The following is a 139,158-nucleotide window of genomic DNA, read 5'->3' as shown; positions in this document are numbered from 1 at the left end:
GTCCTCTGCTCCGCTTGCTCGGGATCACTCACACACCCGTGCAGCTGAGGTGACAAGCGCCGCTCGCGGCGATTCAGAATTTCCTTCTGTGCCAATAAGCACTGGGAAGGACGGGAAGACGAGATACACATAACAAGCACCACGGAGGAAACAAAGCTCACGTCGACTGCGTCTCCTCCTCTTGCGAGGTAAGCCAAGTCATGACAGACCAACTGCCACAGACCTAAGTGTGACGAATGATGGAGAACGACCATATTTCTACTCTACGTGGCACCGTAATGTAAAGTACAGCGTCTGAAAGGACTAAGCGGCGCTGCGTTAATGGTTGCGAGCGACGAGCGGGGCTTTCGCTGCTACGGCCAGGTAAGGCTCTGATCTGACCTCAGACCAAAACAATTTCACGGAGACAGACGGGAGACAGCGGGAGACTCCGAGTGCAAAGACGGGGCAAACTACCTCACGGAGGTAATCCGACTCCAGGATAAGGATGCTGACGGGTGGGGAAAATGGAGCGAATCCCGAACGTCCGTTCCTCGGGACCGTTCGGCCTCGAAGGATCCCTTAAACCCGAATTCACAACCTGACTGGTCAGCCAGAGAGAAAAAAGTCAACAGGTGCCGACAATAATGTAAAGGAGACAGATGGAGACGGCGCGTTCTCCGCTGCTTCGCGAACACGGTGGACCACACTGATCGGAACGGGGGGGCGGTGACCCCCACCACAACTCCTCGCTGCACTGTACTGCAAGCGAGACTGACATGGCCTGGCTTCTGGGTGGGGCTTTAACAGGACCTGACATTACCGTGGACATGATTGATGTGCGGCCAGCGAGGTGCGGGGGGGGCATCGCGTGAGTCAAGACGCAGTTGTTATTATTTTTTTTTTTTTTTTTTTTTTTTTGCGGAAAGAATGCGCCGTGTCACAGCGCATTACGGGCCGCTTCTGTCGGCAGAACAGCGAGACAATGACAGGCAGTGCAGGAAATATGGCATAATGAGAGAGGGCAGGCCGCTTCGCTCCGGACCGCACCACTCAATTACCCAGCAGGCTTTTAGTGCCACTCTGCCACACTAATGCAATTCACTCAGGACCCGTCTCCACTTAGAGACAAGCCACAGCTCAAGCGGGTGGCTTTGTGACTGTAATGCATGCAGAGGCTACTGAAAGGGTAATAAGGTCATTTGGATGCCGGAGCCATTAGGCTAATACCACTCTCTCCACCGCTCAAACGTACAAGTATCAAGAAAAAAGGGCAGAAAACGGCCATTCTTTCAGATCACTAGAGGCTTCTTCCGTTTTCAAGTATCGGGTTTTATCGAACGGTATTAATTATGGGGTTGTTTGCAAATGAATGCAAATAAATAATAATAATAATAACTATTAAATGCTCAAGTGTCCCGATGTAACGAGATGGGAAACACTAATGATAGCGAAATGCACAAGATAAGGGTTGCTCCAGGACCGTCTTCGGGGCGCGGCGACATTGTGTCACCTTGACTCCGAGCTCCACCTCACCTGCGACCACCTGTTTTGCGTGGGAAAACGAACCCGCGGCGGTGATCCCGCAATGACGGCGGCTCAGCGACGAACCCGGGGCAAACACACGATGACAACTGCGTGGAGCACACAAGCAACACCCTCCGGTGATAAACCTGTGGAGATAAGCCCGCAGAGTCAGAAAAGCCCCCGGTGACAAACTCCGCAGCTATAAACCCATCGTGAAAACACAATGGCTGCAAATTCACGACAATAACGACATCTAACCTATGGCAATAAATCCATGGCAAATTGCCCACGCCGGAAACCCCCCGGTGACCAACCCACGGTGACAAATCCCTAGCAACAAACCGAGTTGACGATATTCACTCTGCTGCTGAGGTCGACCGCGTCCCTTTTGGGGGACAAGTGTCTGTGATTATCCAACTCATTAAAATAATGACGAGCGCGCCGTTCCTGCCTCCGGTCAGGCCTGGTGTGGTGCGATGCGGTGCAGTCCGGCGGCAGCGAAGACCCAACCCCAGTCATGCCAACTTTCATCTGGCCCCTTTGTTCTCCTTAGCAGCCAACGGCTGCCTCAGCTCTTCCTGCTCCATTATTCATGATCTCGCTGTTTAAAAACCCCTCGACGCCGCAATACCTTCGCGCTGCGGAGCCGTAGCGCGACCTTATCGTCCGCACTTGATCTGATGCGTCCGCAAAGCAGTAGAGAGGCCCCGCCGACTCGGCTGAACGGCTGCAGCGGCGGTGCGTTTCGGCTGGTGAGCACCACCTCCCCGATCGGTCTACGAGCCGATCGGTTTCATTGACCGAGACGCTCTTGAAACGAAGAACCGCGGCAGACGAGAGTAACTTATTACGAGTCAGTGTTTTACGTGTTGCGGGGCCCCGTTCTGGGCCAACTAATCTGTGCTGGGTTTTATGATGAGCTGGATGGTCTGTCTGTCAGCATCATTCGATCACATTTGTGCTGGATTGCAGTGGAGGTGCACAGTCGACCACGGTTTTAAACCCACGGAACCCTGGTGGACTGCGTTGCCTCGGCAACACTGATTCACGAAGGACACATGCCTGTCGATGTGTGTGCCATCAATAAAATAACACACAGGATGAAAAATATTGACAGAACTTTGCGCTCTATGAGTAAGGCAGAGCCCGACTCATTTAATTTGGTTGCATTCTAAATACACTTAATACGCAACGGTTAAGTGTTTAATTGGTCTGGGAAGTTACACAAGATAGATACTCAATAGAAACACGCCAATCGATGAGCGGTCGGTAACAGCGTTCGGAATAATCGATATCTCAATTAGCCATGAATTATTCATACATGTGTGGGCTACGCTGATTGTTTCGAGTTTCCACATCTGTTTTTTTTTTTTAGGCGTGACTGAACGTTTTGGCTTCATTAAGGATGATGACATTCGTTGGTTGCGCAACGCTGTACAAACACACGCGCGCGGAAAAATTCACCAGCACATCTACGCGCGCATCCAGACAAATACACTTATGCACACGGACACATAAGTACACTCCTCATACCCACAAACACACACACACACAGAGCGCACCCAGACGAACACACCCCAATGCACACACGCGCTCGCAAACGCGCGCGCGCGCATACACGCACACACAGAGGCACGAGTCCTCCAGCTCTGGCTCTCAACGAAGGGGTGGGGGGGGGCAGCAGGCTCGTTCTGTGTGTATAATAAGAGATGTGTTAATTAACTAGCAGCGCGGAGCTCCTAGCGCGGTGGGGATCAAACGCAGGCGCTGGCCAGCGGGCTCCCGCCGCGCTCACATGAAATGCGCTGCGCTCTTTAAAGACTTCCTGTCATTAGTCGAGCCCTTGTCCGCTCGCGGGCCAGACCTCCTCTGTAGCTCCAAACAATGAGGACAATGACAGCAGAAACAAAACAACCCCACCAAGAACAAAGGAACAAGATATTTAACACACGCAGCAAGGAGAAGCAGCTCCACTGCGCGTCTGAGAGTCTGCTTGCGTGGGTGTGCTACGTGTGTGTGTGTGTCTGAGACAAGAGTGTCCGTGTATGTGAGAGCATGTCATAGTGCCTGCTTGCGTGGGTGTGCAACATGTGTGTGTGTGTCTGCATGCGTGTACATCTCAGTGTCTGTCCATGCAGCGTTACAATATGTGTGTGTGTGAGTCTGAGTTTCTGACTTTCCTTATCGCACCGCGTTGGTCGTGCAACCACGGTGAGACCCGCCTCCACTTGGTTGTGCTCCTCAGAGCCGTGTGGGCTCGGGGGGAGGCAGCGGGGGGCCAGCGGGGGGCCAGCGAAGCGGCGAGGAGCGAACGAGCGAACGGCACCCATGTGTCCCCGCACTTGTTACGAGGCCCTGCGGAGCCTTAGCTGCGAAGATGACTGCGGGCCGTCCCCTTTGCCGATGTCACTGTCACCCGCATGCTGTCCTCCCACCGGGCCCATCTCCCTTAAGCAGGCGCACTCACAGTGAGACCAGCGTGGGGGGGGGGGGGGGTCACAGAGAAAAAAAGCTAAAATGATTTTTGACAACCGTATGACTGTTAATTGGTTAGATTAGAGCGAGACAATTAAATCCGTGATTTTGTTTCGCGTAAGGTCCTTCGGCTGCCCCGGGCACCGGCCTGCGGGGGTCTCACAGCCACGGCCACGTGCTGCCGCGGACAGAACGGGACAGGCTCTGCCCCTGAAGTTACCCACAGTTCCCCGCTGGGCTGGCACTGGGCTGTCCTGTCCTGTCTCCAGCTCAGCGCGCGTATCGCTGCCCCTCTGTGTAAAAGCAGCGACTGTGAGCCGCCTCTGCTCAAACCATGGTCAACCGTCATCCGACCGGCCGTTCCGCCAACGCGGGCCAGCTCACAAACACAAAGAGCGGGCTTCACCAAGCGCGGAGACCACCCAGCGACTCCATCCCGGCTCCAGCCGCACGCTAATCCAAATTTACCAACACGCACGGATTCGTTTGTGAAACGTCTCGCACCTTACAGTGACATTCTGACACGCGTCCGTGAAACAGAAACGCAGACACATATATGACGGAACGTTGGTCTCATCTCCCGCAAGTTCAAGGAACCATTGATACAAAGTCGGAAAATCTAGCACGTTGCTGAACTGAGCAGAGATTGTTCAGCCCAACACACACACACACACACACACACACACACACACACACACCTGGTCAGAAGCCTCTGAGCCGAAGGGTCGACGCGTCTCGTGATTGCAGAGAGCTTCTGTTGTAACAAAGTGCACTTTGTAAAGTTAGAAAACGTCATAATGAAAAAGTCTGTATCTGTACCAGACCACGTAATCCTGTTTACTTACTCGTAAGTCGTTTTGAATCCAATAAGACAGTAAATTTGTCTGTAACTGTAACAAGTGATTTCGGCTTAAACCCTAAAGCCTCGTTTGAAAGGAGGCAACTCGGGGAGTATTGGGACAGCGTTGGCAGATTACAAGATCCTTAATAACGCGACGCGGCTACAGCTACACGCGAAAGGCCGCTGCAGGACGGACGGTACCTTGTGTGCAAGTTTGTTTCGCTCGGAAGGACTGCGGGGTCGGTGCCCTCCGAAGCTTACTTACAGCTCTGCAATTGCACAGCCATACAACATTCGCGTGTGTTTTGGGGTTTGGCCGATATTTCATTTGCATGTACTTGGGATTGCGTACAGACAGAGTTGGCTGCGGGAGATGTCCCCATGCGCCAACGCTCCTTAAGGGGGAGGGGGCGGGGGACAAAGGCCAGGCACCCTGTGCCTTCCTCGGTAAAACGAAACAGAGGCATCGATTCGAACCCTCTTCCTCAGCCGACGAGGTCCGACCACCACCTGTTGCTGCATCTCCCCGCAGCGTGAGAACCTTCGCTTTGAACATCAGCCGCAGCAGCAGAAGATCTGCCACCCCAGCTAACAGCACCCCCACCCCCCCACGCTCTGCCGTCCTGTCCTCCCTCGCTTTTCTCTCTCTCTTCCCTCCCTCCCACACTCACTCCATCTGTCTTGATCCTCCTCTCTGTCATTTCCCCTGTGCTGCTAAATCCTCGCCTTTGCCTTTCCGTTTCGCGCAGGAGCGAGTGACCCTCGCGCAGCGCCGCCGAAAGAGCTCTCGGCCCGTCGCTTTCATATCGCACCCCGTCGTACGACCGTGCGTCTCCGCTGAAGGAGCTCAGGCTAAGTTTCTGGCTCGAGGGTGCAGCAGCAACGCCCGTTCGGTGATCTGAGCTGGCAACCTGCGGGTCACAAGTGCATTTCATATAAAAAAATAAAAAAATAAAAAAAACATGCTTGTTTCACTGTCCCGTCGCCTTTTTCTCAGGACAGGTGATCCAGAAGCGCACAAATGATCAGGACGATGCTCAGGGTACGACGTCACGGAGACCTCCTGCTTGACCCGTGCCGCCACACCACGCCGTTCCTGCTCCGGCGTCAGCTGCTCCTTGCTCTCCTGCGTGAAACCACGTGGCGCGAGGAGCCTCCTGTAATTACACACGGACTAAGGGCCACACGCGCTCACACAGTGCAGACGCAAACACTCACGCTGTACGCTCCCCACACGCAGAGCGAAGTAACGGAGGCAGGAGCGCGGCTCTGTGGCGCTGACCCTCCGATCAACGTGTCGGCGCCCCAGCAGAGCGGCACAGCCGTTGCGTGGACACTGTCCCTGCTCGTGTGACAGGATGACAGGATGCTCCTCACTGTGTTTATTAATGAGCCGTTCCGTCGCGGCTCCGTCGCCTCCACAACACGTCGGTTCCGCGCTCAGACTCCGCAGAAACATCGCGGTCTCACATTCCCTCCTCCGTGACTCAAGCCACCATTTACATCTCGGAGAGGCGCACAGACTCGCCTGCTGCACTCCTATGAGACTCATCTGCAGGAGCGAAATGTCACACCACGTCTAAGAGTCACGTGGTCTGCTTGGGCTGCACAGCATCTGCTTTAAGATGCAGCTAGCCTGCTTACTTACCGCAGTATCTCCGGGGCTTGTCCGGTGCCCTGTCCTTTCCAGGATTCGGCTCCGCGTGACCCTGGTTTACAACAGGGAGTGCAGTGCTCTGATTTATTCCAAATATTACGTTCTAGGCTCATGCCACATACCCGCCCTCCAGGCTTTACCGGATCATTACGAACATTTGAAAAAAAAAGCAAAACAGGCTGGAAAAAAAAAACTACAAAGTTTTCACAACATTTGATGACTTCCTTGCTTATTTATGACCCTAGACGTTTACTCCAGGTGTCGCCCTCGGCGGTCCAACACGTGTTCTTTACGTGGAGCCCCTGCACCCCTTCACTCTGACACGAAGTTCAAATCTTTACGCACGAACTGGTGCCTGTATAAGCATGTTCCATCGCACAGAATAACGAACGCTGAGCAGTGTTGTGCTAAGCACATACAACATTGTCAGAAAGCTTCGGCTGGCACTGCGGCGTTGGTATTAATTTTTTTGGTCATTGTCATTTCTCACTTTCCGGTCCTCCCTGAAATTTGCATATGCACAAGCACTAAAACAAACACATACGCACGCACAGAGAAGAGAAGAGAAGGGAAGGGAAGGGAGACGGCCAGCTTCGTGGTGTCCAGGACGAAGGCCCACATCCAAAGGCACTCCAGGGAGCGAAAGGGGAGGGACCAGGGGCGGAGCCAGCAGGACCATCAAAGGTCCATCCACAGTGGACCTCATTACAGCTCAGACCTACTCCGCTCTACTTGCGTTTCATTTGCGGATCCACCGTAAACGCTTTCTTCCTCACCCCCTCCCCCAGAAAGCATGTCAGACGTAAACAAAGGCATCGCCAAAGCACTAATTAAATAGATGAGCTGTATTAACATAACCTGAAAGCCCCGGCCAATTCTCTCCCCTTTTTTTCCTCTCCCCCCTTATTTTTTTTGTTGTTATGATCCAACCAGCGCTCCCCATTGTGGGCAGTGTAATTACCATCAGGACCCGGAGCCCAGGCCTTTGATATGGAAATAGGAGCTCACCACCAGCCCCTGTCGCCCCCCGCCCACCGCCCGTCGGACTGTCTCCGGCATGAATTTCAAAAAGGCTCGTCGACACCTGACGGTGAAGGGTACACCCGCGCATGTGACCGGGCGCGTGTGCGGGACTCACGGGCGGAGGGCTGCGCAGTCCAGAGAAATGACTGGACCGCTTGTGGTTAGCAGAGGGGGCGCCCCGGTCGCGATGCACCACGGCCTGCAGATTAGAGGGTGGGGGGTGGGGGGGCAAGCAATCTGTCATGTACAGTAACCCTGCTATTGTCATATGCTTGCTGCGTGACTCGCGGCTCTGCCTTAATTATTAATTGCACTTGTCAACTGTCATTAATTCCTCTTTAGCATCCCTGTTTCGGCGTAATTAGGCTGAGTGCTCCTGCTGTTCCCATTGTTGGACGGAAGTAACACAGTCCTGCTGTATGTCGCAGTGCACGCGGTGAGCGTCGTCACATCCACCTCGACGCGGGGAGAAGGCAAAGTGCAAATTCCGCGGGCCGCATGCTGAAACAACACGGCAATGCGCACCGCTCCAAGTCCTCCCTCCTCCTGCCTTCACGATCGACGCTTCAGATTCCGGCAGGGGATCTGCCTTTATACCTTTGAGCGAGACACTTGGATTGCTTCGGTAAATACATCCGGCTGCGTGAGCTTTGCAAAACGCTAACAAGCATCTGCTGCACAACTGAATAATGTCAGTGAAAGAACCCCCCGCAGAAACAACGAGGGCCCACCTGAGGCATGCCCGCCGCGCTCGCCGCCTGCGTCTCCGCTCCGAGACCAACATATGCTTAACCTCCGCGTAAGGTCAGCGCAGGCGCTCATTTGAACTAATGTTTAAGTTATTTTCATCAGCTGAAGCAGCAGCGGAATGCGGTTAGCGCGGAACGTGCCTCACACGACGGAGATGTAAAATGTGGGGCACAAAAATTACAGTTTTGCTACTTTGCGGATCACACCCCCCCCAAACGCACACACACACACAAAACGCTAAGACTTAATTTCCTAACCGCTATCATAATGGGATTGCTGTAGTGTATTCTGAAAAGCCCAGCACAGAGAAGTGATCAGAAGAAATTAAAAACAATTGTCATTAACAATGGATTATTACTAGGTGTTTACCGTAACGGAAAGATGGAGGGAAATAAGCTGATAGAAACGCTAGTGAACCGACAAAAAGACACCGACGGGATGAGAGACTGATGAAATGAGACTGCAATTACACAAATTAAAACTGATGACAACAATAGTGGAGTCAGACAGAACAGCAGTGTCGCCAGCGCCGTACAATAAAGATAATAACTAAGAACTGGTTGCAGTTCCAGTTTACACACACAAACGTAAAGTAATTAAATGTACTGCAGGAGATGCTGGGAACGTGATGTTTCGGTCGTCTCGGGAGCAAACAGCAGCGCGGCCCCTCGCCTCCCCCAAGGACGGAGGGACCGCAAGGCCTTCGCTTTCGCCCCTGATTCCGTCCCACACAGCTGAACGTAGATCGGAAGGGGGGGGGGTGGATCAGAGGGGAGTCCAGATGGACGCGGAAACCCACAGTGTCCCCACACCCTTGTGTGTCATATGCTGTCCCATCTGCACTGTCACCATGTGCTGCCTTTAACCCGGCCGCCTTGCGATCGGGGGGGGGGTGGGGGGGAGAGAAACATGGAGGTGATCGGACTGTGCGGCCTCCCAGGCAGTTCATGCTCGGTTGTGCTCCCCGTGTCCCGCCCCCACCAAGCACAATCCCAATTGTGTGTCCACCGAGGCGATCCGACGTGCGCAGATCTGCCTAAACCATGCTGTCCCACGTCCTCCGCAACGCCCCCCCCCGCAGTTAATCTCCGATTCAGCGCTCGACCATAAGGGTCGTGACAGACGGTGTACTGTCCTGTAGAGGTGAGGCGGTAGCTGCAGGGACGGCCTGGGTGACAGACATTTATATACATCTGCACACTTAAAACGACTAATCGGGCAACGCGAACAAGTTGCTCGGCAAAAGCGAAACGAAACCCGCAGCTGGAAGCATCGCGGTCGCCGCGTCTCCACAATATCTCCCACCGCATTTCCCTCCCGGGTGCATTATCATGAGCCTTCCGTTAAAAATAAGACGGACTGTATTTCCCAGTGATTCCGGCTCAACGGATCAGACCGTCTGATGGACGAACGCTCTTGCTGGTTGTGCTCTTACGGAGAAGTGACTAGAGCGCACTGAACGCTCCAGACTCGGGGGGCCGTGACTAAACGCTGTACGCCGGAGCCCTTTGCACCGCATCTTTATTGCCAGCTTATAAAAGCGCTCCGAACAATAGACGTGTTTGTTATACGTCTATAACTTCGTACGTTTCACGTCAAAGTTTCAGCGGAAAGAGGGCTGCAGATAAATAGTCCAATAAAACATAATTTTGGGAGGTAATTTCCGCTCTGCCTTTGAGTATTCCTTCAAACGATCAGCTATTGTGCAACAATTACTCCCATTAATTCCTAAGTTTTGTTGTCTTAATGAGCCTAATTGGCTGGAATACAGGCAGATAGCAGGGGGGGAGACTTGGAAGATAATGAAGCTACCTGCGTTCCTCCTTTGTTCGGGGAAAGTGCCCCGAGAGGAGGAAATTACATCACTCCATCTGAGGAGATCAGCTGCTCTGGGAGCCCACCGTTCTGCAGGCTCCACCAGAGAGCCGACGAAAGCATTCTCACCTGAGACTAATCAAACCGGCTCTTTATTGCTTCTTTATTGTTTATTTTCTCTTCCAATGACTCCCTTCTGTATACGTCGGTAGAAAAACACCTGCTACTGCAGCGCTACTTGTTACTTCAACTGCAAAATTCCATCTGAATCAGCCAGCGTTGACTAGGAGATGCTCCAGCTGGTCACCAGTCATCTCACTGGACACCCGTAGGCTGCGAAAACGGCGTTGCCGCTGCCCGGCGCTAAAGCCGCAGAAAATCATGTTTTATGGATTTGCGAATGGTATCGATGGCCGACGCATGTTTAGGAGGTTCGCGCCAGATGCTCGGGCGGTATCGATCTTGCCCGGCTCTCCGGCGCGACCTCACCGATGGTCAGATACCTGGAGGGCTGTTCATCGCTGACCTGCGATAGACCTGTCTTCAAAGCACTATCTGCCCATCTCCCGGGACTTTTCACGCGCGTGCGGGGGCTCCGTGTCCATTGCCGGGCTGCGGGGCTCGAGGTAATCCCGTCGAGGGTTTGACCCAAACTCGGCACGGACAGGACCTCCGACTGAGAACGATCACGGTCTGAGCGCCGCGCACAAGCCTTACAGCGGACCGGTCCGCCTCGCGCGTGGACGTCTTCCTGGGAGAGCAAGACAAGTTCCCTCCCTCTTACAGGATGCTAAGCGGAGTGGCCGATTTGCGGTTCCTGAAGTAAACAAAACCATCAGCTGGAACCGGTCCGTCTTCAGGACCCTCAGCTCCCACCATCCACACTCCTTCTCCCGAATCTTTCTCTTCGGGAAGCTGATCTGAGACGGGAAGTGGATCCTGTTCAGGTCACGGGGTCATGATGTCTACAACAGCTTTTGAGCTCTGAAACAGCCCCTCGAAGCTCCAAATATAACCGCGGCAAGACACGGCAGCCAAGACAATCCCATTAGCCAATCCCCGCGGAACTCAACTCGCATGTATTCTAGTGGCAGAGAGTTAGGCTGAAGAGGACAGGGACGTACAAATACAGAGACGGTTTGAAAAGAGAGGCAAAACTATCGACGCTGCGGCCCGGCGGTTGACTGTCGAAGCCATATGTGACGGAGCGCATTGCCCCGTGAAGCGTGGAAGGCTGCCCCTCTGTCGGCCGAGCGGGGGCTTCCAGCCGACTGCACCGGCGGCCACGGAGGCAGATGCATTGCTGGGCCACAGGGGCCATCGCCGAGGGCTGCTGGGCCACACTACTGCTCAGACCGAAGAGGCCAAGAGTCGGACCTGTTCGCCGATTCGCCTCCCCTTTGTCCCCTGATCTAAACCCTCAACCGCCCGGGTCGCTCCCCGCCACACAGACAGCCCCAATGTATTGTACCCTGACGCTCCCATCCCAGCCCCTTGCCCTAACTCCCCCTGAACCCTTATGTTGCACCGGTCCCATGGCTGGCCCCTAGAGAGCAGCCCACAGTGCCAACACCACTACTCTATAAGCTCATTGCCTAGATCTCCTTTCCTCCATAATTTGCCCTCCCACCTCCCTTGGCCCATATACCCGAGATCTCCATCCTGCGACACAGCTGCGGCTCTCCGTGTCCCTTCGTGTTTGCATGTACGGCACACCTACTCACCTAGCACCGTCCCAGGAGAGAAGGCTCAGTTCCGGAGTGAAAACCCATCGGTCGGCGGCCCAGTCCTGGATTGAGGGGGACATCAGAGAAGGACGTCAGCCGCACGGTGACAGTAGACAGGCTGGTACCCCGAGCGCTGCGGCCCCACAATGCCCCGCACCATTAGGGGGAATCGGTGGATGTGGCAGTCATCCTGACAGCAAGGAACAGCATGCCCAGGTGCATTTGCCCACCTGTCCACACACAGCATGCACAGACACGAGCGCACGCACACGCAGAACAAGCCCAGATGGCCGATCAGTGGAACACATTGTGCATTAATAGAAACTAAATGTGTATTAGGAGGACGAGTCACTCGAAAGGGTGCTAATTTACACATTTCGGAGCGGAGCGTCAATGACCGTGCCCTGCGGATCAGCTGACACGGCCGAGAGGGGTGGCTTCCTGCTGCAGAGAGAGAGAAAGAGCACCCCGTCCCAGCAGCGAAGCGTGGGGCGGGTTACCTCCGCGGTCATCCTCTCTTCACTCGGCTCCCCCGGATACTGGCCGCTCCTCCCTCACATGTCACAACACTCACGCTCGCATGTGTACATGCGCGCGCGCACACACACACAGAGAAACACATAGAAACATGCGCATGCATGCATGGCTCCATTTATTAGTATTTAAAAAGGTCACCGTTTTCTCTGGCTAAGCGCCCCGTGCCATTGATAATTTTATGCACAAACAAATGGCAAATTTGTGGCACATAAATATGTATTAGCAATTAATAATGTCCTCCCCGTCCCGGGCGATGCCAGGTGCATGCGAAATCGGCGGCACTCGGAGGAGCTGGTGGCATTGTGTAGGTGCGGCTCTCCAAAGCACCCGCTACGGGGACACAATGGGCGCCTGCGGCACGTCCGCTTGGCAGCACTGTGGAGTGGGACACCAGCAACAAGCGCGCTGTCCCGTTTTGTTGTTTATTTTTTAATGGACCCTCTACAGGTTGAGTGTGAATGGAGAGGAACGGGACAAGCAAGTGCTCTACAGCGAACAATGGCGGCGCTGGAAAGGCCGCTGCTGTCCCAGCTGTTTCCCCACAGGCCCCGTGCACTCAGCACCCTCTCGCTGCATTTCGAACGCGCTCTCGCTGTCTCCGCTGCTTTCTCGCTGCATTCCGGCCACTCTTTCTTACTACATTCTCACTGCATTACCGCCACTCTTTTTTACAGCATCTTCACTGCGTTCGCTGCTCTTTCTTACTGCATTTTCACTGCATTACCCCCACTCTTTTTTGTTTTTTTACTGTATTTTCACTGCATTCCCACCACTCTTTTTTACAGCATCTTCACTGCGTCCGCTGCTCTTTCTTACTGCATTTTCACTGCATTACCCCCACTCTTTTTTGTTTTTTTACTGTATTTTCACTGCATTCCCACCACTCTTTTTTACAGCATCTTCACTGCGTCCGCTGCTCTTTCTTACTGCATTTTCACTGCATTACCCCCACTCTTTTTTGTTTTTTTACTGTATTTTCACTGCATTACCGCCACTCTTTTTTACAGCATCTTCACTGCGTTCGCTGCTCTTTCTTACTGCATTTTCACTGCATTACCCTCACTCTTTTTTTTTTTTTAACTGTATTTTCACTGCATTCCCGCCACTCTTTTTTACAGCATCTTCACTGCATTCACTGCTCTTTCTTACAGCATCCTTACTGCATTCCCACCGCTCTTTCGGACTGCATTTTCACTGCATTCTGGCCACTTTTTTTTTTTTTTTTTTTTTTTAAAAAAACTGCATTTTCACTGCATTACTGCCACTCTTTTTAACTGCATCTTCACTGCATTCACTGCTCTTTCTTACTCCATTCTCATTGCATTCCGGCCACTCTTTCTTACTGCATTCTCACTGCATTACCGCCACTCTTTTTTACAGCATCTTCACTGCATTCTCGCCGCTCTTTCTTAGTGTGTCTTCACTGCTTTCGCTGCTTTTTCTTACTGCTTTCTTACTGCATCCTCACCACATTCTCACCGATTTCTTACTGCATCATCGCTACTCTTTCTTCCTACATTCACTGCTCTTTTGTCTCACTGAACTCTGAGAATGACTTTTCCTGTGATCCCATTACCCCCAAGCTGATGTCAGACAAAGTAACAAAACCTCATCCGAAAACCTTTGAAACACCGGCACATCCAGTGTTGGACACACACACACACACACACACACACACACGGAAAAGTCAGGGTGATAATGAGCCTCCGCTCAACAGCACCATTATGACAACTGCTCCACTGGACAGAAGCATTGTGTAACCGCTGCCCAGAAACCTGCGGCCGACAGAGGGACTCACACATGGAGCTGGGATTAACTCAGGAGATCCAGAAGCGCAGATCCTGTCAGGGACATTTCCCTAATCGTGGCGCTAATCTGCCTATTCATTTCATCAGCAACACACTACCGTTAATCAAAAGCAACACATCTGTCTATCCGTTTCATCTGTAATACAATGATAATTGTCGGTCTAGCTGCTAATCACGGTCAATGCAATCAAGAGAGGATTCGGGACTACATCTGTTCTGCGGCACTTACCTCAGTCCACCCCCCAGCCACCCACCGCTAACCCTCCCCATCTGGGGTTGTGACCACAGTTTCCTGTCTGCATTCTGCAGCCCTCCGGACCTGAGCAAAGTGACAGTATACCCCCGTGAAAGGCCCATTGTTCGCGGAGGAGCTCTCACAGAAACCCCCACAGACTCAGTCTCTCTCACACACACACGTACACACGCACACGCACACGCACACGCACACACACACCACTCCACAGGCCCTAATCACAAACCCAGCCCATGCGTGGTGGTAAATATTTATCTGGGAGATGTAAACGCTGTGCTGGGTGATTCAATGACATGCTTTTCCTTCCTGGCTAATGATGATGTTTAGTCTTGGGTTCGGGAGGCCGTGTGCTATAATCTGCCCCCCCCCCCCCCAACCCCCACACCTTCGAACACCCCGCCTTGTTGAATGAAACACTATTCTGCGCCTCTGCATCAGATCGTGCACCAAGAGCGCATGGCTGTAAGCTCAGTCTCAGCACTGGGACTATACAATAGCGCCAGTGTCCAGCGCCGGACTCATTAAGCTCCACAACAATAACGTCAGTGTTCGAACCGAGGCCCCGCACTGTCCGTGAACGCAGATCACGCCCGTAAAGTGGAAACGCACACGTGTTGCTTTTACATGTGATCTGTCGCACTGCCTCGTTATGACCACACGCCCCCAGCAGTGAGAGACACACCTTTGGAGACCCCGCCGCCCCGCTCAACCTCGGAGCGAAGGCGTCTGTGAAACCTCTGCCGCTTCCCGCTGCTTTCGCGTTGCAGGACACACATTCTCGAGTGTCTCTTGCAAGGTGGAAGCGCAGACAGGACGTAAGCATCCAGGAGGAGAACGACACCGATGTCTCGAGAATGCGCGAGCAGTTGACGCTGCGCCGTGGAGCTGTGCTAAGGACAGACAGCAGAGGCATGGGGACGCTCTCGAAGACAGGCAGCAGGAGGGCGAAGACGAGCGAAGCCCACGGTCACCGTTTTAGCAGCGCCGCTGCTGTTTTTTCAAGAGCTCATCACCTGATAGCGCCACATTCGCAGATGTGCGCGTCTCGGGTTTCCACCTCTGAGCGATGCACTGGAGCATTCCGACAGCCGCGAAGGCGCGTACAGTGCATCACCGCGCACCGTCGGGCTCGCCGGCGCATTGCGTTCGGACCCAGGGCAGGCAGGCCATCTTTGTTTTCCGTTTGTCTGGCGCTCTCTGTCCAGCTGGGACTCAGGCGAAGTACGAGGTGCCTTATTAACGGAGGGTGAGCTGTCCGCACGCTGTAGTCACGCTGCTCTGGGCCACAGGCCTGCTTTTGTCTGCGCCATGCTGTTTTCCAGCTCTTTCTTTTCCCGCTCGCCTGGGCTGACCCTGCTGCTGGGGGAATGTTAAAGGCTGCATTGTCTTGATCACTGTATGCGCCTTACACACATATACATGCACGCACACACACACACACCGCACACACAGGTGAGAGTGGGAGAGAACTGCATCAATATTCACATTTTACGCACTCGGCTCAAGAAGCGCACGACCTGCCGGGGCCGGAAAGGTCACGGTACCTACGCTCCAGAAGGAGGAACGTCTCCGTGGCACAACACGCACCACGTTTAGGGCTGTTCTCTCCGACCGCCTGCTTGTTCCTGGTGGGTGGGAGACGCAGGCAGTGGGTACGAGTTGCCCTCCCACCTGTTGCTCCGCTGTCAGCTCTTCTCCCCTTGCCCATTAGCGTCGCTGACAGTCTGACAAGGGGGGCAAACGGGGAGGTAAAACACTTAAACGCTGTTAGCTGGTGTCAACATTCATCCTGGCTGTCAGGCGCTGATTCTGGGCAGATATGTAGCTCCTGCCGTCACTCTGCTAAATTATACCCCTGTGTATGGCGGCTACGGATCACCACAGTCACTTTTACATCTTTTTCCGTTCTCAAACCGTGCTTTTTGCCCTAAATCGACTTCCTGCACCGCACACCCTGCATTGCAAGAGCTCCCGTTGTTATCCTCTCTCCTGGCACTAAGTACTGAGGCTTCAGAGGCACTTCTCAGTTTGCCCACATGGCTCAAATTTGCCCGGGGTCTAAGCCGCCTCCCACAGTCACGAGACGCAGAAGGGGCACGCAAAATGTCCCGACACACCTAATATCCTCAAACACAGCCCAGCGAGTCCTGACCGGGTGACCGTGCCGCAAAACGGTTGAGTTAAGAAGGAGACGGTCCAAGTACAGCGATCGAGGCCTGCAGTTGGGAGTAGAAACGAAAATATGGAAACAAAGGAAACAAGCTGGGCTGAAGCATTCCTGGTATGTGCTTGTGTGTTCTCCTCATCAGGAGGGCAGACAAAGACAGCGTTTGTGTGGGAATTAACTGCCAGATGTTACTGCTACTGTCTTAATAAGCTAAAAGGTTGCAAATGACTAACTGCTGAAAAAAATGTAATTGAAATAGAAAATAAAGACTGGACTCGGCTGACCTTGTTCCCACCTCCGCCGCAAGGGAACGGCACGAGCCTGCGCGGCCGACAGGCCCGGACCCTTCGGTTCCACAAACCACGGCGCTTCGGCTGGATACCACAGGCTGACCTGACGCCCACCCACGAGCGCCGCTCTCCGCCGGGGCAAAGAAAAAGACTAAATAAATTACTCAAGCGAGCATGCGGCAGAATAGGGGTGGAGGGGGTGAAGATCACAGCGTGCACGCACACACACACACACACACTCTCTCTCTCTCCTGTCACGGTCCAGACCGTGTTCTGCTCTGAGCGATGGTACACCTGGATGGGCTTCCAACTCACCTACCCCACCCCCATGCGGCTGCTAGAAATGTAAAAGGCAGTTCAATTTGCATCCGTTCTTCAGTAAGCAACACCGTCACAACGTGTCCGTCGGGGCATCGCATCCGTTACGGTCATATTGTATCAGACAGAAAAGAGTTTGAGCACAAAAATTTATGAGTCAAACACCTCCCCCTCCCCCTCCCCCTTAACCCAGACTTGTTAGTACAGAATCGCCCTCCGTTCCCTCTCCCTCCGATACACAAACATGCAAACTCACAGCAACACGCTCGCTCTGAATTGCTGCTTACAAAAAAAAAAAATGAAAAATTACCATAAGGGCACGTTTGAGTGTCTCGGGACTGACGCGGTTCAATAACATTATTCCAATATTACTGCAGCCACTTAAGAGAGAGAACCTGCCTCTGTAGAAGAGGGTTCATTTCCATGCCACTTGATCCGGACACACAACGATATTTCAGCCATGAAACTGGGAGGACAAGTGGAATCTCACACACACACACACACACACACACAGTAAAGCCTCCCTACCTCACACACATTCTTCACGTCTGTCATCCTCTCTCCGGCATGCAGCCTTCCCTTTCTCCCTCTCTCAAACACACACGCACACACACACAAACACACAAAATCGCCATCACATACACTTTATTCTCCCTCTCTCACACACACACACACACACACACACACACAGTCAAGTGGATGTGTTTCACGGGAGTGGGACTGCTTGCAGAATGGACCGTATCTCATGATGGACAGTGAGTAACTAAGCCACAGGACCATCTGAACTGAGAGCATCGACACTCTGCACCCCACAGACTGCAACATGTCCGCAGATTTATGACACCAACAGGCTCGTGTCACCTTAGCCGCTAAAACAGGCCTGTTTAGAGAGGCCACTGCTCTTGTATACATGGCAAGCATCATAAATCTCCCCTCCGTCAAACACTGGAACCATTCCTCGGTTAATTATGTCTCTCTACTCGCAACGAAGCAATAAAAATTCCTGCACCCGCGGCGCCACGTCCATCGTTCCTCATTTTCTAGGTAGTTCACCCCTTCTCCCTACCATCTTCCCCTCTCGTTTGTCTCACCTTCCCAGTCTGACACCCTACAGCATCTCCCGTCCTGGCATCTCCATCCCACGCGTTCCTTTCCACGGTCAACCCCGCCACCCTCCTTTCCTTCTAGCAAACGCATCTCAAACAGAACCAGGGCGAGTTTGTGTCACTTCCTCACATGGCGGGCCGGCGGCGCCAGCAGGACAGCTTGGGGACGAGGCAGCTCTTCTTCGCGGGCCTCAAACACACTACCCAATAGCAGGCAGAGCGGGAACGACCTGGAGTCACACGCAAGAGAACTTCATCCAGCTTGGTGCTTCTGAATGGAAAAAGCATGAATCCAAGGACAGCGATGAAAAAGGCAGTGAGAATAAGTATGAAAGGATCCACCGTGACGCACGTCCAGCACAATGTGGGTCACCTGTGTGTCCCATAGGTCGACCCCAGGCGAGTTCCGTAGGAGAGCTCGATTAGTATCAGGGGCGTGCTATAAAAACTGAAAAACTGCAGACTTACTGATCATTCTACTTGTTTGTATTAATCATTAATGAGAAAAATAAGAATCACGGGGACAAACGCAGGACTACCTTGCTCCAAAAGACTACAGTCAAGCAACCTTGTCAACTGTCTGTCCAGCGCTCCATGTTACAAACACGCAATCTACGTCCGCAGATATTCATACGTGGACATGCAAACGCACAACCACCCTCACAATGCCGAGCGCGGACGAACGCAGCCGCTCTCATCTCTTTATATTTAATGAGGACATTTTTTAAGTCTTCAGTAAGTTTCGAATAATAAACTCTAAAATCAAACTATAAATTGAATGAACCAATTTTTCATTAGACTGAAATAAATTAAGCCTTGATCTACTGTACCGAACACACACTGAAGTGGGCAACTGGCCAAAACAGCCACTTAAAAAATGGACCTCTGGACCTCGAAAAGCTGTGCGATATCTCGCCTGCAATCTGGCGTCTGTTGAAAGCCAGTTTCAATCTCCATCCAGGATGTCCAACGGGGAACAAGAGCAGTCTAAAGAAGCCTAGCGTGAGGCCGCAGTATTGCTGCTCTCCATCTCTCAAGTTGCAGTTGCGCTTGAGGTCCTTCATACTGTCACACAGCTCTGCTACACCTCCTTGTACGTGGTAAGCACATCCTTGTTTGGATTTCGGGGAGAAGCGTTTCTTGAGTTCCAGCCTGTAGCTTTTCGGAGGCTCGGCAGGCACCATCTGAGAATCGAACACGTGGAACGTTGCAAACGTTGGAAAGAAAGACTGCTGGTGGCCTTGGAGGTGAAGGAGCATCATGGACTCACACCTGACCCCCCAAGACATACCATGTTTGCAATGGACCCTCTCTTTCTACTATAACAGGCTAACATTACCTATCATTACAAAGAGCCCCTGACTGCCTACACACACACACAGAGAGAGAAAATCTCATCACCAGCAGAGGGAGCAATGATGGAGGAAAAAAAAAACACCCGTTTTCCCCATCGTTTGTCACTTTCTGCGCACTCCTCGTAATCGTATTAATTCTATTGCAGCACGGTAACAAACACTCGAAAAACCCGATTAATTCCACAAGAGGATTACTCGCCATACCAAATAATGAAAAGGAAGAGCGATGGGGGAAAAAAAAACAACATAAAGGGATTAATCAACACTATTTGATCCCAGAAATAGCAAGCTAATCCAGGTATAATTCATGTAGAACAGTATCAGCGATCAGTTAGATATATCATGTTTTTTCCTCATACGCACTGTAATTCGAAGTACAGCCGTCAAGTGATTCGGCAGTCAATTAGTCTGAAGCCTTTGTGCGTCTGAAGATCATGCTGGCGATACAGTGGCGATGACCCAAAAGAGATACGTGGACATGCACAGCACATAACGAAAGCCAACAGTCAAAGAGAGTCTTATTTTGTCCCATTAACCATTTACATTCCCCATCACGTGTAGTGTAGTGGTTAGGGTTAGTGCCTTTAGACCCAACGGTTACAGGTTCGATCCCCCCCTCTGACTGTAGGACCCTTGAGCAAGGTACTTACCCTAAACTTCTCCAGTAAAATTACCCACCTGTATAAAGGGGTAAATAATTGTAAGCATGCAATAACTGTAACCTTAACATTCTAAGTCACTTTGGAGAAAAGCATCAGCTAAAGGAATAAATGTACACCTCGTTCCCTTCATTTATTTTTTTTAACTTCTTTTTCAGAGCTCCTTTGTGTATAACCGTAATTGCGTTATTGTGTCCCAGTGCTTGCTGTGAATCTGTTGCCCAACGATGTTGCGGCGAAGTGTCAGTTCCAGTCCTCACACACACACACACACACACACACACACACACACACAGCATTTTTCAGGCTTGATGGCCAAAGTCAGGCCCAAGTCAGCCAGCCCAGTGAAATGGAGGTACGAGAGGGCCGGGCGACACGGGCTTCCCACCGAGCACCCCACCAGGTCTGGACGCTGCCCCAGGGGTGTACTGCCGGGGCAGAAGTAATCAAATAAAGATCTGTGTCTCGCACACGTTCAGCAGCTCCTCCTGGAGTGAGAAACGCACTGCCCAGGCAGAGGTAATCAAATAAAGAGCAGCCTTTCAGACAAGTGAAAATGAAAAGCTTCCTGTCAAAGAGGGGTGCTTTGTGTTGCCCTGCTAAGTAGGTCTCCGCGCTCCAGGTCAGATGGCATTTGGCTCCTGTGTTTAATACACACCCCTCAGCCGAACAGACACGCGCGTCTCGAAATGTATACACGAGGACGCGCGGCGAATACGTCGTGACAGAAGCATCTCAACACGTGTTCCCACACTAAAACACATAGTGGGCACAAAGAAGGTCACCCTCGATAATGGATATTTCTGTGTGCTGAGTAACTAATTATTACGAGCGTGCGTCTGCGAGCGGTGTTTTCAAACAAGCAGTCAAAGTGACTATCCATAATTAGCCGAGGCAGCCGTCCCTCTCGTCGCTCGCCGTTTCTACCAGGCTGAGAGGCATTAGATAAATCAAATCTTTCTCCCCACGGAACAAAACGCACATCCAGCGCTCATTGTGCGCGGGAGACAGCTTGACTGGAAACAAACTGACACGAACCATTTGAAGCAGAAGAAACACAACAACCTGTCAGGAACGCAGTAGCTCTAATTTTTCTGTCATCTGCCAGCAGTTTAACAAGACGAGAGTGCTGCGCTGTCGAGCTTCGCTGGAATAACGGTTACCCCCTCCCCGCCGACAACTGGAGACCGGCTGCACGGGAGAGGAAATCCGCCCCTCTTCTTAGATTATGAAACCAGTAGGAGACCCGGGCTTCGGGCGAACCTGAGAGCACCGGTGTATATGTGTCTGTTTGCGCGTGTGTGTGTGTGTGTGTGTGTGTGTGCGTGCGCACATGCGTGAGAGCGTGTCTGACTGCCGAGGACGCCATACCTGCGTCTGTTAGTGTGTGTGTGTGTGTGTGTGTGTGTGTGTGTGTGTGTGTGTGTGTGTGTGTGTGTGTGTGTGTGTGTGTGTGTGTGTGTGTGTGTGTGTGTGTGCGCAAACGGGACGGCTGGTAGAGCAGCGATTGAGCTGCTGCCTTTGGGCCTAAAGGTTGCAGGTTTAAATCTCACCTCCAGCTGTAGTACCCCTGAGCAAGGTACTTACCCTAAATTGCTGCAGTGAAAAAATTACCAGAGCTGTATAAATGGGTAAATAACTGTAAGCAAATTAATATTGTAAGGTGCTTTGGAGAAAAGCGTCAGCTGAAAAAAATAAATGTAAAGGCACATACGTTTACATGGGTCCGAATAAATCGGACCAGATTGCGGGCCTAGAGACCGCGGAGGGGCACGGGCCTGGCGGGTAGACTTCAGCCGCGTGTTTGCGCTGGAAGTGTCCCGTCGAGCCTGACAGCGGCACATTAGACCGATGTTGCTGTCAGGTTGCGTTGCTCCGCCTCTTTACCGGGGGATGGATATCGGAACAGACAGGCAAGCAAGCAAATTAAATATTCAAGTCTCTCATTTAAAGGCACAACTCCCTCTTTGTTACATTAAGTAGCACATTGGGGCAGCGGAAAGGAACAGGAGCACGATGCGCTGGCAACACGGGCACGGCGCGGGGGTTCCGCGGCAGGCGACGGTGCCGTTCGCCTCCTTCGACGCAACGTGACCGACGTCCACCGAGGAGGACGGGCCCTCGTGAAGGATCACGCCGAGCTCCCAAAGAACGAACCCTCTTAGGAACACAGAAGAGCAAAAGCTGCAGACTTATTACACCTATTACAGCTGCAAGAACAATAAGGGCAGCAATATATAGGGCAGCCCGGGCTTTCTGGGCCAGTAATAAAATGCAAAAAAATCTGGCAACATTTAGCACATCATATATTAAGTGGAAAAACCCAAAGATCCACGAAGCAGATAAGTCAGTATGTTCCTATTCTGTCAGAGAGAGAGATCTGAGCAGGACTGAGCAGAACTGGATCGGCACACACGGACACACCAGGCCTTCTACATAAAACCAGAACTTTCCACGTCATCCTCGTACTCTGCCCTGTATTCATCTCACAGTATAATCCATTGTGCATTCGCGCTTCATCCTTCACCATAATCCTTCTCCGTACATTACCGCCTTTCATCTATCACTAGAGTCCTTTATTGTACACACTCACCCTTCCTTCTACACTGTAATCCTTCATCACACATCCCCATCCTTCAGTTTACTTTTCAATTCGCAACCGTGCACTCCTGCCCCTCATCGCACACTCTCACTCTTCGTCTTGCAACATAATCCATCGTTGCACCTCTGTCCTTCATTTTACACCCTCGCCTTCCACCTTCCACTATGAGACGCGGAGGTCAGTCCTCTACGGGAGGCTCGCGTTTAAGATCACGCCTTTCACGTTCCACGTTTTCTATTACACAACCCCCCCCCCCCCATCTCAATCGCGTGTCGCCTTCTCGTCCTCCCTCTTCCACACAGACACACAACCCTTGTCATCAAACACCCTGCCTCTTCATCTCTGTTTTCTGAGGGTCACGCACTCACATCTGAAGTGGTCAGCCCAGTAGCTCAACTGCAGCTCCGCTCTATTATTAAGAGCCTCTCTGTGCTTTAATGACCCTGTGGGTTTAAGAAGAGAGGGGAGGTAACGTGCGTCTGTATGCGAGAGGCAGCTTTGACATACCGCGCCGGACCTGAGATCTGCAGAAGAACAACGGGGTCAACAGCAAAGAAATGGCAGCCATTATTTGGACTGTACGGTAGGGGCGGAGAAAGCGTGCAGTGGGTGTGGCCAATCCTTTCTGTGTCATATTGCCCGGGAGGGGTCCCGCGATGTCAACGATATAATGCTTTTACAATAAGTACTGCCGCTTACGTAACAGATGTGCTCCAGGAGAGACCACAGCTGTACGTGTTACGGGCACAGCCGCGTCCAAAAGCGCCGCTATTTGGCGATCGGGGCTTCGCTCTCTACTGTACGGTGCCCTCGGTGGTGTCGTTGTCTCGACCGCATGGCCCAGGCGTCAAAAGGCCACAGCTGTCTGTATTGATATCACCGCGCCGCTACGGCGACAGCCCCATCCTGTCCCTTTAACCTTCGGAGCTCGTCTCCGTGGCAGCGCTGAAGCTTAATCAATGGAATGGAAGTGACATTTCAGACTAAATCAAATTATATGGAAATGAAGGCAAACGGGAGGTCTACACTAAGTGCTGCTCATATTAACGCTGGGGTCGTCTCCACGGCAGCGAAGAACCTACCCAGCATTCCCAGGGGTCAGGTAGGCGCACTCACTTCAAGGGAAACGCTTCGCTGCTTGTTCACACCTCTTCTCCCTCCTTTTTTATCAGTCCCTCTTGTCTCTTTAACCGGCCTTCGTGTATCGGCATGTTTATTGAAAACAAAGCCTATTAAGGAGGCCGCTTACAAAATAGGTTCATCCACAGCCCTGCAGTTAATGCATGAAGGATTAATGTAGGACAAAGCAGGAGCTCTGCAACCACACGCACAAATACACAGAGACAGCCACAATGGAGAAACACACAATCGGAGGAACACCAATCCTCAGGCATTTGAGCGCGCACACACACACACACACACACACACACACACACACACACACACACACACACACACACGCCAAAACATAAAACAGCTCCAATGGGACTGACTTGGGGCACTGGTCACAACCCCGCTTGCTTTATTGTTTTAACACATTAACATGTATTTTTCATTGCCATAATTGGTCCTAGCTGTGTGTGTTGCTTCAGCACTAATTAAGGTTCCCGGGTCAGAGCTACGTGATGAATAAAATCAGCAGTGTCACGCCAAGGGCATGCGACACCGGCATGAGCACGGTTGCCCCTTTGGGAAGCAAGGCTGGCCAGCAGGAGGTCTGGGCCACTCGCGCGCGCACGCACGCACGCACACACACACACACACACACACACACACACACACACACACACACCCTGAGCAGTTCACAGCTGGCCATCAGTTACCTGCGCCGCCCGGTGGCCCCCACTTGAACGCTATCTGTGGAGCTCGGAAGCTGAAGATCCCAATTTACGCAGTCCACAGACCGACATCCCTTTTCCTCCCTGGGGCGACACATTTAATGCCATATGCATCCAGCTGCACGCATGGGTGTGGAACGGTACACTGTGTAAACCACTTCGGATGAAACAATGCGCTAGGAAGCTGAAAAAGAAAAACGCTCATAAGGGCATGGCTTAACACACCCTGACACACCACCCCTTCAAGTCACACGACACCATTCAGAGAGACCAGCGAAGAGGAAAGCTTCTCAGAAAATCCCGCTTCTGCAGTTGTATAAAACAAAAAGAATCTCGAAACATAATCTCTAATAACAAATAATTTCTCTACTAAGTAGCACGGTTTACAATTTTTCTTTTCCACGCGAAAAAGCAAATTGAGCACATGTTCATTGACGGATAAATGATCTCTAAATCGACAAAAGAATCAGCTGTTGCACTAAATTTGTCCACAACCGAAAGCAACTGACACACGTAACCAGTTTAAACCGTAACGGCCTAATTATTCAAATGAAGGAGAACCAGTTATACGAACACGCAAACTTACACACCTGTTAAAGCAATTTGCTAAAAATGACAATGTAAAAAAAAAAAAAAAAAAAAAAAGGAGCAAGAATATATGAGAGGCAGATCAGTGTGATGGGAACATGCAAAAGAAAAGCACAGACAGGACAGGAAGTGTTTCTCTCACTACACGGTGAGGAAGAACTAGGTGTGGATGAACATCTGCTCTGAAAAGGAGAGAAGACTAAAAATTTCCCGGTGAGAAGTTAAAGCCCATTTTTGTGCTGCCTTTTACATTTATTTCTGTAGCCTGGGCTGTCGGCTTCGTCCCTGTTGTTTTGCTAGATGCAAATAATCCTACGCTAATATTTACAGTATAATATTAGTGCGATTTGTGTATTCACATTGTTACATTTTGGCGAACGAAGAATAATGAAACACTTTCTTTTCCCAAACAAATCATTTCAGTCCTTATTCACACCATCACTACTTTTACAATTACACTTTCAGCGATCGCCAGTATCTGTTAACGTTAAAAATAATAATTCAGTTTCTCTTCATCGTCGATAGTCGGTATTTTGGGTCCCTTTCAGACAGTAATACAAAGAGCTGCTTGATCCACTTACTTGATTTGCAACGTGTTAAATATTTACAGTTGCGGAGGGCATTTTCCTGCTGAAATGCATTATGTAGTTGAATTTAAAAAGTGGAATTTTCAGAAGTTCAACTTCAGCGATGGTGAAAGTGCGACAGCGAGGGTCCTGTGCCCGTGACAGGGAAGGAGAAGTTTCTCGGTCACCGGTGGGTGCGTTCGCAACCCGGCCGGGTGATGGTGTGCCCACGGTGGACTGGTCCTGTGCCGCAAAAGGAAACAGTTCAGTCTGAAGAAGAAAAGAATTGTAATAACCGGAAAGGTCAGACGGGGGAGAATCTTCAGAAGCGATGTCCGAAAACAAGCATCGGCCGGACGCCGGCAGACAGGGCAGGACAGGAGAAGCTGCTAATTTGAAAATGCGGTGATGAGGATGTGGGTGGAAAGGGGGGGGGGGGAGGGAGGGAGGGAAGGGGCGAGGGTGGGGGGGCTGAGTAACAATAAAACAAAAGAAACGGAGATGGCAAAGCAGGCCGAATACACGCATTCATTAAAACCCATCAGATTGTCTTCCTGTCCTATCAAGCGGCATCAAAACCATCTGCGATCTAGAGAGGAACTACAAAGTGGATCCTGGGGCCTACAGAAGAGAGGTTTTGATCAGACTAATTAAAAGCCATTTTGTTTTAAACAAACAGACACAACTCTAATTGGGTCTTTTACATAAGAAAGGGAAGATGTTGAAAGTGAAAGCACGCACGGCGAAGATCAGAGGCAGGCTCTCAGGCAGCGGAGTGTGCTCGGTGTGACACGTACGGGCCCTCTTCGAGTCACCGCACACACGGGCGCGAGGACGCGGCCACACACGCGGCGCCGCGCACAGACCGCACGCCACGCCGGATCAGGAGCGCGCACACACTTTGCTCGCTCGGGACCCACGGATCCACATTAACATGTTAATGATGACACGCAGACTTAAAAAAAAAAGAGGTTCAAAAAGATCGTGCCGTACCTTTCACCGAAGCGACGCTGAGCGAGCAAAGAGTGTTTCCGATAGCCTGTTGAACGGTGCTGCACTGATGCCGTCGGATAGCGACATAAAAAGGTGACCCTGAGCTGAGGAAGCTGGAGCTGAAAACTGCCACCCAACAGGACAATCGGCTTTTATTCTGAAAAAGGATGGGGGGGGGGGGGGATAACATCCGAGACACACTTCACACATCCTTGAGAGAGACAGACAAGGAACAGCGCTAGTGTGCTGATGCGCAGAAGAGATTTTTTTTTTTAAATGTTGAGTTGGAAGGCGACGGCTTCAGACGTCAACCGAGTGTTTAAGGAGGCTGCCGTTCCAGGTGGTAGTTGGGTCTTAAAATAGATTGTAACACTGAGCACCTTTTGGCTCCTAAGCGTCCTTTTTTTGTTTCCAACACACAGTGCTCCTGGGAAGGGAAGAGCACTCACACGGCTGCTGAATCCGTACGAAAGATCGTCCTTGCCGATGTTTGACTGGACGGACGTTTAAGAAAGTGACAACAGGAAAGGCAGAGCTCATTGACCTGGGATCTGTGTTCCTTCCGGGTACGAAGGCCAAATAATTCAGGGAAGCGTAGTGAAACACGCAGTGCTGCTCACCTTAATTCATGGCCGACGTAACAGATAGCACGAAGGCTTCGCCGGAGATCAGCTACAAAGCAGCTGGTAGCGTAGTGGTTAGGGTGACAGGATTGAGTCTTACCTCCAGCTGTAGCACCCTTGAGCAAGGCATTTACCCGAAAGTACTCCGGTAAAATCACCCACCTGTATAAATGGGTGAATAATAGTAAGTACCTTAACATTGCAGATCACTTTGGAGAAAAGCATCAGCTAAATAAATGTAAGCAGGAGATACGTGGACTTCTGAAGGGTAGGTTGTGGATTCAAATCCTTTGGAAGAAGAGCTGTGCTGTACTTTTCAGTAGCTAATCATTCCAGTAAATCGTGAAGCTGAATAAAGTGAGGAAAACAAGAAAATAAGTCAAAAGTGTGCATTAATTGTATTGCTGTGTATTTTCAGCAGTCTTTGCCTACCATATATTATCTAAAATAAACAGACACAAAATGAACACACCTTGGCATGGACACCATTGTGCTCTGGAAAACAAAACGGAACAAAGCACACTTACACGCTGCGTAAATTAACCGTACGATTCATCAGAAACAACATCGACAAGAAGATTGACTCTCCTTTGTCTCCAAACGACACCATTACAAAGGCACTAAAAACAAATTCAGACGCACGCAGACAATGCTCCGCACTGCTCCGAGCTCCGGGCCGCTGAATACAGATGTTCAGTTATTTATATGATAATAATACAACGTGTCTGACTCCATTCAGATAGGAATCACAATATGAGACAGATACACATTACGGCAGGATTCTGGGACCCGGAGACAAAACGGTCTGTAAAGCAATCTGTTGAATGACATGCAGACATCTCTCTGTCTAGAGTTGCAGCGGATCGCAGGCCCGTGAATGCCTGCTGACAAAAGGAATGACGCTCCTTTGTTCACCTCCCCACCGTTGTGCACGACTGCTGTCTGTTCGCACGGGGTGACACCAGGTAAGAGCTGGGGGTCGTCGTGGAGGGAGGGAGGGAGGGAGACCGTAGCCGCGTACCACCTGGGATTGCAGGCAGCACCGGTTCAAGATCCACGTGCCGTACAGAGCCCACACATGTGTGCCACTTTGGGTGTAGCTGCGTATGCCCCTGTATTTCACGTCACGCTTAGATCCGTTTTCTTTGGATCCGAAAGTCACAGGTCCAAACCTCACCTACTTACGGTAGTACCCTTGAGCAAGATACTTACCCTAAATTGCTCCAGTAAAATTGCCCAGCTGTATAAATGGGTAAATAATTATAGGGAGCTTAAGAGTGTACGCTGCTTCGGAGAAAAGTGTCACCTACATGTATAAATGTAAATGAATAAGAGAAGGGAACAAAATAACTGTGCACCAGAGTGGGTGAGACGCTGAAGGGCAAAACCCACTATAGTAATTCCAGCGACACTGGAGAAATCATAAAATCACAACAGCGTCGTACAGCACAGCCGAGCGCAAGAGCGACTGCTGCAAAACAGCGCTTGTGTAATGAAACGCAGATCCCTCCTCTCCGTCCTGCTCTGGTGTCCACATTCTCCCGCTGGACCAGGATGTCCACCGCAGTGCTACAATCGCCCTGCTCCCCCCAGGTGAGGCACCGCATTGAGGTGTGGCATGGTAAAGAGTGCAGGCCCCTGATACAGCCCCACAATGACACACATTCACCATGGTGTCTACTCACATGACTGCGAGTGAATCACAAGGACCCAGAAGGAAATCACTGCCTGGCATCTGGGAGACAGACAGAGAGACAAATCACATAGGAATAGCTTTTTTCCTCTCTTTCTCTTTTCTTTCTTTTAAGATGTATTATTAATACAATTTTATGTGGACCCTTAAATTTGGAGGGAAAAAAAATCACATTGAGAGGATTAATGAGGTAAACGTAATGATCTGAGCTGATCAAAGGCAATCGGTGTTGAACCCACATAGCCACCAATTAGTAAAATAAGCCAGGAAAGGGAGTAAAATATGCAACGCGGAAGGCGATGAAAAGGAGAGGTCAGAGAGAGAATATACTCATTTTCTAAATGAAACAAATCGGCTATGTGAGCGGGGTTCGAGGGCGCAGAGTCTCGACTGGCCTCGCATGCCCACACACACACGCACACAATAAGATCACATGGCGGCCGTTCTCTGCTCCTTGACCTGCCTCATATGTCGGTGGGCAAACTGCTTGATTGAACTCCCTCGCTGCACTAATTTGGTAAATCTAGTTCCCGTTAGTCAGAACTAACCAGTTGTACGCCATCAGTCTTTTCACCCGCTTTTTCCACATCCTGTACATTGCCGCTGATTAATAGTGTCAACTAACAAATTACACAAAGAGCTTCATTTATTTGCATGCTGATCATTTTTGTTCCGAAGAGACTTGCGCACACTTTCACCAAATTAAGGGTCTATTTATTAAAACTACAGCACGGCACACACCTTCCTGGAATGTAAACTACTATTCTCTGGTCAGGTATCTAAAAAAAATTACCCAGAGGTATTAATGGGCAAATAATTGTAAACAGCTTAACATTGTAAGTTGCTTTGGAGAAAAGCATCAGCTAAATGAATAAAAAAAGTAAATGTAAATCTAATTACTGCACTGTTACACAACACGTTTAAACTATGTTTAAACTACTTCGTACCCCATATACCGCACTTGGAGGAAAGTTTACTTTTTATTTCGATAAAGGACTCTTTTGGCATATTTGCTGAAAGAACAGACATAAATGCCAGGAATTGTCTGGTACTTACAAACCGTTACCCCGCAAAAGAATTCACAAGTAAATGGAAGTGAGCCTTTGTCCACTCAACAGATTGCCACCCGTAATTCCACGTAATTCTATTTCAGTGTGACAACATGGAGTGGGGAATCATTACCCAGAATTCTTATTCAGCTGGTCAGTATTGAGCACCCAATCATTATCCAGAAATCAGCACCCACTGAAGTTCTGCACAACTACAGCTTGACCCAAAGAACACGTGCTACAACCCAAACTTGAGGTCTTGACATAAACTTCACAACATGACTTATGAAAAAGTTTCCCACAAGATGTCTTCAAGTGGCATCGCTAGAAAGAGCTCCCAAACGGGCCCCACCAGGCATATGTGGCCATCTATTAGAACACACCCCCCTTGGAAGAGGCCAGCCATTGCTTCCTTTTATCCTCATGGCTAACCCAAAGTGTGCTGCTTGGACATGGGTTGGTCCATTGGGCCAGGGGATACATACGATTGTAGGGGTCTGGGAATGGGAATGCCTCCCTAAATCGGATCAGCAGGTGTATCTCACCTCCATATTTCTGTCATTATTGTTATTAAATTCTTTGCCCATTTATACAGATGCAAACAACTCGGGTTGAGTTCCAATCTCTGGAGTAAAATATAGGGAAACTTAGGCAGTGGTACAACCTTGTCACAAGGCTGGTGCTTTAACTATACCGCCAAGTACTGAAGACATCACCAGGTAAGAGCTCACCTACCTGGAGAAAGCCAGTGGATCTGCTCATATATCTACTGCTCTGGTCCAATGCACAGCCAGTGTGTATTTGTGGATGTAGAACCCACCCTCTGTTTGGTCTATTTTAGACGCAATTCCATTGTTGGCATCCGGCCTCCTTAGTGCCATTTAGTCATACTGTAGAGTAGAATAATGGTGAAGGTTTCCTTCTCCCTGTGATGTGACATGAGGTAGAAGACACTAGGTCCCTATTTCAGTGCTTCTTGGTGAGGAAATATTACAGAAAAAAAATACTACGTGCTCCTGTTACTTGGTTTCACAACCTGCTCACGATGGGGTTCAGACCCACACGAAGAATAGTTTTTCAGATGTAAATTCCACAGAGCTCCTGCAGCTGGATGTGAAGAAGACGCAGTGGTGCAGTGGGTAACACAGGTGCCTCACAGTGCCTGGGCTGTGCAACTGGACATATCTTCAGTCCTTGTTCACTCCGTGCAGAGTCTGTATGTTCTCCCCGTGTCTGCACTTGTTTCCTCCCACTGGCCAAAGAAATGCATTTCAGGCAGATCGGTGACTCACATCTGCATGTAGGGGTGAACTCATAACACCAAATTGCCCATAGTGTGTGAATGGGTGAGTGTCTGCTTGTGATGGACTGGCATCCCATCCACCGTATACCCCAGCAGACTTGCACCCAGCGATTCCAGGATAAGCTCTAGACCGCTGTGACCATGACAAGAACAAGTGGTTAGCAGAAGCGAGTTATTGTGTGTGTATGTGTTATATTGCTCTGTTTTGTGGACAGGTACATACTGTACTTGTAGTTTAGTGTATCTGGTACTGTTGGTAATCTTGGGCAAAGGTGGCAGCTAAATACAAATTAATAACATGGGTGACAGATACAAGCGCACAAGCAAGAATAAATTGTAAAACTATGCAAGTCATTTAGAGAATCACATCTGCTATGTAAAGTATATAACGAAACATGAAAATATCACTTTTCACATAAACACACTTTGAACTTCATCTATTCCCATCCTCTAGCGACAAGAGTCTCATGCTGAATACTTAACCTCAACTGCTCCAAATATTCATCTGTATAAATAACTAGTATGAGTATGTAAGCTGTGCAACTCACCCCAGAGAAGGACATCTGCTTAGTAAATAAATAATGCAAAATGTAATATTCATTTGCACACTGAACATGGCGATCTCTCCTTGTACTCAAACACGCACACGCAACCTGATTATTCTACTGTCCATCTCTGAACATCAGCTTTTTCCTCACACTTTCATCCTGAAACCTTGCAGGAGTATTACAGTGACAGATGGACAGTTTTAAAAATATTGCCCATCATGGATACTGCATAAGCAGCTGAAGTGGGGTTACATGTATAAATTATTTCTGCATTGGACCGACTGTGAGGTTAAATTTCTAAATTCTTGATATACGACACAAACAACAACAACAGACACACGGTTGAGTTTATACATTTTGTGCATAATTGACCACACTATAAACAGCACTACACGGGTTATATTTAAGATACAGTATGCATACAATACAGTGCAAAATAGAGGGTGAGCAGTGAGGTCCAGTGTTTTACTAGTACATTCAGGCATTTGTACCTATGGACATTTTATTGAAACAAACCACCTTAATTATGCTGCTCAAGGTTTCAGTAGCAGGACAGAGTGAGATTTGAACCCTCCACAGGTTTCACCATTTTGGTCACAGATCATGCTTTTTTTTTTCTTTCACTTGTACTGTATAGTAGAGTAACTGTAGACCATAATTACCTTGTGTATCAAACAGGGTCAGTGTTGATTACTCTGCTTTCTGCATTACAAATTCCTAACAAACCCACACGGGGCAATGAGAGACACCACCCTGGACATCCTTGCTGTTGTCATGATTGTGTGCGTTTGTTCCCTCAACTACTCAGGTGCAAACAAGTCTTAAGAGTCAGGACTGGATGCTCCAGGCCGCACAAAAATTCAGGCACCTGTGAGATTTAGGGCCAAAAAACAAGTAGCGCAGGGAATCCGGATTATGGACATCAGCCTGCGCTGCCATCCGGGCTCATGCACACTGGGCTTCATTCAGATGTTTTAGTCATGGCGGAGCTGAAAAAACAAGCAAAAACTTTTCAAGTTCAGCACAGCTTTTATTCCACAATGATTTATTTGCCCCAGTTTTTTCCCCTCCATGTAGAATCATATTTGGTAGAAGCCAAATAGGGTGTCATAATTTTTCCACAAGCTCAATAAACGTTGGGATTTTTTTCCCCCAATTATTTATTTATTTCTCTGTCCTCATAATAAGATATTTTGGTTCCAGCCTGTTTAGGTTGTTCTCCCTGCCGGGTTTGCTCCATTAAGATGTTAGGACAAGCCTCTTAAACCCATTATCCTTACAATTCCTACGTCTTGGCAAACATCTTTCAGCGCGGTCCAAGATCACAAAGCGTTTTCCCGCTTTGCTCTGGAGGGAAAGGTGGGTGTAGCTGTAAGCTTCTGCAGTGGCTGACGGCACGCTGACCGCTGGAGGCCAAGTATGGTGGCTCAAGCAGCCACATGGTGAGCCATTTGTCTATGGGTTTCTGCCAAGGTCAAAGCCCACTTTAATTGGCCAGGGGCATCAAGGGACAATTCAGAGTGTGTGCTGCTTCCTCACTGCACAGCCAACTGAGTGGAATATCCTGAGATTTCCACCAAAAGCGTGGATCGATGAGGGCACATTCCTGCAGTCACTGGACATTGGACTGGGAGAGTGACAGGGCGGAAACGGGGGGAAAAAAACCCGGGAACTTGCACTGTTGCAGTGTGTTTGCCTTTACTTGGAAGCATGTTTGTGTTTCTCTGCCTGTCTCAGCAGAGTCGGAAACCAATCCCTGATTCTGTAAGGAGATAAAAGACCATTCCGACGTGCCAGAACAGGCCGTGAGAGCTGCTGACAACACGAGAGGTTTGCAATCGCTCCAGTTCACTTTACTTTTAACCTGTATTTATCTAACTTCGTTCAAAGTAACTTACACTGTGACATGAAGTGATTCGCTCATTTGACCACCAGGGTATTTTTACTGCATCAATTTAGGGTAAGTACTTTGATCAAGGGTACTGTACCAAGACAGGGATTTAAACCCAGAACCGTCAGATTACAACAACCCTAAACACATCACCTGCTGGCCTCAGTTAATTCCCAGAAGCAAATACAGATAAATTATAAAATGTAAATCACCATTCATTAAGACAAATTAACTCCAAAAATGTCTGACCTCTGATTCCCGCTTGTCTTTACCCTACCGTGCAAAAAAATTAAAGTACGCACACAACCACGCGACACCATCCCTGAACGCAACACAGCAGCAGCATCTGAAACATCTTAGACCCGATTTAACACTCTGGACCGACAACCTGTCTTTTGAGAGGGAGCAGCCCGGTCTCTTTAAAAACGTCTCCTTCCACAAATAATACACACATCAAACCCCAGCTCATGAAAACATACAGTTGACATGGCAACGATCGCTGCTGCCGGACTGCGCTGTGCATTACGCTGCGAACACGCTGGCCAGTGTACTTCTGACACCGCACGGTGTACCGTCGCAAGGAAGACACCCACAAGCCCCGCTGGCAATAAACCCGTTCACCCGCGTTCGCACGGCCTTTATTACATTAAACACTCGAGCATCAACGCAACACACACTCGCACACAAAATCAAAGCTGCTCAGGGCTTTCCCTGCCTTATCAAATACACCCCCACCCCATTATTTATAAGCACGCGTGTCAACCGGTGAAAGCACAGAATGTGTGTTTTCCGATCACTGTCGATACACGAGTGTCTGGACAGGCAGGACAGAGTGTTCGCAGCGCCGAAGGCCACAGCTGTGACGCGGGTACGAGCTCACGGTGCCAAGGAGCGCCGGTGTGGCACTGCTCTCCCTCCTGCACATGCCTAGCAGCGCCAACAGAGCCCTTCTTACCACTGACAAGATGGGGCACTGTTTGTTTACCAAGTGCACCATAATTACCCTTCCACCTATCTCCTGAAGCAAGTACACAGTGTTGAAAAAATTGGGGACAAAAGAGCAAAAAAAAAAAAAAAAAAAAAAAAAACATCTTTTGGGCTTAGAGGAAAAACCCTTTTCTGTGGCAACTCACTGGACACCGATCAGTGTGTAAGAAGGGTAACAAATATTTGTGCACGATAACAAAAATGTAAACAAACAAAATTGTGAGGCAAAACATTTGAAACTAAGCTTTGTAAACGGTCCAGGAAAATGTGGAGGGAGGAAAAAAGTAGTAAGTACTTTGCCACAAACTCCTTGCGAACGAACTCAAGGAAGGCGGTGAGTGAGTTGTGCCTCACGGCACCTACAAATTAACACATCCGGGAACGTGCCGCTGTATTTGCGCTCGATATGAAGACGCTAGAGAGCTGAGGATGGATGAAGCTGAAGACGAAGCTAAGAGGGGTTGTATGAACGCATAACCGACATGGTGATTTTAAACACAGCACGATGTGTGCTTTGAGCTCGGCACCGGGAACCCGAGCGTGTCTCAGGCGGCGGCGACGGCAGCGGCAGCGCAGCACGAGAGCCGCGTCGCGCAGAGACAAACGACTGAGCCCGGACGGAGACAGGGCGCGCGGCAGCAGCGGCGGTGGCGACGGCGTCGACGGCGGCGGCGGTGCAGCTGATTGGCGGGCTGCTCCCTAATCCCACACGGGAATTAGAGCCCGGGAAGCTGAAAAACGGGAGAGTGAGAGAGAGAGGGGGGCTCGCGGGAGGCACGGCGCGCGGCGTGTCAACGGAGAGTCGCGCGGCTGCGGCGCGAGCGCGCCCGCCAGCCAGCGCATGATCCGTCCGCGCGCTGCCCGTTCTCAACAGCGATGAAGAGGGAGCAAAAGAAAAATACGGCAACCGTCTTCATCTTAAAGTTGGCGGCATTTCTGAGTCACTTACCACGATGCTGACGGTGGCCTCTGGGCTTCTTTTATGTGGAAAGAGCCGAGGCGGACCGTCGGAGGGGGGAAAGGTCGGCCGTTTTTTCTGGTGATTCGCGCGGCTCTGAAGGACGAGGTGAAATCCCGGGGCTGGTCATCAGGCGGCTTCACGCGCGCGCACACACACACACACACACACACAGACGAGACAGCACGTTACAGGAGGCTCTTAACACGGCCGCGAGAACTACTTCACTGTTATAACGGCCGACAGCAGTTACCTCGTTGTCTAGTAATACACTACGGACTAAATTAATGGGCGACAGAGTCCAATAAGATGAATCCCTGCATCCTTCTCGAAGCCCGGAGTGTTGTGTCGTGTGTGCGGTGTGGTCCCAGTTCAAAGGGGGCTCCGTTCTCCCGCGCGGGCGGGCGCGCGCTCTGAATACCACAGCGCAGTGTCGGGAGGCTAAGACGCCGCTGACGGTCACCGGGGGGGAAAGAGACCCGCCGCTTCACGTGTGAGTCACTTTACGAACTCGGGAAAGCTCGATGGCGGCAGCGAACTCCTGCACGAGCTTCCGGGTACGCAGTACACTTACAGCACGCGGCTGCTTCGTGTCCCTAACAGGGGGTCGTGAAGGGGACGCGCGTGCACGGAGTGGCCGCTGCGGTCCGGCCGGACACGGCGGCTCTGTCCTCAGATGCCCCTCACCGGCTCGCAGCGGCGGGCTGCGTGGAGCCTCGCGCACGGAGACACGCCCCCGGGGTCGCTTCCCACAGTGTGCCCGCGCTCCCCAAAGGTCAAGTGGAATTAGGATGTCATCCCAGACTTGCCCCTTTCGTCTTCGTGCCCCCCCAGCGTTTTAGTCCTGAACCGTGCGCGGTCACGAGCGCTGTCCCGTTATTCAGAAGTTTAAGGAAGCGCGGTACCGCGTGCGCTCGCTCGCTCGCCCGCCCGCCTGCCACGTGCTCAGGTGCCGGGTCCCGGGTGGTCCGCGCGCGTGCGCGCCCCTCTAATCGCCCGGTCCGCGCGTCTCCCGCGACAGTCTGGACGCGATAACTCACCTGTCGCACGTGCCGAGCTCTCGCAGCTGTCACGGAGGTGTGCGCCGCGCTCCGCTGCGCGACCGTCGTCCGCCGCCGAGCGTGTAAAGCGCGGGAAAGGAGAAGTTTGAGGGTCTGTCAAGCGAGATTGATCAATACCCCCCTGAAGCCGTACCGCTAAAAATAATACCACAGCGAACAGTGAAAAGTTAACACCCCACCCCCTTCAAAAATAGGATTATTAACTAATGATTGAAGCAATTACCGTAATTGCAGTCGGTTAATTTAGCGTTCCAAATTAATCAATTGTAATGGCTTTTATATCTATCATGCATAATAGTCTGATTAAATGTGGATATACTGGATCGCGTAACGGCTAGAGAAATATTAGTATTTTCTGTAATTTTAATACCACTTTTATAGCACGCATAATTGTTATTATTTGATATTATTTCAAAGTATACACATATATATTCGCAGGAATCACTGGATAGTGGGAGCTGGGAAATTCGCTCGTGTTTTAAGATGTGGATAAAAATCTTGAATTCGTCTGAATGCTTTTCAAGGTCTTTACAGTCATTTCGGAAATTGGTTGCGTTTTTATTCTGTTATTCGTTACTTCATTATTTGTTATTTTTATAATATTGTATGCAGTGTATTCACCGGACATATTACCATGTTTTATACTATTAATTGAACGGCCGATTAAACACACATTGCACTTCGGGTATGCTGTATTAAATAATGTAAACAGTTATAGTTACAGGATCCCCCCCCCCCCCCATTCTCTTCTTTAATCAAAGATTTTTTTGCCACATTTTTGCAGCATTTTACACAGTAGTTATCAGCCTTTCTGGGCCCCGCAGCTCAACTCGATCGGACAGAGGAATAAAAGGAGCACCAGGGCTTGTCCTCCGAAACATGACATGACACACATCTGTTCTTATTCCGCACACACCACAAACGGGCGCATAAATGTCACGAAGAATATTAAACGACTACACGGCGATCGGTTACTTCTCCATTGATTGAGCAATAGTCGAAATAAACAAAGTTGCCCTTATTTCGACATATTTGAACAATTCTCCTCTGCCGACGTGTCAAAGAAGTTTCTTTCCTTCCGTCAAGATGTGATGTGTGTAAGTGTGTTTTATTGCGCTCATTATAGCGTGTTCACTGTCAGCCGTGTCGGCTTGGGATTTACACACACTGTCGTGCTTCCCACGTGAGCTCACGAGCACGCGTGGACACCAGATGTAACAAGTAGGACGAGGAGGAAGACGAGAGACAATAATTAATGAGGAAAAAAGAAGTTTGCATCCGAGCGATCCAAATGTGTGTTAACTGCGCACGGGAGCAATAGGGCAGGGAGAACACACACCCCAACTCCTCCACACCCCCGGCGTGGTGGTGTTCTGGGCCCGTGTCATTGCTTGCACACACACAGAGACGCACGCGCACACGCACACGCACATACACAACACACGCGCGCGCTCGTTCTCGGGGATCCCGACCAGCCGCCGCCCCGCAGTAAAGCGCATCGCCTCGAGCTCACGGAGACTCTTTCCATCGCGCTCTTATTTTAATTTTTATGTGAAATGACTCCTGTCCATTATTATCTCCAGCTTCTGTTCTAGCCCTTCTACTAATAATAGGATACTCCTTTTACAGAAAATACAGTAAATGAAGGGAATTGGTTTTGGTCTTTATTTGATGACTTCGCGTGAACCACACAATAAACATTTAAATCATGGATTAATAATTAATACATTTTAATTTGTAACTTACAAAATATGACCAATCCGTATCCGATTTTAGAAAGAATCAGTCTAAAAAAATTAAAAATTCAGCAAAATAATACATGTATATTTTTATGACATATGAAACTGGCATGTAAGTTTCGGGTTTGCACGAGGTCAGCGAAATGAACATTTTAAACCTCAACTTCACATAACATGTAGCAAATATGCCTGTGAATAATAAACCTGTTACATTTCTTCAGAGGAATTTAGCACATTTTGTTGGGGCTATGCATGCTTTTATTTTAAATGTTTTTACGCTCAATTAAAAATGGGTTCTTCTCAGGATTTATTTTTAGTGTTTACTGTGCAACGCAATGGTAATTATGGCGCGTCATTTATATTTCACCAACGAAGACCGCTCAGAATCTTGCGTTTTGTTCAGGTTTCTTGTAGAAGTTGAATTCAGTTCTGCAGAAAAAAAAAATCCTCGCAACATACTTAATGCTCGTGTTTAAAAAATATTGGTTTCGTGCTTTTCGCTGCAATTATTAGTTTTCGTGCATTAATTCCGACTTGAAACTCAGAAGCTTCCCTGCGAGCGACAATGAGGCGCGCTGATGGGCGTGTGGCGAGGGGCGCCGGCGCCCTCTAGCGGCGGGACGCGACAACGGCGGCAGGGGTGTCGGTGACAATGTGCGCGAGCGGCGGCGTTCCGCTCTGTCGTCCCGCTTTAACCAAAGTTTCCCATCATGTTTACCGAGGAAAAAAATAATTGCCCAAAGTAAACGTTTTAAGTACAGACTGAAGCGAAACACTTCACGTTTGCTGAAGCCCAGTAAAGGACGGGCAGTTAAAAATAGCGCATCCTGCTCTCTGTCAATTAACTGAGCGCAAAAATACAATGTATCGCAGAAGGCGCAGAAACGCTACGAACGAAGAGGACCGAGCGCAGCATTAAATGTTAAATCCTCCTTCCTTTCACAAGTTATGGAGTAAAGAATCAATATGACGCATGAAAAATGTGTCGGTCTTGACACTGGTTTTGTCATAATTTCCCCGTAATAATTATGGATTATTAAAGATTTGATCCGACGATGATCTGTATCTTGCGATAATGATATAGTCCTAAATCAAATGCTGTACTACTGCTGTCAGAGAATAACGATGACGGCATTTAAGGCCAGATTTTTTGAAATCGTATTAATGTGTTTAAATGATAGCGATTCGCATGGTTGTCCTGGCACGTTGCTGCTCGACAATCCTCGGGGACACACACGACGTGACACGTGTCTCCGGGAAGCGCTCCGGAGCGCCGCGTCCCCGTCCGCGGTTTACTTACTCACGCCCGTTTTTTTAACAGCTCTCGGCCGCTCTCTTTTCCGTGTGCAACAACAACAGGCCGGGTGTTTTGCTCCTCCGAAAGGGACCCCAGACAGCGAGCTGCTCCTTTCCGCAACCTCGTCTCATTTTATATCAATGACTTCTTTCAGTCTCCCAGAGCAGAGAGCAACTGTTTTCCCTTTTGGAAAAGTACAGTTTTCAGCGCCAGGGGAAGGTTGTGCGCTGAATCAATGGGGGTCAGATGGACGGAGCACGTGGAGGACTGACCGACCGGCTGGATGACTGACTTACTGACCAACCCACCGACCGATTGACTGACCGACCAACTGACTGACTGACCGGCTGGCTGACCGATTGACTGGCTGGCTGACTGACTGACTGACTGACCAATTGACTGATTGGCTGACTGACTGACCGACTGACTGACTGACTGACCGACCGATTGACTGGCTGGCTGACTGACTGACTGGCTGACCGACTGACTGACTGACCAGTCGACTGGCTGACAGACGGACTAATGGACTGACAGAGTGACCAACTGTCTGACTCATGGACTGACTGACTGACCGATTGACTGACTGATTGACTGATTAATTGACTGACCTTACTGTAGTCTATATGCTGTAAACTACTGTAAACTACAATTGCTGTTGGTTGACTGACTGACTGACTGACTGACTGACAGGATGTGTCCCCACAAGTGGATCAAACTGCCAAGAGGAAACAATCAGATTAAATGTAAAAGTAAATGATTAAGGCAGCAAGGTGAAAAAGTGGTGCGATGACCGATTAACATTGTTTTTTATATTAAGGAAATATTGTCAATAATAAGAAATTTTGAAAATATCCAGGCACACCAGTGGCAGCAATATTTCCATTTTGATTTTAAATTATTTTTGTGCTACATTTTTCTTTTTCAATAAGAGCTCTAATTATCGGATTATGGTTCATGTCACATTAGGTGGATGATTTATCAATACAGTGTTTCAGTGCTTTTCAGCCAGAATAAAGAAGCTCCACCATAACAGTGTACCTATGCAAATTAAAATAAAAAATGTACTGTGAATAGATTAATATATTGCATCATATTCTAATAAACATATTTCTCAGACATTGGTAATGAGCTGGAATAAATTAATGCAAAAAACACAGGAGAACCTATGGAAGCTATACTTTGCATAGGGTTTCCTTAACTGTTGTCAGGCTACAGAAGAAAAACATTACATTTATATAAACAAGGAGTCAGTGATTGGTGCAGCACATTTGGCCGCCACTGTAAATCAGAGAAACATTATAAATAGAAACACTATACATTTCAGATGTCACTATAATAATGGAATTAGACTAGGGTTGAACAAAGACATAAACCATGACAGAGAGGAAAAATGATTAGAAAAATAAACTGATTAAATTCCTGGTGGGGGGTGGACAGGATTTAATATGATTCATTTTATTTGAGTAACAATTGCTATCACATTCTTTATTTTCCTAACAGACTGCCTTAGCAGAGTGACTTACAGAGCTCACATTTCCATACATCCAGAAGGCAGCACTTTTCAAGTAGTCTACAAACTGCACAACCGTAACTGCGTATCATCCTTTCGCTCTTACGAAACGATGGCAGCTGTTGCCACAATTTGCATTAAATTGACATAATTGCAAACTTTGGCAAATTTTTGTTTCTTCTGTTTTTTTTCTCCAATTAAGTGCGGTACATCTCAGTACCTGTGGAATTTCTCATTTTCTGATGAGTAAGTGTGCAACAAAATGTCACACCAAAAAGCTGAGTGCAACACGGCTTATTGCTGAATTACGGTTTGAAAAGATTCAATAGCAGGCTGCAGTCTGTGGGAATTAGGAACCAATGAAAATCAATGTATTATTATTATTATTATTATTATTATTATTATTATTATTGTTATTATTATTAAACAGACACATTTGCCCTGTTCGATTACAGCGTTAGATAGGTAATTTTACAGTTATTTGCTCTTCAGTAAAAAAATCATTCTGCTACAGTATTCTTACTCTGTTAATCAAGGGTACCGCAGCAGGAGCGGGATTCAAACCCAGGCCCTTCATATTGCCCTCAGCACTGTGCTACATGCTGCCCCAGTTTAACCTCCCACACATACATGAGCTCTACAAAACAGAAGAGACCATTGCGGTGCGACAAAGGTGAATGTGTAGAGAACGCGGCCGCGGCTTCAAGGCTTTGCTACAGGACGGACTCCTTCAAGAAACAGAGCGCGCGAAGGAAGTAGTATTTTCGGATTGCTGCATCCTCGATCAAGCCGTCAAACCCAGACCGCTCCGGTGACAGTATCCAGGACACCACGTGACTAAGGCTGCAGAAGTGTCTGCTCAGCATCTGGATGAGCAAAGTAAATAAGGAAACTTTTGAGAGCGGCCGCGGTACAGAGGAAGAGGGTCTGAGAAGCTTTGGCTGCCGGCTCTGCCTCCTCCAGCCGGCACGCGGCTCCAAGCCCTCTCCGCCACACCTGCCCCCGCAACCCGTCACCCTCCGTCCAGAAGCCACATCTGGCAGCCGTCAGACAGGTTCTGAAACGCAGCGGGAAAACATCAGGAACAGCTGTTTCCTCCCCCCCCCCCCCCGCACCCCGGGCTTCCCAATGAGTCTTTGCCACTTTACTTAGGAGCTTTACAGCTTGTTCTGAAACCGCTGGGGTCTGTAAATGTGTTCTGCACGTGGCGTCATCGGTCGCATGCGGAGCGCTGGCATCGCACCGGCTGGAGGACACGCTGCACAGTGTGACCTTGATTCTCTAGAGCACTGAGCTGCGCTCGTCTCCTGTCACCCGTCCTCGTGAGCAAATGCCAGGTTCACGCGTCAGGTTCGGGGCCCTTGCAGGGAAGAGTGTGTCGTACCGCCGGGTAGGGTGGTGGTGGTGGTGGACAGTGGGGGGGCACATTCAAACAACCCACTGGCGTGTCATTGTGTCTGCGGCCGCGGCGGCCCGATAACTTAAATGGACGCGAAAGCCATAATTGGCTATTCCGGGTCAGCCGTTGCGGCGCCTCAACAATTCGATAATCCAGCGAGGCGGATAACAAAAGGGCTCCGTTATCAGACAGCGTGTCCCGCGCGCCGGGAATTACCGTGGCCTCGCAGCCTCGTCCCGCTCGTCCGCGCCCGTCGGGCTCCCAGCGAGCGGCTCCCGCACGCGTTGTCTCTGCGCCCGGCTCACACCTGTGTCCTTGAAGATTCACTTGAAACCGTTGGCTGACAGCGCGGGGAAAGCACGCGCGCACGCACACACAAAGACGCACACAAATACACGGGCTCGAGCGCTGTGAGAAATACGCACCTGTTCAGGCTGACAAGCACACACACATATACACGCTCAGAAAATACGCAGAAAAGACACACAGATGCAGTCAGACAAACCGGAACACACTCAGAAGGCAACAGCGAAGCAGCCAAAGCAGTTCCTGTAGTGGTGTGGGCCTCACTGTTGCCTAATGAGCATGTGTGCGCTGGACTCTTATTATTATTAGTATTAGTATTATTATTATTATTATTATTAACGGGAGGTGCAGTGGCGCAGTGGGTTGGACTGGGTCTTGCTCTCCGGTGGGTCTGGGGTTCGAGTCCCGCTTGGGGTGCCTTGCGATGGACTGGTGCTCCGTCCTAGGTGTGTCCCCTCCCCCTCCAGCCCTACGACCTGTGTTGCCGGGTAGGCTCCGGTTCCCTGCGACCCGGTATGGGACAAGCGGGTCAGAAAGTGTGTATGTATGTATTACTATTAGCAACAGCTTTAATTGAAATCCAGCATTATAGGTTCGCCACAAGACCCCACTCTGCCTTTGCACGGCGCAGGGTTACGGGCAGAACGGACGCAGGCTGGGGGCCGGGGGGAACCGATCCCCGCGGAAACACCGCAGCGGCAGCAGATGGGCTCTTTATCGAGTGCGGTGCCCGGAAGAAATTTCGATAATGCCGTTTCCGAACGTGCAACGGGAAACTTTCCGGTAACTTCAGCCCGAAGAAGACGAAAACACGGCGAACCGGAGTCCAGTTTACGCCGGACTCTGTTTACCCCCCTCGCGCCTGTTGTGACTCGTGTGGCTTGTTGGCGCCGCTGTTCCATCAATCTTTCGACGCTTAACCGTTAAAAAGGTGCAGGATTTATTGCCGTCGACGTTCGGCAACACTGCCAGGAAGTGATGTAACGCGGCACGGCGGTGCAACAATGGCCATTGTTCCTGCGCCCGACAGGAAGTGGCCGTGTGATGCGGGCTTCCTGCAGCCCATGCGGACGGTGAGACGCGGGGCGGGGAGAAGGGCCTGAGAGGTGCGCTCATTGTTCCAGGTAGATCCCGCCACCGCACGGGGCCCCGGGGGACGTGCCTTTCCCAGCCGGCGGACCGGGCCTCATCGCGGTCCCACAGCCTTAATATAGCGCTCAATACCCTGCGGCGGAACCCGAACCGCCTGCCAGTCTGAGCGCGGGCTCTTTTTCGGGCCGAGGCGCTAAAGGCAGGCCGCCGCCATGGCAACGCAAACAGGAAGTCGTGAGCAAGCATGTTCGGCGAGCCCAGGCCTCACGCGGAGCCTTAATACAGTGGAAATTTAACCCCAATCAGTTTGGGTAAACAGCGCAAAGAGGGTGGAAATAACAGCTCCGACCGTTTCTTCCACACAACTTTCCATTTTCCATTTTAGCTGTAATGGCGACAATTTTCGGGGTTTTGCCACGAAGCTGGAAGCCTTCTGACCGGCAAAATACAGTTTTTCGGGGCGGTTACGCCTCTCGCAGCGACATTAGCGGCGTCGCCCGCCTCTCCGTGAACCCACTTGAGAAGAAATGGGCAGGATTTTCCCCCAAATAACCGTTTTCTTGAAGACGATTCGGGAGGGATATAATGGCGCCCGCAAGACGTGTTTATTGTCATCATCCTTGCTGCAGAGGGAGAAATGATTTCTTTCAGAGAGACGCTCGCGCGGGCGGGATTTCCATTAACCTCTCCGTGTCGGCGCTGCGCGGACCGGCGGTACCTGTGTCGGGCCTATTGAAGGCAGACGCGTGGCCCCGCACCCGGGACGCTCCGAGATCACGGGAAGCTAAAGAAGTTACGTCTAAGGAAAGTGCCCCCGGTGCCCTTTCTTTAGGGCAGGAAGCGCGGCGAAGGACGCGCCGCTCCCCTTGGGCGCTCCCAGCTTGGTCACAATCAGCCGGACCCCCTCGCTCAGGGAACGTTTGGAGGTTACGAGCATGTTTGCTTGTCATTTTCCCGAGGACAATTAGATTTATTTTCTTATTATTCTCGATTAAAACATGGTAGGCAGTCGATTAATCATCTTTCCTCTGGCCCTTGAATAATTCACATCCCTGATTTGCTGATTTACTCCAGCCTAAATGGGAGTCCCACTGGCTTGCCAGACCGCGCGTCCTCTGTCACTGGGCGGCTGCCAAGCGCCAGGGACGAGGAGCCCGCAGGCCTACGCCGCTGCCAGCCGGCCACGTTCCTACGGAGACGCGGCGGCTCTTTCGGAGAGGGGATCCGAGCTCACGGCCGCAGCCTCCGGCGAGACGTTCGCGGTCAGACCTCGGGTCATCGGCGAGCGGCGCCGGTCGCCCGTGCTCACGCTCCTCCGGAAGTGGACGTTTCGTTCCTCGTCGCAGTCGCCGTGACGCAAAGTTCGAAACGGAGTCCTCGACTCCGAAGCGCATCTGCTCCGTTATGAATGTAGTGACCCGCAGTCACGGTAATTCGGTTAAAAATTATTCAACCTGAAATCACATTCGTTCAGAAATTGATTTATTGGTTCACAGGCACCGTGATTCGATTGTGGACATATTAAGTCGTAATCGGATTGAATGGGAACAGATGATGGCGGAATTATGGTTCTACAATAAAAGACGCCGTTATTGAAGACGAGCGAACGTGTCTGTAGCCACCGGGAGCCTGCGCCGACACCGATGTTAACCCGCGGGTTTGCCTGCTGGAGCTTGCGGGGCATGTGAGCGCGTGTGTTTTCTGTGCTCAGATTTCAGTGTGTGTGTGAGTACGTCTGTTTGCGCGCTTAATGCCCCATTGAGCTCACCTTGGCTCCAAGGTTTTCCCCTTGGCAGTTAACATGCCCGCCCCGCCGGCTCGCCACACAGAGCAGCTATTAGGTAATGTTTCGGTAATGATGATTTTCCTCCAGCCAGGCCGCGGCTACACAGCGCCGCATTGGACCCCGTCAGATGGCCCGCTGGGGGGCAGATCCCCCCCCTCCCCTGAAAGGTCCCTTTGTGTCCCACTCGTGTTCCTGAGGAAACGCCTACGGTTCGTTCTCCTGGAGGGAATATGAAGCTCGCAGTCGCCCAATCGAAGCGGACAGCGAAAAGGCACTGGGGAGACTGCTCAGAAACAGAGCCCTCAGACTCTAGGTCCAGACATAGACAAACACGCTCACATAAGGGGTCATTATGCGTCACCCACGAGCAACACCCCCTGAAAATAATAAATCGTATCATCTGAGCCAGAATTGTGGCGAAGGAGTTCATGGGTATGTGAGCGTAGCTTAAACACAAAGGGGTTCTCAGTGCCACCATCATCAGCGGGGACAGAAACTGCGGAAGAGACAGTGAGGGACACAAACTGGGGACGCAGACTCAGGGAGGACAACAGGGAGGCTCTGAAAAGGAGAGGCACGGAGGAGGGAGATGAGGAAGGAGGGAAGAGTGTGGAAGAGACACTTAAAGCCTTTTCTGCCTCGGGACAAGGTGCAATATTCACACACACATTTAGGAAGACAACTTCACGAACACACACCCAGCCTTGTGCGACCTCACAGAGAGACGTAAGGAAGGTGGCGCAACCTGAAAGAGGACGCGTAGGGTGGGGGTTCGAACAGGAGGCTGCGCCCGTGAGAGGGGTGGACATGGGGGAGGCACAGCAACGTGCTGCAGCGTGCCCTGTCGTGCAGCCCCTGTGGACAATCTCCACTTTGTACAGGCTGTGGCTCTGAGCTCTCTCGCCACACCGGGGACTAAGGACGTCACCGGACAGGGTGCGTCTTTGTCTCCATTTTCCCGACACGCTCGCTTCACAAGGACACGGAACGGAGCTCGAAGTGGGGGGCGAAGGAAGGACACCGGCGCGCTGCAGTTCTGCTGATTTCCCACCAGCCGTTATGATGGATGAGCTGGCAGGAGCTGGGAAACCGCAGCCAGGGCGATCGAGGGAGGCGCAGGGCCGAGAGGGAGGCGGGCACGGCGGGTGCGGCGCAGCAGGCTCTCTGGGTGGTCCCGCTGGCAGCCCTGCTTTCCCGATTCAGTCCTTCTCCACCTGCACCGAGGTGGGCAGCGCTGGGGCAGCCGCAGGGTCCGCTGGGAGATGACTCGGAGCCAGGAGTGAGCGTGATTGCCCCGCGCCCCCCGTCCAGCCACCTAACACACAGCGATACCGCCGAATGGGCCTTCCCTCCCCCGAAACACTCCCCAGCGTTACAGTGAACCCATAGTCTGCGGAACACGGCAGCACCGAAGGCAGGTAAAGGACAGAGCTCCAGCAGTTTGTTACCTCCTGCCTCGGAGACCCGGCAGGGGCTGAGCGCCCCGGACGTGCGGGGCGTTTCTCGACGAGCGGGGATCTACACAACGCCGCTGGGACCCCTGTGATCCCCCGGGTGCCTGCAGCGCAGGGAAGAGATCCTGAGCTTTCTGTCCTCGGCCGTCAAGCACCCAAAACAGGCGCCATTAATTGGTCTAGGGGGCGCGGCGTGAATTCCCAGGGCCCCGCCTCCCTCGTCCCACGACGCCATGCAACACCGAGCCATCTTGGCGAGAAGCAGGCCGTGGCGCCAACGAGCAACAGCGTGCGCCGGGCCAACGCTCTCTTTGGAAATCACAACAGCTCCAGCACGGAATTTACATTCAAGTACTTTGCTCACACTGCTCTCCAAAGCAGCTGACGGTAATCTATACAGCTGTGTAATTTTTATCGTGCTCAAGGGTACTACAGCGAGAGGTGGGTTCAAACCTGGGTCCCTCAACTCGAAAGGCAGCAGGTCCGACCACTAAACTCAAGTGCTGGCGCAGCTGGTAGCGTAGTGGTTAGAGCAGGCCGTGCACCCAAGGTCGCAGGTTTGAATCCCCCCTCCAGCTGTAGTACCTTTGAGCAAGGTACTTACCCTAAAATTGCTCCAGAAAAAATTACCCAGCTGTGTAAATGGATAAATAATTTGTAAAATACCTTAACATTGTAAGTCGCTTTGGAGAAAAGCATCAGCTAAATGAATAAATAAATGTAAACCACCTGCTGCCACACCTTTGGGTCCTGATGAATGAGAATCGATAACTGATAGCGCTTTATAACCAGCAGGGTTAATAATACAGTTATTTTGCTTTGCAATTTGTCCCCATTTTGCACTATGAAGTTGCAGTTTACTTTGGTCGGTTTTTTCAAATAGTTGTTAGATTAAGAAGTAATAAAGTGATATATATTTAATGTCAGTGAGAGCACTGAGAGTTAAATAAAGGATAAATAAAATCTCTGTCCCTCCATTAATGGGAGATTAAGCTCATAAGCAGCACTGTAGTTAAAACGGACTAAAACTGTTAAGGCAGATAACATGTATGAAGAGAGGATAACGTTAATACAATGTCAACTCCACAACTGGAGGCCAGGGGAAGACTGATGCTAGCAAAACCCATCACAAAATGTCTTCTGCTGTCTGCCACTCTGGTTAAAGCTGTATTTATCTGCAGCTTGAACATTAAATGTGTGATATAATAAGAAAGAGAAGGCGATGGTTTATGATTAAACGATTGCATCACTCTGTTAGGGGATTAAGACATCCACAAAAAGAGATTAATTCTATATCCATGTTAATGTTGGGTGTCAGGCATCCAAAACCCAAAGATAAAGGAAGGAAAAAAGACAGAAATATGAGACTCATTTGCACTCAACAGGCCTGAAGTGCTGGCGCCATCTGATGGCACAAATGGGACACATGTCATCTTCCGCAGAAACGTCCCACTTCGGGCGCCTCCTCTCCCTCTTGTACCATCGAGGACGGGGGAAAGGGCTCACAGATGGCCGAGGACATCTCAGGGACCCATCCCAATACGTTGGTCCAAATTCTCCACGATGTGTCTAGCAGCAAGGCCTGAAGATCCTCCACAAGGAGGCGCTGCGTGTGCGAGAGCAGAGTGTCGACGACGACATTGTTCCTGAAGTGGCTTGGACATCCAGACAGCTTCTACGGAGCTTTGCTTGTGCGACCGCTGGAGGGCCACTGCCGGTGGACCTGGTGAAGGACAGGTCCTCCATAAAGGGCGAAGGAACAGCAGCATCACCTGCACTTTATACCACATCCAGGGTTCAAAATCCACCCCATACAAGTAATTGCAGGGTTACAGAAAAGTACTGGCAACATGACGGTGATGTTTGTCCCATGGTGGGACACAAGCTTCCGCAGGTGGCGCCGCAGCCACTGAAATCCGAAGCCCCGCGAAGGCCAAGACAGGAATAATCCAAAGTCCGGAAGGCGCCGTGTGGTTGAAACGGGGACCGAGGGAGAAGTTAACGGCTCAGGGAAAGACAAGAGGAGATAAAGCGGACGAGCGAAAGAACAATGTGAGTGTAAGTTCATAAATCGACGCTGGAGGTGTCTTGCTGAATCGGGCTCTGCGTAGGGGTTGAGGGGCACGACGGCCGGCTGCGAGCGCCACTCATCGTGTCGCGTTACTTCTCGCGGACCCTCCGGCCCCTGGGCCACCCCCATCCTGCCCCGAGCAAAAGGCCTCTCCTCCTCTAATGGAAAGTGACAATCTGGATAACATCTGAAGGGCTGCGCAGCGAGCTGGGGTTCCAGCACGGCAGCGGTGCACATGAGGCCAGCGGGTGGGGTTCGGGCTATTGCAGAGAGATGTCAACCCCACAGAGCTACCGCTGGGTTCGCACTTTGAGCTGAAGCCAAGGTGTCTTGTTCTTGGTGGAGGCCGACAGCACAAGCCCCTACGGGAGGGCGAACGGGGTAAGAAGCGGAGGGAGGAGGGGGCCAACGCAGGCACAGACTAGTCTGAGACGAGTTTACCGCCATCTTCAGGAAACGAAATGAGAGTAAAGCGGTTCTGCTGTCTGACACGAATACAGCCAGAGTGGCCTGATTTACGAGCGCCAGGCTGTCACGCAGCCTTCCAGCAAAGATGCTGTCACGCGATTTAAGAGAGTTGGTTTAGCCCAGCACTGGTCACTGATGCTCACTGTCGTTCACTTTGGCCCTACCGTCAGACAAAGGCTCCTGGGAGCGTGGTTTTGTCACCAAGGAGCACGTGCCTATCGAGGTGACATCATATCCAGAGCTGGACGATGACCTGTCCGCTCGGTCCACTCCGGCAACACACCTACCGCATGTCCAATCTGTCGCATTGCGACAGAAACCTACACGTTCGGCACACATTACTAGCACATTTAACTTGTGAATTTTATCCATAGCAGAGCATAAGCCTGCATGTTTAACCGACATTATGTTTAAATTAGCCTGTATGTTTAATCCACAGCGCTAAAACACAAACCTGCATGTTTAACACACATTATTTTCACATCAACCTGCATGTTCTATTTACTGAAGCATCACCTTAAGCTGCATGTATAATTATACGTTTCTTTCTCGCAACCACACGGGGACCAAATTCTTTATGTGTGTTTATAAAACATCTCATGATACCCAAAATGTTGTTTTTGAAGAGATATGCATTAATTAGTAATGTCTCATTAAAACAGGCCATGTTTTAATCATGAGTGAGTAAAGTCTATATTTACCCAGAGAGCATGACAATGGCCCATGTTGGCTGTTCCTCTCGGGTGGATATCATCCTTCCGTGGGCGTAACTGGATCGCTTCTGGTACACGTTGTGTCGTCTTTAACGACAGTGTTTATGGGTTTACTCCATTCAGATTTCTTCCAGGGGCTTCCTTTTCAGCCTTGTAATTCTCCAAAATAACAGGTATGTGAGTTAATTTACTGCACCTACACAGTAATTACATCGTATCTGCCTCTGTAATGTACCCTTGTATTCCATCCAACATCTAGTTCAGGTCATTTTGTCCTGTGGTCATATGAATCATTTCAATGTTTCTAACACTGTCATGTGAATCAAGACAAGAACATTAACTCAGTGGATTAAATTCAGAAACATCTAGACAGTTTCCCCCAACTTGCGTCCGTCAATATTTTTGTCGTATCTAGTTTGTGCCTCTACAAATGCACGCAGTGCCGGCTTAAAGTAATCAGTCTAAGAGTCACAGATGGTTTTTATAATTAGTATGATTGTTTAATACATGTCTCATTATGCCAATATGTGCTAAGATCAAATAAATGACACCTGACTAAATTCACTGCATAAACACTCACCTAGTAAATAAGCAGAAACAAAATCCTGAACTCCACATTTGACAATACTTTTTTATTTTAATGACAGCGGATCCCACTTCTGCCACCAGTGACACAGTATTCTCACAGATAGTGAATCGGCTGCTGCTCTTACAGCTATGCTGGATCACTGTCCACCAGTTTAACATCACACAGGAGCGCAGTCACAGTGCCGTTCACACACACACTGGTGACTTAATAACACTTTATTTAGGTGAACATTGTTCATACACTACTCCCGATGGTTCACATATCATCTACTTTAGAAGCTACAAATACAGATCTCTACAGTAAAGAGAATTTTTAAGTTTTTGTCCAACTCAAGGCAGCACACGTCTGCACGTTAAACACTTGCAAACATAAAAGGTAGGACTATCAAAATACAATTTTACCTTGCTACCAAAATATTATGTAATACATATATTCTATTTCCCTTACAATTAATTTTAATACATATTATATTGCTCATAGTCACAAAGTAAATACTGATCATGTGGTGCTTTTAGATTTCATTTGCTGCCCCTGAGACACGCATTTACTAAAGACGTCACAACCTACAAGTACACAGACTAGCGTACACAAACACACAATTACAGACACACCAGAAGTAACAAAACTGACCTTTCTTTTGGCACAAAAGCCATCAGTGACAGAACAAACCACTCTCACACTTTTTGCTTTTCACATCCCACAGGCTGACAGTTTCACAGCAAGAGCGACGGCCTTTGTGTAAGTTATCAGATCCTGTGTGGGCGACAGGGGTTACTGGGGGCCAGTTTGTGTGTGTGCGTGAGTGAAGCACTGTGAAAGCCACGCACTTCTGGTGCTGCATATTCCCAGGCTGATTCACAGCGCAAGGGTTACAGAAGGTGCAACAAACTGCTATATCATTGCGCTTCGAATTAGGCTGCAAAAAGCCAATATTGCTCTCCACATGGATGCAGAGAATTTCTGATGCTTATATTTTAAATACTTTCTTTAACCTTGTACAGTGAATTTTGTATTCGATGTGCTTTGAAAAATCCTAATTTGTGTCATCATACTTTAGCGAAACTTATTACTCAAATTTTTAGGACACTCAAAATCCTCACAATTTTAGTTATTTCCCACCATTGCTTCTCCCAGCCACAGTCATAGTTTGGGCTGTTTCATTTATCATGTAGCTTAGCTATAACAGCTGTCCCAAAAAAATGCAGTTTTGAATACTCAAACACAAAACTGTGCTTTACTTTGATGAAGGATGGATGGTACCCAAACCTTTATCTGTAACTGCTTGTCCTGAGCAGGGTCATGGCGAACCACAGCCTATCCCGGAGCACTGGGCACAAGACACGGGGAGCTACACCCTGGATGGTAGCAGTATTCTATATTATTGTAAAACATTTGCTCTCAAGTATTTCAAATGTTGTATCAAGACAGCTGTTCCTGTATTTTTTCAACATTTCTTACCCTCTATGGCCTTAGGCTTTGCTGTACATTAATAAAATCCTAGAAACTAACAGCCTGTGGCTCAGGATCTTAGATTAGGAAGAAATGTGTGTAGTGACTCCCTTAGCATTATTGCTCTTGCCCATTGCACACTCAAAGTGCAAAGGCTGACATGCAAAGAGCACACATGGAATGGAAGCACAGGTAACAAAGTCAAAAGGAAGCATGATTCCCAGGTGACAAAATCGATTCCCAGGTGACAAGGTCAGAATTGTGGCCAATGCCACAACTTAATGGGAGATCCAAAGGGGGCACAACACCTTTCCTTTCTTCTAGGGGCAGCAGTGGCCTCCCCCACAGTGAAGCAGCACATAAAAATTAAGAAATAAACCAAATGGAAAAGAGGTTTCTGACCTCGACGGAGGAAAATCAAGACTAGTCTGAAAGTTCGGTGTTCAGGGTAGCGAACTGTACTTTGGGAATTGCATATCTACCTGTAACTGTCTCTTGGGGAAATACACTGCTGAATGAATACATATAATAACGTAAATGTGTGTGCTTCCAGGGAATGCATAGAGAATGTGTGTATTTATAATATGGCTAAGTACACTCTATGCATTCTCTACAGACATGTACAATTGTGAAACAAAGGGGAACCCAGATGAACTCCTAAACTGAGAGTTGGTATCAAATATTGCGTTGTTCCACCGGGGGTGCGGTGGCGCAGTGAGTTGGACCACTGTCCTGCTCTCCGGTGGGTCTGGGGTTCGAGTCCCGCTTGGGGTGCCTCGCGATGGACTGGCGTCCCGTCCTGGGTGTGTCCCCTCCCCCTCTGGCCTTACGCCCTGTGTTACCGGGTAGGCTCCGGTTCCCCGCGACCCCGTATGGGACAAGCGGTTCTGAAAATGTGTGTGTATTGCGTTGTTCCTTCTCTCTCACTCGGTCATCTGAACGTCCACCAATTTGTCTACACCAGGAAGCTCCAGTCACTGGGGATCCGTCCGTACTGAAAAAGAGGAGGGCATGGGTCACTATGGGATCACAGAGGGGTCACATAATGGTCACATGAGACTGGGCAGCTGCAAGCCACCAAACAATTGGTGTGTAACATTCAAACTTGTGTTTTGACGAGTACAGCTGATGAAAGAAGGCGATGCACAAATGCACAAACAATAGTATCCATCAGCAGATCTATATCCTCCGTCACCAGGAAGTCTCTACTAAATGTTCCAAATCCATGACAACCATGAAGACAAATCCAGTTATTGGCGTCTGATGTTGAAGGTTTGTTCTGACGGACTGAATGAGAGAATAAATAACCGCCCGTGAAGATAAACAAAGGCAGCTGATTTCTAATTAACAAGAAAGTGAAAGCGAGGCCCTGCATCAGTGAATACAGCCTCCACCCCTGGTCCCGAGTTCCATCACGTGTCCCTGTTTTGCCTGTGATTCAAAAAGGCACATCATTTAGTCCTCTCAAATGGACATCACTGAGCGATGTCTTGGCTTCAATACCTACAAAAGCACAAATGCACACCTTACATTAATTGCAAAAGCTGCCTAAGGAGTGACTTCTGGGATGGGCTAGGCCATCCTCGTCTTCTCCCTGCCATCCTTGAGCAGCATTAAATTCCACATTAACGTTCCTTACCGCGGTGCACAGGAGCCAAATGCAGGATATTGGCTCCACACACCAAACAGCAGAGGGGGTGGAAAACGGGCTCACCTGAATGTCTGTGAGCTCTTTCAGAAGTCTGGAAGACAACCGGGGAGTGTTCTCCTGCCAGGGGAGGTGCAAACTCTGCAAAAACACAGGAACCCAGGTCACAACCTGGCTGGATATTTGCAGTGAACACAAAATGCGTACTGTGAGCTGTTGGAGGGTGGGTACAAACCTTGCCCTGGTACATAATGTGCCCTACTGGGCTCACAACACATGCAGTACCGGAACCAAACAGCTCCATGACCCTGTTCTCCTTCAGAGCACGCTCCAGGTGTGCCATTGTGATGGAGCGCTCCGAAACTTTAAACTCCCCCTGCAGAAAGAAAGTGGTATAAATGGTTGTGCTAAAAGCAGGAAGCGGTGAAGAGGTGCAAACTTTCACAATTAAACTGGGAAGAGAGGTGCAAACCATCTCATCGACTCGTGATGAAGTGGGTACGGCACTGGGCTCGCGATTAAAATGGTCCTAACTACATGCAGATATTGTCCTCAGCAATTCTTTAAGAAAATTTGTTGAGGAAAAAGAGTAAACCTAAGCCAGGTGTCTCAGACATCCGATAAAGAACAGAAATTAATAACAAGCACCTGGACTTCAATTTATTAGGTTCTCGTAATTATAGCAATATCACAAACAGCTGTATAGGTTTCCTCTGTGGGCTGTTAGTACTGGTGCTCATTTTTCTATCTAGAAAGCCCTGAGGAGGGCAGCCAGAGGCACCTGGATCCCCAGAGGTGTGTTTTTCTCCCTTGCCTTTTGGTTTGGAGTTTTTTTTTTGTTTTCCTTTCCTCCACGGCCAGTCGGCTTACTTTATAGCTTTACTACCTAGTAAAGTTCTTGTAATTTAATGTATAGCCAACCTTTTATCTGTGTTACTACCATATCTCTTGAGCCTTTGTTCACCACTCTGTGTCACTGCGAAAGATGAGCTCTCTTTAAATAAAAACTGAATGAATATTCATTTCCATCCAGTGGGATGGGAAGGTGCCCCTAGTGAAGTATGAAGGTGGGGGGGATGGAATAGCTGTCACACTCCTACCCATTTTTGGGCAAGTTCTATGATGCTTTGACGTGTGATCCCAGGTAGAATGACTCCATCTAGTGGAGGGGTGGCTAGCTCCTCTTCTGTAAAACATACCAGAGGGAAACTGCTCAGCATACACATGAATTTTAGTGCTTGTTGCATTTTCACAACTTGGTTGCCAAGTGAAGACTCTCTCCACCAGACCCTAAAAGGTTCTATCAGGCCCAAACGAAGGGGCAGTGGATATCACTTTGGTTCTCACTGGCTCAGTAAACAAATGTCAGAAGATATTCGAGTTCATTGGATGGGGACAGAGGTATAATGAACTATATTCATAAAGGTTTGACAGAAAATTCACTGCTCAGGCTATGGCTCTAGACTTTACCCCCATCTTCATTGATCCAGTGAAGGAAGAGGTTCATAGTGCCCGCCTCAGTGATCTGATGGTCTTCCCCGTACAGCCAGAGAACCTGCTGGCACCCGTAGGCTGCTGCCTCATACTGAGCGTAGATTGAGTTACCATAGTTCCTACAGATGGCGAAAACCGAGTCACATTTACGTTTACATTTATTCATTTAGCAGACACTTTTGTCCAGCGACGTACATCTCACAGAAAATACAATGTGTGAATTACTCTACATTAGCAGGAAGAGAAACTTAGATGCAGACGTGTGAAACTTAAGTGCAGTTAGTTTGTTTCTTTCCACCATATGAACCAATGTTCATCACATGAGTAGCTGCATAAAACTTTATCACAAAGTTCTTCTGTCCCTTCTGTTCTCTTTCTACAGCACAAGAGAAACAATCTAGTGCTCATTACAGAAAAAAAAAAACAGGCAATACTGCCACGCTGCATACAGAAACAGATGCATGATAATTTTCCATTACATCTTAGCCACCATCCGGTCCACCACCAGATGGGTTAGACTGCTTTCTCTTTTAAAATACACCATACTTTTAATTTTGGAGCAATGCCACCAATTGAGAACTGACCCTGATTTACATTCAGTCCTCCCACCACTCCAAACATTTTAAAAAAACATTGTATACAGACACCAGGTCAAACAGTTCCACCGGTACCTTCTTCCCTAACCGAGTCTATGCAGGGGGCAAGGTCCCACTTGCCCGATGCTGCGCAGTACGTTACGGACAGACTCCGGTTACCCCTCTGCATCTTTGTGTTGTAATGCTCGACAGATGTGGACTCATGGTGCTTTGTGGTGAAATCCCCCAGCGCAGCAAATCCGTTCTCCGGCCTCCCAGAGGATATCCGCTAAGCAGTTTGCGCCGCATTAGCAGCATTAGTGGGAGTTTCAACTACCACTTAAATACTGCAGCTCTTGTTGCAGTGTTCACCGCGGTCTGCGCCACCACGTGAGGGCTGCTTGCAAACATCGCATTAGGGCACGCCGACATTTTTAGACTCCTTTTCATTAGAGGGGCGCTCCGCTCCAACTGTTTGTTGCTCAGACATTACAGCTGCTGATGCCCTCTTTGTGCTTATGTGTTTTCACCTGTTGATTAAGAGGAAATGCATCCTTCACTGTGTACCTTAAAAGGATAATTCTCCCTTTCATTGCCATAAACACAAGCAAATAGCGGTGAATTTAGATCCCTTTCTATGACCATGTAATCATGGTAAAAATATCAAACCCCTCATTAGGAGCACAGAATGCATGCTGCACTTTACCCGCCCATCTTGCAGTCTCCAGTTCCCCCTTTCCAGGCCCGTATATATTTTGGATCAGCCCACAGGGACAGTGGCTTGGTGCTGGTGCTGAAGTAGGACCCAACTGGACTGAGGATGACATAGAGGAGCGCACGTGATGGCTTCTTCACACCCAAAGAGGGCTGCAAGAGACACGACATAAAGATACTTGACAGCTGGCATGGACAGTACATGGATGAGTGGCCAGCATGGGGCTATCCTTGTAAATTAAATGGTCCGAGTGAACAACACCGCTAGGGCTCGTAAGGTCACACTTCTAACACTTTTTCAGCTGTGCCAACTCTTGCCAGCACCAACCTCGGTGCCTATCAAAACGGGTCGGATGTAGAGGCTAGCAGAATCTGAGCGGGGGACCCAATCCTGGTCAGTCTCCACCAGCTTCCTGATGCATTCCAGCAGCTCCTCGCCATCAAAGCTCTGAGGAGGAGAGAGATTGGATGAGAACCAGGAAGAACTAGGAAGGGAAAGAGTGACCTGGGGCAGAGGCTCACACATCTACGTTTGCACAGAAAGTATGGGACGTGGGGACACACTCAACATTGGTGTGAACAAGTTCTTGGCCCGGTGTCAGCTACAATACCTCACACCAGTAGGCATTAGGCTTACCGGCAGACAGGCCCTCTCTGCAGACTTGAGCATCCTCTTCATGTTGAGCATCGGTCTGAAGAGCCGCACCCTGCCATCTTGCCCCCAGTATGCCTTCATTCCTTCAAAGAGCTGCATAGAGAGGGCAGGAATGAGACATGGAACATCTGGGTAAAGGACCTGTCACAGAGGACAGAAAGCTGAAAAGCACCACATTTCACCTGCAGTATCTCTAACTGGAGTACCACAGCTGCGTTATTGTAGGTACTCCCATGGGCTGGAGTGAGACATGTTGTGACCTAGAGAGCGATGCTCAGGCAGACTCACCTGGACAGCATAGTGCAAAGCAGAACTTGCTGGGTGGACAGACAGGTTATGGAAAGGTCTGATGTGGGGTTTCTTCCAGCCCTCATCACCGGTCCACTCGACAGTTAGCATGTGGTCCGTGAAGACATTCCCAAACACCAGGGTGGTCACCTCTGGTTTGGCACTGAACGTAGGAGACCGTTCAATGACCACATCTGCTGCCTGGGAGTGCAGATGCCAGACATTCATACATCTGCACATGCTCACAAACAAACAAAGAAATATCGAGACACTACGGAAGTAAGAAAAAGCGGACAAACACAAAGCTCTCATTTCAAAGACAGGGGGCGTTCTCAGTCTGTAGGCGGGGGGACCAAAGCAAAAGCATTTCAGATCAGGCTCATAAGCACCGAAAACATCTGCCTACCACTGCAGTCACTCTTGTGGCAGAGCTCAGACACGGATTAGAGATCGGCACAGATTTCTCCCTCCTGTCCCGACCTGTGTAATCTCATATTACCTGTGTAAGCCATGTCAAAGGTGTCACTTTCCTGTGAGTGTTCTGCAACACCACACTCCGGTCAAAGATCGATCCTCCATTGCACATTCTTCATGGTTTCCCGGCTATTTCTACCCTTTTAAAAATGACTACGGGAGTTTAAACAAAGGGACCTATGATAGCGATTAGAGGTGCTGCCTTTGAACCCAAAGGTTGAAGGTTTGAATCGCACTTCCAGCTGTAGTACCCTTGAGCAAGGTACTTACCCTAAATTGCCCAGCTGTATAAATAGGTACATAATTGTAGGTATCTTAACACTGTAAGACACTTTAGAGAACAGCATCAGACAAGTGTCCTTCAGCTTTTTTCACCCTTTTATGCCTCTGCCCTGATGATGGGATGACAGAAATGATTAAACAAGCAGGCAGCGATACAGACAGGATGTGGAATAACTCTGATGATGATCCCAGACACACAAACACACCAACATACACCAGGACCAGTTTAAGCTCAGAAACACAGACAACAGAACCGCAGGCCTGAGCTACAATGAACGAAAACGCAGAGATGATTCGGAAAACAGAAGTGGTCTCACTGCTCCACTACACACCCTGCTGTCTTTTTTTCACTGTCACCTATCAGCTATTACCAGACCATAAATCCAGCACATCCAATTGTACCTGGGCTTTAATCCTATCTGCCCTATATGGCCATGAAGACCAGGACCAGCATGCACTGCTGTGGTTCCACAGAGCAGCTGGCCAATGGGAGTCTGCTCATTCCACTTGCACATCCGTGTAAGAATGTTTGCATGCGTGTCCTTTTCCATCACTTCCCCACGAACACATTCCACCCAATGCCTCATACTCCCCTTCGAGCACAAAACTAAACATTAAATGGATGTATGATACTAACAAAAAACAGTTTTTAACTGTAGTGTTAGAAGAGCTTTAATGAGAAGCCTTGGGGCAACTAGGTAATGAAAGGCATAGCATAAAGAGAATGAAATTGCCATTAAGACAAATGAAATTGCAATACAAATTAGATGCTTTACATTTTGTGTGAAATGAAAATGCAGTTATAATGAAGCAAAGAGACTACATGAAGATGGCCTTGCACAGTGAAGGAAAGCAATGTCATCTTCCTGACTCTTGGCACTTCTTGGCTCCTCTCTTTAGCCAAGCAATGTTTAACCTGAATGGGACAGGGATTACATATCGGAGTGACTTCTACAGCCCTCCCAGCAACCTATCTCTTAATACCTGCCTCCAGGTTCTCCAGGAAGAGTCAATCCTGACTGACAAAGGATTTGCGGACGTATGGGGGAAGGTCCACTCTCCTTGCAGGGAATTTTGTCCATCGAATTGTAGAGTCGTACCAAAGAAGAGCCAGGATGAGGGGACCAGCGTGAGCCTGAGACCCTACTCTCATACACTGCCAAGACCAGTCCACTGATTCAGAGAGACTCAATCTTGGATTATTGCCACCACCGGCACAGACCATCCATGGGCAGACACAGCTCCTGAGATTTGTTTTGAAAGGAGACACATTTTAATTGGATTTTAGAAGAGGGGTGCATTCTGAAAGAGATTTTTTTTTTTAGGAAAGGTGGACAAGGACACAGGCTGACCTGCTTGCCCCTCCCCTGTTTCACTTTGACTGACGGGGGGAAGTGCTTTGATTTTTCACTGTGGGAATATACCTGTGAAGCATCAAAATGTTGCCATTGGATCTTCTCTCAAAGGCAAGTGAGGCGAGTACACCTAGCAAAACACTGCTCAAACAGAGGCAGCCGTGATGTAGTGTTAATACACAGTATACCTGGTCGCATGCTGCTGGCACACAGACGGCAGCGATGCATGGTAACAGTGCTCATAATTTTCATACTTGACAGCCATGCATTTGCAGAACTCTCAAGTTATTTTCACAGGGCTTCGCACAGAACCGTCCTATTCCCGTCCCATTTGGACAGGGTGCATTGTTTACTCCTGGGGTTTCAGTCTCATTTCACTTTTACACTTGTCCTTGCTCCAATTATGCCTGCGTCATACTATTCCCCATTTTAAATTTTAGAGACTTGTTTTTAGATACTTTTAAACCACTGAAGTACATTTGATGCAGCCTAATTTTTGCTCCTTATCTAAACATGTTCAAGTGGACTTCGAGAAATGAGTACTTACGATTATGAGATTATAATGTACCAAAACCCAGCCTTTTTGGACAGGGGAAGCGGTTAGACTGACAGCCCACATACACAGAGCACACTGAATACAGTGGCTATTGAGTTTGAAACCCCCGCTTTATCAGTTTGAAATGAATCTTTACGTGTACCTTTTACCTGGACACTGGGATAGGCTATGTAAGGCAACAGGGAGTCAGTGTCACAGGGAAAGAAAGACAAGGAAAAAAAAGAGCACTTCTGCTCCACCCAAGTGGCAGCAGTACCCGCAGGGCGCAGTGCCCACAGTAAACTGCTCCTTCTGGGCTTTTCGCAGACTTTCAGAAATAAATCACCTTAAAAATAGGAACGGCTCCTTCCAGGCCAGTTTCCTCTCTGGGGCCCTGTGTGCACAGGAGAGAAAAGACACAGTGAGAGCGGCTCGCACACACATCGCCTCCGCCTCCATGAACAGCGTCCAGGTCCTCTTTGGACTCACGTGGCAAAAGTAACGCTCATAATGTCGGTGAACTGCCGGGGGTCCAAAATATGACCCACACTACTCAGCAAAGCTACGCTCTAACAATTGGGCGGCACATTAGGCTTGTTGGACACCACGGCAGTCCCCACATTACATACTCCTGCGATTTGACATGTTCTCCACCACATGAAGGCTCTGCACACGAAATACGTCGCTCTGCATATTATGCGTTAATACGTGGCAACTTTCATTTCTGACAAAAACTGATCCTTCTGTAGCAATGTGTTAGATAGATAGATAGATAGAATATACTTTATTGTCCCATTTCTGGGAAATTTGTCTTGGACAACCATCATGACAAGGGAAAGAAAATAGATAGATAGATAGATAGATAGATAGATAGATAGATAGATAGTGCTACATTTCAAGTGCATGATGACGTACTTTCCTGACACGATGGCGCGGTTCTGACGTGCCCATTGACGCTATCTAATGTACAGTACAGTATACATGATTAGACAAGTATACGTTAGACTAAAATATCGACTGTTCTCCACCGAAAATCATGTTCACGTTACGCATCAAATGTGGGTCGCGAGCTGCAGTATATCTAACAGCACGCGTTTTCGCCGCACGTCACTCAGTCAGGCAAAACGCACATCTTTCTAATCCCCTTTTTTCCTACCAATGGCGGTGCTGCAGATTAAAGGCGCTGCAGTGACCTGCGCAGACACAGTCGCTCCCGCGCAATATGGAGTGAACGACGGACGGACGGACGTGTGTGTGCGCGCGCGCGTGTACCTGGAGGGATGTGGTGGAGCCCGCGGCTGGCGCGTGCACCGTCGGAGCGCTCGCCATGATGGATGCGGAGCGGTAGTGTCGCGCTGCAGCCGCGCCGCGCTGTCAGCGCGAGTTAAACCGATTACAGATTAAGCGCTGCACTGTACAGTCGCTCGTTGGGTTCTGCATTCTGGGAACTCGTTTTTATAGCGATGCAACGCAAACGTTGCGCAAAAAACTTATTAACAGCACGAGCGTTCTTGGTAAATGGGTCACGGAGAAATGGCTGGAGAATAAGCATCCGTGCTGTCAAGTCCTGATAGCGCAGGATTCATGGCAGAACTAAGTATTTCACAAAATGACTTTGACGTTATTTTTTTAATGCTTTATCATTCTGCCCCTTTCTGTTGTGTCATATTTACCATTAACGGAAGCATATGACTAGATATTACAGAGTTTTACTGAGCTGAAGAGGGTCATCCCTTGGAGCAGATGGTGTCCTGAGAGTTCATGAGTGCTTGTTGCTGTAAGACCCAAAGTTGTTATAGTCATGGTTACGGTTAGGCCTTGTTTAGAGGAAGGAAGGTAGAGAATGAGCTTCAACTGAAAGCAACACAAAATGTGATGACACTGGGAGCTACATACACACAAATCTGCAATGAGAGTCACAGGACAATGTCTGACACATACACACGTTATCTGAAACTGCTTGTCCCAACCGGAGTTGCCCCACAGGGCGCAAGGCTGGAGGGAGAGGGGACACACCCAGGACGGGACACCAGTCCGTCGCAAGGCTCCCCAAGCAGGACTCAAACCCCAGACCCACCAGAGAGCAGGACCTGGTCAAACCTGCTGTGCCACCGCACCCCCTTACAGGGCAACGTGTTCAGCCAAAAAACACTGTTTTGTTACTCTGTTTAGCGCAGACTCATACATGTCATGTGCAAACGCACATAACAACAGCACAAATCCACCAGTGAGAGGCCAGGTTGAGTGCAGCACCCTTGGTCAGCAGCAGAGCCCTTGTGGATGTTTCGGCCCCGGGTCCAGTTTTGCAACATTTTTTCTGCTCTGTGGCCCGGTCCACTTCGCCACACTAAAGAGTGTGTGAAATGTCGTGTCCTCGTCTGACCGGTATAAGCTTTATACAGATACTCAGGGCGCTGCCCTGTGTCATGCGCTAGAAGGGGAGAAACTGAGCATTCACACTGCACATTGTAAGAAGAGCCATTGAATGGAAAAAATGAAAGCTGGGTCATAGCAACCACTTCTACAGATCACCAGTACTTTCTGCCATTCGTGTTCACACATGCACACAAACACAGGAAGAACATGCAAACCGTACACACCCTGAACTGGATTCAAACCCTACACCGATTGAGCAGCACCAACTTTACCTGCTGTTCCACTGTGTCCCACCCAGGTCTATTGTAACCCTTAATGGGTGAAATACTACAACGTGCGGTCAATAATATGTCAGCCGAATAACATAACAAGAAGAGGAAGAATAAAATGTGCTAAAACCGCATAGTTTAATTGCGCAGATTTTGTTTTACTTAATCTGCCATGCTTTTTGTCAGAAATATTGGTAGTGGAGCAGAAAAACCATCTGTGCTTGTTCTTCTAAAGAGGTTTCTATGACACCAAGCTGCCTCGCTGTTCTGGAACCAGAAATCCACTGCTTGGACATTAGAGGAACTGGGATGCCATGGGAACAGGAGAGGCTGATACCTGAGAATGCACTAGAATGGAGAGAGACCTGTGGAGGGATGTGAAAGAGTTATGGATGTATTTGGCCCATGGCAGGAAACATGTCCACTGATCGTGGTCCTGGCTGCAGTAGCTTTGGAGGAGGTAGCCAAAATCTTGGTTGAGCCATTCTACCTGTCCATTTACCTGAGGATGATACCCAGAGGTGAGGCTGATAGAGACACAGAGTTTCTGCCAAAACAGTTTCCACCCCCTGGACATGAATTGCGGCCCCCAGTCAGACACGAAGTCTTGCTTGTTTCTGATTCGGGGTCTTAGCCTGTGCACAAACCTCGCATGCCTCCACAAATCTATGCATGTCCTCCTTAAGGGAGGGCCACCAGTAGCTCTTCTCAAGTAGGGAGAGAGTTAGTCAACACCCTGGGTGGCTGGCTGCTGGAGCATCATGTACCCAGTGGAGCAACTGGGGACACATCCTCCTCCGATACTCCTTGCCCTCTGGAGTGTCGGCTGGACTGGGTTCCTCTGCTTGGGTCCGCTGGAGGTCCTGCCTGAACTGCCAAAGTACAAGAGCCACAAGCAGGTGCTCGGCAGGAGGATCTCTGATAAGGTTGGGGGTTGGGTCCTTGTCATATAGCCAGGACAGATCATTGGCCTTGGTGTTCTTGGAGCCGGGACAATAATAGACGCTGAACTGGAACCTGGTAAAGAAAAGGGCCCAATGGGTTTGTTGAGGGTTTAGACAATGGGCTGTTTGAACGTACTCTAGGTTCCAGTGGTCTGCAAGGACCAAGAACGGTGAGCAGACTCTTCCAACCAGGTCCTCCATTCCTGTAACTGGAATTTGATAGCCAATAGTTCCTTATTCCCATTATCGTAGTTGCGCTTGGTGGGCGACAGCTTACGGGAAAAGTACGCACACAGAGCTTAACTGGAGTCCCTTGTCTCTGAGACAAAACTGCCCCTACGCTCACAGTCAAAGCATCCACCTCGACTACAAAAGGCAGTGATGGATTGGGGTGCCAAAGGACCGGAGCAGTCATGAAATGCCCCTTAGGTCCTGGAAGGCCTCAAGGACTTCTGGCTGGCAGGGGAGCCGGGACCCCTTTCCCTTGAGGAGCGAATCAAGGGGGGCAGTGATACTACTAAAGCAGCAAATGAATTAGTGGTAGAAGTTAGCGAACCCTAGGAACCGTTGTAGAGCCCTTACGGAGGTCGAACGGGGCCAGTAGAGCACTGCCCGAACCTTAGCCGGGTCTATTGCCACCCCATCCGGGCCGAGATGGAAGCCCCAGAAGAGCACACATTTCTGGTGGAAAAGACTTTTCCCCCTTGACAAAAAGGCCATTCTCCAGCAGGTGGCTGAGCACCTGTTGCACATGCACTACGTGTTTGGCCATGGAGTGCGAGAACACTAGGATGGCGTCGAGATACACCAGGACATGACTATTTACGAAGTCCCCCAGCACATGGTTTACAAAGGCCTGGAATACAGATGGAGCATTAGCTAAACCGAATGGCATAACCATATACTCATAGTGCCCCAGGGTGGTACTAAACACCATCTTCCATTCATCCTCCTGCCTGACACAGATCAAGTTAGATGTCCTGCGCAGGTCTAATTTGGTGAAAACTCGCACCCCTTGGGCCTGTTCCAGCACAGCTCTGATCAATGGCAAGGGATGGGGGTACTTAACTATAATATCACTGAGGCCACGGTAGTCAATATAGCGGTGCAACCCGTCGTCCTTCTTCCCCACAAAGAAGAAGCCTGCAGAAGCCGGTGAGGTAGATGGCTTGATAATACCCAAGGGCAGAGCCTCGGTCACATAGTCCTCCATGGCTTTCTGCTCCAGAACGCACAGCAGGTAAACCTGGCCTCTCAGAGGGAAAGGTCCCAGCAGGAGGGCAATAGCACAGTTCCATGGATGGTGCTGAGGCAGTGTAGATGCCTGTGATTTGCTAAAGACCTCAGCGAGGTCCTTATACTCCTCTGGCACAGCTAGAGGCTGCATGGACCCAGGGCTCTCGATTGAGGTGGCTCTACAGGGTAAGGGACAAACAAGAGGAGGTGTAATTCTCTCCCCGTGATATCAACTTCCTGGAACTCCAGGAAAACACAGGGTCATGTTGATCCAGCCAGATGTACCTCAGAATGACCAGGGTGTCAGGGGATGTGAAAAGAAAAAAAAGAGTCTTCCTATGGCAAGCCCCTGTCTGAAGCCCAAGCCCCTCTGTGCAGGATTCCATCACACTCTTTTTCAGCGGTTGCTGAGGCTGGATTGAGGAGGTCACTTGTTGAAGGTTGCATTCCAGAATTTCCTGTGGAAGGGCACTCAGGACAGGTCACTAGGAAGTGACCGGTACCACCACAGTAGAGGCAAAGGCCCTCTTGGAGGCGTCACTGTCTCTCAGTAGGGGTCAGGTGTCTTTGACCGACCTGCAAGGGTGTCGAAGTGTCCCTAGCAACCGACTGGGGATATAGCAGACGCTCACAGCCCAGGTTGTCCAGAGTGATGGCATGGTTAATGTACTGGTCCAGGGTCCAGTTCTTGCCTCGGTAGGCGAGCTCAGCTTGAATATGATTATTCAGGCCCCACTGGAAGCATGCAAATAGTGTGGCTGGGTTCTATTGGGTGGCTGCAGCAGAATGCGGAACTGCAGGGCGTACTCCGAGACAGCCTGGTCACCCTGTTGCAGGTTCAGCAGGCAACGATCCATGGTCTTCCCAGGAGAAGGGTGATCAAAAATGGTCTCAAACTGCTTCTCTGAACTGCTCATATGAGCTGAGCTTGTTTTGCTTCCAAACCGTGGTAGCCCAGGCAACGGCAGGGCCTGTCAGCAGGGATACCAAATAGGTTATTCGACTGGTGTTGGTGTTGTAGGGTTGCGAATGGTTGAAGAACACCAGGTTACACTGCAGAAGACACCCTTGGCACTTTTCTGGGTCACTCCTATAAGGTGTGGGAGTAGCAAACCAGGGATCTGTTGGTGGAGCAGAAGCGGTGCCTGGTGGTGACGCAGGATCTGGCAACAAGTCTGCATTGTCTCGGTTCTCTGATTTTTTTCCCGTTGAAACAAATGCAAGTGCTCCTGCAAAGCACCAGTCAGTTGCCTGATTGCTGCTGGATCCATGTTGTAGGCGGTATCTTCTGTCACACGGAACAGAGGATGCAGGAAAGGCTGGACCCAAGTGCAGGATTGTTTATTTGGAACTGAGGGATCAGGCGAGTTCTTATTGTCGGGGACAGGCAAAGAGTCGGTCGATTGGCAGTCAGAGTGGGAGCTAAGATCAGTAGAGGAAGCCAGGGATCAAGCCATAAGCAAAGAGGGGACAGTTTTCTTAATGAGATTCCACAACTAAAAGGGGGCTGAGGGGTGTCTTTCAAAGTCAAGTGCTCTGTTTACTGCTAGGTGCTTAGTTGGAGCCAGGTGTTGCTGCTTGCGGTGCAGGTGTGGACATGACAATACCTATACCCCGTGTGTAAGCTCCAGAAGTCCTGCGGGTGAAAATCCAAAGTTAAACTATGTGAGATTCTACTCTGAAACAGACAGCGTTCAACCAAGTACTTTTTCTGGTATTAGAAATGTATTTTATTTGTCCTTGAAGCATGTACCAGTTATATTTCACCTTACATGAAACACACACACACATTTTCAGAACCACTGGTCCCATACAGGGTCGGGGGGAACTGAAGCCTACCCGGTAACACAGGGCATAAGGCTGGAGGGGGAGGGGACACACCCAGGACGGGACACCAGTCTGCCGCAAGGCACCCCAAGCGGGACTCGAACCCCAGACCCACCGGAGAGGAGGACCCGGTCCAACCCACTGCACCACCGCACCCCCCATATGAAACCCATATCTTATTTAAATTTGTTGCAGGTCAAGTGCACAAGACAAATTGAAATGAAAAAGTTCAAAGCAACTTTTTGCATTTGTATCCCAGAGGAACCTTGGTCAAATACATGTTTAAGGTCCAATGTTAACCAGGAGGAGTTTTAACCTTGACCCTTCGTCAGCCGAGATAAACGTTAAAATCGGTGAGATGTCAATCTTTAAAACTGATTAAAATGAAGACATGAGCAGCGAAGTCACTGACACATGTTGTGTGGTATCATATGATGTTCTTTTAATTTATGTTCTTTTAATTTAGTTTATTATTATAGAACAAGAAAAATATTAATACACACACATTTTCAGAACCGCTTGTCCCATACGGGGTCACGGGGAACCGGAGCCTACCCGGTAACACAGGGCGCAAGGCCGGAGGGGGAGGGGACACACCCAGGACGGGACGCCAGTCCGTCGCAAGGCACCCCAAGCGGGACTCGAACCCCAGACCCACCGGAGAGCAGGACTGTGGTTCAACCCACTGCGCCACCGCACCCCTGAAAAAAAATATTAATATAAACTATAAATTAAATATATTAAGAATTATATTGTATTGGGGGGGCGGGGTACGGGGTGCAGTGGTGCAGTGGGTTGGACCGGATCCTGCTCTCCGGTGGGCCTGGGGTTTGAATCCCGCTTGGGGTGCCTTGCGATGGACTGGCGTCCTGTCCTGGGTGTGTCCCCTCCCCCTCCGGCCTTTCGCCCTGTGTTACCGGGTAGGCTCCGGTTCCCCGCGACCCCATATGGGACAAGTGGTTCGGAAAGTGTGTGTGTGTGTGTGTGTGTGTGTGTGTGTGTGTGTGTGTGTGTGTGTGTGTGTGTGTGTGTGTGTGTGTGTGTGTGTGTGTGTGTGTGTGTGTGTGTGTGTGTGTGTTAGGGGGGTGCGGTGGTGTAGTGGGTTTGGCCTGGGGCTGCTCTGTGGTGGGTCTGGGGTTCACGTCCTGCTTGGGGTGCCTTGCGCTGGGCTGGCGTCCCGTCCTGGGTGTGTCCCCTCCAGCCTTATGCCCTGTGTTGCTGGGTTAGGCTCCGGTTCGGGGCAAGTGGTTTCAGAGTGTGTGTGTGTGTATTATTACTATTACACACACACACACACACACACATTTTCAGAACCGCTTGTCCCTTACGGGGTCACGGGGAACCGGAGCCTACCCGGTAACACAGGGCGTAAGGCCGGAGGGGGAGGGGACACACCCAGGACGGGACGCCAGTCCGCCACAAAGCACCCCAAGCAGGACTCACTATTATGATTTTTTAAATGTTAATAATAATAACATTATTATTATTATTATTAATTATTATTATTATTATTATTATTATTATTATTATTATTATAAATATTTATTATACATTACATATAAAAATATTACATTTTTTGTCTCGTTCCTACATCGTGGCTATTCTGTTTTCTCCGGATGTCAGTCTGTTTTAACTTATTAAAATCACCGAGAGCCCCTGGCAGCTGAAATGTGATCGGAGGACCAAGTCAGCGGCCGGTTCTGTTAACCCGCGTCTGTTCGACACAGTTACGACTAAACGCTGCTGTGTGAATGTGACAAAAAAGCCACGAAAAGATGCGCTGCGGACCTTCGGGAAAGAGCAGCTTGTGACACGTTTAATGCGCGGAGTGACCACGCGAGGGCGACACCAAACTTTAAAGTTAAAATAGGTTTAAAGTGCGGTTTCTCAGTCCTGGCTCTGTAAGAGCGATTTATTGGGTATCAAGGCTGCTCAACAACTGCGCACAATATCTAAAGCAGAATTTACAGTTGTGACGATCGGCTGAGTGCTTGGCCGCCGACGACACGATCCCGTTGGTATACAGATCTGCGGATTCTGCGCAGGTGCCGCAACAGTAGCGCTGTGTTTTAAAAACCGCGGGGTGCGCGTGGCCTCTCCCACCTTTATTCGCGTGTTTGGGGAAAAAAAGAAAAACAGTGAGTATAACCTGCACATCAAACCATTTCGACGTGCACAAAAAGCGCAGACAAAAAAAAAAAAACGTTAATTTCTCTTTTTAGTGGAAAGAACAGTCTGAGTGTCGCGAAGATATGCTGCCATTCGTTTTTATCACTTTTTAATAATCATGCACTATGACTATTAATTAAAAACACAGGGTCTACATCAATACAAGTTTATTTCTAAAACTGGCAATTTATTGTGAAACAGTTTAAAATGGCCATTGCCGTCGCATTGCTTTTTATCATGAAAGATTTCTTCAGTTCAAGCTGCCAAACGCAGTGATCTAATGGTTTTTTGTACTCATTTTTAACTTTAGCTCCATCCATCATGTCCTTGGTTTTTTAGATTTTTTTTTTTTTTTTGTTTCATTCATCCGATGTTGTGAGGTCGACTGAATGCTGTTTCTGCAATTTATGAATGTTCAGTATTTTCCACTCATAGCAGCGTGTGTGTTTTAGGGACAGGCCGCATGGGCGTCTACAAGTACTACATATGCGTAGTATGTCATGTGCCCTATAATTTACCCTGTTTTACCAGCAGTCTGTGTGACGCTCTGCTGTTCCCACCTGTCCCAGGATGGATGTGGGCGGTGGACAGAGGCGGCACAATCCGGTGGACAGCATCTGCCGCAAGCTGCAGACTATCCAGCGCCGCGATCTGGAGCCTAACTCCCTCTTCCAGATCCCCAAGTTCCAGTCGCATAGTTACGACAGCCCCCAGTCCGGCCTGCGCCGGAACCTGGAGGCCATTCTGAAGAAGCGCACCGTCCGCAGCGAGAGCGAGTCGGACGGCTCGCCCGTCACCCGAAGCCCTTGCACCCCGCGCACCCCTGACATGCTGACCCCCACAGGTTCTCCTTGGGACCGCCGTCACAGTCGTACCGTCACGCCATCCAATGCCACGTACACCATCTCCAGCACGCAGCTGGACTGCCAGGGACTGGGGCCAGGCGAGGGTAGAACGTGGTCACGCAGTTGCTCTACTCCTGCGGCCCAGAATCGTGACGGCTATTTTAGCTTCTCTTCTTGCTGTGCCACCTACACCAAGCAGGGTAGCCGGCCGGTCCACAGGGACCCCCAGGAAAGTCCCTCCTCCAGCATGTTCTCCTACAACCTCAACTTCTGCTCCACGGAGAACTCCAATATGCTGGACTGTGGCCTGGGTTGCCCTGCTGTAGTGGTCAAGAGGCTGTCCTTATCCGATGGTGAGTGCTCCTGTCTGACGTGGTCAAACGGGTAATTTACTGTGCATTACGATGGACCAGTGGCCAATTTAAATAGTCAAGCGTTTTCATTTTTAGCGTCTCCAACAAGACCTGTGGTACTGAATAGGGAGCTATAGAGTTAATGGAAAGGAAGAAGGACTATGCTTCTGTTTTATTTTTGAAAATTATGTATAGCCAGAATTAATTAAGCACAATGTCTCACCAGGGCTGGAGCCCTACACCTGTCTGCTTACCAACCTTCTGTCCACACTGCTCAGACCCCCTGTTCTCCTCAGAGGGCCGCAAAGAGGCCATGACAGAGGTGAGCCTAATCTGTGAAGAGGACCTCTTGGACACCATCTTTCATGCCTGTGACACCCAGCGCAGAGGTACCTGGGGTGGGAGACGGCAGCAGGTTTCTGGTGAGGCTTTTCAGCCATGTGCTTCCAGCTCGCGTCATGTGCCTCAGCCATGATCAGATGGTGCCTTCTGCTTTACATTAGGCACATCCTTGTGTAGAAAACCAACATGTGTCACAAACAAGACCTCTGATGTTTGCTGATAAATGCTCCTTTCGCTTATGTGGAATGCATGGCGGTGTGGATGGAGATGGGGGAAGCATATCTCACACTCTTAGGCTCTGGAGTGGATGACAGCCATGCCAGCAGAGGGTGGGTGGAGGGGGAAAGCTGTGGAGCTACAGCCTGCTGACTTGAAATCTCCTCCTCTGCCCAGTTTGCTGAGGCCTGGTACCTCTTGGTTTCGCTCAGACTCTTGGTCCCTCTGGTTGGGATGATTCAGCACCGTGTGGGCGGCTATAGAGGAGCGCTCTCTCTCTTGCTCTCCCCCACGCTCGCTCGAGTATTCGAGCCTCGGTGCTTGTGCGTGCTGTATGATGGCTTCCGGCAATGGCGGGCGGGCTGGTCGCCCTGGCGACAATGCTAACCGTGGCTCCACCCCCATAGGCAAGGTGTACGTCTCCCGCATTGTGGACTACCTGCGGCACACGACCAGCAGAAGCTCAGAGGACAGCGGCCTGGAGGAACTGTGCAACATGTTGGACCCTGAGCACAAAGACATCTCCATTGACCTGGACACCTACCATGCAGTCATGAGGGAGTGGATTGATGACTGCCGCAACCAGGGGTAGGGGATCATGGGAGGCCTAGGATTACCTCTGACCATAGTCCAGACAAGCTGGAGAAAGAGCAGGAGGATGGGGGAGCGTGTACCTGGGAAGGGGTGGCGTTCCTTCTGAAGCAATCTCTGTGTTCTCGGGAACTATTCCATGAAGTTTGTGTGCATCAGAATAAGGGGTCCCTTTGCTGAATCTTGTTTGGGTGGGCAGACTGACAGGCAGCACATAGACCCCCTCTGGGGCAGTTTTAGTGCCTTTAATGGGCTTTGTTGAGGTGTGGTGCTCAGAAGAAGGGGAGCAGTACAATAAGCTTTCTGCTGGGTGAGATGGAAGGGTGGTTTCCTGCCTTTTACAGGTGAGTGCTGGTAACATAAGTTTTTCTTTTCCTGCACGTGTATAATGTAGCCATTTTTTTTTTCCCCTCTTCACCAGGGACAGTACTCAAGAAGATGTGACACAAGAGTCGGTCAAGCTGAAAGACAATTTGTCAGGTGAGTTCTTAGGCACAGCATGGCCTTAAACTTGAATCAAACAAAAGTGAAAATTGCAATCGTTACATATGCTGGCTGAAGCGTATTTATACATGATTCATACCTTACATTAAGATGTGCAGCAAAAATAACGCATGTTCTAGTCCTAATTTGTGTTTTTTAAAGCTGATAGGTTTAAGTGTATTGATAGATGTTTGTGTAGAATTGTAAGGTGTGTGTCTGTGACTTTCCTAAGTGCAAGAATACATACTGTCAGCCAAATATGAACGCCAACGCTTGTTCTTCCTAATGATTGCTATATTTATCCAGCTTGTATCGGCACTCGGTTTCAGTAAAGTTCTGTGTGCCTGTGTCCGTGCACAGCGAGGCGGTCGGCGCTGATGAACATGACCTCGGGCAGTCTGGAGGCGTTTGGGGGAGAGGCATCACGCGGCGATCTGTGAGTGTTGGATGGGATGATCGTTCTCTCTGTCTCACTCTCCCTGTCTGTTCCAGATACGCAGTGGGTGCAATGAAATATAAAACAAACACCTGTTACCTTTAAAACCCTCAAAACATGCTGAAAAGGGATGCGGATTTTTATATTGGGAGGAATGCGGAAATTTTTCTCTTTGTGCTTGCGTATATCTGTATGCCATCTGACCGTGTGTGTAAAGCAGGTTTGACCACTTTGTGCACAGACATCCAAGAGTATCAGTAGTGTGTGATTGGCTGCTGCTTCCCTCTTCTTCACAGCGAGACCTCCGACCTGGTGTACTGTGTCGCCGATCTCCAGTTTAACAACCACAAGCTGCAGGAGGAAGTCAGAAAGCTGAAGCAGGCTGCAGAGGCCATGGAGGAGACCAACCACAAGCTGCTGGAAGAGATTGAGGACCTCAGGATGCAGGCCAAAATGTACTTTGTCCTCCTCCACATCACCAGCTTTCAAATTCCATCACAGTACTTCCAGTAGGAACCGTGGAAAGAGTTAATCGCTGCCTTGACAACTTGCGCTCCGGCATCCTATTTGTGAAAGTACTGTTACATAATCGGATACCGCTTCCTGCTAGCGGTGTAGATGTAAACTTGCCACGGGATGAAACGGCATAGGCTGATGGTATGGTGTGCTTTGTAAACTACACTCATTCGGTCACCCTGCCCCTGCAGAGGTCAGCAGTCAGCCCAGAAAGAGAAGCTGCTGAAGGAGGAGGTGGAGGAGATGAAGGCCTCGCTCAGTGCTTTGGAGGAGAGCCGTGCTCGGGTATCAGCCCAAAGCAAACAGACTGTGAGTGGTCGAGCCTTGCTCTTGGTCACGTTACGCCCACTGCTTGTTGGCCTTGCTGCATCGGTGAGACGTTGACTCATGGCCAGCAAAGCCCAGTCGTCATATGATCTGATGCGTGGGCTTAAGTATGCGGACAACTATGCTGGGCCATATTGTGCCAGCTCTGTTCTTAAATAACTTTTAGTGAATGGTTACATCATTTTATTGCATACAAAAAAACTTGGGGTCTCTAACCCTAGTTTTGCCTAGTTGCAATTCATCCTCCCCCTCCAATGTGTAATGTCCTCTTCATGAAGACTTAAAGGAATCCGTGGATAACTTAAAGTTGACTGAGAACACAGATGATGGATGTTGAGCAGTATTAAGGTATTCAACCCCTTGGTCCCAAAGAATGAGTCTCCAGGTTGAGCACTAGCTCACCTGTTGAACTTGGGCTGCGTGTTGTGAGACATTAATTATAAAATGTTTACTCACAAAGATGTGTGGCAGTTTTGCATGGTGGTACAGATGGTCATCCTGAACACCCCAATTCCCCCACCCTGCAGGAGAGAGAGAACCAGAGTCTGATTTCAAAAATTGCTTCCCTTCAAGAAGAGGTAAGCCCTGTTTTGTTTGTTTGAATTAGCTCAAAGAAGGTGCTGACTATTGCTAAGCGTGTCACTGATTATTGCTGTTGCTCCCCACTGCTCACTTTCTATGATATGTAACCAGAACCTCAAGGTTGCCGTGGAGATGGACGACCTTCAGAAGAAGATGATAGAGCTGTGTGACCTCAATGCTGATCTCCAGGTGAATCCTGGATTGTTTTGCTGGTTGTAATCCGATTCACAATAGGTTCTCTCTCTCTCACACACACACAGTCTACAACTGCTTGTACCAAGTGGGGTCACTGTGAACTGGAACCTAACCTGGCAACACAGGGCGCAAGGCTGAAGGGGGAGGGGACACCCCAGACAGGACGCCAGTCTGCCGCAAGGCACCCCAAGCAGGGCTCAAACCCCAGACCCACCACACAGCAGACCCAGGCCAAACCCGCTGCACCGCCGCACACCGCACAATAGGCTCACGCTGTGCAAATTTAATTAATACAGATATGCAAAATGTACGTATGTTACTATGTACTGAATGTGTTCTCTGCTCTCCAGGTGCAGATCCACTCGTTTGATTTAGTCATAAATGAAAAGGATGGATTACTACAAGAGGTCAGAGTTCAATTGTCTCCTCCATCTAAAACGTGAGAACAAGGACTGTGGCCCAACTAGAACAATAATTGTGGAGGCACTGCCCAATCAGCAGGCTCCTATTTGAATAATTGCTGTTATGATAGCCATTCCTTTAAAACACATCAATCACGTCTTGGTTAGTAATTTATGTCTAGCAAATATTGTAGAACAATAGGACAAATTAATTGTCAAACAAATTTTCAGTGTATTCGTTTCTGAATGAAGAATGAAAGCCTTCAGATTCAAAGAACTTGGCAGTAAAATCAGTCTTCTGTCTTGTAAGTAGTGGTTACTAAGGCAGTCAAATCCAAAATGTGGCTTCTCCACAGAACATCTTGGTAGGGTCACATTTCTTGGTCTTCTACAGATCCGAAACTGATACTTTTTAACTTCTGTATATTTTTACCAAAGAAATTCCATTTAGTAGCTCTCTTGGGAGAGTTTCTTAACCACTACACCTCCTGCTGTTACACAGATTTACATTACATTTACATTTATTCATTTAACACATGCTTTTCTCCAAAGCAGCATGCATCTCAGAGGAATGCAATTTGTGCATTACATTACAGATCAGAGTTTTGTTTTACATGGACAGGTTAATCAGTATGTCCAGTCATTTCTGTCCATGACTGAACAGGACCATCCCCTCCTATGCTCTTTGCAGAAAAGCCAGCAGATTGAGGATCTGAAGACTGCAGTCATGGAGTACTCATCAATCATGGAGGTGAGCCAGCACTTGTGGACTGCAGGGGGTGCACAAGGTTCAGGAACCCTGTCTGTGTTGGCATTTGTCTACAGAATGTAAGCACTGAACTACAAAGCAAGGAGGGAGTCTCAATGTGCTTTTCCTTCCCTTTGGCACATAACAGACACTGGGCAGTTAAACATTAATGGGGGGGGGGAAATATTGATGCTCTTCATATTGAATGAACACCATGGTAGTAATTGGCACTAACTGCCTGGTATAAGGTCTGAATTTTGTTGACATGCAATCCCAGCATACAGTCTATTGTCCAGTTATGGTTGTAGAAGTATAGTTGTGTTCAGGATTTTTGAGCATTGCTGTGGATACAGGGGGATGCATTGTGCTAATTAGGTACTGCTCTTATTTCTTTCAGCTTTTGAGAGCAGAAAAAGCCAAGCTGGAGAGTCACATGCAGATGATGCAGCCAGATTTCGGGGTGTGAGTATAGGCATGGAAACACCCTTTCTTGTACATCCTCCCTGTACTCAGATTTCTTTTTTTCAGTTCTCCAGCACATGTAGTCCCGTTGTGTTGAAGTGTCTATCATTCACAGCCTTCCATGTGTGTCTTACAGTGCTGGTCTGTCCCTCTCGGTGGCATACAGACTCAATCAGACCAACTCAGGTTCTCTCCAGGCAGAACTGGCCCTTGCACAGGAAATCCCTGAGGTTAGTATGCTGCAGACTGATTTACTGATCTGTTTTCATGCTCCACTCCGAGGTGCTTTATTCACTGGCTACAAAACCTCAGTAGGCCCATGATCAATCTGTGGTCCTGTTAGGGTAATGAAGCCCCAGTGTGGCATTTCCATCAATGCTTTGACTGTAGCTGTTGGTCTTGGTTTTTCTCTTCAGTCCCTAGATCGTCTATCTTCGTCTTCCCTCTGTTTTGCTACCCCTCTGGACGAGACACTGGACCGCGAGGTCCTGCTTCTCCTCCAGGGCCCCACTCCAGAGCAGATGTCCCTTGAGTTCAAAAACCTCATCAGCAAACTGGTATGGACCCAGCTGAAGGTCATGGCTTACACTGGGACCGGTGTGGATAATCCACCATTATATAGAAAAGTTATGTTTAAGTATAGGAAATATGGTTCGTTCCTGCATTAACATTTGCAGAAAAGTTAGAACCTCTTTGGTGTGTCTGTCTGTTTTCAGAATCAGGACTTCAAAGAAGATGGTTCAACAGTCCTCAGCACAGTGGAGCAGCTCATAGACACGCACACCCACACACACCTGGAGGGTGGCTGGCACAAGACAGTTCAGGTGAGAGACATGTCTTAGCGCTGGTTGTTTGCTGAATTTCCCCCCCCCCATCACATTTTGTGTTCATATGAGTGTGTGTGTGTGGTTGTTTAAAGGCCATTCTCTCAGGCTCAGTAGAAAGGCTATTGTATGCACAAGTTAGAAATTCATCTGTTTGTTTCTTTGTGTTATATGTGTACATTTGCATTCTCATAACATCTTGTCCCTTCAAATTCCAGTCCTGTTGCATTTCCCTGCTCTTCATTTGATCCTTACACGATTAAGACTACCCACATACCTTGTTTTCAGCTTGCATAAGATCCTGATCCCAAGGTTCCCAGCCCTTGGGATGCCTTACCTAAAGTATTATATAATGGTGCCTAGTGGCCCAGTTGGTGTAGTGCAGCAGGGGAGTTCCAACCTCTCTGGGGGACCAGTTGTACAACAGGCTTGCAGGTGCCAGATTGCGTGGTCTGTGGATGAAAATTGTATATGTCTGTGATACTTCATGGATCTAGTGCAGAAAACAAACTGGTAGTTAAAAGAAATGGAACTGAAGCACAGCTAGTGGACTGAGCATTTTTGGAAGGGGATCTGCAGTCAAGGAAGTGAACCAGGACTTATTTAAAGTGAATCTGTGGTGGTGAAGTGGGCTTAAGAATATAGCATTTTGCTGTGTTCGTGTACAGGGGTAGAGTGGCTAGAATTTCTTCTGTGAAAACATCCCACTACAAAAGTGGTCAAAACTGCAGAAATGTCAAGCAATGCAGACAGTGTGTCAAGCAGCGGTGTAGCGGATATGATACGGCTGATGTGCACCTTACAGGCCCTACAGGCTGATCTGGAGCAGAAGCGGAGGGGCTGGATGCACAGTCTGCAACGGCTAGACCAGTACACCGACTCATTGGAGAAGGAGCTCATTAAGATGGCCAGCAACATGCGCAGGTCCCGCACCGAGATCCTGCACCTGTCAGTCAGGTGAGCAGTGGCCTCCGGAGGGACTCATATACAGTATAGTACGTGGAACATATGTTGTTATTATGGATGGGGTTGCAAGGGCAAAGGGGGTGGGGAAGTTGTAGTGGCAGTCGTGTACCTATTGCTGTGACAAGTTTGAGTAGGGTCCCCCCCCTTCCCATCTTGCTCTCTGCTCACAGGTCTGGCTTGTCTCCAGCCTAGCTGCATGTAATGTGAAAGATAAAAGGGGGTTTGAACCCCAGCTCAGCATTGTTGGCTGAGGGGCCGGTGCCTGTTGCTGGAGCTCTGCAAAGTGTCTGAACAAAATCTGGACAAAAGCGATGGGTCATTGTATGGGGATACGAATTGGGTACAGTGTAGCTCCAAGGTTTTGTTTGCAGTGTGTTGTGGAGATTTGTCATGATGCATTTTTTGAGCAGTGCTTGTTTTGTGTTATGTGGTTGGAGTTTAGAACCCAGGTGGTTCTGCTTCAGACAGTATCTCTTTCTATCTCTCTCCGTATACCAGCCAAGTGCGGACCTGTTTGTGTGAAGCACGCTCTGCTCCCTGATAGCCAGTGTTCAACCACTATGCGGTTTATTTACCTGTTTCTTCCGGGCTTGGGAACTGTGTGTGTTCAAGGAAAATTGTGTTTTTCAGGGTCCAAGAGCAGGAGAATCAAAAGCAGCAGCTGCGTGAGGAGCTGGAACAGCTCAGAGGACCACACCATGAGGGCACCGATGCCAGCTCCCAAACGGAGGAGATCCTTCACCAGGAGTGCGCCGACTCCAGCTCCCAGACGGAGGAGATCCCTCACCAGGAGTGCGCCGACTCCAGCTCCCAGACGGAGGAGATCCCTCACCAGGAGTGCGCCGACTCCAGCTCCCAGACGGAGGAGATCCCTCACCAGGAGTGCGCCGATTCCAGCTCCCAGACGGAGGAGATCCCTCACCAGGAGTGCACCGACTCCAGCTCCCAGACGGAGGAGGACCTGCTACTGGTGTGGCCAAAGGAGGTAGGATATGATATAAACTATAGATCAAGATGAAGATGGTAGTAGATTACAGGAATGAAGAAAAGGGAACAGGATGGCAGGTATGGTAGACATAAATTAGAGGGAATTTGTACAAGAAAGACACAGTGCAGGCCATTGATTTCATGTGACAAACAAAATGTTTGATTTTGTTTTGAGTTTTATGTAATCTCTGTACCTAACAACAATGGTCTGACCAGTTGCATTGTTGCTTTTTCTGAAGGAGAAACAAGTATGTTTGAAATGCTGCCATTTGGGAAAATGGGCAGAGGACTTGCTGGCTAACCACATCATGGTTATGTACCTCTAGCTGGGAAATGAAGATTTAGGGTTCTTGCAGGGTGATGTTTCTTCAAACATGGATTGCTAGTCAGGCTGTAGCCTGTTAGAAACTTGATTGATAGAATGGAAGAAAGGGGTGGGTGGGTGGTTTCTACATCCTACTGTATTCTAGGAATTTCAGTAGGAGGCTGTTGTAGAAGCTGCTGCTGCTTACCATTCACTTACCTTTTTTTTTTTTTCCCTTTTTTTGCTGTTTTAAAGCATGTCTTCAAATTCCATTTAACTGTCTTCATTAAAGAAGGGGGCTGCTTGCTGTTTGCCTATTATCTCTGCATTTAAGGAAATAAAGATTCTACCTTTCTCTTTAGGCTGTGGAGGAATCTGATGCCGAAGTACTAGGTCAACAAGAAGGGGGTAATCTGCAACACTTTTCCCAGAATGAAAAGGAATTGCCCCAAACAGAACCTGAGAAAGAAGAGGAGCTGAGGATCCTAACCAATGATGAAGAGCTGAAAAACCTAGGGTGTGAAGAAGATGGGCAGCAGAACCTCAGGAAGGAGGAAGGAGTGCTGTTAGATTTGAAGCCAAAGGAAGAGGAGCTACAGGCTGGCCTTCCTCAGGCACTGATAGCACCCTTCTTCCAAAGCAGTGAGAGCACAGAAGGTGAATTTCATACTGGTCACCACTTACCTATGGCTCGCAGCATTTAGCATCATTTGCCAGCACCCTTGTCAGCCTAAGCAGTCTAGTCCTGCTATGTCTACTATACTAGTATTATCCCGGTAGTGCCTCCACCCCCAGAGTCATTTGCTAGATTGTTTAGCATTTATGTATATTTATTCATATCATTCATCATATTTATTTATGTTTAATATTCGTGTTTTCCTCAGTGCATTTCTATAGTGCCTGTTTCCTTCCTTACATGCAGTATATTTATTTAGCAGATGCTTTTGTCCAAAGCGACTTCCAATGAACTCTATGTCGTGTTATCACCCCACACACTTTATTCATCAAGGTGACTTACACTGCTAGATACACTAAATACACTGGGTAACTAATCCATACAATGGGGGAACCCGAACAGCATGTCTTTGGATTGCGGGAGGAAACCGGAGCACCAGGAGGAAACCCATACAGACATGGGGAGAACATGCAAACTCCACACAGATTGAGCGGGGATCGAACCCATGTCCTCTCGCAGCACCCAGGAGCTGTGAGGCAGCAATGCTACTTGCTGTGCCACCGTGCCGCCCAGAAGGTTTATTACTGGCTCTTCAGATTATTAGAGGTGTTATTCCCACACTGCTGGGACTGTGTGTATAGAGATAGCCAAAGGAAGAGGCCAAGTGATTAAAACCTTTAATGTTTTCATGAGTTCTGGACTGATGGTTTTCCAGCATGAGGTTCCAGGCTTTGCAAGCGCTAAGTCTGTTTACCCAGGGGGGATTATCCCTCTTATCCTTCGGGTTATGGTTTAGCTACAGACCTCTGAAGTGTAATGATGGTCCGAAACAGGAGCGGGGTGCACCACTGTCCCACCCTGAGGACCCCAGCCTTCTTTGGTTATCACTCCCAGAAACTGCAGCCTTTTACGGTCAACAGCTGATCTAATTGAGGTTTTGCGCTTCAGACAGAGTTCAGTGATCTGGCTGTGCTGCCTTTCAGCTGCAGTCATTAATGCTCTGCCCAAAGCCCTGTCAGATTCCTCTACCTGCCCTTCTTGGTTGAGGGAAGGAACTCCAGCTCCTTCTGTTGCTGTTTAGAAGGAAAAAAAAAAAAAGCCCAGAGGAGACCATTTAGATTCTATCCATCACCCCAGTAAATAAGATCATTGGCTGGATGCAGGATGGCACTGGACCAACATCTTTAAACCATTGTCTTTATTCCAGGTGGAGAAGAAGATCATTGTGGGCCTTTGCAGGTAGGTAGGAATGCTTGTACTGACCAAACCCAGAATGCTTGTTTTATGCTGTGGAAGCCTTCCACATATTCATTAGACTTTCACAGTTTTTGTAAAAACCCAATTTTTGGTATTCTTGGTGTGCCTGTGAATTTACATTCTTGGGTAAAGATTTGTCTTCTAAGGGAAAAGAGTACTTACAAGGGAAAAGACAGTTGTGTTTTGGGAGCTTTGATTTGCTGTACGAATGTTTTGTGTCTCGTGACTACCTGGTGTGTGTGTGTGTGTGTGTGTGTGTGTGTGTGTGTGTGTGTGTGAGAGAAAGAGAGAGGTGGAGCTGTGGATGTGGGGTTTCCTGTGTACATCAAGACCTTTGGTTCAGATTCAAGTGTAGGAAGAGTTGGTGTTTCCCTGAGGACTCACGTTGGGCCCTGTGGGTTGGCAGGAAGCAGCTGTACCCACAGGAATGGAGCAGTGCCACCAGCCCCCAGCTCTCAGTGCAGAGATCTTATTTGTATGTGTGTTTCTGGTTTGTATGTGTGCATATACAGCCACACACCCATGGGGTTTTTCCACAGAGGACACATGCACACGCAGACTATAAAATTTGCTAAACAAATTAAACCTCACCTATTTGCTGAGTGGTTTTTCCATAAGCAGATATCATATCACTTGAAGATTTTTTTTTTTTTTTTTTTTCTGTCATTTAGGGGAAAGACTGTATATGTTGTTCACCTGATGGTGACTCCTTTGGCTTTCTTGAACACTTCCTGCTGTTAGATGGAAATGAGTGAATGCTCACAGTAGTTATTTACTGGTCTTCTTTAGGTCCGCTGAGAAGTGGGGTTGAAGTCAAACTCCAACTTAGTTAGAATTTTGAATGTATGAGGGTTATTATGGAACACACACACACACACACACATTTTCAGAACCGCTTGTCCCGTACGGGGTCACGGGGAACCGGAGCCTACCCGGCAACACGGCGTAAGGCCGGAGGGGGAAGGGGACACACCCCCCATCAAACACTCTTTGTAAAGCAGTAGTGATGGTATTTTACAGCTGGAAGCCAGAGTCCCAGAATGCACTGGGCCCGAGGACTGCCCCATCCAGAGCGCCTCCACCACCATAGAACATATTGCTGAGGCCGCTAGTCCTCCTCCTTTTCAGCCCCACTCTCAACTTGTTGGTAATGCCTATCCTCTTGCTCTCGTCCTCCACTGCTGTCAGTGCCCTCTATCCCCAGCTCACTTTTTCAACCCTCCTCATCTCCAGATGCCCTGATCCTTCATATCCCCCGGTCCAAGATTTGGCCTGCCCTGCCAATAACTGGGTCCTTTCAGGACCTGACCACTCTGTCAGAGTACATTCGGGCCAAGGAGTGTGACTGGGTGCCTCTGACGGCAAGGTGAGACCTCACCGCCCACCAATTGATCGGTTGGTAGGTGCCAAATTTCTCAGAGGAGTGTACTCTTCACATAGATATACCCTGCTAATTTGTTCTAATCTGCAAAACTTCAGAATGTGCGAGTAAAAGTATCAGGTTGTGCAAAAATCTGTAAAAGAGAATGATGCATTTTATGTAATGTGTGATTCACGCTTGGGAGAATTGAATTAAAATGGCAGGGTAAACATTACTGTGTGAGCCATGTCTCCCTGTCTCTGGAGGCAGAAGAGTGTGTTTGCAATGCAAAACAGTTTTTCACTGCAGATAATTCAGCCCTTTTACTGTAGATTGCAGGACTCTGCGGTGGGGAGGTGTACCTGTGCCTTTGCAGTTTGCATACCAGCAGTGCTCCTGTGGACTTGGAGATCAAGGCTGTGCTTGTCCGTCTTTGCTGCTGTCGCAATGAACGAGTCTGGCAGTGCTATTGCTGCCTGACTCTATTCTCCGACAGCAGGGTGTATTTTTACTCCAAAGCCTCTCTCTGTCCCCCCCCGGCCAGGTCCCATCTACCACTTCGTGGGGGAGAAAGCTGTGGAACCGAGGAGGAAGACGCCACCGTTTCCAGCATGACTGACACTCAGGTCAGAGAAGAGGAAGTTCCACAGAGCGGAGAACTTCCTTTATCTTTCTTTATTTATATTTTACCATCAATGAGGGACTGTGACATTCTCATACCCTCCCTCACTCTCTTCCTTATTCACTCACTCATTCTCACTCACTGTATTTTTCTCTTGGTTCTCTGTCCCCTCCCATTTTCACAGTCTAGCAGTTGCCCATTTCACTTGAGGTTGTGTGAACTTGCCTTACGCAGCGTTGAGTGGATTTAAAAACCAAGCTTTTCTTGGTCAAGTTTTTGGCCAAGCCACGTTGTAACTTTGTGCTCAGGACATGTGTGACCGCGGGGGACCTAAGCGAAACGTTATTAGAGGTAAGAATGCTCAAGGGAAGTGGTATTGTAAGACAGGAAGGAAACTCGAAGCTTTGGTCACATTTTTCTGTGAAGATTAATGGCTCGTTAGATTATAGCTGTGTTTTCTGGTGCTGCCATTATACGGGATAGAGGACTGTCCTGGTCAATGGGACTGAAAGATGTCTTTCGATGACCTCTCTGACTTTAAAATGAACCCTCATCCTGGGTCTGTTGCTGTGGTGGGTAATGCTCACAGACCAAGTCAAGGTGGAGATGGCTTCCACTCAAATGCTGTCAGGGTTTCAGGTGGGCAGTAACACAGTAACCTGTTACAGGTAACACTGTATGGAGTGAGTTTTTCACCACCTGCTCCTTTAGAAGCTGGTCATTTTTACTGTACTTTGGAACCTAAAGGGGGCTTCATTGTTTCCCCACTGAACTGCAGAGCATGTGGTGTTCTGACAGACCTGCGAGTCCTATGCTCCCTGTATAGCAAAAAAAAAGTCAGTTGTGTGATGGCTTGTTGTGATGTGTCGTTAGTTAACATGGTCTTATCTGCTATGCAAATATCTACGGCCTTTCTGTGACTGCTTTAGATATTCCAGGAGAACTGCTGTATAACCTGTCTGCCTATCTGTGTGGGTGGACCACATGGTACATCATCTTCTCTAAGCTTGGAGGAATTTTCTCACCTCTAGGTCAGTATTAATCACCCACGGAAAGGTATTGATGACTGGCATGATCTTCAGGTACAGGTTTCTCAGGTTTCAAACCTGCTAGCTGATAGTAATAATTTCACATAAGCGTGTTTTGCGTTAACATGGAACGAGTGAGCGATTGTGTGCGCGCGTGTGCGGAGGGGATTAGCCTGCGCTGTGGTATGGAGGCATCAACGTGCAGTTCCTGAAGATCGGTGTGGAGGTGGACGTGGGTAGCCCTCTCTGCGCTGGGTGCTGGTGTGTGGATGTTTGCACCGTTCTCTCACAGCTGGAGGTCCTTCTCATGGAGAACTCATTATGTAACGCATCGCGATTGGTGCTGTCTGTACGCATAAGGCTAGAAAGCATCGGGCTTTCCGACTCAGGTAGAATATTTTGTGTGTGTGTGTGAGAGAGAGGGAGATTAAAGTTGCATCTTGTCTATTTCATATGGTATACTACTGTTGTCTTATTTTATGTATGTCTTGTTGATGTCAGCTCTTTCATGCGGGAAAATGATTTATGGTTGCGTTTTTATATGTGTAGTGATGAGTTAACCTGAATCATCACGTGTGATACTATGTATGGATTATCTAGACCTGGTTTCTGCATTTCTTCAAATAAATCCTCTGTATTACTGAGGAGAAACAGAAAATTACATTATTTGGTATAACCTGAAAGCTTGTCATCTGAGACCACAATAATACCGCTGTGAACAGTAAATGAAGGCTTGGGTGAAATAACTGAATAGCACTGTTAGGTGTACAATCTTAGGTCTTTTTGTGGTATAATCTGGTTTAAAATATGATCTTGTTAGGTGTGTGGTAAGGTCTCTTGGTAGAGGTGGTGTTTCTGCTCAGCGCCAACATCTCTTCAACTTTCCCATTATGCCACCTTTCCAGTAGCAGTGCGGTCTGATGTCCGAACAGAACTCGCACGTTCCTCTTCCTTCTGTCTCGTAACTGACCTCTTCTTGCCTCTCTCCTGCTCCCAGGATTTGACCTCGGACCAGCGAACCTCTGACGGCGCTCCCCTAAAAAGGTTTGTGCCTGTAGTGCGGACTGCAGTCACATCCTGATTTAGTGACGGGCTAACGGTTGTGTAACGAACAGTGACATACTGACTCAACCATGCTTCAGCAGAGCACAGGAACAGTGCGTAGTAATGTGTTAATTCAGGAACTGCGCAACACTTAGAAATGTGCTAATACGATGTGATGGTCTTAGCCTGCCGGTGACAGGAGAAAATCTGGTCGCCCTGGAGGAGATGCACCTTTCCTCCACGGGAGTGGCAGGTATGAGGAAATGACAAGGCCCTGGATCATATCCCCTGCTGAGATCACAGAACATGTTTGGGTTTAAAGGCAAAACTTGTTTTCTTTTAAGACTCTTCAGAACAGCTGACGGGTGGAGAGGAGGGCAGTGCCTTGCCGTCTGTATACGGAGCCTCTCTTCCGACAAAGAAGCAGGGCGCCGCTCTGAAGGGCCTCGCTGTAGAAGCCAAGGGAGATGGTCAGTGTGAACAACGTCCCAAACTGAGGGCTTACGTTGGTCTCCTGCGCAAATATTTATATATTTTTACCCCACCTTGTTGTTCTGCAGATGGTAGCCCATCACTGCAGCAGGGCGGCCAAAACCTGCGGGGGCTCAAGAGGGACTCTGTGACAATGAGGAGTAAATTTAAGAAAGACCTGGTAAGGGTGAAGCTGCCTAATCACCATCTTACTGTGGTAAAGCCTGACAGTGTGTTACTTGGAACAAAGTTGACACAAGTTAATTGAAACTAATTAGACACAAAGTACCCCATGTTCATAAGTGCTGTCAGAACAGGCTGACACCTTCGGGAGGGACTAAGCTCTTATGAACTCTAGATCCGAGTATTTCTGCGCTTTTACATCGTCAAACTAATAATACACCTTCAATTTTTGAATCGTGTTAGTCTGAAGTTTGGAAAATGTATGTGATGAAATATCGCAAGAGTTTATTTATTTGCCCCAGGAACTTTCACGCAGCATGGAGGCCATTGAGGAGCACAAGACACAGGAAGAACTTACTGAAGCGTCTGAAAAAGGTGACTCATACTTGGGCTTTCATACCATTTCGCTGAAACAGAGACGGAAGTTGAATATATTGCATTTCCAGTTTAGAAGACGTGCGTGCGGTTGGGTAACAATATGAATAACCCGAGTCTCCCCATCAATTTTCCTTTTGGCTAACTGGCATATAAATTGTTTTAAAAGTCCTTGATTGGGTGCCCTTATTGAACCATAAACGGGGGCTATAATCACTTAAACAGTATTTCTTATTCTAGGTGACAATCCATTAAATTCTGAAGATACAATAAATGACTCTGTGAAAGAGGATAGAGACAGGTAAGTGTGTGGTACTTGTATAAATGTAGTTATACTTCCTTTCAAATCATATTTTAAAACCGGATGTGTCTATGCACCAGGTGATTTTTATCTGTTTTATTGGTATACAACATATGATTCCTGTCTCCCCCCTTCTTCTCAGTCTGTCTCAGAATGACAAAGAGATTGAGGTAAGTGGAGCATTACTGGGTGTCAATGAGTACCTATAGCTCCAGAGCCAGGTTGGGGGGGGTCATGGGGTTGTGTGCTTGCTTCCCCATCAGACGGAGTTCCACCGCCTGTCCCTGGGCTTCAAGTGCGACATGTTCACCCTGGAGAAGCGACTCCGTTTGGAGGAGCGCTCTCGCGACCTGGCTGAGGACAATATGAAGAGAGAGGTTTCCAGCTGCCAGGGGCTGCTGCAGGTGAGGGACAGTAGAATGGGATGCAGCTAGAGGGACACTGCAATGGGAGAGAGGATTTCCAGTTGTGCCCGAAGTCAGGGGTCACCAACCTGGAGCCTCTGACCGTGGTAGAGTAATGCAAGAATGAATGAATATAGGTGGCTGTGTTAAGAGCTGTACTTCTCCATGAGCTCTGACCTTGGTCTCCTAGGCTTTGGCACCCCTGTGCAGAGATGACAATCAGTGCATGGAGATCATCCAGAGGCTTGGGAAGAACCTGGACATCCTGATCCAGTCGATGAGCCGAGTGTCCAGTCGCTCCGAGATGTTGGGGGCCATCCACCAGGTGTGGTATTGGACCATGTAGGAGAGGAGGTGAAATAGAGGCAGTGTATTCAAATGTATTGGAGAGAGGAAAAGTGTGCAGCGTTAAAGTGATTGTGCAGGAAGTGATGTTGCAAAGGAAGTAATGTAGTCCTCTGTGTTTTCTCAGGAGAGCAGGGTCAGCAAGGCTGTAGAGGTGATGATCCAGCATGTGGAGAACCTGCGGAGGATGTACACTAAGGAACACGCAGAGCTCATGGAGCTTAGAGAGACTCTCATGCAAAATGAGCGGTCCTTCGGTTCCCATGTCGAAAGAGGTAATAATCTCCAGTGCTGAGGGTAAAAATGACTGTGCCCACACTGAACACATAAGTGTTCGTGTGTGCACAAATGAAAAGCTTCATTTCAGTGCCCCATATTCTTCCCCTGCAGACGATTTCCGGAATAAGAAGGTGCCAGGATCCCAATACTACAAGCAACGACATGTCAGTATTGCAACTTTTGGCCGCAGCACTGGAGGAAACTTGGACATGGTGACAGAGTTCTGCTCAGCATCTTTAACCCTATTTCAAAGATGTGTAATGAATCAACAGTATTTTTGGACTTTTGTTCTTTATAATCTCTTTTCCTGTCTGCAGACCAGACCCCATGATGCAGTGGACACAGATGAAGACAGACTGGCTAGGAGAAGCTCATGGTAAGGGTTTACTGTCAATTTGTGGTTTCTTTCCAGAGAGGGTTGAACTGCTGCGGTTTGTGTTGGAAATAAAAATGACAATGAAGAGATCTTTGGTCTTTCCTCTAGCCAATTGTGGCGAACGACTTTTAGGTGGACAGCGGCTCTTCAGAAAGGCCCATCTCAATATTTCTTGCTTGTTTCTTAAAAGTTCTACATGTAAAAATCTGTATTCCTGCCCCACCCTACATGGGACATCAGTCAGGGTGGATTCTTAAAGCATTTGTACCACGGACGTAAGCTGACAAATCATCTCTCTACACAATGGCGTCATTGCTATATGTGAACAGCAAGGTCAATGGTTGTTTGCTGTCACCATGGTTACAGGAAAGTGGCAGGGAAGAACAGTCTGCGGCCAACGCTAAAGCGCGTCGTTAGCTCCTGTGCATGGGCGGAGACCGATGAGCCAACGCTCATGAAGGGGTAAGGATTCTTCAGGGGATTTCACCGAGTGCCAAAGACCGTCATGCTCAGCTAAACAACTAACAGCCCCTTGTTCCCAGGTGCCACTGGCTTGTGGTTGTGGTCGCTATGTTCATCACATTTACGTGTAGTTTCTGCCTGAAGGTGTGCAGCTCCGGAGTGTGGAGTTGACTAGTTGTAGCATAACGTTTAAGAGGTTGATTTTCATTCTTTTTTTTTTTTTTTCTTTTGCTGACAAGCCCTTGTCATTTCCAGTTAAGTTTGTGTACAATATTTTCCGTCTGATGCACTTTAGCTTCAACATTGCATGATGCTTTGTCTTCAGTGCAGTGTCTGACATCTGTCTGCATCAAGGTAAAGTCCATGCTCCATTACCTGCGTGTGCTCTGCTGGCATTTGCATTTTTTTTTTTTTCTTCCCGCAGTACACAGCCTGACACTTGGCGTGGAATGTTAATGTTCGCAGGTATGAATGCGAGACAGAGCCCCCCGTTGAAGAGGAAAAGAGGGAGCAGAATACTGAGAGGAAGTCGAGCATAACGGAACTGGGGAACAAAATCGCATCCCTCATTAAATCCTCTGTGAAGTTAGTGGAATATCCTTACGCCGTAGCTTTGCCTTGCTGGGGCGGATTCTGCATTGGGTCTTTGGCAAGCGGTGGGCGTCACATTTATTTCTGTTGAGGATCTGGGGCTTGGAACCTCAGTCAAGGAAAACCCATTGCTGGAGATGGATGGGGGTGGGAACCAGCGTACAACTCCACTGCCAGTGGGCCTCTTGCATTTTGTACCATCTCCAGGTGAAGCCTGTGGGTGGCAGTCATTTCAGGTGGTGATGAACATGCAGGCGCTTCATTGGGTTAGCTGGTTACATTGCTGAGTGTGCCTCTAACCCTGACCAGTGCTAACCTTTGCTTCTAGCATCCTGCACTTAAGTTTACGCATTTAGGGCATCTCAGTCCTCATGGCTGTGCTCTGAGGAATGTTTCAGCTTCATAGACTGTCGTCAGCATCTCGCCTTCTACAACTATCCACTTTCTCTCAGTTTTATCCAAAGCCGGAGGAGGTGCGAGTTCTAGCTGCTGTGTGGTTTTTCTCATGACTGGTCTCCTTGCTGGTGAACATGCTACGTGAAACTCCAGTCTTTCTTTTGCTCTCTCTCTTTCTTGCTGAGGCTTTTACTCTTTGCCACAGTGCCTGGATGCTTCGCTTATTTCCCCAGGAACAACTTGTACATTAATGGCTGTGTGTCTCTCTCCCCATCTTTCTTTCCTTTAAGCACGGACCAGACGCCTTCTCCACCAAAGGATGTTCGGCCCCCTGTGGTTAAAAGCGGCTGGGGACTGTGGGTCTCGGTGGTGATGGTGGTGGTGCTGGCAGGCCTCCTGGCCCTCCTGGCGAGCCTGACGCTGCAGCCAGCGGTGGACGCGGCACCCGTCGGGCCTGGAGACTCCTGGGTTACCATTCAGCAGCTACTGTGGCCCTACACCGGCCTGAGACACAATGGCCAGCCACCCGTTTGAGAAGCTGTTGGCCCGATGTGGCTGGAGAATGAGAGATGAGGGAACTTTACCTGCTCAGGTAGACTGCTGCGTGTGCATGTGATCCTTCTGGCCCAAGAGGACATTCAGAACACAAACATGTTCAAACTTGCATATCTGAGATCCTGACCACATTTTGTCGCTTTCTGTGACTGAAGAACGTCCTGACTGCCTCCAGTGCGTTCCAGTGCAGGGACTATAGGTATACTCTACACCGTGGTGGTGGTATTGCCATCAAGGAAAACCATGTAAACCTAACCAGTCATGTTTGGGACATTCAATGCTGTTGTACTGTCAGCACAGGGACCCGCTTTTAAACGCCTTTTATTGCAGACTCCGCTCTCGATCAAGGGATTGTGATCCGAGTTGACATGACTGCCTTTTTAAGACACGTGGGTTTCATGAATTACTTCAGTCACTGCTGTTTAAAAAAATTTATTTGTGAATATTTAAGCAGTAGTAAATGATTTTAAGTCTGATTTTGAGTGAAGTTATTTTAAAGTTTTATTGCATTGCATAACTGAGGGGAAAAGTATATTTTCCATTTAGTTGTTCGTATCAGACTTTTTTTTTTTTGTTGTGTTGTACATCACTGAACACTTTTATATGTTCCACAGAAGGTTACGTGAACTTTTCACAATAAAGCAACTAATTCTATCCCGTTAGCATGGGTGTGTCAGTCCTATACACTGCCGTCAGTACGGATGTTTAGAGATGCAGGTATGTGACATTTGCAGCGGTCACCCAGCAATTGAAAGACGTAGATTCGAATAGCTGTTCCTTGCTGTAATGCCCTTGAGCAAGGTACTTTCCCTGAACTGATCTAGTAAAAGGGGTAAATAATCGTTGGTTGATTAGTATAGTATACATAGCATTAGACGAAGGTGTCAGCTAAATGAATGAAAGCATTTACCTTAAAATTAAGTGGTGAATCAGTGGCAGGGACTTGTAAGTGTAGGATGGGGGTTTGATGTTAAACAGAATAATGACTGGGTCGGTGCACAGTGCTCAGGAGTGGGTAAGCACCCGTGTGGCCTGCAGGAGACTTAGCACACAGTCAACAAAAAAGTGGCTCGAGTCTTCGAGCCGAACGCACGCCCCCTCACTCATACCATCGCGGAGCATGTGCAAGAATGTGGAGTGGAATTCGCTGCCCTTGAGCAGGTTTGTGGAGAAGTGCTCACTCTGCTCCTTCATTTGCAGACGTTTACTTCTCTGAGCTCCAACCAAAAAGAGAGACCATGCTTGTTCTGGCACAGGCCCCTCATCCAGGTGCTCACATGCCTGCAGGTGGGGTTACACACCATCATATATTAACATATCTGCGGGGTTCAGGTTTATACCTCAAGTCTTCAATAACTTCCCTATATTAAAATTCAACTGCACTGAAACTTTGTTAATGGCAAGAATGTAATTCTGCTTAATAAAGTGCAGCACTCTGGCAAGCAGGTAGGGAGGGCTGCCACCTCGTAGCACCTGGGCTGTTGAGGTATAGGGTTGAATCCAGCTCAGCCTGTGTGGAATTTGAATGTTCTCTCCATCTCTGCATGGGTTCCTTTGGGTGCTCCGATTTCCTCCCACACGACACTTTATCCAGCTGCTAACTGGCACTGTCGTCTTGATTATCGGGTTTCTGGTTGCTAAATATGTGTGTTGGTGCAACACTACATGGTTACTCTCACGCTGAGACCTTGCATGTGCCCATGCTTATGTGTACCTGCACCACCACATGATCCTCCCCGCAGTTTGAGTTCCAGCGACTCCATGAGAAGGCAACAGCAGAAGAGGTCAGGGCCATCTGTTCATATGCCATTTGTTCCACTGAAGGGTCCTAAGGAAGCAAAGAACTCCAGTTACAGAATGGGTCAGTGCTGTCAAACACAAGTATGTTGGCAAGATCAGATGCTGAGTCCATGCTGTGTTTGAGTTTCACCTTCGCGCTGATGCTGACGTACTTTTCCGAGTGCTGCTTCACAAATATGTTTACCCCTGAGCTACTCATGGCTTTCTGCAGTGCAGAGGGGTGCATCCACTTCCCCGTCACATGGGGGAGTTCGCTACCTTGGATGGAGACCAACATACACTGGTGGTCCTGCCAAAGACACAGGAATCAGGGCTGGTGCTCAGCTATGGCAGCGGTGTCCTGACGATGCTGCTTGTGGAAGGTAAAGGCACCTCACTTTGACTCTGATGCTGACTTCAGTTACTGCGCCAATAACTGTCAGCAGTGCTTCATTCAGACCCAACGGCTGCAGTTCCCAAGACTGGAAGGGCATGTTGATGTAGGTCTCCTGAATAAGTGTGAAGCTGTAGAAGGAATCCATCTGGAAGGAAATCCTTTCTGAGGACTTGTCATATATGATGTCACTAATTAAGTCTTTTCTCCACTGAGAATCTGTTTAGAGTATATCAACAGAAAAATTTAGATTACACAGCACAGATGTGTACTGGGGGATGAGTCTGGTCTCATACAGAAATAGTAACTAGCTCTTTCTAAGGCAGTGGTAGGTGATTGAGGGTTTGGCACACGTAGGTAATGTAGTTTTACTAACAAGTGACACTGGTCACTGCTTACCTACATTGACGCTGTGTAATCTGCAGCAATAACACGACGAGCTGATATGTAGCAGCTCAAAACCAGCCACTTGGAGCGTACCTGCCGTATCCCAACGAGCCACCTGAGGGTCCTCCAGGAACGTTACATAGTTTGGGATTGTGACAGTGACCCCAACTGGCTGGGAAGTTGAAGCAGTTTCTTCATCGATCTTCTCAAACGAACTGTGAAGTTGTGATTGTGTCACAGGGTAGGGAAAGACTTTGAGTCCACTGTCCAACAACTGGGAGGTAAACAGCAGAAGAGAGAAATCATTTTCCATCCTTCTGTAGGATTGAAAAGGAGTGTTTATTACAGAAGTTCCACCTCTCTCTTTCCAGTGGAGATGTTTCTCCATTGTTCTTTCTTGAGGACAGATCTGGTATAACCCTCACTGATAGCTCTGTTGACCTATAGATGTTCTGCAGGTCTCACCTCTCTCAATTCCCAGCTACCGATCACCTTAGACTGGGGTGGCAGTTGGAATAGATGGAAATGGAAGACCCCTCCCAGTGGTGTGAACTGGTCCAGTTCAACAACATCAGCATCCACGGTGTCTATCACAGGCTCCTTGGATTCAGTAATGTCTTGCTCACCTACAGACACTGCATTGAGGCTTCTTGCTGACACAACAAGCATGAACACGTTTGCCTTCATCTATCGAAGGATAGTGGCATTACCTGGCCTTTTTCTGGAGGACAACAGGTTAACGGTACTGACAACAGAGCAGCACAAGACCGTTCTCTTCCCTTACCAACTGCAGCAGTTTCTTCCTCCACGCTATCCATCCTAGTGTCTTCCTTCAGCAATTCCTGTTTCTGTTCGATGTTCTTCTCCTCGTCTGACTCCATGCTGACGACGCTCTACCACATTAACACAGTTACAAAGAATGAGTCTAAAATGTCTGAATTCCCTGAATGGAGAATCTCATCAGAAGCCTGTCTTGACCCTCTATCCAAGCACCTATAGTCCCACACTGTTGATTATATAACTTCTAGTCACTCTTCAATCAATCACAGGCCCACTCATCTGTGCCTGTTGAGGCTCACCTTCACGGCCTCTAATCTGGCTGAATGCGTGTCTTCCTCGGCATTCTCTGTGGTCTCCCCAGCATGTCCCTCTTTCTCCACCTCTCCATCCTCTAACTCTTGTGGGGTGGGTACGGGTGGGTGAGGTTCTGTGAATGCAACTGTGGATCCCTGTCTGGTGGCCTGAGCCCTGAGACTCAGGGGAGACAGGTGGTCATATCGGGTGTGAAGAATCCGCACTGCCACATCACATGTGGCCAACTGCTTGGGCAGCTCAAACCCGAAACCCACCTCCTGGAAATAGTAACCTTTAAATCTGGAATTTCAAAAGACATGTGTTACAAAACACATATAAACATTATACAATATCTATACTCTGAACAGTGTGTAAACTTTTACCGATGGACTAAAGTGGAAAGATTTGGCAGCTTCTAGACATGCAGGCTACTAAAAGTGTCTAACGTGTTTGTGTGTGAGAAAAAGACAGGCTTCCTGCCTTGGGTTCTTGTTGAGGTTAGCCCAGAGACACAGGGTGGTGTTTGCATCCTGAAAAACTGTCTGCATGTTTCCAGTCTCTATATCCATGTTAGAGCTGGAATGCTATGTGGAGAAAAAGCAGCACTAAGGATTAATGTCCATCATCAGCAAACTCCAGGTTGTGTCATATTTTCCAGGTACAAATGTTCCATTAATAATTAATAGCAATGAGTTTGCTCAAGGTAAAAACTCTTGTTGTTTGGAGATTTGACCTTGAGAATCTCCTCTGTGGCCAGGTCTTGTTTCACCTGGATGAGCCTTTGCATACAATAGAGAGTCTCCTGGTTCTTCTGCACCTCCTCCTCACTCTCCTCAATCAATCTAGACAGTCTTCTATCACTGAACAGGTCCTCCAGCTGCTCTATGAGCTGTGGAGGAATAGCATGGAGGGGCACTCTAGTGAAACTTGCTGCGCTGAACATGAAGCTCACCAGGACAAAAGATTCTGTTACTCCTTTGTAAGAATTCTAACCTGCAAGGCTAAGGTACAGTCCTCCAGAACCGGGCCAATCTTGACCTTCGGGTCTTCTATCCATAGGCTGATATAGCTGTTGATCTCTTGTTGTACTGATGGGTCTGGCCTCCCATCACAATGCATGTAGTGATCCCACTAATGACCAGAGCAGAACCTGTTATTACCTTCAACAGCACACTGTGGACCTTATACTAACTCTACAAACTGACGTGTTTTGTAAATTATGGTGAAGATGACAGCTTTTTCCAACAATAAGTTTACACTTCGGTTTGCCAGCGAGGATGTTCTTGGCCCACCTTTGCCTTCGCTCGGAGATCCGCTTCCCATTTAGTTACCACACTTTGCCTTTCCTCCAGCAGGAGTCGCACTTCGTTGAGCTCGTCCCCCCTGCGCTCACTGTCCTGTTCACAGCGGCACACACTCCTTACTGTAACATTCACTCCAAGCCTAGCGGAAGCAATACTGTCTAGTACACTGACTTGAGAAATGAAGGTTATTATCTGGGGCCAGCATGCAGCATTTGGGACTGCTGTTTTACAATCTGTGCACTCCTAGTTTGAACAGCGCTCCTGCTCTAGTGCCCTGGATCAAGGTACTGATGTGAAGTGGTACAGTAAGAATACTGAGCTGGATAAATGGCTACATCACTGGCAGATTGATTATGTAACACCGAAACTCCTTGATCAAAGATGTTTGAGAAAGAAAGATATTTAGGGAAATGAGGTCCTGCTGACTTGTCTGGTACAGGAACTAGTATACACCGCAGTTATATGGGCAATTTTCAGTGAATGTCCAGGTACGAATAAACATGAGAATACAATTAAGCTGCCGTGTATAGCAATAAGCCAAGGAAAGATGACCAGTTGAGGAAAACCTTCTGCTCAAGCCTCAGCCTCTCCTCCTCTTCCCTCTGCTCCTTCTCCAGCCTCCTCAACTCCTCCTGCTCTGCCAGGAGACGAGCCTCCTCTGCAACGTTGAGCATCCGCAGGAAAGGGGGGTGTCACAGACGGTACGGATGGTATATTAACATGGAACTATAACCCTAACTACCAAGGCAAGAGGATGGTACCTTCCTCCTTCTGCCGCCGCTCTTCCTCCTCTCTCTTTAACTTTTCCTTCTCCTCTTTGCTAACTTTGCCTTTCTTCTTCTTTGGAGCCTTGGAATAAACCAACAGGGACAATCTAAGAAATAAATCCAACTGCAGGTCCCAGAGGCTTTAAACTCAGGAAACTCAGAGATTGAAGTTGAACCGAGAAAGAATTTTTACTTCGGACATGTTCTCCCCGTGTCTGCATGGGTTTACTCCGGGTGCTCTGGTTTCCTCCCACAGTCCAAAGACATAGTGTGTGAGTGACAGAGAGAGTGTGTTCCACTGATGTACGGATGAGCAACCCATTGCAAGTAGTCTATCTAGCAGTGTAAGCCACCTTGGTGAATAAGGTATGTGGTCAGATAACACTACATAGAGTCCATTAGAAGTCACTTTGGAGAAAAGCATCTCCTAAATAAATAAATGTAATTCCTTATATTTGTATTCTTCCTTGTAGTTAATTAATTTACGTGTAATTAAAAATGCTAACCTACTTCAGGCATCTAATCACTTGTGAGATATTGAAGAGACCATAATATTAGCAATAGCTCTCAATGGAGGTAGAAAAATCCTGCCGGCTCACACACTAAGCTTGTTTGAACGTCGCAAGGGACACGCCCCCAACTGTTTTCTCCTCATTATTTTTCCATACACGTAAACTATCAGCAAGTAGATTTACATTTCTAAAACACGTGTTCTGTGTTATTTAATGCACAAATCTGAAACCTCGCAAAGATAACACATGCCAAAGGACAAATGTGAAATTAGACAAGAACTAGAGTTAATGTGTGTGTGAAACATTTATTGTAAAAAAAAACTATAAAGGAGGATAAATACTTTTATGAGACGGGAGCTATTCCGTTAACGTGACAAGCAGACTGCTTATACGATTTAGTTAAACGAGCTGATTCTGGAACTTACCATTCTTCGCCGGACTCGTTCTCGGCTTTCTGGTTGTCATGAGAACGCGGGACGCGCAAGTTAATCGTCGACCTGCTTTACGGCAGCTGTCGCGCTCGAGGTCACGCTTCGCGACGCCTCGAGACGTTTGGCGCGCTTGTTTGTGAAATGTCGAGTCCTCGAGATAGAAGGACATAATTTCGCTGGAAAGTTATCGTTTCTGCACTTCCTTAGAGTTTTTTTTTTATAATTATAAATTAAAACAACACTGGTAATGTCTAAAACGATGCCTTCATTTCGCGTGTAAAATGTAAGTTAACACTTATTTTCTTGAATCAGTCTGCGCCAGAGTACCGTACCGTACGTAGAAGTTCCCGTGCGCGTGAGACATTTTTGATTTGAACAGAAATGGAAGCACTCGCCCCTCCTGCTTTGGTACACTGTCACTGTCGTTTTTAACATCTCATATCGATTAAAACTGGCCGCGTTTCAGTCTCTTAGTCTGATATTAACAATCCTTTGTTTTTCCGTAGAAAATTGGTGCGTAGGACTAGTACTACTACTAGTAAAATGTTTTGTTAGCGCTTGCCAGAAGAAAAAGATGTGGAAATGACTGAGTATTAGCTGTCCTCTCGCCGGTGAAACAGTGAGTGGAGAATCACTGTCTTTTCTAGAGCAGGAGTGAAGGCTTGAAAAAAATGTCCTTAGGTGCCCTGTGCTTTGGGTTGGGGGGGACTGTATGTGTGTCTGAGGCAGACACGGTCGTTTGTTCACCTTACCACACCTGTGCACTTCACTTGCTCAAGAAATTTAATAAAAAAAAATAAATAAATAAACTAAGAAAAGTGCTCTTGCACTTATCTCCAAAGAAACATTTTTTCCCCTTCTACAGCTGGGTAATTTTACAAGAGCAATTTAGAGTAAGTACCTTGCTCAAGGGTATTACAGCTGGAGATTGAAACTACAACCTTTGGGTCTAAAGGGAGCAGCTTTAACCATTATGCTACCAGCTGTGCCGCTTTTGACGTTGTCACAGCAACTTATAGTGGTTTACCTGCTTATGCAGCAGGGTATTAATATGTCAAATCAGCATGAATACCTTGATCAAGGGGCAGGAGTGGGACTGGAACAAGGAATCTTCAGACTGCAAAGATAGAGTCCTAACTGCTATGCTGCCTGCTGCCATTTCTTTAGTACCTTCAATATAACTCCTCCTAGGTATTTACAAGACTTGATCAACCGCTACACCCCAGCCAGACCCCTTTGTTTGTCTGCTTCTTCTCGCTTGGTGCTTCCCGCGCATCAGAAGTAAAGCACGGAGGTTCTCGGTTTTGGCTCTGTTGCGGTGGAATGACCTCCCCCTCTCGCTCAGAACTGCTGAAATTGTCTACGTTCAAGAAGGGTCTGAAAACCCACCTTTTCTGGGCTCACTTTGCCCATGATCTTTCAAGCTCATGTATGGTGTAAATGTTCATGCACCATAACTTTATATTCATGCCCAGATAAGCCTTTACACAGCCACTACTCCTGCATTGTGTGTAAATGTTTGTGTACCTTATAAAAAAAAACTGTAGGAAGGTGATCAGGATTCATCTATCCTGTTTTTTACGCACCTACTCAAGCGATGAACATTGCTGCATCAAGTGGAAAGTAACAGACTAGGTTTACTTAAGTATCACGTCTGCAGCTGTGTCTTTCTCTTAATGTAATGCACAAATCATATTTTCACTGAGATGTACATCACTTTGGAGAAAAGCATCTGCTAAATGAATAAATGTAACGTAAACGTAAATTCTTCCAAGTATAGCGCTACCTTCCACCTGTAGTAGATACAAGTGTTTGTGCACTTAACACAAGGATTTCTACATGCAAACTAAAATGTACAGTTAAAGAAATTAGTGCAGCTAGAAACCTGTTTCGAAAGCTGTAACGTTCAGTTTTTCTTAAACCTTTTTTTTGTACCTTAGTGGAGAAGGCCACCAGTCATCCCTTTTCACGTCTGAAAACTGATAATGGCCAATCCCATGAGAAGCGCTGTTATCACTTTGTACAAAAATGTAAGTCAGTTTCAACAAGGTAGTGTGTGACCTCCTTTGGTTATGTTTAGAGTAATTACACTTTAAATAGTGTATCTTGGAGCAACAGGTTAAATAATGGTTTTTCATTTCACAGCTAAACTAGTAAGCTGCAAGTTAATACCTGTTGGAGGCCCCTGCTGTTCTGTACTAGAGGATATGATTTGACTTTTATTCAGTTTCTCAGTCCTTCAGTAGGAAATTGAATGGTAAGCAGGACTAATCAACTCAGTTAAGTAAAATATTGCAGAATTTGCTCTCCACCTCTGTCTAGCTCCTGAGTCCACTAGCTGTCTTAACTGAACCCATAATCTGTAACTGCTTTTCTGATCTTAGTGATTTAAGGCGAGCCAGAAAGACTGCTTGACTTGGCCCTCTAGAAGTGGAATAGCCTTGTTCTTGGGCACTTGCTTTGCTTTAAGTAATTAGCTCTTAATACAGAATGTGATTTTATTTTTTCTTCAGACAGAAATAGTTTCATGATTAGTGTAAAAATTACAAATTTTTGCTCAGCATACATGTTCCCTAATGTTGAACAATTTGTTTCCATGCTAAAAGCTGCTGCATCTTGGACGGGACTACCCCAAAGGTAGAGATTACTTCAGAAATCGGCTGAAGGCTGCATTCATGAAGAACAAAGATGTGACGGACCCAGAAAAGATCAGAGAGCTCATTGCCCGGGGCGAGTTTGTCATAAAAGAACTTGAGGCGCTCTACTACCTGCGCAAGTATAGAGCCATGAAGAAGCGTTACTATGAGTCCAAGTAATATCCCAAAATGTACCGCAATGCTGGACAAACACTGTCAAGATGTTTAAGCTTTCTGTGCAAGCATAGTCCCCATGCCAAAATATTCTTGTTTGTATATAGCTGTCACAGAGAAGACTAATCAAGGACCTAACCCCAACCAGGGATTTCCTCAATATAAAGAATTTAGAAGATTAATCATCAGTTAGACGGTAAACCACACTGCTGTTTCACAGTGACATCCAGTTCACTCATAGCATGATTACACTGCCTGTCTTAAAATTAAATGTGGTGAATAATGCAAACAAGAAAAAGTCTGGTCTATATTATACATCCTTAGATCAGTAAATTTCATTTATAGCTTTGTAAGATAGTCTAATACTCATTGGGTAGGCTGTAAAGAGGCAATTTCAAAAAAATCATTTTAATTCATGTAAATCTTGACATCTTTAAATTTTGATGTTAAAATAACAGCAAAACAAGCTAAATAAAGTTTCAAACTACAACAAAAGTTGCATGTTACACAGTCATAGGTGTACATCTTTGCCCCCTCCCACTAAAGTCACTTTCAGCTTGTGATAATCCCTCACATTACTGAAGAAGGTGGACTGTTTGTATCTGACCCTAAACAAAAGATTAAAATCCAAGGTATTTTATCCTTGAAGGCTTCCCTTCTAATCTACATTTTCATGGACTAGAAAAAGGCCAAACAAGGAATGCAGATGTGAGTTGTATTTTCAGAAACATTCAAATGGGGATATACTCTTTACCTAGGTACAACAGCATCTAATAAATGCTGTAAATTTAGATGATACAAACCAAGCCAACAGACAGCGTACAAAAATTGTGACAAGTCTGTTTTCCCAGCAATGGACTATTGAGGTAGAGGTAAATTTTCCATGAGGTCACAATGGTTCTTTCCAACTGCCAGACTCAGACACATCTACTCTGCATACAGGACAAGTGGCGTTTTCCTAAAAAAAAAAAAAACACGAAAGAAATCAAAACCTTATTTTAAGAGAGCTTCTAAATACATGAATCTGCTGTAAGTTCACACAATACTCATTTGTTTTGGCCACAGTTGAGGAGATAAAACAGTTTGTTTATAGTACAGCATGTTTAATCATAAGTCAGTAGGTTTACCTTTAACCAGCGATCAATACACTGCATGTGGTAGTCATGGAGACACGGAAGCATCCTCAATTTTTCCCCTTCCACGTAATCAGAGAAACAAATCTGGCACCTATCAACACAGACATTCCATCACAGCTGCTGAAAAACAAATATTGAATTGCTTTGCTGCCATCCTGAATTGTCATGAGGATTACAGAATTATCCAAAGGTGTGCTCAACAAAATCTCCAAAATAAATAACAGGCTTGGGATCTGGAATCCCAGTAATATGGAATTAAATGTATTTGTCTGACCAATTCATAAACTTGTACAGCACACACATTTTGGCAAGAGGTCTTCTTTAGCATGTTAAGGGGATGCGGAGCTGAGGAAGGCATCTTTCTGAAATCGGTCCATCCATAACAAATTATAGTGTTTGCTTCACCGAGTTTGAGTGTGCTCTCCCATTTAGATTACAGGTCATACACAGCTGAACAGAAGAAGTGTGAGGGGATGGATGCCCAGCCTTACTCTGTTTTTCCTGCACTGTGGATAGGGTTAAATGCTTTGACAGGCAGCCTTTCGATCTCCCTACTGCTCATGGCTTTCCTGGCAACAACTGCACCCTGGCTCTCCTCAAAGGCAAGCAGAGCCTGAGTAAAAGGAACAAAAATTGGAGATGGTGAACATCTCTGCTCTTGGCTGAATAGTAGAAGCCTGCAGAGTCCAGGAATCTGGAGACTGGAACCACACCTCATAGTTGTTCCCCTGGCTGTCATCTAGTAGGTCTTGAGCTGCTAGGTGTGCATGGCGATGGCGGGACCCCCTTCCAGCTCGCGAGCGTCCACCATGCCTGTTCAGCCTTTCTGCTCACATACATGCGACCATGAGGTAAACTCTCAACATTCACACTTCAAAGAGAGATCAAGCCAGTAGCAGACATACCTTCTGCTAACCCTAAAAACTCTGAAAAATTGGAGAAGAGGCCAGGACTGGAGTCCATCCTTGAGGTTAGATGAGAAATCCAGTTCAATCCTCCATAAATTTCATACTGCAGAAAGAGTCAAACACAGTTGTATATGCTCTTCACACTTTGGCTTGTAAGTTTAACACCTTAATTACATAGCATCAGTACAAAAACACCAATCGTATTATTGCAGGAGAAACAAATCCACATGCAGTTACTGTGTGCAATTAGAAGGAACTCAGCACAGCGTGTGCACACGCTCTCACACACACTGACCGGCAGAAGTGGCGGGGGCTGGCTAAAGGCCTGCCTTCGTCTGCCTCCTCGCTGCTGCTGTTGGTGGTCCTCCCAGTCATACTGCGCCTGAATGGAATTGCCTCATCAGCCTTGCACCATGTGTGGTTCACTATGGGCCTGCAGCAAAAGACACCCACCTGGAGACTCCTGGCAAATGCTTCGTCCTCCTCCACCTGAGCTGAACGAACGACATCCTCCACAGAGATCTCCTCGTCATCGCTGATGATGATCTCCTGCTCCTGACGATTCCTTGCAGGTTGCCGGCCCCTGGAGGCCTCAGCACCATCTGTGAAAACCGTTGCAAACATTTTGTGCCGTTGGCCCCGTCTAAACCAGACCCCCTTACCCACTAGAGGCATGGTCCTGCTCCTCACCCCAGATGCTGTGTTCAGGCTCGCCTGAAAGGAGCCAGGTACTTTCCACCTCTGAACTGGAGGGAAAAGCTTGCTGGCACTCAATAGGCACAGGGGGGCATGAAGCCTGCTTGGCGTCCTTTGACCTGGAAGATGCTCTGGTGCCAACCTTTAATGCCATCCTGTGGCCATGTCTGTGTGACACAGCAGAGAGCTGGCCCTGTTTGCTGCCTTCAGAGGCCTCTCTGGCTAAGTCATTTGATGCCCCTGGCACCTCAGTAGAGGCAGAGAAGGACAGGAAAGGAGGAGAGATCTTGAACTGACTGGAGACAGATGTGCTGGGTGCCGTGAGAGACAAGGCAGTGTCAGATCCACTGGGTGGGGGCATGTCAGAAGAACCAGCACTGGACCCCCCACCCAGGACAGCTCCTGCTTCGCCCACTGAACCCTTCAGCAACATTCTCCGGCGCTTGGGTTCCTGGTACACTGGGGTAGCAGTGTTAAGATCTTGGGACTCTGTCATGGCTTGAGGTGCTGGTATACTCTATATTAAGACCAAAGAGGTGAATTAATTTCACATCACTTTTTCTGTCCAGATGATTAATCCAAGTCCACCGAACACTGGAGCACCAAGCCGACAAGGGGAGTACCACTCACCTCCACGGGGCCCTCTGAGCCACTTGCCCCCGACGTCCCTGCGAGTTCATGCAGCCTCTTTCTGTAGTGGAGTGGGCTGCAAAGATCACACCGAACAATCACACTAGCCGCGTGACCTCAAGTGACTGACGTCCAGTTAAAGAATTTAAGAAACACTGTCTCGGAAGTTACACAACTTCCCGTTACCTGGGTGTCTCAGGCACAAATTTCCAAGGTGACCTAGAGCTGCTGTCATCATCACTGGAGCTGCTGAAGAGCAGATCACTTTCACTCAGAAGACAGGCCTGGTTCAGCCCAGTCGGGGTTTGCGGGTCCTGGAGCGAGAGGTTGCAATCCCAGTCCTCCGATCCACAGCTCCTCCCTCTGTCTGGATCACTTTCGCTGGCCATGGCATCCAAACAGGTGTCCCATCGGCATCGCGCTGGTGAGCCACCTACCATCAGCAGAAGCGCTCAGTGAAGGCAGGTGCAGGAAGCCAAAGGGAAACAGCCACCGCCACATTCTCAGGTGTTCACAGAGCCGATGCAATGGTAAAGCAGGGTAAGTTCCCAATTCGATAATGGTTTCCAAAGTAAAACAATGTAAATCGGTCTGTCTCTTCCGTTCAGTGCATGTGTCGGGGGGGGGGGGGGGGGGGGGCATTATTATCCGCTGCGCTATATATCATATCGTACCGCCATAAACCACAATTATTCCATTGTTATAACAGAAAAAGGTGGGCTGAGCTCTACTTGTTCTTGGTTCGGAGGTCATATCATGCGCACATCAATGATCATCATCATCATCATCATCATCTAAATGATCCATCCAGTCTGCATGATCAAGTGAGGAGCAGTAAAGGCGTATTAATTTATACAGCGGGAAAGCAGACCGAACAGTGAGATGGGACACTGACTGACTCAGACTCAGTCTCAGTCTCAGTCTGCAGAGACAGTGCTGGCTGTGCTGCCGTAAATGCCGCTGCGTCCTCTCCGCGCAGTGCTCCAGCCACTTAAAAGTAAAGTACAACAAGAAGGATATAAAGTAGAACAAACTTAAAGAACCAGTGCGAAAAGTTTTGAGATACTTTTAACGTACCTAATGTTTCGTGGAAATACCCATCGCCCGCTCTCGCCATGCACTGACCGCCAAAGCGATTTCTTTTTTTCTGCGAGCTTCTTCCCGGGGGAACCGATTGGTCCGTTTCATACTACGTCATATCCGAGCATCCCTACGTGCAACAGTGCCGTCTGCTCTTCTATTGAAAAGAGATTGGGCTGTTTCCTAATACGTCATATCCGTTTGTTTGGAACGTACCGGTATCCGGGATTGTGTGTTCGAGTTTGGTTTGAACACTTAGTATTAACTCTCTAAACAAGTCTGGCCTCATAAGTCCCCCATTGTATCAAAATGAATGTATAGGAATTGCAGTTAAATAAGCCTCCTACGCCAAATCACCTGAGATAACGCTTCGTTAAAATCTAATGATGTTCGGAATGCTTCCAAATGTTATGTTTTACTAAATACCAACGACACTGTCACCGCGTTTTTGGGGGTCGGTGGGGTGGGGTGGGGTGTTGGCTTAACAACGAGTGACATTCGGTGACCAAAGATGTTATTCTATCAATAAAGTGGACATAGCTGAAGTGAAGTTAACGCAGGAGTGATAAAATAAAATGCTAATTATAAAAATTAGCATGAAGTTCACTAATAAATGACTTTTATTAAAATCTGTCAAATTTTTGCATTATTATCTGTTTTTACACAAGTTTTTAATTTAATTGACATTATTTTGTGTATTGTTTTATTGTTACCTTAATTGATGTATTTGTTAATTTTTTTTTTTTTATAACTCTTGGCTTAATACAAGGTTGTGGTGTTTCAGAGCATATGCTGGGACATAGGGCATGAGGTGGGATACACCTTACAGCTGAGCACACACACACAGAGCAATTTAGTCACAAGCTGACCTGAAACATGTCTACTGTGGGAGGAAACACAGAGAGATTATGCAAACTGCTGAGCTGGATTTTAACCCTGAGCCGATGTTACCCACTCTGCAGCATACTGCCTTAATTTATATGTTGTTTTCTCCATTTCTCCATTAGTTCATTTCAATTTTTACATTGATTTTTGAATTAGTCACCCTTTTGATAATCCTTATACTCTACAGGGCCCATTGCACATTCAGGGTCAAAGGGTAGAGTGATGGAACATTTGACAGTAAGCAGCCTTTAGAGAATAAGCAAGCATAAGAGGGTTGTATGTGGTAGGGTGTAGTACACTGAAAAACAAAGATTTCTGAAATAAATTCACTTTCATATCAATATATGTTTAAATTTAGAAGCACTGATGAGCTTTTATGTATAAAAAACACATCACTCCTTTGGCATTACATTACAGGTCAAATTTTTTATTTCATCTCATCTCAGAGAAGAATTATGGTGGGGCATGATGGTGCATCGGGTTTGGCTGTGTCCCACTCTCTGGTGTGTCTGGGGTTCAAGTGCTTGGGGTGCCTTGTGACGGACCGGCATCCTGGGGGTGTCCCTTCCCCCTCCAGCCTCACGCCCTGTGTTGCCAGGATAGGCTCCTGTTTCCTCCGACAAGTGTGTGTGTATGTGAAGAATTATAGGTTTTATAACAGCTCAAGAAATTTCTTTAATAGAAAACATATGGTAATGCCCATATAGGGAGAAGCATATATATATAACAACTTATGAAGCTTATAATGTTATAATGCTATTGTAATATTTACACAGATTTTAAAACACATGCAGTGTACTGTAACATTTAGCAAACTTATATATATGCAGTATATATCTCATGATTATTATAATAATTATAATTATAATGATTATTTAATTATAATTATTATTCCTCCTGTAGTTGTGAGGAAAGGATGGAGGAAAGTGCATCTGAGAAATGCCACCAGCCACCAGTCAAGGTGAAAAGATGCTGCTGATATTTGATTCAGCTTTCCTCTGAGTCAGATCCAGCTCAGAGCTGCAGAATGCAGGGTTGTTTGTTCCTAACCCAATCTCTCTGCATTTCTTCAAGTCCAACTCCCCTCCATGATTCATTGCCTGAGAACAAAAAGCACACATCGACAGTTTGAGGTCAATGGAGTTTGTGGAGAATTAAATGTCTGAGGTATCACTGAGATATAACATTGAACCCTTCCAATCCTGTCTCAGATATCCCCTCTAATGTGGCTGGCCAATTTTTCATGGTGTGTACTTATTGTGAAACATCCTTCGTGCTGTCCCACAGCATCTTCGTTCTGAAAGAAGCTGTTACACCATCTCCCATCCAAAAAGGATTTGATCTAATTTGTCTTATTTGAAAATGATTTTGCACCCCGTTTAATGAAACACTGCCCAAGTCACTCATTGTAATGCTGTTTGGAAAGAAACCTGATAAATGTCCACTACCTTCTGTTTAAAGATGTTGTATAAGCAGTAGCAGGTCAAGTCCTCCTTCATCAACCTTAGCTCTGGTGCCAGTTTTAGTTTCTTCCCACCTAATAAACAAGCAAAACAGTCCTGTGAAAATTAGCCAGTAATGATAAATATAACTAGGAGATGCTCACAGACGGGTTTTTAGATGAGATGAAAAAGTTGACAGAGCTGAATCAGGAAAAAAAAAGAAAATAAAGCTTTGATGTGAGGAGGAATGCCAAACCTGTCAGCAAGCTCATAATAACTCCCACAGCGAACACAGTAATAGCCCCCGCTGGGCTGAAGTACAGGTAGGACAGTGAGTACCAGCCATCAACCAATTGAGCGCTGCCAAAGGAGCACCAGAACACAAAGTCAGTACCAATCATCTGTAGGATGGGGGGTTTTCAGCTGTCCACACCTCTGAGCTGCTGTAAAAGTTTATTACCAACATAGCTCAGTAGGCTGGGCTTTCTTTGTACGAGCTATTTGTAAATCAGTGTCAAAGTGCCAGTAAGCAGCTCTATGTAAATTCATTCAGAACAGAGCTGTGTTGTTTCCTCTGTATCTGTTTCACCTGCAGAAACTCACCTGTATTCCTTTTCCTCTAGGGCTGCTTTGGTGGTAAGAGGTGAGTGCACCAAGCTCTGTGTCCAGTTTTGCCCCCCTGGGTTCACGGTGAAGTTACATCCTGCGGTGCTCAGGCTCAGGGGCTCGCTGTGGTACGGGGGATACAACTGGCCCCAAATCCCCAACCACAGGGAAAGGCCCAGGCCACTGAAAAGACCCACCAAGCCTCCCTGCAAGACAGACAACACCAGCGTTCACCAAAACACTGTGAACTAAACAGAAGCAGGAGAAGAGGCACTTCATGCCATGTTTCTGCAGTTTTCAGAACTGGTGACAGTGCAGCAGTAAGTGACATCAATCTGGTGTTTGTAACTACTTTGGCAGTGTGAGATACGCTTTTGTTAAAAAGAGCAATAAGATGACACCTTGCCAGTTTTTTTGTGCAGAAATTGTACTGTACTCACTGTGGAGTTGGCAAAGGGGCAGAAGATACCCAGAGAGAAGAGACCAACAAGAGGTCCTCCAATGATACCAAAGATACTTAATGCTGCCTGGAGGGGGGGACAACGATGCAAGTTTTAGCCTGCTGGCTGTTGCCTTCTCTGCAGGTGAAACTGCATGCTCCTTTTCATGTTCACTAGTAGAAGAGAAGCACTTGTGACTATCCTCACCTCCAGAAGCCCCCCCAGCAGAGAGGCGATGGCAGCCATCCCGATGCACACAGCTCCATAGAAAAGGCCTGTTGGGGAAAGAGGATCATTACAGAGTCTCCACGGTGATTGGAGATGTTTACAGAACACACCTTCATCCTTCAAACTCACTCAGCCCTTTGGAGATCCAGGACAGCTTTCTGTCAGACATGCTGATATACGGTTTAACCAGGTCTTCAACGGTCACAGCTGCCAAAGCATTTATACTGGAGGACACAGTGCTACAGAAGACAGCCCATGTTAAAAAAAAAAACAGAATTTCATGCATACAGTCTTAACTGTATGTAGAAACACACAAGGAGACACCATTCATCATTTTACCTCAGTGTCCCACTGAATGCAGCAGCCACAAAAAGTCCAGGAAGGCCAGGATAGTCCCTCAGGATGTCCATCACCAGGTAAGGCATTAACTGTTGGTAATGAACATGTCCACTGATCATCTGGGTCTCCCCTCTCGCTCTGTTGATGTACATCTATCTGACATCAGGGCAAATATGCAGCTGGCTGGCACCGAAGGACATGGCATTCCCATCCTTGTACCTGATCTGGAGCTGAGATCAGTCCAGCTGTCCAGGGGTCACAGTCCTGGTAGATAGCGTACAGGCACAGCCCGGAAAATACTGCGCACAGGAGGATGGCCCAGAGACCCACAAGGTTCAGATACAGAGACCTGCAGCGCACATTCACATGCACAAGCAGAGAGTTGTATGAGAGCGATACACTCACAATATGTTCTCCACTAACTAGTTTGTTTTCCTTTTCAGGAGTTTTTAGCTTTAAATATGCTCAGTACTTCTTGGTGGGATGACTTACGTTCTGGCGTGGTTCAGGGACTTGCATGACACGTATCTCTGCACCTGAGCTTGACTGACCCCGTAGATCCCGATCCAGACGAAGGCTCCTCCAAAAGTGATGGTCCAGAAGGTGTGTCTCTTAAAAGGATTGGGGTCGAAGCTGGAAAGGAACAGAGCGTGAGACTGGGGTTACCTGGTTCGTCTCACGCCGCTATTTGTGAGAAACCTTACAGCTGAGCATGTCTCACAGGAACTTACTCCCACAGGTTCAGCCTCCCTCCTTTCTGTGAGTCGTCAATGATGACAGAGAAGCCGCCATGGAGCAACACAGCTCGGATGATGACTACAAGAAACCCAGCCATCATGGTGGCCAGCTGGAAGACGTCAGTCCAGACCACAGCTTTCAGGCCCCCCTTTTGGAACATGAGATGCACCTCGATCATGTCATCAAAACCTCAGACTGTCAGCACAAAGCAGACCACGGTTGTCATGCACTCTTATCATCATTACACACACTTGTAATTGTCGCACGTGTCACTATTTCTGTAAATGACCATAAATAAAGGCATCAAAATAAAGTCAGCGAAAAAGAAATGGTGCCTTTTCTTCTAAATTAATGTTTTTTTTTTTCTGCAAGATCATTCAGTTCATTTCTATGCAAATTTGTCATAATTTTATCAATTTTTATAATAGTGTTTTACTGAAGCACTTCAACATAAGAGATTTGCTGAGGGTTTGCACAGCCAGGCACCTTTTGGGACTTGAACTAGCCATCTTCTAGAGCTATAAGTCCATGGTTTCGACCACCACGCTATCTGCTTCCCTTTTTACTGTCAGCATATAGTCAGCATATCTCTGTTCCTACCAGTGAGCAGTAGAAGGTGCAGACAATTCCTGTTGACATCACAGCACCCCACAGATCAAAACCAGTGACTGTAAACGAAGACAAAGCAGGGGAAAGATGGAAAAAAATTCAAACCAGCTGTGTGTGATCCCTTGACCCTGGCATGCTACACAGTGAACAGGTTGAACTTGCTGAGATGAGACATTCCAGAGCCCTCTCTGCTCAGTGTCGATGACTTGAGATCATCGAGACAAGTTTTAGGCGGGTAGCTTTTGGACAGAGTCCAGCCATCTGTACCAATTTCAGTGGACTTGAGAGCACATGAACAGCCTGCTGCTAGACTTTGCCAAATATCCATCATTTATAGGGATCCAAAAAGATCAAGAAACTTCACCTTGTTTTAACGCCAGAGCTGGGACATAGATGACGATCCCCGTGTACAGCACCTGCAGTGAGAGGGGTAACACAATGAACACGAAAGCATGGTCTTGGATGAATGAAACCTCTTTGAGGAAGGGGCGAGTACTTACTGTCTGAAAGATGAACAGCACAGTCCCGCACAAACGGACCGCTCTGCTGAACCGCATCTCCAAGTACTACAGAGGAGCAACATCAGTCATCCAGTTCAGGAAACATAAGTCCCAGTGTCAGTCAAGTTAAACTTTATAGGGATGCACCTGAAAGCATCCTTCAACAACGAAAGACCAAAGTCAAGAATAAATCTGTTTACATTTTGGGTCTTTGAGCATTCATCCATTATTCTATTGCAACATTAATTTCAGTAAAACAAAACCAATAAAAAAACATTGCAAATGTAATTTTTTTTTTTTGTTTTTTAATTGTCGTGTGAAATTCCAGAATTTTGAAAACCCTATGACAAGCAATGTATTTGCTGGTTTGGTGGAGCTGCAGTTTCTTGGTGAAGTTTTGAAGTTAGTGGGGACCTGATACTGCTTACCTCATAAGTGCTAGTTACTCCCAGTCTGTAGAAGATGGGCAGGAAGACCTCCGAGGTGACAAAAACCATGAGGGAGTAGGAGAGGGTGAAGAGAATGAACATTGCCCCATACTGGTACACTTCAGACGGTGTGGCCAGCACAGTGATGGCAGACATAAAGGTGGCCGTCAGAGACAAAGCAACGGGTACAGCAGTCATTTTACGGCCACCCATCAGGAAGTCCTGGGAGCTCTGCTGTCCACCCCCTGACATGGCACAGTACACCCCCACAGCAGCCGACACCAGCAGCATCAGTGCAAACACAACATAGTCCCACACCGCAAAGGTGCCCACTATGTGTGCCGCTGCCATGACTCACTGGCGGTCCTGTGGTCTTACAGTCCTGCAGTCCAGTTAGTCCTCGTCTGCCCTCTGCGCGTCAGCTCCAGATGCCGGCTTTGACTGTCTAAGTGAGGACGTTTATGGACAAGCCTTCACAACCCTTGGAGGTTTAGCATTCACAGGATGATCTGTGCAGAGATGGGAAAAGAGGTCTTGCTCATATGAACATCCAAGATGGTACAGGGGACCTGAAAGAGACAGTCGAAATGGTGAATTCTTTGGCCCAGTCTTGAGGTTTTCACATCTCCTCAACCTCGACACGCTCACTTTCCCACTCGATGCCCAGCCAAGAGCCTCTGTCACACTCCAGAGGGGCAGCAAAATTCTCGTCCCACGCAAGCTCTCTGGAACTGGTGCAGCACAAGAATTGTTCCCCCATATATGTGCCTTGCCATTACCCCTCCCTTCTTAACCCTAACCCCTGCCTCCACCCCATCAATGCTCTAAGTGAGGAGTGAGGAAAGCTTGTGGGGGGGTGTTCATCTTGGCAGCACGGACATGGCATTTTTAGCATTCAAGAACGTTTTCTTTTTGCTCAATTTGACAAGTGAAATTTATAGACCTGGAAATTCCAAAAAGAATGCTGGCAAACTGACAATACAATATTGCCTTGTCATCGCGATTGGTGTGCTTTCACTTTCCAACCTGTTTTACTGTAATACCTGTACCTAAATACCAAATGACTAAGACTGAGGATGGGAGAGCATTGAGGAAACACTGAGCTGTCAGATAGGAGTTTTCGTTACAATATGAAATATTTCGGGCTAAACGGTCGAAATATAATTTCGTGTGGCTTTTCACGTTGATATGGGAAATAGGTAGTCCATCATACACAGCACAGTGGCTGCTTTTGATTGTGGCAGTTTTGGTACAAGTTTAGCGGTGATGTAGGCTAGCACCTAGTGCTACAATTAAAAACTATATCTATATATTTATGTGATAATAAAGACAAACTCTCTGCCTCGCTTGGCCTTTCTCAGAAGTGGCTTCCATTTGGCCAGTCATTCACATTCACTCACAACTTGGAACTCATTACCTATTTATGAAATAGTTTGCTCTAGCAGCGTTACAAGTGCAATTCCAACATTTAGGCTAGAAGAACACGTCCATAATTGCTGTGTTACCTTTACATTGTTTTCTTTAAATTCCAGCTTTAACTTCAGATTTTAAATTCATAACAATACTGTATGTTTTTCAGTATTATACTTAGGGTAACCATAATTTGGGATAAAATGTTAATAATTAAAGGTGGAATTGTATAAAAAATTCCATAAAATAGATTTACTGTATACTTGTCTGTAAAGAAAAAAATCTCTTAACAAAAAAAAAAATTGTAAAGGAAATAATCTACTCCAGGTTTTTAAAAAAGAGTACGGCGGCAGGCAGCTGTGAAATGATTTATCAGAAACTGTGATGATCGCAATTTTTTTAGGTACAGTACATTTTGTTCACACACACACACACACACACACACACACACACACACACACACACACCTCACTCCCAAAACCGCTGCATAGCGGCTGCGCGAAACACCACGTGATCAAAGCCACGTTATCCCACAATGCAACATTCAATATGGCGGCGCCCTGCTAGTGGCATGTGTGTGTAAATACTGAAAACTTGTTTATCAGTCGTTTGCTAATTGAAACACTTATTTACACTGTGTGTTGTGTAACTATCTTAGAGGGTAAGAAGTAAGAAGTCTTCCAACGAAAATGAAATCCAAATCGTCGTATCATAAATCTGAAAACACTTATAAGGTAAGTGTTCACACGTGGGGGGGGCGGTGTTGTGGATTACTGGATACCGCGTAATTTCTTGTATCATCGAGCAGAGTGTGTAAAATTGTACAGCAGACATTCCGTTTGTTCGATAGATCTTTAGGAGTGTGTGTGTGTGTGTGTGGTGGTGGTGGTGGTGGTGGTGGTGGGGGGGTCTGGTTGCTGTCGTGTGGAGTGGAATCGTTGATGATGGTACGAAGATCCGGCGTGGACCATGGCATCTGATCTGTTTGTTTTGTGCTGTGTTTACAGTTTCAGACCTTTTCTGAGCGGCTCGCAAATGTGAATGTAGATGTCATTCATCGCATTGACAGAACGGGCAGTTATGCTGAGGTGAGGACTCCTTTTCTCCTCTCCAGCCAAAATCACATCAATCAGATGGCGCTCTGTAACCCGCAGTCTTTTGAGACTGAGCTGCTGCCGGTTTGAATGGATTATATGAAATGTTTCTCTCCTTAGGAGGTGGAAACGTACTTCTCTGAGGGACTGATGAAATGGAGGGACCTCAATTTAACAGAGCATTTTAGTAAGTGACATTAAAGCCCAGGCTTTCCAAGTAATTCAGTGGTGCTTTCCTCTCTACATACACCACTCCTGCACTCATGTCTCTCCACTGTCTGCCTGCTCATAGCTGGGGTCCGGTTTAAGGCCCTCCTGCTACGATACATTTCCCTACATGCCTTACTTCAGTCTCATCTCTCCTCGCTGTCCTTAGTACAACCTCCGCTCTGCCATAGTCTGCCTGCCCTTTCTCTGCACCGTCTGTCCCCCAGGACACAGCGAAGGTCACGCATTCTCAGTCTCGACACTAAGCCAGCTCTTGAAGACTCATCTCTTCACTCACTATGTTTAAATGCTTTTATGCATCTCTTTTGCTGCTTATGACCGCTCCCATTGTATTTCACTGTTTTGCTTGTTTGTAATTGCTTGACATGCCTTTAAGATGTTTACCATTCTTTCATGAAATAACACCTGTCCAGCCCTAGCTTGATCTGTTAACTCTAATGCAATGTTTCTTGCAACATTATATGCACTTTTTACTGTATGACTTAGACAAAGGCACAAACCAAATAATTTACTACTACCACTAACGATCACACACACATACATACACACACACTGTCTGAAACCAAGCAGAGTTGTGGCAAGCCGGAGCCTAACCCGGCAACACAGGGCGTAAGGCTGGAGGTGGAGGGGACACACCCAGGACGGGATAATAATAATAGTTATCATTATTATCCTCACTTAAGTAGCTTTTGCATTATTGATATTGACGAATACAGTTATTTCAGTAGTGATCATCTATAGAGTTCTTCTATAAAATGGTTTTTGCATAGATGGCAACAACTAAGGAGATGCAAACTCTCTTTCCACAGCAACTTTTTTGAAGGAGGTTTTGCACAAGAGCCAATCCTTCAACCTCCTGGTGTTCCATCAGAACTCCATTGTGGAGAGCTTGAAGACCCACCTCAGGGTGAAGAACAGTCTAGCCTACCAGCCGCTACTCGAGTGAGTATGAAAGAGGTCTGCGGGAATAGTGTGAAAGTGTTGCATTATGTTTGCAGGTCAAAATGAATGTGTGCATTTTTTCAACCTTCAGCCTGGTGGTCCAGCTAGCTCGGGATCTCCAGACAGACTTCTACCCTCATTTCCAAGATTTCTTCCTCATTGTCACTGGACTGCTGGAGACTCGAGATACGGAACAGCTTGAGTGGGCCTTCACCTGCCTGTCCTACCTTTATAAGTATCTATGGAGGCTCATGGTAAAGGATATGAGTGGAATGTACAGGTGAGGGTGCACCAAAGCTTCAGCATGTCTGTAGATTTAGGGACCTCACTAACTACCAAGAGGAAAACGTGGTATGTACCAGGTTGAGCTGTACAGGTTCAGCGGTCATTGAGCTGATTCTGGCCCCACTTGATTTTTATTGGGATCTGATAATAATCATCACAGTACTCATGGTTTTCCCTTTTCAGTAACGGATTTGTAAGTTAAATGCCGTTCGTAATAAACTCAACTTAGTTTTTTCCTTTTCTCTTTTTTTCAGTTTATACAGCACCTTGTTGGCGCACAAGAAGGAACACATACGCAACTTTGCAGCAGAAAGCTTTGCCTTTTTGATGAGAAAGGTGAGGTTTTCAGGGCTCTTATTCTGCTGAAGCACTAGCCATCCTTTGATCGTCCGTGAAAGGGTGTGAAGGTTTTTGAAGTTTCTGGAACATTTTTTGATGACTTCTTCAAGACTTCTTGTATTTTTTACTGGAAGAGGTTACATTTGTGCCAATAAATCTTATAGATTATAAGCATCTGCTAAATGAACAAATGTAAATGTCTTGCCTTGCTTAGATGGTGAGAGGCACAGAAAATGCATATTTGATCCTCAGGAATGTATAGCAATGTCTTATAAACTGAAATGGGGTTATTGAATGAAACTGCTCATTACTCAAATAGGTTTGACTACTTATTTTTGTTGATTTTTCTGTTGTCTCAGTCAAGGACAGGACTTTTTTTTTTTTTTACCCTATCTTGTTGCTAAAAACACATATTCTTGGAATTTACGTTCAGCATATTTTATCGCAGTTTCTACCCTGTCCTCCCTAGGTGCCCAGTTTCGAAGAGCTCCTGACCTACATGTTTCAGGATCTGGCTGAGGATTCCCAGAAGACCGAGGGAGTGGGCCAGCTACTCTTTGAAATGTGTAAAGGTGTTCGCAACATGTTCCACTCTTGCGCCAGCAAGGTAGGCATTCCTTCCCATCATCTTCAGCAATATTTTTACTTACTGCATTTTATTTTGTCATTTCTATTGCTGTCTGTATGTGCTACATTCAATCTGAATCAAATTGTGCCGAACAAAACATGCTGTCTCTCTTTTGGGGAAATTTGCTGATATTTGGAAAATCAGGCATTTGCAACGTATCACAGTGGGTCAGGTTTAGTCCTTCAAGAAAAAAAAATTGAATCCAGAATTGCTGAAACATCTTGACTAAGCTGTGAATTTCACAATTGATTCTATTTGCCTGCCGGGCATAGGATGAGATTTCTTAACAAGCTGTGCCCTCTCGCTTTCTTATCTGGTAGCGCTCCTGGCCTTTCGTCCTGAGACAGTGTTGCTACATTCAGGGAGTTTGGAATGACTCAGTTCTCAGGAGTTTTGGCAACTTTCTCAAAACAAGGGAGGAAAAAGCCTTTATTTATAGCACCTTCTGTGGGCACAGAAACATTTGGTTTTCTGTAACAAGTTCCTACTGTTGTCCACTGCAGCGGTGCTGAGCTGAGACAGCTGTGCTGACCACTCCAGTTCCCCCGTGTTGTTGTGATGACCCCACCCCATTTACCCTCATTCCCCCTCCTGTGGTGCCATCGCTCCTTGTTCTCTCAGGCTATTCCCATGGTCTTGCGGAAGCTGGGCCCGGGATCCCACGCGGGTGCATCACTGCCCTGGGATGCTGTCGAAGAGGCTCTGTGTAGCATGGCTGGAAAAGCAGTCAGTCACATTGACAAGGAACACTTCCTGGTGTTTTGGGAGTCCCTGCAGGTGAGGCCCGGGTATTGTGGCACCATTTATTGTTTTCGAAAATAAAAGCTGTTAGTAAGGAAGGGTGTTGAGAAGTGTGAGTAGTGGCAACATGCTGCTTTTATCACCTGATTAGGTGCTTGAAAGTGACCACAGAGGGTATTGATGCTGATCATCCAGGATGTATTGCATGGGGCCTTGGAACAGCATCTTCTGTTCTTCCATAGAGCTGCATGGAGGAGGTGTCCAAACAGCTGGAGGAAAATCAGGAGAACCAGGAGGTGATTGAGCACATCCAGAGACTGCTGGACATCTGTCAGATCCTGGTGGGGCACCGAGGTGGGGCTAAGGTCACCAAGCCAGAGTCTGTCTGTGAGGTGAGCACCAGCTTTTTTTTTTTTTTTACAAGGCATTCATGGTCCTGGTCAGGCTTGGTTTTCTTCCAGCATTATGGGAAACACTGGCAGAACAAAAAAGACTATTTTGTCTGCGGTGTCAAACTGACATTTCCTCAACTGCTTTGAATCTTGATCATGCTGATGCTTCACACTTGATGTTTAATCCCCAGACCCTGCTCCAGCTTATCCAACAACCACGGCTCTCCTCGACCTGCCACCAGCTGCTGCTTAAGGTTACATCGATGCTGCTACTTGGGGAGAATGTGTCTCTGTCTGCCACTCTGATTCAGGAGATGGTGAAAAAGGTATGTGTGTTTGTCTCTAATTCTGCCTGTTCTGGGTGCCTGTCTGGTCATAGACCCAGCACCATCCAGTCGGTGATTGATTGGTTCTAGACTCACGGTCAGTCCTATCCTCTAAACAGGTGTTCAGGAGCGAAATGGACCAGGACATCATTCTGCCCTTTGCTAAGGAGATGTTTGGCATGAGTCAGTTTGAACAGGTGAGTAAGGAGGAGTTCACTAATAAGACACCTAAGTTGTTTATTAGCAGCAGGATGGCCATAGAACATTGGATGAGTATGTTGGCTTTTGATGTCCACACACACCTGTCTGCCTCAATTCCAGCTCTTCCTGCCCAGCTTGCTGCAGTACCTGGAGCAGATGTTCAGCAGCAAGGACACCGTCATGCACCAACTAGCCCTCGAATTCCTGGCTTGTTTGATCCTGGACAAGGCTAAGCCCCCTACTGATGGATCCATGGCCTTTGAGAAGTATCCTCTTGTCTTCACTGGACAGCCCCTGGGGTTGGTTTTCCAGCTGCCATGTTATTCCTGCATACCTTACCAAGTTCTTCTTCTGTTCTGGATGTGGCGTCCTGATCATGGTGAGGCTCAAGATGGTGTGTTTTCTGCCATTAGGTTGAGCAACCCCAGAGACAAAGCCCTGTCCACTGAGAGCGAAACCAGGATCCCTGTGTCTCAGTACATTCTGTCACTCATCAACCTTCCGGAGCACCAGGCACTCCGTGACCTGTCACTACCTTGGGCTGCCCTCGTGGTCCTACCTCACATCAGGTATCCTGTGCCTTCTGTTTGCGTCCATGTGCAGCATAACAGTGAGCACCGCTGTGGTTCTGGTCTCAGCCCTTCAAGTCAAACCTCCATTGCGTTTCAGGCCGCTGGAGACAGGACAAGTGGTCTTGGTCATCACAGGGCTCATCAACCGTCTCCTGCGAGAGGTGGAAGGCAATGTCTGCAGGACAGGTCAGTGCTGTGTGATTGCACGAATTTGAATCTGTGCACGTTTCATCTATCCAGATGTATTTATCTGGGGTCAGTGCTTGGTGTTTTTTTCCCCGGGTGTTTAGCTTGACTTAACACTGGGTTCGTGTCACTGCTGGTGCAAGCTTTCACGCTGCTCTGATGTCCATCCAGATTCCTCAGCTGCACTCTTTGTGGCCAGACAGGCCCTCAGCACTCTGCTTAGCTTCAAGGAGGCTGATGAAGTTCAGTGTCTGATCCCGGTGGATCGGGTACAAGGTATCATCCAGTAAGTAGGAGAGCCTTCCATTCCCTTCAGTATTTCTTTGGCTTGAGAACCCAGGATACTTTTATGATGACGTATATTCTAACATGTATATTTTCTTTTGTGTTTTGCTTGTACCACAGGAAGTTTCCTACAGATCTCTCTGCCCTGCTTCTGGGTGACCTCTTCTACACCAGGCTCTCACTCAACGGCCTCTCTGCCCAGCTGTCACATGATGCATTGCTCGATTTATACCAGACATTGCATTCCAACTTGTCCTCTAATGTGTCCAAGGTAAAAGACCCAGTGTTAAGTCAGCTGTTACTGTTATCCCTGAGTGTTTCACCTGTTGGTCTTACTAAAAGTACTGTCAGCAACACATTGTGTGAAAGTTTGCCCTATTCCTCTCATCCCTCAGATCCGGCTGCTCACGTTAAGAATATTTACCCACTTTGAAGCAGAGCTCCCAGATCACACAGAGGTAAACACAAGCTACTTGGTTATAAGATTCAGTAAAAGCTTATCAACTGGTGCTTCTACAAATTATTATTTTTGAACAGCAGGGTTTCTTAAGGTCTGGGAAAAAAACTGTTACCACTGTTATTCTTATCATTTCTAGGCTGCAGGGTGGTGCAGCAGGTCATTGTAGTGCTGTACAGCTCCTGACCTGTGGTTTTGCATGTGGGTTTAAATCCAGCTCAGTCACTGTGGAGTTTGCATGTTCTCCCCATGTCTGGATGGATTTCCTCTGGATGCTCTGGTTTCCACTCGCAGTCCAGCGATGTGTTTCAGGGAACTGGTGACTCTGAACTTCCTGTATTGTGTTTATATGTCTGTGATCATCCTGCAATGGGTTGGTGTCCTGTCCAGGCTGCACCCTGTCATACACTGTAGCTTCCAGGCTGGGCTCCAGACTGCAAGGACCCTGGATCAGGAAAAATGGTTGTTAATAATGGAAACAAAAAAAATTCTTTGTTTAACGGATTCCTTTGTCATGCTTGACTTAAAGCAGAGCTTGAACTGGAGCAGCATAGTATACATACATTGATATAAAGTAACTTCAGGACAGCAGCGGTTCATTAAATATGGCAGCATGATTCATTTGAAACTGTACCCACATTAGTAAATTGATTCTGCATAATCGTAAAGTTTGAGCCAGTTGAGGCGAAGAAACACATGGAACTCGAGCTCTTGTGTGTGGGGGTGATGGCTTGTGGCCTCTGCCACTTGCTCACAGTGGTACTCACGGTTGGCTGTGTACTCGGAGGCGAATAGCGCTCTCTCAAAACATGATGCATGCGACAGAGGTGACAGTGCACGCATCAGAAGGGGTGTGTCACTGCAGCGAGCCCTTGTAAGTTGATACAAGTGTCATGCTTTGATGGGAGGATGTAAAACCCAGATCTGTGGCCATGATGAGTTTGGGGAAAAAATAAATCTCAAAAAAGAAACTGTATCTAATGAATCCTAAGGAACCTCAGATAGACACATAGACAGGGAATGCAAAAGTTATTCAAATGAATTTGTTGTCCAGCATGTAGTACGTGTTCTAAAGGCGTTTCCGTGTTTGGATTTGCGGTTTCAGGGCGAGGAGGACTCGGAGACACAGACAGCGTTTGCGGTGTGCCTGCAGGCGGAGCTTGTCCCCGCCACAGTGCACGACTACCGAGAGAAGCTGCTACATCTGCGCAAGCTGCGACATGACCTTGTGCAGCGGGTTCTGCCCCGGGGGCCCTTCCAGGAGGTGGGTTAGTCAGTCTTTGGCCGCTTAGTGGCCTCACACCAAAGAGGTTCAAAATCAAAAACCTCTGCCTTCTCGACTTGGGCTTTGATGTGGTGGTGGAATGAGCTACCTCTCTCTCTCAAAACTGCTGAATCCCTTTCAGGAGTCAGTATGGATCTCAGTGGATCCACCTCTCTGCTGATGTATGCGCTCCATGTATTTGCATCACATCATAATTATCTTTGCATTTCTTATCAAGCATGATTCTATTGGCAAATTCTTGTGTAAAGTGTACCCACAATGACAATGGTATTGGACCGTGTTTCGACAATCAAAAAGCCCTTTCGAGTTCTTTATTGTGAAATGCACTATTTACTGTTAGTTGTACATAACGTAGCATGAAAGCATCTGCAAAATCAACAAATGTAATTGTGAATGTAGTCGCATACAACAGATAAGAGAAGAAACGATCTACCTTCTGTTTCCGACTGTAGCAAAGAGGGGGAAGTAGAAAAACTATACAGCTGCTCTCCTGGGCGGTGAAAAGGGCAAAGGTGTTGGCTGTCATAAACACAGTTATAGTGAGGAGACACCATGTCCTGCTTACATTTACATTTATTCATTTATCTCATATGGGGGGCGCGGTGGTGCAGCGGGCTTGACCGGGTCCCACTTTCCGGTGGGTCTTGGGTTTGAGTCCCGCTTGGGGTGCCTTGTGGCGGACTAGTCCAGCTAATCAGCTAGATAAGTAATGTGAGCTGGGCCCATGGCTGAAGGTTTCCAGTATCAGCTGTTCAGAACTTTCATAGTGTGCCCTTGTCACTCTTCTGGGTGTGTGAAACTGGACATGTAGAGCATCTTTATACGTGTAACATGTACACATCTGTACAGAGCTTTAGTGACGATACTCTGCTGCTGACTCTGTCCAGGTGCCCCTCCGTTACCTTATTGCGATGCTCTTCATCAACTTCAGCCCTCTGTGGGACCCGGTGATTGAACTCCTGGCGTGAGTACACAGAGCACTTCTCTTCCTCACCTTGGTTGGAGTCTTGTCTCCTTTCAGCACTCATTGTGCCTGTTGTGTCCCTGTTGGCAGCACTCATGCGAGAGAGATGGAGAACAAGGCTTTCTGGAAGGTGTTCCATGAACATCTGGAGATGGTGGCTCTGTTAGCTGGTGAGTACATGAGGAGCACACTTTTTGGGTTGATATTTGTGTAATTAAGGTCAATAAGACCGTGACCGTAGGTTGGTGTGTGCTAAAGATGAGACTGCTATTGGGTTTCTTTTATGTTTTTGCTCCGTGTATGAAAATGAATGCAGGTATAAAATAGGTTGAGGGTAGAATTCTCTCTCAAGCTATGTGAAGCAGAACATGCTGATATTAGATTTGCATTGTGGTCTGTTCTCTTTGCGTCTCAGAGAAAGAGCTTCGAGAAGATGATGACCATGCAGATGGTGAAGGTTCAGATGAGAGTGCAGGGAAGACTGCATGCTCAGGTCTGGATGTGGTGCAGAGCGGGGATGTTGGAGTTCTGTTCCTGCAGCAGTTTGACTGTGCCTTGGAAACTAATGAGCGCACAGACTTTACCAACTTCCGCTTCCTCCTGTGGAAGGCCATGGCCCAGTTCCCAGAGCGGGTAGAGCCTCGCAGTCGGGAGCTGAGTCCACTGCTGCTGCGATTTATCAGGTGGGCCTAGATCAGCTCTCTGTCTGTGAGCCTACATGCCTTCTCACCTGTGGCTTTTCCGGTCTTGTTCTCATCTTATGGAGCTCTGCCTCTAGCCTCACCTGCAGTCTCCTCTGTCTGTCACTTTCTGCTACATGCCTGATGTTTGTTTCTTCTGGTGATTGACAGTCAGGAGTTTTACCCTGCGGACCTGCTTCTGGCACCTACTCAGGACCTGAGGAAGACTAAGTGGTCTGACCTGGAACATGAGAGCCTTGAAGAGGAGGTGGCAGGCTCGAAACAAGAAGAACAGGAGGAGAGGGAGGCACCTGAGACTGGCAAAGAGGCTGGGAAGAAGACACCAAGGAGAGCTGCAGCCAAGTAAGGCTTCCAGTCTATGATTCTGAGTGTCACATAATCAATACAATAGGAAAATGCAAATACATACAAGTTCATATTATATCTCAAAGACAAAGGGTTACAGTATTTGGCAGGGCTGGTCATACAGCCATCTCCAGCCTTGCGCCCTGTGCTTCTGGTTTAGGCTCTAGCTTGCCGTGACCCCACTTGGGATGAGCGGTTTCATGCAGTCTGTGTGTTTGTGTGTGCTCATATAGCCTTATTTTAGATATCCAAAAAAGTAATCTAATGCTCCAAAGTCCTTTAAATGATCCCACAGATCTAGTATTCACTTTTCTTTGGACTCTTGAGTCAACCACATATTTATCAGAACAGGTTATAGGGTGGACCAAAAGAGGCAAATAGAAATTCATATTAAAAGTCTTTTGAGTAGATGAATGTATGAATGCTAGGGGGTGCGTTGGCCCGGTGGGCTTGGCCAGGTCCCACTCTCTGGCGGGTCTAGGGTTTGAGTCCTGCTTGGGGTGCCTTGCGGTGGACTGGCGTCCCGTCCTGGGTGTGTCCCCTCCCCCTCCAGCCTTGTGCCCTGTGTTACCGGGTTAGGCTCCGGTTTGCCGCGACCCCGCTTGGGACAAGAGGTTTCATGTGTGTGTGACTGAGTGAATGAATGCTGCTCCAGTACAGGATGGTATGAGTGATGTCCATATTATCTTTGCAGGCAGCTCGTTGCGCACCTTAAAGTGTTCTCCAAATTCACGAACCCACGTGCACTCTACCTGGAGCCCAGTCTCAGTCAGCTCTACATGCAGGTAAACTCACCTGCCTTTACTCACTATCCTCATCACAAAAGTAAATTATCCTACCTTTCCAGTACCAGGCAGAGTGTTAACCACACATGTTGTTCTGCAATGCTTTCAGCTTCTGTGCCATCAGGACCAGAACATCCAGAAGTTTGCTCTGGAATGTGTGCTCACATACAAAGACCCCAATATCCTGCCCTACAAGTGAGTGTCCAAGTCTTTTTCCCTCAAACCAGTTCCTATGCTCTCTCATTTCCATGTCCTTTGTGAACTCGGTAAGGTTTTAGTTGTTGTGTTTTGGCCAGTTTCTCTATATATTCTGCTGTGGTGTAAAAAGAAAATTGGTACTTGACATTTTTCCCCAAGTAGGGCATAGCACCAAGTCTTAGATTACTGACAAAAAATCCTTATCACTCCTTATCCTGCTTTACCTGGGCAAAATAAACCCTTGTTGTGTTCTTATGAAATCAAACCTTTTGGTAGCATCCATTGCCAACTCAAACGTGGAACAAATATAAGCTCTTTGTAGTCATCTTGATGTGTCAAACAGGGCTCTTTTTTAGATAAGGATTAACCCTGGTCCTGGACTGAGGGCATGTTAAGTACCCATGGGTCAAATCTTGACCACTTGTGTAATTTTTGGGGTAGGTGAGGAGACATAAGTGCTTTACTTTTGTTTCTTTTCCCCATATTCCTTTGGGTTGTTGAAGGATACCCATGTGAACATGGGAATTTCTGAGCTACAGCTCAGGAACTGTGAAGAACCAGTGTTACCCAATGTGGATGCCACACAGTTCTTCTGGCCTGGATTGACTCACATTCCGTGTCTTGCACATGATTGAACATAATCCTACTTTACAAGGAGTATACACTTGACTGGTCAGATTTCCTGAAGCCTCCCTGAAACTTGTACAGTCTCTCTGGCTGGGAGAAGTGGCCCATTTATTTTGACACCGGTATCCATGTTCACGTGTTTAAATGGATTTTTTAAGACACATACTGTTGGCAAAATAAAGTAGAAATAAACAGAATTTTTGTCATATTTTGGAACCAAGGACAAAGTACAAAATGTACTTTGTAATAATGTTAGCATGCCAAGATTGTGAAAGTTGTCTTGGTCCCACCCCCTTCACACTGTGTATCTCTCATAAGCATGATTCAAAATTTGTATAGTTCCACTGAATGGAAAATGTAGTAATTAAATTCATGATAAAAGTTCTGTAGGTTAAACTATTGGAAGTGTCTAATTTCACCATGTTTATAGTGCGAGTGGATAGAAATATCTCCAAATTGAGTGTTAGCCAGTGTCCTGCTCCACACAGGGACAGCCTTCAGAGACTGCTAGATGACAAGCACTTCAAGGAGGAGATTGTGCATTTCAACATTTCCGAGGATGGTGCCGTGGTGGACGCCTCTCAGAGGCCATCTCTCATCCCAGTCTTGCTAAGGTGAGAGCTGTGTGTGCGTGTGAGACTGGCCTGTGTGTGCTGCCTGTATGTAAGAGAATTCCATTTTTGTGCCATCGGTTGTAAATCCTGCTGTGACATCATTTTCAGGGTCCTGTATGGGCGCATGCGGAGTAAGACGGGCAACAAGACGCAGGGCAAGGCAGGCGCCACCACCCGCTCCTCCATTGTGCTACGCTTCCTGGCAGGTTGTTTGCCAGAGGAGATTGACATGTTCATCGATCTGCTGTTGGAGCCGGTCATTCGATACTCCCACGGTACGGCATCTTTATGCAGAGCCAGGACGTGCCCCTGCCACTTGGCACTGTGCCCCACTCCAGCTGTTTTTTAGATAATATTTCCTCCCTCTCTGCCATCTTCTGCTGCACTACATTGTGGATACTTAGTCTCCTTAATTGCAGTACTAGAGCATTTCTTTGGTTGCACCGGCATCTTAACTTACTGTGTTGTGAAAAGTTTTGGAAGGAAGGACTGAAGGAAATGTATGAAAGTGTGCTTTGTAACGATGTTAATTCAGGAGAGTTGCTGCTTCTGTCGTCCTCTTGGCACATGATGAACACTGTACCGTCCTACCTAGGGCCATGCCTTTCAGCAGTGCAGCGGGCCGCCGAGCAGACGGACGTCTCGGCGATTCTCCCGCTCGGGCGGCAACACAGCCTGTTGAACATGTTGGATGTGGTGATTCATAAGCTGGGCCACCTTATCCAGCATTCCCTGCCCAAAGTTCTGCAAATCCTTTTGTGCCTCACTGCCTCTGTATCCACCATCCTGGAGCGACGTGACCAGGTGTGTATTTATCTGCATGTTTGTGTTTTTGTGTGGTGTGTGTACCCTGTCAATGTATGTCTTCTGTGCTCATCTCTGTATGTATTACTTGCGTAGTTAAAGGTGGGCTCCATAAATCCGCTGAAAAACCTGAGGCGCCTAGGCATTCTGCGAATCCAGGACTTCTTCGCAGGGTTTGAGTCGTACAGCTTCAGCACTGAGGAACTGGATGCCGTGTTTCAGGCTGTGGTGTGGCCACAGGTAGGTGAGAGCTCGTGTGGGCTTCAAAATCCTCACTCACACCCCACCATACTCTTGCTCTGTGAAGTGGAGCTGAGTTCTCCTCTCTTTGTATCACCCGTCTACCCCACCTAGGTGTGCCGCCTTCCAACGGAGAGTCCCTATGCCCCCACACCACTACTTAAGCTCATCCACGTGTGGAGCAAGAATGCCAGGTGAGATCAGGTGTCCACACAGGATTCTGGGATATGCTGGGAGAAGCAGGGCTGTGTGGCCATGTGATGTTTGGTGCTAACTGCTGTTATCCTTTGGTCTCCTTCTTAGGTACTTTCATCTGCTGGCAAAACAAAAGCCTGGTCACCCCGAAAATGACATTCTTTCGAATGTCTTCGCTCTCCTCTCCGCCAAGAACATCTCGCCCTCCACTGCCTCCATGGTGATGGACATTGTAGAGAATTTGGTCACGACACCCAACTTCCTGGCAACAGAAACCGAAATGGCGATAACAGTAAATGACTGTGTGGTACCCCAAGCCAGTGATGGGTGTGACATGGAAGAAGGTACTGACTACACTGAAATGGTCTGTTTATATTGTACCCCATGATGCACTTCTCTACTTGTGAGATTTATGCTTTAGTTCATATTGACATTGAGGCTCCTCTTCTCCTATACCACCAGTGTAGCACCCACAATGTACCTCTCTCTGTGTTCTTAATTAGATTCGTTGAGTCTGGGTTCAAAGCTCCTCCTCCCTCACGTTACTACATTGCTGCAGTACTTCAGTGGGATTGTCCGCCAATCTGACCGTTTGAGGAAGAAAAAATTTAGAACGCAAGTCAGCAAGGAGCTCAACATCCTCTCCAAGTAAGCTGCTGTGTCACATCTTCTGCAAGCTTGCTGTCACTGCATTCTTAATGTAAGGTATCATTCAATGGTGGGATCGCTATATGGGGCCTATGAAATAGAGGATTCATAACATTCTCTGTTGCAGGATCAGTAAGTTTGTAAGTAATAAAGAGCAGAGCTCCATGCTGATCAGTCTCCTGCTGCCGTATCTCCGCAAACGCAGCACTGCAGAGGTGAGTCCGTCTCTCCTGTTTACCTGTGGAAGTGATAGTGACGTATATGAAGAAATGGTCAAGGCTGACTTGATTCACCTCACTTCCTCCAACCTGCTGCAGGAGACTGAAATTCACATCCTAGCAACTGTCCAGAACCTTTTGAGGCAGTGTGCTGAGGCCAATGCCTTCTTGAAGCCCCTCAGTTGTCTTTTCTCCGTCATCCACCGAAAGCTTGCCCGCCAGGCTCTTTGCACCGTCTTCCAGGTGGGCTACCCTGCTGCTGGTCACCCATTCGCTGGAAGCTGATCAATGCCTAATCACTTTCTTGGTTCGCAGCTAGTCCCCTTTTCATTCAGTCATAGCCTGGCATATGTTGCTGGTGAAGACGTGATGGCTTTGGAGGGCATCATCTTCTGACCTCTTCCTTTTTTCTCCACAGACTTTGTCAGACCTGAACAGTGAGCTGAAGTACATCACAGACATTGCCGTCCAGGTACTGCTCTCCTTTCTGTTCCACCAGCTCAGCTGAGCTCTGTCTCTGGACTCTTTGGTAAACACTTTTCCTCCTCTTCCAGCTGAATGCCTTTGACAGCCGCCACCTGGACGAGATTAACTTTGACGTGCGCCTGACAGCCTTCCAGGCTGCAACCAAGCGCATTGAGGAGATGGAGGTACTGGACCATGACTACTTGCTGGCCATCATGCACAACTGTTTCTACTCGTTTGAGGTGAGTCTGTCAGATTGCATCTGTATTGTAACTATATGAGCATTATTGTCCAGGTTTCAGTTGAAGTTCTGACTTTACTCTGGTCATGGTTGGGAGAATTTCCGTCCGGAATGGAGCCCTTTTATTGCCAAACAATGTCCAGGGTTGCTGCTGTTGTTCTACAAAGCAAATGTGCAGAAAGACTGTGGCAGAAATCTGTTCTGTTGAAATTGTGGGAGAGCTATTCAGCAATGTTCAGGACATTCTTTTTTGCAGATTGGGGACATGTCTCTGGCTGATAACGCCACCCTGTGCCTGACGGCAGTGATCAAGCGCCTGGCCAGCATGAAGCACAGCGATGAGGAGTACAGAGAGGTGGTGCAGAGAACTCTTCTAGAGGCAGTACGGCGAGGTCTGCGGAGCAAAACTGAGGTGGGACCAGCTTGTGTGGACTTGCATGCGCTCTCTGTTGGAGCATTATGCTTTTGTGCTTCTCACAGTACCACCACCTGACTGACTGTCTGTCCGTCCATTTTCAGAGCGTCCGGCATGATTACACCATGGTTCTCTCATGCCTCATCCAATGCTTCAGCTCCAAACCAGAGTTTCGAGACTTGGTGCAGCTCACTGACTACAATGACCCGGAGTCTGACTTCTTTGAGCATATGAAGCATATCCAGGTAGAACCTTAGAATGCAGGAGAGCTGTGAGACTTTGAGTCGGTTGTGAATGTAAGGCCTACTTTGACCTTTCGAACATCCTCACAGATCCACAGGAGAGGCCGTGCCCTGAGGAAGTTTGCAAAGCAGCTAAATGAGGGGAAAGTGGTGATGTCATCTCGATCCCTGCAGAATTACATCATGCCCTATGCTATGACGGCTCTCTTTGATGAGAAGATGCTGAAGGTAGGGAGAGCCAGTTTGCATTCCTCTGGGGTTTTTTTTGGTGTTTTCTGCTTCAGTGTCTATGTCATTCAACTTTTCTGTATGGATCCACAGCATGAGAACGTGATTTCTGCATCTGTGGAGGTGGTCGGAGCCGTGTGCAGGTGTCTCACCTGGTCCAAATACCTGTACTACCTGAAGCACATGGTCCATGTGCTCCAGACTGGACAGGCTGAGCAGAAGTTGGCAGTCAGGTACACTTTGTGTCATGTGTTACTCTGTTTTCATAGACATAGTCCCCTCCTTAAAGATCAGAAGCTCAGACTGACTGTTCTTCCCTGCAGTCTTTTGGTGACTGTTTTGGAGGCATACCACTTTGACCATGAAACGCTAAGCAAGGAAATGGAAGCAACAGAGAAGAAGAAAGCGGCAAGTGAGTGAGAGCAGCTGCCATAGCTGTGAATGATAGATGAAAACATTCGGCACAGTTTGTTGTTTGTAGTTTGTGCTCAGTTAGACCGTCATAGCAATTGTTATGATTAATATTTGAACATATTTGGCATTGGCACGTGGACTCCCAGCATGATCGTGGTGTTCTTGAATCCACTGATGAATGGTGTTCTACTGAACGTCTTCGTTCTCCTCTCTGTCAAGAACGTCTTGCCCCCCGCTGTCTCCATGATTATGTTCTTGTTTTACTGATGTAGGTACAGTGGAGGCAGAAGGTCTGGAAGACGAAGTGGAAGATGCCATGGATTCTGAAGAAAGTGACACTGAGGAGGTAGTCGAAGCCTTAAAGATGGAGACAGCCACTCTGGAGACAGAGGTCACGAAGGAGGATCCTACCCAAGTGAACTGTATGGAGACGGACTCAAAGTCTGCTCCCTCTATAACTGCTCCCCATGCTTTGAAGACCATTTCCACTGGTCTCCCCAAGAGCAAAGAGGAGCTGGAGGCCCTGATTGCATCCATCCACCATACAGTTGCAGAGAGCATCTTGCCTAAGTTGCACAAGTGCCTGACTGCCAAGGTGAGTGAAGGACACTGACAATGAAGTCACTAGATTGAGTGTGAGCAAGGAATTGGGTAGAAATGTTAACTGAACTTCTTAATTCATTGGTGTGGTGTTTCTTACCCTTAGGTGAAGAGGGATGAAGAGCACAAGCTGGTGAAGACAAAGGAGGTAAATGAGGAAGAGGTGGTGAGGGTGCCCATTGCCTTTGCCATGGTGCGGCTCCTGCAGTCCCTCCCACAGGAAGCCATGGAGTCAAACTTGCCAGGGTCAGTGTTCCAGGCTTTTTCGTCATTGCTGTAATTTTCACTGTGTGTTTCTCTCAGGTTTAATGTGTGAGTGAACCTGAGCATGTGTTAACCTGGTATATCCATGTTGACAGCATCCTACTGAAGGTCTCTGTGCTGCTGAGGAACCGGTTCCAGGAGGTCCGAGATGTGGCTCGGAACACCCTAATCAAAATCATGGAAACCCTGGGCCCTCGTTATTTGCAGTACTTGCTGAAGGAGATGCAAAGTGTTCTGGTCAAAGGTTATCAGGTGACTGTCAGCTGTGTTTTTTCTGTAACTGAGCTCTGGATGAGTTGTGGAACATGTAGTTATGTGTGAAATTGAGAGAGGTGCAGTAATCGTCTTTGTCCTGCAGATCCATGTTCTGACCTTCACAGTGTACCAACTGCTGTCTTGCCTGAAGCCCACCCTAAAAAGTGGAGACCTGGATCCTTGTATAGATCTGCTGCTGGAGGTACATGCACACACACCTGCTCACCTTGTATCGTGTTGTGCTGCCAGTCAGAGCATCCTTGTTGGCTTAATTCTATATCGTTTAGCTGTGTACTTCAATGCTGACACCAAACTCGTTCCCCTCTCCTCGTGTCATAAGATCTTCAACAATGAGCTGTTTGGGTCGGTTGCTGAGGAGAAAGAGGTGAAAGGCATAGTTTCCAAGCTCATGGAAGCACGTCACAGCAAGAGTCTGGACTCGTATGAGCTTCTAGGCCAGTTCTCGGGGAAAGAATGTGTCACAAGGCTCATCCTGCCACTCAAGGAGGTAAGAGGAACCACATGTCTCACAGCTCTGATAAAAGGATGATGAGTTAACCTCCAGGGAGCTTACCAATAACCAGCGGTTTTAGAACCTGTTCTCATTTGAGTTCTGGACCACAGCTCCTGTTTTCTAGAACTTATCAACACTCAGAACCTTTATATTTTCCTACAGCTGAATATCGCACACTCTTGATTTTCTTTGTTCCCCTCCATGTGAAGATCCTGGAGAACACGACCAGTCTGAAGGTGTCTCGCAAAGTCCACGGAGTGTTGAGACGTGTGGTAACTGGGTTGCTGCTCAATGAGGGCATGAGCTACCAGTCCATTTTGCTTCTTAGCCATGCGCTTGTCAGCGAGAGCCTTCCACTCCTCACACAAAAAAACAAGTAGGCTTTGCTTGCTCACGCACACACAGAACATTGCACTGCAGGTGACTACAGACGTGCAGACGGCATGTTGATTTCTCTGTGCTGTTTCTGTTGCAGGGATAAGGCTTCGGCCCAGCCTCCCCCTGACCCCAGGCTACCACCTCCCAGCTGCCTGCTTCTGCCCCCCACTCCAAAGAGGGGTGGACAGAAGGCCGCTATCAGCAGCAGGACCAATATGCACATCCTAGTGGACACTGGACTACGGGTATCTCCAGTCACATCACATGCAGTGGGGTGGGCCAGGAGCTGCGGAATACTCCATGAACGTTGCTGGAAAAGGGTGTAGGGTTACACTATCATAATAGCTGTCTAGCAGCACCGTGGTGCAGCAGTAATGCTGATGCCTCACAGTAGCTGAGGTTCCCTTTGGGACATAGGTTAGACTCTGGCTCAGGGTGTGCAGAGTTTACATGTTATTGTTGGGGTTGTAGTCATCAGGCAAAAATAAAGCACTTCTGTGTATCGTCCCTTACTGTGAAAATCACACTAGTGGTGGCCGTGAGTCTAATTTAACTTCACTGCACAAATAATGTTTAGTAGCTAGAAGGCAGTGTCAGTCAAAAGTTTTATTAGTGGTATTTTTTTTTTTTTAAACTATTTATTTACTGTTCTCTTGGATTAAGATAAGGCTACAGTAAAAGCCTGACTTTGTACCTGTAATTGTTGCTTATTTTCCACTCTGAAAGTATTGTGAACTCTGCATGTGTTGAGCATGGAGGACTATACTTTGGTGCTGTTTATCTCTGAGCCATGAGTGGTTTTCCTCTCTTATCCCGCAGCTGCTTCACCTGAGCCTGAGCAAGTCGAAGGTCAATTCGTCAAAAGAGGGTGTGTTGGAGATGCTGGACCCCTTCGTTCCTCTGCTGCTGGACTGTCTCAACTCCATGCATGTTAAGGTAAATTCCGCCTCCTTCCTTCTCTTATCCTTCACATTAATGCAACATATACTTAGGAAGTCAGTAACATTTTCTATAGGTTGAGTCGCCTCAGGTCTCTATCAACAGTCTGCCATGTGGTGGATCTGTGAGCGTTCATGTGTGAGAGAGAGACAACGAGATGTACTGTCTTACAGTGTGTAACAGGTGCAGTAGGGAGTGCAATGCCTTGATGCAGTTGTGTGTGTATGTGTACAGGTGATCACAGAAGCCCTGCAGGCCTTTGCCTGGGTGCTGAAGTTTCCACTTCCAGCAGTGGGGAGGAGTGCAGAGCAACTGACCAAGACACTCTTCGTCCTGCTGAAGGACTACGCCAGAGCAGGCGCTGCCCGTGGGGAGAACTGTAACCTGGTCCTCAACTGCTTCAAGGTGCCTGAAACACCCTTGAGGATGTCTACATTTTCTAATCGGGCATTGTCTTTTATGGAAAGCAACTTAGCGCAAAGATTTATAAAGTGTGATATCTCCTTCCCTAACCGCTGCAGAACCTGCAGAGGTGCTTCTTTTCACAGCAGTGTTTGTATGATTTAGATGGTCAGTGCTTGCACTGTGGTATTACCACCAACATGTTTTTTCCTTCCAATGTCAGGCCATTACCATCCTGGTGAAGAGTGTAAACAAACACAAAATCTCAGAGAAGCAGCTACAGGTGCTGCTGGGATATGCCGAGGAAGACATTTATGACCAGACCAGACAATCGACAGCCTTTGGCCTTCTGAAGGTAATGCCTACCCCGTCGCCACCCTTTCCTTTTTCACACCCTCTCAGTTTGTAAATGCACTTACTTTCTCCTCCAGGCTATATTATCCAGGAAGCTGGTGGTCCCAGAAATGGAAGATGTGCTGAAAAAAGTGGCCAAGCTGTCCATCACTGGCCCAAATGGACAAGTCAGGTTACAGTGTAGACAGGTCTGTCAAATATATATGTAGGTTGTTATGTTGATGTTGATGATGATGATGATGATGATGATGATGGCGGAGTGTAACTCATGTGTCTTTAACAGATTTACATGAAGTACCTCTTAGATTATCCGCTGGGAAAGAAACTAAAAGGACATCTGGACTTTATAGTGGCACAACTTAGGTGAGGGTGGAGATGGCACTGGACCTGGAGCTGGGTGGTCAGCATTGATGGCACTGTGATACACTTTATTGGAAAATGTGGAGAGACAGCTTCATCATCCTTCAGTTACAAAACATGTCATCTTTTCACCTGATGTCTTTCTGTTTCTCTCCGCAAAAGTTATGAATATGACACAGGCAGAGAATCTGCTCTGGAAATGATGGCCTACATGTTCCAGACCTTCCCAAAGGTATTCACTCACCTACTGTGGTCTTAAATGAGAGTTTATCTGTGGAACATTTTTCAGTCTTGGTTTTCTTTTAACCCCATATTTGGCCTTGCATGATTCCCTAGAACCTCTTGCACCAGCATTGTGGCCTGTTCTTTGTTGCTCTGGCATTGTCTGTGGTCAACGATGACTCAGCGTGTTGCAAGAAGATGGCAGCGCTTGTGATCAAAACACTACTAGGCAAACTGGACCTGGATCACCAGAACAACATGTTTGCTTTAGTCAACACGTGGCTTGCGAGTGACAAGGTAAGCTGGTTTGGTCGCTACCTGATGCTTCTTATTGGAAAGGGAATATACGTTCACCTAGTTGATGCCTGGATCTCCAGTGAGAAACTGAAAATGACAATGTCTACTCCATAAAGTAACGAGCACGACTTTTGAGTCCTTGTGTCCGAAAGGAAGCCATTTCTCTTTGTTGCAGGTGTCTCATCGGCGCCTGGGAGCACAGGTGTGTGGTCTCTTTGTGGAGGTGGAGGGAACGCGCTTCTCGGGGCGTCTCGATGTCCTGCTGCCTCTCATTGAGAGAGAGATCAACCCATCCAACTTTGAAGATGTGAGTCCCTGATAAGCATGTTAAGACAGTGTAGAGGAGCTGTAGCCTGAAATGTAGGAAGGCAGGCATGTATCGGCTAGGTACAGTACGTGAGGGTGTGGGTGTGGCAGAGTGTGACTAGCAGAACATGCAGTAGGGAAGAGGTGCAATACCCTTGCATAATTTCAGGTGAAAGACATGTTTAGCTCCACCTTCATGCACGCTGGACTCTTGATGGGTTACAGGTATGATCGATGGCTGTGAGTTACAGGTTTTGCCTTTATTTCCTTGTCAGATTGAGGAGGAGGAAGACGAGAAAGCGGCTGACAGGCTGCTCTTCAGCTTCCTGCTTCTTATTTCGAAACTCATCAAGGATTGCAACTTGCTGCAGCTCCTTGGACCTCAAGAGACACTCACCAATATCTGGAGTGGGTTTCAAGTCATTTCTGTGAATATTCAATGCTCAGTGATGGACTGATGGGTGCAAACAGTGTCCTTGTTATGTTTTGCAGGTCACATTCACAGTCATCTACGATACCCTCATTTTTGGGTGTGGCTGACTGCCTCCCAGGTGTTTGGCCAGCTGTTCGCCGCTCACACACCAGAGGATCTGGTCACCCGGTGGACTGCTCAGCAGGACGGCACTGTGACAACGGGTCCAGTTGCCACAAATTTCCTGGTCACTAACCTGGACAAGATGGTAAGAGCATAGGCTGAAAAGTGGAGTGGATCAAAGCGGTGACTCCTCACATATTCATGCAAAAAATACTTAAATGGGATAAATAGTAAAAATGGCTCAGTGCTCAAATCACCCAGAAATATCACAGGAGCAGTCTTGTGACTGGTATGAATGGATCTCAGAATATGTCCCCTGTTCAAATCCAAGGAATCAAACCTGAAATGAGAGTTTTATGTGCAAAGCAATATACTATAAAAATATACCTTCTGTTTCATGGCCATTTTCTCCTACTAAATGTTGTTCTTCCATAGCTGCCTTATCAATGGCTTTTGGGTATCAGGTTACCCTGATCCTTGCAAAATCCATTAGTAACACCCTCACTCCCTGCTTTCTCCTCTTCCCCCTCCTTTTCCCAGATGAGAGAGCTTGTCCTGTCTTTCTGTCACCAACTGCAGTCCAAGTTCTTGGACACATCAAATGGCGAGCAGGTAAGAGGTTACTGGAATGTCTTCTCGACTTTACCATCATGCTTACAGCAAGGTCTTTCAGCGTGGAGAGTATGCATTGGCGTGCAGTTACCGTAGTCTCCATGGTCATTCTGTTTAGAACTCCAAGAGAGTTTAAATCGACTAATTCCAAATCGCGTGGCGTCCGACTTGTACTGCTATGGGATATGTACTGCACAGTGTTTAGGAAAAGAGTTTACTGAATTTAAACCTCAGTGTCAGCAATGGAACACACACACACTGACTGAAGCTACTCGTCCTAAGCGGGTTCGTGGCAAGCTGGAGCCTAACCCGGCAACACAGGGCGCAAGGCTGGAGGGGGAGGGGACACACCCAGCATGGGACGCCAGTCCTTCACAAGGCACCCCAAGCGGGATGCGAACCCCAGACCTGCCAGAAAGTAGGACCCAGCCAAGCCCGTTGGGCCACCGCGCCCCCCCGCAATGGAAAACAAGCATTATTTATTTGGACTGATGTAGTGGTTAAATATATTTCATATATTTGTTTTGAAATCTAAGTTACAAAGTGTATATTCAGCTACTTTAGAGTGCAGTTTGACATGCTTCTGTACACTTACAGTATATTTGTATGAATGTTGTAGAATCTTATTTTATTTGATCCGACGCCCCCCCTTTTTCTGTATAAGGCTTGCTTACAGCTGGGATTTCAGCATTCTGGTTTGTACACATTGTCTGTTGGAGTTGAGTGCATTTCCATTATTCTAATTTATTAAATTGTCTACTTCTCCAAGGTCATCAAAAACCTGCGATTTGTGGCCAAAGTAATCTACCTAATCTCACCTCAGTCTGATGCCAAGAAAAAAGAAGGGGTAGAGGAGCAGGAGGATGATGATGATGATGAAGAAAAGGACAAAGAGGAGGAGAAAAAGCGACCGCCCTCTCTGCTCTGGGTCATGAAGAAGCTGTCTGTTCTGGCAAAGAGAGAGGCGGCTGACACGCCTAAAGTTCCACTGAAGGTAGGAGCTCCTCTTGTTGTTCACTGACATGGATGCGCAGCGCCCAGTAAAATGTGACACTTTCATGTGTTTTTAATCGACCCTTCTTTGATTCCCCAGAGAACTTGTGTTTTTAAATTCTTGGGTGCCATAGCGATGGATTTGGGCAAAGAGCGCCTGGGGCCATACCTCACCACCATCATCGCCCCACTCTTCAGAGAGCTGGAGAGCACTTATGCTGAGCAGGGTAAGCCTGGTTAGACCACAACCCCGAACTGCACACTGCTGCCCTTGTGGGTATTCTCCTTGCCTTTGCCCCCTGCAGGCACCATCTCTTGTGTGAATAGACCATATCTGGCCTTGCTGATGAGAAAAACCTTTGTTTGGATTGGTACAAAAAGAAATTTTCAGAATAATTTTGCTGTTAAACTCTTTACTATCATAATTTAAATATTCATGCACCATTATAGTAAACTATGTTTATTAATTTAGCTTTCAAAAAAACCGAGCCTGTTAAAATGTTTAAAAAAATAAGTAGCTCAGTCAAATCTACACTGAAAAACTGTGTACAACTACTGCTCTAGAGGAAAGTGAATCACACCTTGTTGAGACACGTGTGTTAGTGACTTGAGAGTGTGAGGTTGATGGTAAACCTCTAGCTCTGTGATCTCTCTATGGCTGCTTCATGGTCATGACCGTACTGTGGTCACTCTTTAGACCCCACACTGAAGAACCTGTCCCAGGAGCTGATTGAGATGTTGAAGAAGCTGGTGGGACTGGAAAGCTTTTCCCTTGCTTTTGCTGCTGTGCAGAAGGAAGCTACACAAAGGAGGGCTACGCGTAAGAGACAGAAGGCCATGCAGGTGAGGGGGGGCTGGGTTGAGCTACAACACTTGGGTCTCTGTTAAACCCTGACCATGAGTTTGCAAAAGAGGAAAGGAATGGACTAATTCACTAATGTATTGCTTCTAATATCATCTTGGAGTTTTGATTTGTTCTTACTATGATTGGCATTCTGGGTGGGAGCATGATCTGAAGGAAGAAAAAAATGTGAACGCAGACGAGGCTGCGCTAAATGGATGTACTGGCTTTGTGCCTGTGAGCAAGGTGGTTAATGCTTGTCTGTTTGCCCCTTCTGCCAGGCTGTTGCCAATCCTGACATTGCTGCCAGGAAGAAGTTGAAAAAACACAAAAACAAGATTGAGGCCAAGAAGAGGAAGATCGAGTTTCTGCGGCCAGGGTACAAGGCCAAGAAGCAACGCAGCCATGGATTGAAGGACTTGGCCATTGTGCAGTGAAAGCCACTTGACCTTCACATTTGTGTGGACTGATTCACAAGGACAGAATTTATCTTGAACAGCAGATGTCTTAAAAACTACAGCATATGCAGTTAAATGTGATGCTGATTCCCTACCCCCATTAATAAGTGACTGTAAATATTGCTTCAAGATTTTTACTGCTAGAAAAAGTATGTGAAAAATGGTGAAACAGTATTGCCAATATACTTGCATATGTGGAGTGAAAAAAGGTAAAATATGCATATTGATGTGGGCAGCAAGTAGCACAGTGGTATGAAGTACCACCTTGAAGGTGGATGACTGAGGTTCAAATTCCAATAATGCTGTAGTACCCTTGAGTATGGTACCTACCTGAAATTGCTCCAATAAAAATTGCAAAGCCATTGTAAATAACTTTAATGTTGTAGGTTGGTGTGGAGATAAACGTCAGATACATAAAATGTATCTCCCCTCTTGTGGATATACATATGGTATTGTACATTCCCTTGCTACAAGCCAGCAGTAATAAAAATATTGCAGTCTTAATAGAATGAAATCCATTTTATATTTGATTTAATTTTATGGCAAATTTGTCAAGTTTTGACAATAACCAGCCTCCACATGTTTAAGCCCATAAATAAATATGCAGTAAAGTCATTGGGTTTTAAATGGAACTGTTAGTGACAGCAACTGCAAACTATCAAACAAACATATCAAAGCTGTAGTCTACAGACTCCAGTGCAAAGATAACAAAAACTGACCTCACAAACCACTGTGTATGGAAATTACAAATTGCAGCGGGGGGGGGGGGGGGGGGGGGGGAGGAGGAGGACTGTTTGGTACAAATACAAGACTATAGCACGGAGTGCTAGGACAGCCATTTAGTCTGGAAACGGCCGGCACCGTGTTCCCCAAAAATCCCTTCCCTGCACTGCAGCCTTCTCCCAGGAAGGGTCCGTCTGGGTGTACTGGGGCTAGGTCAGGACTATTTACATAGGACAGGACTGGATTGGAAGGGATGGAAATCAAATCATTGTCTGCTCTTCAGGGACTCCACCAGCCTGGAAAACAGAGACAAAAAAAAAAACCTCTAAAATGAATGCTTTGGGTACATTCCACAAGAGGCATTTATTCTGAGGCTAATTAAACCATGCTGCACTGTGCACAATAAGTAACGCAGTCACACTGTGGGACAACACTGAGAAGATCAGGTTTTCTGATATTCACCATTCCATGGCCTCGTCCAGCCCTGTGCCTTTGGTTGCTGATGTCTTGAAGATCTGCCACTTCCTGTCCTTTAGCGCTGGCAGGCCTAGGGAATTGGCCACCTCTGTGGGTGTCATGGCCTGCTCCATGTCCTGCTTGTTGGCAAACACCACCAGGATTGCCTTCTTCAGTTCCTCCTCCTGCACAAATCAGAGTGCAACTGTCAGCTTTATCCTGGACTGTTAGGGCCTGAATCCCTCACAGAGCAAGAGCTACTGAGATACTAGCCCTACCTAGAGTAAAAGTACTCAGAACTAGTTCTTACCTCCAGCATTGCCACCAACTCTGATTTGGAAATTCCCATCCTGTCCCTGTCACTGCTGTCAACCACATAGATCACGGCATCTGTGTTGGAGTAATAGCAACGCCAGTATGGCCTGGGGGCAAATGGGGAAGAAAAAGGCCATCACTGGCGGGGAACAGAACATCAACCCAAGCGAATGCATGGTCCATGCTACTAGCTCAGGGACACACAACACACAAGACCTCATCCATCCCTACCTAATACTGGTCTGCCCACCGAGGTCCCACACCTGAAATTTTAGATTCTTGTACGTCACAGTCTCCACATTGAAACCAATAGCTGTAAAAAGATATGAAAATAAATTGATTTAAACAGGAGATGATTTCCACCCACTGGCGTGGGAACAAGACCAGGGAAGAAACACAAGTGGAACTAAAATGTGACCTGTATGCAACTTGGCGAGCAAGACTGCTGTCCAGGCTCCGTATCATATGCCTTACAGGGCAATGAAGAAACGCTACTGTGAACAGCTGGCATGTGCTGGACAATGTGGTGTCACCCCCACCAGAGGTACGTACTGGGAATGGTAGTTACAACTTCCCCGACTTGAAGCCTATACAGGATGGTGGTCTTCCCAGCACCATCCAGACCGAGAATCAGGATCCTCATCTCCCTGGATCCAAAGAGGCCAGAGAAGAGACTGGAGAAGAACCCACCTAGAGAGAGCGTCAGCCAGGTCTGTTATACTGACAGTTTCATATTAATTGTGACTGTCTGAACTGATATCACTGTAACATACATAGCGGCCTAAGCTTGTTGTAGTGAAGTACTGCCACTGGAGGACCAAAAAAAAAACTCAGAGTAGTGAAGATACATCATCATGGCTGTTGTCGCTGGGACACTATGAGAAATATAACCCTGCTGGACTAGTTCTAATTTGAACATAACTTAAGTACACGTTAGTCACTGAAAATGGTGCATAATAATAATAATAATGGCAATGGCTTATGACAGTACCCAGCATGCTAGGCTAGGCTAGCTTATTCCGTTCTATCATCTCACATCACGCAGGCTACTCGAGTCGTAGCGAAAACTGAGACTTGGCAAAATGTTGCTGTTAGTGTTCAACGTTCAAATTAAAAGGTATTAACACACGCATTATTCTGAAAGACATACCCATATTCGCCCGTGTTTAAATTCCTTTTAAGTCAAATGTTGGCGACTGTGTGGATATCAGCTCCTGGGAAACAACGTGACGTGTCACCGCAATCTAGGCAAAACGAGTTATTTGCACTTTCCAGTGCGGCCAAGCAGGAATGTCTGGTGAATGTTAAAAGGTGCGACCTGAGCGGCGTTCAAAATTAATTACTAGTATTTATTTTATTAGCTGTATTCGTTGTAGAACAGCCAAATTCCGGTTTGGAATGAGAAAAAGAAATTTTTGAATGAAAGTGCTGTCGTTTGTTTAGAAGATAACTTCCTTGTTCGCAAACGAAATGACGTAATGTACTAACACGT

At 47.7% G+C, this 139,158-nt stretch overlaps 9 protein-coding genes across 14 annotated transcripts in view; 3 read left to right on the top strand and 6 right to left on the bottom strand.

Annotated features, from left to right (window-relative positions):
- Positions 1-36,358, bottom strand: part of sox5 (SRY-box transcription factor 5) — a 158,347-nt gene extending 121,989 nt beyond the window's left edge. Inside the window, exons 1-3 of one of the 3 annotated variants that reach the window (XM_018747382.2) lie at positions 36,180-36,358; positions 35,918-36,063; positions 11,792-11,856 (exon numbers count right to left, since the gene is read on the bottom strand). The gene's annotated coding sequence lies outside the window, so the exon portion shown is untranslated. Of the gene's footprint in view, positions 1-11,791; positions 11,857-26,874; positions 26,918-35,917; positions 36,129-36,179 lie in introns of those variants that run through there. The other 2 variants (XM_018747383.2, XM_018747384.2) reach the window with 2 other exon arrangements.
- A 17,358-nt stretch (positions 36,359-53,716) lies between these two features.
- On the bottom strand, positions 53,717-62,317 carry bcat1 (branched chain amino-acid transaminase 1, cytosolic). The gene is made up of 11 exons (XM_029249741.1): positions 62,153-62,317; positions 61,227-61,274; positions 58,235-58,435; positions 57,929-58,039; positions 57,620-57,739; positions 57,284-57,444; positions 55,979-56,121; positions 55,609-55,694; positions 54,744-54,884; positions 54,575-54,649; positions 53,717-53,854 (listed from the first exon to the last, which is right to left on the bottom strand). Exons 1-11 carry the CDS (start codon positions 62,207-62,209, stop codon positions 53,816-53,818), a joined length of 1,182 nt encoding a protein of 393 aa, XP_029105574.1. The 5' UTR covers positions 62,210-62,317; the 3' UTR covers positions 53,717-53,815.
- Positions 62,318-69,549: 7,232 nt separating this feature from the next.
- On the top strand, positions 69,550-90,088 carry lrmp (lymphoid-restricted membrane protein). Its single transcript, XM_029249639.1, has 39 exons — positions 69,550-69,670; positions 70,271-70,899; positions 71,178-71,288; positions 71,865-72,045; positions 72,470-72,528; positions 72,892-72,967; positions 73,264-73,422; positions 73,675-73,792; positions 74,338-74,388; positions 74,504-74,581; positions 74,938-74,994; positions 75,680-75,739; positions 76,134-76,198; positions 76,335-76,428; positions 76,615-76,755; positions 76,915-77,022; positions 77,828-77,979; positions 78,619-78,973; positions 79,642-79,936; positions 81,163-81,194; positions 81,619-81,687; positions 82,233-82,359; positions 82,446-82,578; positions 83,117-83,198; positions 85,220-85,266; positions 85,452-85,519; positions 85,611-85,736; positions 85,827-85,918; positions 86,223-86,295; positions 86,536-86,596; positions 86,739-86,766; positions 86,860-87,000; positions 87,191-87,325; positions 87,473-87,620; positions 87,736-87,836; positions 87,942-88,000; positions 88,367-88,462; positions 88,928-89,047; positions 89,740-90,088. The coding sequence occupies exons 2-39, from the start codon at positions 70,272-70,274 to the stop codon at positions 89,981-89,983; spliced, it is 4,770 nt and encodes a 1,589-aa protein (XP_029105472.1). The 5' UTR covers positions 69,550-69,670; position 70,271; the 3' UTR covers positions 89,984-90,088.
- A 910-nt stretch (positions 90,089-90,998) lies between these two features.
- dnai7 (dynein axonemal intermediate chain 7) lies at positions 90,999-95,911 on the bottom strand. Its single transcript, XM_018747147.2, has 15 exons — positions 95,903-95,911; positions 95,704-95,791; positions 95,509-95,600; positions 94,931-95,035; positions 94,632-94,769; positions 94,372-94,527; positions 94,119-94,222; positions 93,644-93,938; positions 93,349-93,457; positions 93,030-93,199; positions 92,658-92,838; positions 92,182-92,396; positions 91,935-92,093; positions 91,719-91,832; positions 90,999-91,285 (listed from the first exon to the last, which is right to left on the bottom strand). The coding sequence occupies exons 1-15, from the start codon at positions 95,909-95,911 to the stop codon at positions 91,010-91,012; spliced, it is 2,211 nt and encodes a 736-aa protein (XP_018602663.1). The 3' UTR covers positions 90,999-91,009.
- An 847-nt stretch (positions 95,912-96,758) lies between these two features.
- On the top strand, positions 96,759-99,628 carry lyrm5b (LYR motif containing 5b). The gene is made up of 3 exons (XM_018747062.1): positions 96,759-96,935; positions 98,593-98,682; positions 99,259-99,628. The coding sequence occupies exons 2-3, from the start codon at positions 98,638-98,640 to the stop codon at positions 99,466-99,468; spliced, it is 255 nt and encodes an 84-aa protein (XP_018602578.1). The 5' UTR covers positions 96,759-96,935; positions 98,593-98,637; the 3' UTR covers positions 99,469-99,628.
- A 294-nt stretch (positions 99,629-99,922) lies between these two features.
- Positions 99,923-104,002, bottom strand: LOC108931342 (uncharacterized). 2 transcript variants are annotated; one of them, XM_018747060.1, is made up of 11 exons: positions 103,910-104,002; positions 103,019-103,265; positions 102,833-102,908; positions 102,197-102,719; positions 101,960-102,108; positions 101,802-101,888; positions 101,504-101,609; positions 101,312-101,424; positions 101,090-101,211; positions 100,590-100,689; positions 99,923-100,420 (listed from the first exon to the last, which is right to left on the bottom strand). In XM_018747060.1, exons 1-11 carry the CDS (start codon positions 103,947-103,949, stop codon positions 100,352-100,354), a joined length of 1,632 nt encoding a protein of 543 aa, XP_018602576.1. In that variant the 5' UTR covers positions 103,950-104,002; the 3' UTR covers positions 99,923-100,351. The 2 variants fall into 2 exon arrangements, with proteins under 2 accessions (XP_018602576.1, XP_018602577.1); XM_018747061.1 differs by lacking the exon at positions 101,802-101,888.
- Positions 104,003-105,640: 1,638 nt separating this feature from the next.
- Positions 105,641-110,847, bottom strand: slc5a8 (solute carrier family 5 member 8). 2 transcript variants are annotated; one of them, XM_018747205.1, is made up of 16 exons: positions 110,784-110,834; positions 110,128-110,696; positions 109,700-109,765; positions 109,564-109,615; positions 109,191-109,258; positions 108,584-108,738; positions 108,345-108,485; positions 108,072-108,201; positions 107,853-107,941; positions 107,643-107,752; positions 107,493-107,560; positions 107,286-107,372; positions 106,843-107,051; positions 106,496-106,599; positions 106,246-106,334; positions 105,641-105,897 (listed from the first exon to the last, which is right to left on the bottom strand). In XM_018747205.1, exons 2-16 carry the CDS (start codon positions 110,476-110,478, stop codon positions 105,754-105,756), a joined length of 1,863 nt encoding a protein of 620 aa, XP_018602721.1. In that variant the 5' UTR covers positions 110,479-110,696; positions 110,784-110,834; the 3' UTR covers positions 105,641-105,753. The 2 variants fall into 2 exon arrangements, with proteins under 2 accessions (XP_018602721.1, XP_018602720.1); XM_018747204.1 differs by having other exon boundaries at positions 110,128-110,847.
- A 1,242-nt stretch (positions 110,848-112,089) lies between these two features.
- On the top strand, positions 112,090-136,946 carry utp20 (UTP20 small subunit processome component). 2 transcript variants are annotated; one of them, XM_018747495.2, is made up of 63 exons: positions 112,090-112,110; positions 112,196-112,271; positions 112,545-112,625; positions 112,752-112,818; positions 113,669-113,801; positions 113,893-114,081; positions 114,341-114,422; positions 114,895-115,032; positions 115,675-115,830; positions 116,037-116,186; positions 116,378-116,512; positions 116,632-116,709; positions 116,834-117,012; positions 117,127-117,282; positions 117,383-117,471; positions 117,643-117,757; positions 117,877-118,027; positions 118,152-118,214; positions 119,319-119,477; positions 120,386-120,462; positions 120,553-120,632; positions 120,878-121,145; positions 121,314-121,505; positions 122,203-122,293; positions 122,403-122,488; positions 123,607-123,732; positions 123,841-124,007; positions 124,328-124,536; positions 124,633-124,776; positions 124,891-124,970; positions 125,080-125,315; positions 125,475-125,619; positions 125,747-125,834; positions 125,937-126,080; positions 126,256-126,309; positions 126,392-126,544; positions 126,800-126,955; positions 127,063-127,203; positions 127,291-127,428; positions 127,522-127,661; positions 127,752-127,840; positions 128,115-128,437; positions 128,549-128,688; positions 128,802-128,958; positions 129,065-129,163; positions 129,302-129,469; positions 129,685-129,851; positions 129,951-130,098; positions 130,673-130,789; positions 131,027-131,197; positions 131,418-131,549; positions 131,626-131,736; positions 131,832-131,911; positions 132,071-132,140; positions 132,245-132,427; positions 132,603-132,734; positions 133,009-133,141; positions 133,226-133,413; positions 133,809-133,880; positions 134,650-134,874; positions 134,974-135,100; positions 135,571-135,716; positions 135,996-136,946. In XM_018747495.2, the coding sequence occupies exons 2-63, from the start codon at positions 112,227-112,229 to the stop codon at positions 136,149-136,151; spliced, it is 8,415 nt and encodes a 2,804-aa protein (XP_018603011.1). In that variant the 5' UTR covers positions 112,090-112,110; positions 112,196-112,226; the 3' UTR covers positions 136,152-136,946. The 2 variants fall into 2 exon arrangements, with proteins under 2 accessions (XP_018603011.1, XP_018603010.1); XM_018747494.2 differs by having other exon boundaries at positions 112,096-112,271.
- arl1 (ADP-ribosylation factor-like 1) lies at positions 136,943-138,931 on the bottom strand. The gene is made up of 6 exons (XM_018747199.2): positions 138,817-138,931; positions 138,219-138,356; positions 137,898-137,979; positions 137,662-137,773; positions 137,358-137,536; positions 136,943-137,191 (listed from the first exon to the last, which is right to left on the bottom strand). Exons 1-6 carry the CDS (start codon positions 138,818-138,820, stop codon positions 137,161-137,163), a joined length of 546 nt encoding a protein of 181 aa, XP_018602715.1. The 5' UTR covers positions 138,821-138,931; the 3' UTR covers positions 136,943-137,160.
- Positions 138,932-139,158: the final 227 nt, after the last annotated feature.

This window comes from Scleropages formosus, chromosome 2, assembly GCF_900964775.1.
Source record: "Scleropages formosus chromosome 2, fSclFor1.1, whole genome shotgun sequence".
NCBI lineage: Eukaryota > Metazoa > Chordata > Actinopteri > Osteoglossiformes > Osteoglossidae > Scleropages > Scleropages formosus.
The sequence above is the reverse complement of the archived record's forward strand: the minus strand, read 5'-3'. Positions and strand labels throughout refer to the sequence as shown.

What these genes read in the sequence shown, in the direction of transcription:
- bcat1 (XM_029249741.1), bottom strand. Translation starts at nt 62,209, where the DNA reads ATGGCGAGCGCTCCGACGGTGCACGCGCCAGCCGCGGGCTCCACCACA. An exon ending in CTTTGCACTATGCTGTCCAG is followed by an intron (nt 58,040 to 58,234) that starts GTGAGTCTGCCT and finishes CTCTCTATGCAG; the next exon opens with CTCTTTGAAGGAATGAAGGC. An exon ending in CCGTTTTGATAGGCACCGAG is followed by an intron (nt 57,445 to 57,619) that starts GTTGGTGCTGGC and finishes TGTCTCTTGCAG; the next exon opens with CCCTCTTTGGGTGTGAAGAA.
- lyrm5b (XM_018747062.1), top strand. Translation starts at nt 98,638, where the DNA reads ATGGCCAATCCCATGAGAAGCGCTGTTATCACTTTGTACAAAAAT. An exon ending in TTATCACTTTGTACAAAAAT is followed by an intron (nt 98,683 to 99,258) that starts GTAAGTCAGTTT and finishes CCATGCTAAAAG; the next exon opens with CTGCTGCATCTTGGACGGGA.
- LOC108931342 (XM_018747060.1), bottom strand. Translation starts at nt 103,949, where the DNA reads ATGGCGAGAGCGGGCGATGGGTATTTCCACGAAACATTAG. An exon ending in GTATTTCCACGAAACATTAG is followed by an intron (nt 103,266 to 103,909) that starts GTACGTTAAAAG and finishes TGCTGATGGTAG; the next exon opens with GTGGCTCACCAGCGCGATGC. An exon ending in GTATTGATCGCTGGTTAAAG is followed by an intron (nt 100,421 to 100,589) that starts GTAAACCTACTG and finishes TTTTTTTTTTAG; the next exon opens with GAAAACGCCACTTGTCCTGT.
- arl1 (XM_018747199.2), bottom strand. An exon ending in GGTGGGCAGACCAGTATTAG is followed by an intron (nt 137,774 to 137,897) that starts GTAGGGATGGAT and finishes ATTTGCCCCCAG; the next exon opens with GCCATACTGGCGTTGCTATT. An exon ending in CTGGACGAGGCCATGGAATG is followed by an intron (nt 137,192 to 137,357) that starts GTGAATATCAGA and finishes TCTGTTTTCCAG; the next exon opens with GCTGGTGGAGTCCCTGAAGA.
- slc5a8 (XM_018747204.1), bottom strand. Translation starts at nt 110,478, where the DNA reads ATGGCAGCGGCACACATAGTGGGCACCTTTGCGGTGTGGGACTATGTT. An exon ending in CTGGATCTCCAAAGGGCTGA is followed by an intron (nt 107,561 to 107,642) that starts GTGAGTTTGAAG and finishes TTTCCCCAACAG; the next exon opens with GCCTTTTCTATGGAGCTGTG. An exon ending in CTAGAGGAAAAGGAATACAG is followed by an intron (nt 106,600 to 106,842) that starts GTGAGTTTCTGC and finishes CTCCTTTGGCAG; the next exon opens with CGCTCAATTGGTTGATGGCT.
- lrmp (XM_029249639.1), top strand. Translation starts at nt 70,272, where the DNA reads ATGGATGTGGGCGGTGGACAGAGGCGGCACAATCCGGTGGACAGCATC. An exon ending in AAAACCTCATCAGCAAACTG is followed by an intron (nt 76,756 to 76,914) that starts GTATGGACCCAG and finishes GTCTGTTTTCAG; the next exon opens with AATCAGGACTTCAAAGAAGA. An exon ending in TGTAGAAGCCAAGGGAGATG is followed by an intron (nt 85,737 to 85,826) that starts GTCAGTGTGAAC and finishes GTTGTTCTGCAG; the next exon opens with ATGGTAGCCCATCACTGCAG.
- dnai7 (XM_018747147.2), bottom strand. An exon ending in GCGGCGGCAGAAGGAGGAAG is followed by an intron (nt 95,601 to 95,703) that starts GTACCATCCTCT and finishes TCAACGTTGCAG; the next exon opens with AGGAGGCTCGTCTCCTGGCA. An exon ending in GGAAGAAACTGCTGCAGTTG is followed by an intron (nt 93,200 to 93,348) that starts GTAAGGGAAGAG and finishes GCCTCAATGCAG; the next exon opens with TGTCTGTAGGTGAGCAAGAC.
- utp20 (XM_018747495.2), top strand. Translation starts at nt 112,227, where the DNA reads ATGAAATCCAAATCGTCGTATCATAAATCTGAAAACACTTATAAG. An exon ending in TTGCCTTTTTGATGAGAAAG is followed by an intron (nt 114,423 to 114,894) that starts GTGAGGTTTTCA and finishes TGTCCTCCCTAG; the next exon opens with GTGCCCAGTTTCGAAGAGCT. An exon ending in TTCACTGGACAGCCCCTGGG is followed by an intron (nt 117,013 to 117,126) that starts GTTGGTTTTCCA and finishes TTCTGCCATTAG; the next exon opens with GTTGAGCAACCCCAGAGACA.